At 42.4% G+C, this 144,179-nt stretch overlaps 2 protein-coding genes across 7 annotated transcripts; both read left to right on the forward strand.

Annotated features, from left to right (window-relative positions):
• The first annotated feature begins 3,842 nt into the window (after positions 1–3,842).
• On the forward strand, positions 3,843–82,036 carry CACNB1 (calcium voltage-gated channel auxiliary subunit beta 1). 6 transcript variants are annotated; one of them, XM_063455795.1, is made up of 14 exons: positions 3,843–4,040; positions 7,064–7,150; positions 47,802–47,921; positions 49,140–49,262; positions 49,558–49,694; positions 49,896–49,969; positions 60,352–60,371; positions 60,614–60,694; positions 61,221–61,279; positions 66,317–66,426; positions 73,133–73,284; positions 73,654–73,749; positions 74,541–74,726; positions 78,542–82,036. In XM_063455795.1, exons 1-14 carry the CDS (start codon positions 3,954–3,956, stop codon positions 78,974–78,976), a joined length of 1,767 nt encoding a protein of 588 aa, XP_063311865.1. In that variant the 5' UTR covers positions 3,843–3,953; the 3' UTR covers positions 78,977–82,036. The 6 variants fall into 6 exon arrangements, with proteins under 6 accessions (XP_063311865.1, XP_063311863.1, XP_063311868.1 ...); XM_063455793.1 differs by lacking the exon at positions 60,352–60,371 and adding an exon at positions 50,830–50,984 and having other exon boundaries at positions 3,850–4,040; positions 78,542–82,031; XM_063455798.1 differs by lacking the exon at positions 78,542–82,036 and having other exon boundaries at positions 3,865–4,040; positions 74,541–75,314.
• A 33,581-nt stretch (positions 82,037–115,617) lies between these two features.
• On the forward strand, positions 115,618–121,915 carry LOC134610324 (ADP-ribosylation factor-like protein 5C). The gene is made up of 6 exons (XM_063453274.1): positions 115,618–115,824; positions 118,501–118,561; positions 120,248–120,395; positions 121,099–121,182; positions 121,270–121,421; positions 121,778–121,915. The coding sequence occupies exons 1-6, from the start codon at positions 115,779–115,781 to the stop codon at positions 121,824–121,826; spliced, it is 540 nt and encodes a 179-aa protein (XP_063309344.1). The 5' UTR covers positions 115,618–115,778; the 3' UTR covers positions 121,827–121,915.
• The last annotated feature ends 22,264 nt before the right edge of the window (positions 121,916–144,179 follow it).

Here is a 144,179-nt window from a genome sequence, read left to right on the forward strand (position 1 = left end):
GTATATTTGCATACATCCCATGCAAACACCAACACTAAATGCAAACACTCCCTTGCAATCAAACACTGGGGCAGATGAGAAGCATGGAGAGCCTGGAGCAGGTGAGGATCCAGAACCTAATCTCGGTTGGGGCACTGGTAGTGGCGTGATAGGGGCTGTAATGGGGAAACAGTGGCTGTAATTGAGAAGTTAGGGGCTGTAATAGGGGCTAAGGGCTCTATTTGGGGACAGGGGCTGTAGGGGGGGGGGGGGGGGATTGCGGCTGTAGTGGGGGATAGGGAAGTAGTGAGGGTAAGGACTTTAGTAGAAGGGTTAGGAACTTTAATGGGGGTTAATAAATGTAGTAGGGGTATATGGGCTGTTGGGGAATGGATACAATTGGGGATATGGGCTGCAATTGGGGGAGATGGGCTGTAGTGGGGGTAGCGACCTGTAGTAAGGGAATAGAGACTGTAGTAGGGGGAATGGGGTGTAAAAGGGGGGTTATGGACTGTGAAAGGGGATAAGGGCTGCAAGTGGGGGGATAGGGCTGTATTGGGGTGAAATGGGCTGAAGTTGGGATGAATGGGGCTGTAGTGGGGGATAGGAACTGCAATTGGGGGGCTAAAGTAGGGGAGTTTAGGGGCTGTAGTAAGGTGCAAGGGGCTTTAGTAGGGGAGGTTAGGGGCTGAAGTAAGGGGCTTTAGTAGGGGGAGGTTAGGGCTGCAGTAATGGGCTTTAATAGGGGTGTTAGGGCTGTAGTAAGGGGCTTTAGTAGGAGTGTTAGCGGCTGTAGTGAGGATTAAGGGGCTTAACTGGTCGAGGTTAGCGGCTGTAGTAAGGGGCTTTAGTAGGAGTGTTAGGGGCTGTAGTAAAGAGTAAGGGTCTTTCGTAGCAGCATTAGGGGCTGTAGTAAGGAGTAAGGGGCTTTAGTTGGGGAGGTTAGGAGCTGTAATGGGGGGTTAGGGGATGTAGTAGGAGGTCTTTAGTAGGGGAGGTTAGGGGCTGTAGTACGGAGTGTGATGGACCACTTGGCACCCCGACCGGGTACCTCCGTCAATCGCTGCTTCCTAGTACTGGCGAGTACCATAAGCACCGCAATGGAACACCATAACCACTGTAAACCCAACGAACCGCCGCAGCTTGGTTGGGTCTTGCCATCCTCCGCCCACCCTGGACCCAAGACCAGGATCCAGCTTCAAATGGGTAGGCCTCTCCTAAGTCCAGAGAGTGTAGCAGGAACAGCTCTTAGAAGAGCTAGTGATTATACTCAGGGGTGTATAGTGATTATAGCAACCCCCAAAGTGTATGTAGTTCTCCAATCCCCAAAACATGAGCCAAGACGTCATGAAGGGGTGAAGCAAGTCTGTTTAATGGAAGCCACAGATGGCCTTTTATGCAAGTCCCCAAGCAAGGTATATGCCCACATGGACCTTGTGGGGGACAGGGACACAAAGCTTACAAACCAATCAGAACAGTAATTAAATGTACGACACTCCCACACACAGTACACAATCCCTCCCCTCTGCCTGTGAGATAATTGAAGTACTGTATGTAACTCAATTATCTCCAGGCAGAAAAACCATATATAAGTCCCATACGTACCCCAACAGCATGTGAACAACATAACCAAAAATCACCCAGATCAGATCAGGGGTTCAGAAATGTTATGGAAGTCATAGTTTTGCCCAGGCTCAGGCATGTACCCATGCCCAAAACAGTTCCATAGAATCACGGCTAAGTGCTGCTGGAGGACCGACCAGGAACCGTGAGGTTTTCATGCTGAAAATAGTTCCAGGGCATTCGTGGCTAAGTACCCCATAAGCCTATTCGCGTTTTTTCGTCCATGAGAACAAGATGGCCGCCACCTTGTGGTCGTCTATAGGAATTGCGGCCACCCAGGCGAACATTTAGACCACAGAGGTGGAAATTGCAACCCTGTATCAATTAAGCTTAATAAGCTCCAGGGTGGTCTCCGGTTCCTGCAGCGGTTCGGTAAACGATCCATATAACCCCAATTGCACGAACAGAGGCTGTTCTAAGTCCAAGAGGCACAAATGGTGTTTTAACACAGGGGCGATAGTCACAGGGTAGGAGGCTGGCGAACAAGCCCCTCCAAAAGTCATTGGCGAAGTTCAGTTCGTCACACGGAGTAAGGTGCTTTAGTAGGGAAGGTTAGGGGCTGGAGTACAGGGCTTTAGTAGGGGAGGTTAGGAGCTTTAGTGGAGAGCTAGGGGCTGTAGTAGAAGGTATTTAGTAGGGGAGGGCAGGGACTGTAGTATGGATTAAGAGGCTTTAGTAGGGAAGGTTAGGGGCTGTAGTGGGGAGCTAGGGGCTGTAGTAGGAGGTCTTTAGTAGGGGAGGTCAGGGACTGTAGTATGGATTAAGAGGCTTTAGGAGAGAAGGTTAGGCGCTGTAGTGAGGGATTAGGTGTGAAGTAGGTCAGAGGGGCTGCAATTGAGCGGCTGAAGAAAAATAAATTTGTTTATTCCCCCCTCTCTGAGGCTTACCTTGGGCAAGGGAGGGGGCAATCCTGTTCCCTGCTGGTCCGGCAGAAAATGTGCTGCTTACAGGGGTCTAAACAGGGGTGGAGCCAGTAACGGGGGCAGGGCTGATGCCAAAGCGCTTTTATCTACAAGTGGTGTAGATAGAAGGGCAGCAGCGAAGCAGGGCCATGGGAAGCCCTCTCATCGTGCTGCACTTGTTTCTTTGGGATTGGGGCAATTGTCCCGTTTCTCCCTCCTGTGGCAGAGGAGGAGCAGGGGATCCTGAGGAATAGGAAAAATGTGAGATGGGGCAAAGAAAAACGTATAATTTAAAATAACAGCTATATTACAAACATTTCGCTAATATGACGGGTACAATTTATGGAAATGGGCTGCCAAGGAGTACACAAGTAAAACATTCTGTCATTCACCTTTGTTATACCATAGAAAACGACGATAATCCCCATTTACTCACAATTTTAAACAACACTGCTGTATTGAGGAGTATGCCTGCTAAAGATTTATTTGATATGTTGAATAGCCCTCACTCCAATTCAGATATGGTATTCCTATTATGCTCTATGGGCATTCCATTTTGCTCCAGTATTGTCTATGGGCATTCCACTGCCCTAATACAGTCTATGGGCCTTCCATTTTGTCATTTCTTTTTGTAGTTCCCCCTCCTCTGTATCTCTAGAGAGCAGGCAGTGTTGTCAGGAAGACGCAGCACAGGGATGCCTATTACAGTACATGCAGTATAATTCCCTGTATCATTATGCAGCACACATTTGTCGGTGGGGATATGTTGTGTGTGTGTATATATTTTGTGGCAATGTAACACACCTGTACATATTGAACCTAAGCATACCACAGCTGTATCCTGACACAACTGCACACACCACCCCAGTGCAATGGCCTGAATCATTAGAAGAAATATATGCAGTATGTCAAGATTCAATAGGGAGATGCTGAGCACAGTGTTGCTAGGAAGACATTTGCTCTCTCTCTCTCTCCCTCTCATATCAAACTCCATTCTTACATCCCCTCCTCTTGTCTGCCATTTACATGTTCTGTCTCCTCTTTATAGTCATCCCTCTCCTCTACAATTTCCTGTCTCTGTCTCTCCCAAATCTCAGTCTCCTGTATCCTTTTTTTTATCCTCCCCTTCCCACTTGTGTCTTCCTGTCACCCCCCACCCCCCCTCTCAATTTGTCTTCTGCAAATCTCACCTCCCCACACTCTGGCAAACACCCCCTTCTTAATTTCTCTCTATTTTTTTCTATCTATTTCCCCTGCCTCTATATTCTCTCCTTGCTGAAATATCCCCTCCCTGTCTCTGCCTCAGTCCTCCTCTCTCTCACCCTCCCTATCGCTTTCTCTCCTCCTCTCCCTGCTTCCCATACACACACACTCAGTCCTGGATATGTCTGAGGAATGAGTGCAGGGTGATTGGGGGGGAATCAGTGTATTTGGTGGGGGGTCACACCAATGGTTCAACAGAACAGAATGGCAAGGACTCCTTCCAGCTCCACACAGGAGATCCAAATGGATGTTTTGGAAGGGCACAGTCTGCAGGTGAGAGACACTTCTAGTGACTGTACATATAATGCATGTGTGTTCTTATATAGAATCCTGCTGTTATTACCCTGTATAGGGTGACATGGGAAAACAGGCAGTGTTAATGGATGGATAGATAGATAGATAGAAAGAAAGAAAAATAAATAATTGTGATTATATAGAATGGAAGGCAGCTATAAAGGAAGAGGGATGTAGTAGAGAAGAGAGATGCAGATTGGGGTATAGAGAGAGACAGCTGGTATAAGTGAGCAGGTAAACACAGGGAGGTATGGGGGATGGGAAAGTAGCAGAATCTTAGCCCTCTAGGAGGGATAGGGTTAATTCAGAAGCACTGTATAAAAGTCTGCAGCAAAAAACAGTCCTGGGGACAGTTTAAAGGGACCACCGTGGGTGGGGAAAATCTGTGTGCTAAAAATATCAGATATACCACTATTTCCATTGTGCCTGATATAAATAGAGGAGAAATACAGTAAGTTGCAAGAAGAGATAATACTAATATGAGGCGTTATAAGATAAAGCAATAAGGATCATTTACAGATTTTGAATAGCAACTGGATGAATAATTGTGACGAGAATATAGAGAGAGCAACGGAAACATTTTTTTGGGAGTGCTTCTGGCCAACCCTTCCTTGGCACTCGAGCTGTAAATTTCCCATGATCCTCAGGCAGCTGTTCAACATGGGGAATGTAGTCCACAACCGCTCGAGAGCCAACAATTAGTCGTCACTTTGTTATGGGAACCAATCGGAGTTGTTATACAGAATAGCCATAGAACAATAGGAGGAGTTAAGACAAATTACCTGTGCCATCATTAGATTTGTAAGCAGCACTGCCACGGAAAGCATGGGCCTATCATTTTAAAGACTTAACAACGTTATTCACTAAAGTGCGAATTTAAGGAATTAAGCCAAAATAGCCATTTACGAAACAAATCTCCCATGTCTCCCGTGATTCCAGTTCAACTATTTTAGCCAAAATGTTGATATTCCCTTTAAAATCCCGTGAATTCACACGTTAGTGAGAACCATGTAAAAGGGAAGAAAACAAAAACACGTAAGGGAGTTATAAAAGTAGGCAGTCTAGAAGAACATTTTATTAGTTTCCATGGTAATTATTCCACTTTTAGAACTTGGCCTGTAACTGTCTTTTATGTAAAACCCTCAAATGTGGGTAATAGCCAGTTGGATAAGGAACGCCCCATCCCAGTTTCTACTCAGAGCTGTATTTGGTCAACCTGTGGCCCCAATAGGAGCCTGACAGGATGTGGCATATCTGTAAGTAAATAAAGGTTACAGAAATTGTGACATATTATAAGGAGGACAAAGAACACCCACAGGATGTGTTAAATGGACCCAAGAAGAGGAGTAATTGAGATGGTTTATACAGAGCAGTAGAAAAATTCATTGGAGCCGTGAAAGGACTTTTGAGGGACATATTTAAAATTAGGACCCTAGCTAGTGGAGGCATTGTTCACCATGAACTTGGCTATAGTAAATTGTGGAAGTCACTTCTCACATTGGTACCCCTTACTGTATACTGTGGGTTGCTTACCCTACCAATATTGGGGAGGCCAAAAGGAGTGGTGACAAGGGGCAATGCGCAGCTGTAGAATTTGCTAGCCTGCCTGAAAACTGTATATTTCAGCCTGTGTTCCCAGTTGTACTAAGGGCAAAACAATGCAAGTATAAGTGCAGTATCCAATGTTATCCCACTCAGAGAAGACCATGTTTATACCTGAAGCACACTAATCTGAGAATGGGCTTAATGCCCGGACAGCACTTTGTGAAACTCAAGTGTGTCTAATGATGTACTCACGCTGCTCTGATTGGAAACAGCAGTGGGGTTCTAACCCAATGATGTTAGGAGCGGTCCGGCCCAGGTGGCAGGTAGGGTGCACAGAGAACCCCCTCTCGCCAGAGCAGGCACCTGCCTACTAGCAACAATACCATGTGACAAGTAGCTGCTTTGCTGGTTCAGAGCTTGAGTAGAGTATGGAGCAGGCCGCCGAGCGGGCGCCATGGTAGTTGCTGGGATCAGTCTATGCACTTGCTGTACAGCTCCTGTACTAATGCTGTTAGCCAAGATGGAACATCACCCCAGCCTTGGCATCAGTACAGAACTACAGGAGCTCCAAATGGATGTTTGGAGCTCCTGTACAGTGAGTATGAGTATGAGTATGAGTGTGTATATGAATGTATGTAAATATAGTTCCTTGACAAAAGGATGTGGGGGGGGGATCAACATACATTTCTGGTCTGGGTGCCAGACAACCGACATACGCCCTTGGGAGACATGGTGTCTCTTGATGCTGGAGAGCAGGAAACAAGCTCATTATAGGAGCACAGGAACCTGAATTCATGCTAACACCAAACCTGGGACAAATGGGAGGAATAGGGTTGGCAACTTCTGGTCTTGGCGGCAAGTACAAGCAAATTGCCTTTTTCCCACTATAAACTAACAGATTCCATATCCAGGTGGGCCAGTCTAGGGTTGTATAGCATTGAGTTCAAGGTCCCAAGAAAATTAAAAGCTCACGCAGTAATAGGCTAGTAAAGGCCCTGCACAATTCCTGCCTGCTTTCTTACTATTGTAGGACCCTGCGGCCCACAACCCCTGTATGCTTGTTAGCTTGTTATTTCCATGGCTTGGGGGGGAGGGGGGGGGGGGGAGGATATGTGGCTAAACATGTCAAATATCTTGACCATGGTGACCAAGTGTTACACAGTACTTCATTCTGCTAGACCCTGTCATCTGCAACCAATTTTAAAACCAAAATACTCAGTACAACAGAATATGGTATTGGATGCCAATATTTTGACAATCCGTCAGGATTTCAGAGGAAGGAAATGAGAAATGATAGTTTTTGTCATGTAATATTGAGATATTGAAAGACGTAGCTTATCGAGAGCAATTACCATTCCATTGAGACTATAACAATGCATGTCTGACCAGATATTTATTTGATTTCTTCCTAAATGTGTTAATTCACTGTTATGTGCCACACTCTTTTTAATTTTCAGGCCAAATATGCAAAGAGAAAGAGTCGTTTTAAACGTTCAGATGGCAGCACGAGCTCGGACACTACCTCTAACAGCTTTGTGAGACAGGTAAGTCATACTCTTCACTGTTTTATACTTTGGCCTGGTGTGTGAAGCAGAACAGACAGGCAGGCAGGCATCGCTAGGCCCCTGCCCTGGTTTCTATGACAACCAGCATCAGGGAAGAGATGCTCCTACGTCAAGAGATGGAAATGACAAACACTAATTAACTGGAAGAGACGGAGAGAGTAGAGATGGTGAAGAAGAATAGAATGGCAGAAAATGAAAAAAACAATGCAAACAGAAATAAAAAATAATTTTCCAGCAGAGTGATACAAATTAGAACCTAGAAGAGTAATGGAAGCTTTGTCCTGTTGTATACATACTTGCACTATATGTGTAGCGGTGTATGTTTGCTTGTTGTGTCTACCTGTACTGTACGCAATAGTATAGCATTATTTTATTTTTATTTTTTTAATTTGTCCCACACAAGTGGTTGTAGTGTATTGTAACACTGTTTTATCCTGAGCTGTATTTACTGCCTGTGTGCTCTTTATTTTGGTTTTGGAATTGTGTAACAGTGAGAACTGCACTGCAGTACCCAGTGTTCTGTTTTTTTTTCACTGTATAAATCATTGTGTTGTAACAGATATGTTTTTAGATTGTCATTACTTGTGTACATGCTATGGTGTAATAATGTGTTGGGCTTACTCCTGGGGTCTTGTTCTGTGTATTTATCTGTCCTTGTGTATTTCGAGGATAAATAGTGTAATATATGCCATTTCACATTAACTGCAACTCTCATGATGCTGAGCCTGGATCATGGCTGGCTGGCTGGCTGGCTGGCTGTAAGACCATCTGCATAGCAGCCACAGTCAACAGACACAGGCTTTCAGGAGGCTGGATATCAGTGGTTTGGGGGCAGATGTCCTGGCTTGAGGGCTGGAAAAGAATTGTTAAAAAAAAAATCAATAAAGTAAATTGCAGTGGTGGCTGCCTAATTGGTAAAGAGGTGGAGTCCAGGACAAGTTTTGGGCTCGTAACCATCTGCTCCCTGTGTCGCTTGTACAGTACTTTTTACAGTATATTATGTACCTATTGTTGCAAAGTGTGTTAAAGGAAAACTTCAACCTTCCAACCTGATCTCTAATTATGTTTTAAATAAATGCTGCAGTTATGTTTTTATGTAGTGTGTTTGCAGGGCCAAACCCATGGTCACAGACACCTGGGTGCAGATTTTTACATTTTTTTTGGCTCCCCAGGTAGACGTTGTTATCTTACTAACTCCTCCTCTTTACAAATGTCCAGACATGCATGTTTCTATGGCATTGGCTCAATATCTTCATTAGAGGCTATAGTGGGTGATTGTGGCAATAGTAGGGGACTTCGTCAGTAGTGTGGGATTAGGTGCTGTAGTGTGGGATTAGGTGCTGTAGTGGGAGATAGGGGCTATAGTGGGGGATAGGAGTTGTAGTGAGAAATAAGAGCTTTCGTGGGGTATAAAGGCTGAAGTGGTGAATTAGTAGACGTTTTGTTGGTTTGGGTTAGTAGTAGTGGGGTATAAAGGCAGTAAAGAGGAGTTAGTGGGGCGTGAGAGCTAAAGTGGGGTTAGAAGATGTAATGGAGGATAGGAAAATACAGTAGTGGGGGGTTAGGGGATTCAGTGGAGGTTAGGGGTGTACTGTGGGACAAGAGGCAGTAGTGGAAGGTTAAAGTCAGTAGTGGGGTGGTTATGGTACGTTGTGGGAGGTCAGGGTGTCTTGAGGGGAAGATAAGTGACTTAAATAAAATTAAATTGAAAAAAACTAAATTCAGTTTCTTTCCTCCTCCCTGAATCTTACCTTTGGCCAGGGAGGAGGGATTCCCTCGTGGTCCAGTTGGCGATGTAGTTTGTCAAAGCGCTTTCAATGACTGGCGCTGGCTTGGCAGAGGCTCAGCCCAGCCTCAACTCATGTTCATAGTCTTGATGTGTGTGAAGCAGGAAAATAACATGTGTTATGTCCTGCCCCCTCCATGCTGCTTGGCCACGCTACAGTAAGGAGAAGAGCAGAAACAGTGGCATGCTGGGCTTATTATTTGCCCCGAGTGCCCTGGAAAGGCACAGAGCTCATAATAATAAATTACCTAGATTAGGAGTTATTGGGGACCCATTCGGAGCTTTAACTCGGGTCAGCTCCCATTGTGGACACACCTGGCGCCACCCTTTCTGCCTTGGCGCCTGGGCGCAGTGCCCCTTGTACACAATATCGGCCCTGCTGTGTTTGAAAAGTAGAATAGCAGTGAAGTCTCATTAATTTTGTTTTTGCTTTGTATGTGTCTGCATAGTCTAAATCATTATAATAACATGGAGTGTGTTTATATGGCACCCTTTGTTCTGTACTTTCTTTGCTTCAGCTGGTCATATCAATATAAGAATGGCTTACGTCAGAGATCAATCTTGGCACTCTGTTACGTGTGTTGTAACTGATTGGTCCTCAGGGTTGTAATATGATGCTGCATGCTCTGCATTTCACTCAGGCTTGCCACACACGGTCAATATTACTCTGCTTTTTCATAAGCCCAGAATTGTGTTTATTGAAACGTTAGAATGAAGCACTAGACAGTGTTCTGTTGATGTGTGAATAAATTACAGTGATTTATATGGCCGCAGCACTGTAAAATAGGTAAACAAGACACAAACATAACATTCCATTCTAACAAAAAATGTAGGACATACAGGAACAGTAGGTAAAGAGGGCCCTGCCCTAATGAGCTTACAATCTAAAGACTCAGTTCCATGCTATTAAGGGCGTTATTGCTCTCAATGACTATTTAGGGATTTTGAGGTAAAGGGCTCCACTGCATCACCCATTATCCTTGGCGGGGGGCATCAGTGTTTGCGTCAATATATTCCAGTTTTGGACGACCATACTGCAGTGTCATTAAAGCAAGTAAAGTAGTGAATATTAAAACTGGCAAATTTGAATTGGATTTGTTTAATTTGTTTGACTGTACGTACATATGCTTTGTACTTAGGGTTCTGTGAGAATCAAAGTTTTACCACTAACAAGGACTATTATGTGGTTAAAGCTGATTAATTAATTTATTTTTTTTCCCCTAATTTTTTTTCTTCAAAATTTCTACTTAGGTTCATATCTACCGTCATGCATGTGTTATATGCATTTACATTTTAAGGTACAGTACAGGTTGTTGGAAACAAGTCAGTAGAGAAATATTTAAATGTAGAAAATACACCTCATGATTTTTAAATGGTTTTATTATAAGATTATTGTTAAGAGGGGGAGAAGGATGTGCCCTAATGCCTTTGTATGAGGAAGTAAATAAAAAAACTGTGGACATTAAAAATTAGAAAGTTTCGGGGGCCCTGCTTAGACATGGGCATTGGCAGGTTTATTCACTAAACTCTGAATGAAAAAAAACAAAGGCAGAAATGGCTGATCTGGAAAAAAATCTCAAATTCAGCAATAGTCACAATTGGCTATCCTCATCAGCCTATTGTTACTCTAACATTTTATAATGCTCTCATTTATTGTTAAATTTCCCAAATGTCATAATATTATAAAGTGCTGCAGAATACGTTGGCACTGTATAAATGCCAATATTAATAATAATAATAATTTTGCCTTGGTTTTGCCTTTTGGATTTAATTTAAAAAAATGTGTAATTTAGTGCCTCGTACTCTGTCCACGACCATAGGATATGGTGGCTAGGTGTAATGAGTGTGTAGAGATTGTTGACTATGTGTAATGTGTGCGTGCTGGTTGTATATAATGTGTGTGTGTGTATATATGCTGCTCTATGTAATGTGTGTGGTGTGTGCTGGCTCCCATATAATGTGTGTGTGGTGTGTGCTGGCTGTATGTCAGCCTGTTCAGCATTGGCCCCCGAGTCGGGTTCATGGATTGCAGGATAAAACTTACCAGGAAAGGTTAAAGAAACTTGTATAGCTTAGAGGAAAAACGAGACAGGGGGGGATATGATAGAAACATTTAAATACATAAAGGGAATCAACACAGTAAAGGAGGAGACTATATTTAACCCCTTAAGGACACACGACATGTGTGACATGTCATGATTCCCTTTTATTCCAGAAGTTTGGTCCTTAAGGGGTTAAAAGAAGAAAAACTACCACAGCAAGAAGGCATAGTCTTAAATTAGAGGGGCAAAGGTTTAAAAATAATATCAGGAAGTATTACTTTACCGAGAGGGTAGTGGATGCATGTAATAGCCTTCCAACTGAAGTGGTAGAGGTTAACACAGTGAGGGAGTTTAAGCATGCGTGGGATAGGCATAAGGCTATCCTAGCTATAAGATACGGCCAGGGACTAATGAAAGTATTTAGAAAATTGGGCAGACTAGATGGGTTGAATGGTTTTTATCTGCCGTCACATTCTATGTTTTTTTGTGGAATGGAAGCTTTAATCTTCCTGCTCTTCAAGCTCTGTTCCCTCACGCGCAGGAAGCCGGAATATGATGTTCCTCCCCGGCATCACTAAACAGAACGTGAAGATTACAGGTTCACAGTAGCTCTACTGGACCCCAGGGAAAGGATCCACTCAAGCTCTCCCAAAGATTGGGAGGCTGGGTGGACCTAAATTAGAAAAAAATATCAATAAATAATGATAATGTGAGAGAATGTATGTGTCTGTCAGTTAGTGTGTATGGCATTCTGTCAGTGTGTGTGTCTATCAGTGAGTGTTTCTGTCTGTGAGTGAATGTGTATCTGTCAGTGAATGTGTGTGTCTGTCTGAGTGTGTCTGTCTTTCTGGGAAAGGTTTTTACTCACTGTTTTTCACACACTGTGCCGGTCTCGCCAGGGATGGTGCCGCCTCCATGTCTGAAATAATCAATCTTGATGTTCTCAGCAAATCCAATGCTTTCACATATAAAAGCATTGGGAGGCTATTGTGCATGCGCGACAAAATACTGCACCAATCAGCATCTCCTAATAGAGATGCATTAAATCAATGCATCTCTATGGGAAACATTCAGCTCCTCAATGCAGAGTGTGGAGACTGCACTAAGAATCAACTGCAGTAGCCATATGCCACTGGACTGCCACTAGAGGTGTTACTAGAAAGCAATGTAAACACTACCTTTTCTCTGAAATTGAACATTCTACATCGAAAAGCCTGCAGGGACAGGCTATAGACATCAGAACCACTACATTAAGCAGTAGTGGTTTTGGTGACTATAGTGTCCTTTTAATAATTGTATTTTTGTGTTGAAAATAAAACTTTGTTAGTTTTAAAAAAGTTGGCTTCTAACTTTTTTAGCTGGGTCTTAGATTCTAAGCACGTTTGACATACTGTGTATGTATGTGGTGTGTGTAATATGTATTAGAATGTATGAAAATGTAATGTAGCTGTGGCCTCCACTTTATGGGGTTTAGCGGGGTGCCTGGATCCCTGGTGGTCCAGAGATTGATCCTGGATCCCTGGTTGTCTAGCGGGGGTCTTGCATCCATGATAGTCTTTTGTGGGAGCATGAGGTTATGCACCTCCGGCACTTCAGTAATTGCTCTGTCATGGTTCAGCACTTAATGATTTAGAGTACATGCCGGGAATCTCAGCGGCTGCACTCTGACTCAGTAGTGAGCATTGAAACACAAGGGAGTGATTACTGAGGTGTGCACCTGCCGGAGTTGCACATTTCACATTCCCACACTAGACTATCATGGATCCAAGACCAGGTGGCGCATATCCTCTGCGCTTAAGTAAGCTACATCTGCTGGGAAAGAGGAGGGAGACTTTAGAGATTGTGAGATAAGTCTTTTTGATGCTTTTCTGACTGTTCTATGACCAGGTCCATAGTCTGTAGGTAGGATGCTGGTCTCCAGTAATGTAGGCTCCATCACATTTCTCCCCTCTCAACAGTAGACTATCCAGGTACCAGGCTTTCAATCAGTTTGTGCCTGAGTTAGTGTGAAAACAAGCCCAAGAAAGTCTGTCCACTCTTACAGTCCCTAGAATGCAGCTCCCTAACACAGATCCACTCATTGCCATCACAATTCCCCCTTCCCAGTGACAAAGGTGCCATCAGGCACTTATTGAGTCCTCTCCAGGCAGGGCACCGCAAAATCTGAGCCCCAAAACCTTGTTTTCCAAAACAGAACTTCCACATTCAGCACATCCCCAAATAGCTCATTCCCTCAGCTACCCATTGTCCAAAGAGTGACCTGATTCCACATACCGTGTACAACAGGCTAGGATTTCCATCTGTTCTTTACCAGGGTGCTACCGCAACTGGGTGGCCGGTATCCTGTGCACTCGGGTAGGCTGCATCTGCTGGGGAAGGGGGGGTGAAGACGTCAGGGATGGTGAGAACAATCTTTGTGTTGCTTTTCACAGTGTTCTGTGAGAGTAGGCTGACCTTCAAGCATCTCCACGAGCCCTAGTAACGGGGGCTTTGGTCACATGCCACTATTGTACACATTAAACACTTTTTATACTGTGTATAAAATGGTTGCTCCACCTTCATGCACTGGTGACTTTTTTCTGTCTCTTTTCTTGTATGGTACCAAATGAATCTGTCTACCTGGAACTTGTTCCTGTTTGATTACATTCACAAAATAAGGCAAATGATTAATATATTAATAAGACACAATTGCAATGCAAAGGATTTAAAAAAAAATCCTTATAGGGTTACTCCAATCATGATAACCCCTACAGCCCACCATAGTTTTGATGGTACTGTTCGTAATAGGGCAAACTGTTTTAAAGTGGTGTTCTCTCTTACCTTGCCCTGCCAGGCACCATACCTCCTCTGTAGGCAGGTTTACTACAGGTTGCCAATGTGACCAGTCATTCAATAGCTGAGAGTGTCAGTTGATTGTTCTCAGCCAATAAATGAGCGTCTGTGCATAGAAATGGTCCCAAAATTGATATTAGTCAGCCTGGAACTCTTGTTCTTGGCTGGCTGGGGGCCCTGTGTCGCTGCCAGAGGTGGTGTTGGTGAAACTGAAGCCCCTCCAGACAAAAGTGGTTTAAATTCTAAATGGCAGAGAATTGAGCAGTGAGACTGCAGGTGCACGATCGTTATACTAAAACTGCTTCATTAAGCTAAAGTTATTCTGATGCCTATAGTATGCCTTTAAAGTTGTAATTCACTTTGAATTCTCATTTTAGTAAATAGCCCCGATAATGTGATGGGAAATGATAAACTTTGATGTCATATATGCTCACACTTTCTTGAGCACGCACCCTCTCACATGATCTCTCTAACACGCACACACTCACGTGTAGTCTCGTAGGCTGCCTCACATGTACACAAACTCGCACACTGGTGTATTATTATTATTTATAAAGCGACAACAAGTTCCGTATCGCTGTACAATGGGTGGACTAATAGACAGGTATTTGTAACGAGACGAGTTGGACACACAGGAACAGAGGGCGGTCCTGCTCAATGAACTTACATGCTAGAGGGAGTGGGGTAATGTGACACAAAAGGTAAGGGTAAGGTAGAAAAGTAGGTTGCTAGGATAGTGGTCATTGAGGGCTTATAGTTTTGTTTTGATGGCAGTTTCAGGAGAGACATCAGAGTGCGGAGAGGGAAAGCTGTCCACAGTTTAATTGACATGCTTTCCTAAAAAAGTACGTTTTCAAAGATTTTTTGAAGGAGTGGAGATTGGGTGGAAGTCTAAAAGAGAGGGGAAGGGTGTTCCATAGGAACGGTGCGGCCCTAGAGAAGTCTTTAAGGTAAGTGTCAGAGGTAGGAGTACGAACAGAGGTTAGACGTAGGTCTCCGGCAAAGCGTAGGGGCCTAGATGGGTCATATTCGTGTAATGGTGAGGATAAGTACGTCGGAGCAGCATTGTGTAGAGATTTATAGGCAAGTATCAGGATCTTAAATTACGGGAAGCCATTGTAGGGACTGACAAAGTGGGGAGGCGTGGGAGGTACGGGCGGACAGGAAGATGAGCCTCGCCGCCGCATTCATTATAGACTGTAAGGGGGCAAGTTGTGAACACGTAAGACCACTGAGAAGCTGATTACAGTAGTCAAGGCGAGAGAGGACAGCGGCATGGACAAGCACCTTTGCCGTATCAGGTGTTAAATAGGGTTGGATGTGCGCAATATTTTTAAAATTGGAAGCAGCAGGATTTGGCGATTGATTGGACATGAGAGGTGAAGGAGAGGTCAGAGTCAAAGAGAATACTTAGAGGTAGAGTGGATGGTAGCACCATTGACTTGGAGGGACACAGACAAGGGAGTAGCAACACTTGAGAGAGGAAAGACCAGAAGTTCTGTTTTGGACAGGTTCAGTTTAAGGAAATGAGCAGCCATCCAGTTGGAAATAGCAGAGAGGCAATCAGAGACGCGAGTCAAGAGGGGTGGTGAGCATTTTTATTGCCATGGCTCATCTTTAAAGCAACAGAGTTTGGGTGACGTTGGAGATATCTGTAAAAATGTGACAGTCCATGAAACTGTGGGAGAAAATCTGAAGGTGTGTGTTGTAGTCTGTTGTGACGAGGTATGGGTAAGGACCAGATATATAAGTTTCCTGATTCAATTTCCATTGTGCTATGTAGTATTTGCTCATGGCATAACACGAAAACAGTCCCTCTGAGCCAGCTCCAAGTCAGATCTATCAAAGTGACAGAGGAAATCAAAAAACAATAGATCTTGAGTGAAGAGGGTAAAAGTCCTTGAAGGGTCAAGGTATGGAGCACTAATAATTTTAGGACACGATTAGTAGGTTAATGCTACCACTTAACAGGTACATTACTAAAACAGGCATAGGACAGGATAATGGATGCATTGCCCCATCATTTATAAACCATGTTTGCAAGAGAGCTCTATTTACATTGCATTTCATGACTGGTTGAATAAGTTTAAGAGGCCCGTGTTTTTACTGCTACAGACCACTGGTATTGCTTTCTAGCAGTCTGGCACAGTGTGTGCTGAAAATAGCCGGACACACTGGTATATGATCCGAGAAAGAGAAAAAGGTCCGGGCACTCCAAAGCTCAATAAGGCAACTTTATTGGAACCAAGAAAAAAACATCTCGATCTTACAATGCTGTTTTCTGTTCCAATAAATGTGCGTTATTTGCTTTGGAGTGGCCCAACCTTTTTCTCTTTCTTGGATGAAATATTGTGTGGGGTTTGTGCTAGCTCCTGGTTTGGTTGCACCCAAGTATTTTGCTCTCTCGAATGTGCAGTTCCTTCACTTTTATTGGTCTATCTATACTCTGGTATATGATGACATATGCTGGTGTGTTTTTCTTTATTAAGACTTCGCTTACAGCTTTGAGCCACTAGAGAGCAGTGAAGCACAGATTTCCGATCCTTCTTATATACTATAAGGAAGGGGTTTTGGGGGCATCTATTTCAACACTGGTTGGATATTTATTAAAGAGAGTGAATTGCCATGTGTGTGATTTGATAGGGTTATATTTATTAGAGGTTTGTTTCCTGGTGTCTGTGTTTTAGGACTTTTTTGACAACGTGTTATGATTAGATATCTGTAGTGTGATATATAAAAAATCATGTTAACCATAAACTTTGGGGTCGGTTTTTTGTTAGTCCCAGTGATACCGGAGAAACTGACGGAAGCCAAGCACAGAGAGATGGACACAGGTTTCTTCAGGAAGGAAGAGATTCTTTATTGGATCACCGATCGGGACTCAGAGGGACTAGCGTCACCAAAATACAGCAAATTCTGAGCCCCGGACAATAGTGCAGGCTCCTTATATAGGCATGTAACTCCTCCCATATTAAGCTCCACCCGCACATTCCCTTGACCAATCAACACAAATAAGAATTAACTTCCTGTTTGACCGCATGGCTTGTCCAGCACAATGGAGGAGGGGGAATACTACATCCTGTATTCTTGCACATGCTCCGTACACTACTGATCGTATCTTGCCTCGTGCAACCAACTGATCGATACGTCAGCATATGCACGTACACATGCCACGTGGTAATCTCGGCCTACTAAATTTATTTTTACCGAGATTCCACCACATTCCCCCCTTTGATGCCTCTTGATATTTTACAATTACTTGAGGCATCACTTAACCTTAGTTTTGCTTACACCGCAAGTTACCTTGAACCAGACCAGACTTATCTTATGATGTGAATTTTCAACATTCATCTTCCTGCATTGGTTCTCCCTGATCTAGAGCCTTATATTTATATATCGCCATTATCTGTGCAGCAGCCTTCCTCTCTGCTATACTTCCTATCAGGCTTTGCACAGACCTAACTACTAGGGGTATAAGACACGGTAGGAGTAGACACAACAGTAAAATCAGTAGGACTCCACCTACCACTGCCTTAAGCCCTCCAAACCATTCATACCAGCTACCAAACCAACTACTTGGATTGTACCCTTTCCATACCTGAGTAGGCACATGCGCTAGTTTAACCATATGGCTAGTAAGCTCAGCTATTGCTTGCCCTTCGTCATCTATTTGAAGACAGCAATTGCTTAGGTTAAACTTCCCACATACACCTCCCTCTACTGCCAAAAGGTAATCCAAGGCTAATCTATTTTGGTAGACTGCTGTCCTCATCCTGGTGTTATGCTTCGCTAGAAGATTGAGCGCTTGTGATGTCTCATTAGTGATAATCTCAACCACCGCCTGTAATCTTATAATACGGTTGAGCATATAAATAGGGGTTCTATAACCAAAGGTACCATCCTCAGCCCACGTGGCTGGCCCATAATAGTCTATGATACGCTGGGGAGGCCATTCATTATCTTCCCAGGTGCCTATCTCTATGGGTCCCCTTTTCTTCCTATGATTCACATCATACACTTTAACACCTAAAGTCTCACCTGTTTCAATCGGTAACAAGAAGAAGGATGGTTTGAGCATACCCAACACACATGCCCCTTCCCAGTCCTGTGGCAACTCCGAATAGGCTTTCTTACCACAGATCCAGTACAAATTTGCTGGGGCTCTCCAGGTAGATGTGGTGGATAGATCAAACCACACATCCTTTAAATTGGCATATCTAGCAAACGGGTTAGATGGTTCTGAGACATTTGAAGCCGACCACCAAGTTGTATTTTTAGTATCATCATCATAAGCTTTTTGCCCTAGACAAGTTAATTCTCCTACAGAAGTATTATACATTATTCCTTTCCTTGCTATGCAAACATAACCTATGATGGAGGTCTTTAATCTCCACTCAGATTTACCTCTAACACTCATATGATAATCGGCTTGTGTAGATATTAGTTGGTCAACTGCCTCAGAACCGGACATTACCTCCTTTGCTTCCCAAGGCCATTGGTCTCCCATGTTAGTACCTCCACACACATAGCAGTTGGTAACATTAAGACTACCGGCAATACTTTCAGCTAAATCGATGAACAGGTTTTTAGCATTATGGGGGATCTTATTATCTATACTCATCTCTTCATAAAAAGAATGGTATACTTGATGAGTCTGGGAGGATACCGTATCAGTCTCTATTCCTATAAACAATAATGTCCCAGGATCTAAACCCGTCCCGTATATCTGAAACCCAAATAAATTTCCATACTTATCTAGGAACTTGTCGGGGTTATTAATAAGTATATGGACTGGGTTGCATTCCATAGACTTACAATATGGGCTAGTCGGCAACTTAGTCACTATCATGTCTTTGTCTACTGTCTGTCCCCAAGTCGCCCACCCCACACAAGACCAATATGGGCAAAAGTTATAGTCTTTATTTGGGCATCTAGGACTTACATACTTATTTTTACTACTGGGACAAATATATTTATCATTAGATCCATACGTCCTCTCCCATCTAAGATCCCCACATACATTCCACGGCTTTCTACCACTCGATATCGCTTTACACGCATCAAATAGCAGAACACCCGAAGAATGTACGGATTCTAACACCGTCTTATTAATTAGGGTCCCCTGAGGATCTCCATTCCTGAGAGTCAACCAAATTGTACGAGGCTGATACTCCGGACTGAAGCACTTAGGTTCTCCTACTCCTAAATGGCACACACTATAATCTATATTTAAGTATCTACATCTCGATACATCTCCTTTACACTCGTATTGTGAATGCCAAATTAGGGTTTGGGAAATATGGTTACCTGTTCTCGTAGTCTTAATGCATACCTCACAGCTAGGAGTGTCGGTACCTCTACCTTCCTGAATATAAAAACACATGTAAATAAACACAATCAAAAGCACATCTTTCGCCGTCATCCTCAGTCTTCGTCCGTGCGATGGAACCTCAGCTTCCAGGATGTGAGGGCTGCAGGGAATGGAGTTCTGCTCGTCTTCACAGGTGTCCCTTCGAGACTTTCCTGGCTTATACACTATGTGATGGTAAGCGGACAGGCTTTATTATGGCCTTCTCACTCACACCTGTAACAATAAAATTTGTAATCCACAATAATTCCTCGTTACTCCGACTGAGTAGTGCGTTTCAACCGGATCTTGCAGGGATTCTCTGGATCTGCTGTAACTTGCCAAGAATCGACTGCTGCTGGTTTAACCCTGGAGTGATGTATCCACGGAGTCACTTCTGCTACTTTAATCGCTGTAGGGGTAGACAAAAGAACAACATAAGGACCTCTCCACTTGGGCCCTAACGGTACATTATTCCACTCTTTAATCCACACTTGGTCTCCTGGATGATAACTATGAACAGGGGGATAAATATTCACAGGTAATCTATCTTGCACCCATTTCTGTACCTCCTCCATAGTCTTACCCAACTCTACAACCTGCTGCCGGGTAATTCCTTCTCCCAACTGACTCAAGTCCCCCCTTAAGTTACCAAGTACGGGAGGTGGTCGCCCATACATAATTTCAAAAGGAGAGAGGCCCATCCTTCTGGTAGGGGTACTGCGGATTCGCAATAGAGCTATAGGTAAGAGAACGTTCCACTTAAGTTGGGTTTCCTGACACATTTTAGCCAACTGGTTCTTTATAGTTCTATTCATTCTCTCTACCTTACCAGAACTCTGGGGTCTATATGCAGTATGAAGCCTCCACTTTATACCAAGCATATGAGTCAGTTGTTGTAGGCACTGGTGAACAAAAGCTGGACCATTGTCCGATCCTATAGAACAGGGTAGTCCATATCGGGGTATTATTTCTCGTAGCAGGAATCTCACAACTTCTCCTGCTTTCTCTGTACGAGTAGGACATGCTTCTACCCAGCCTGAATAGGTGCACACAATTACCAGCAGGTAACGATGTCCACCCGATTTAGGCATCACTGTAAAGTCTATTTGTAGATCGGACATGGGGAGTCCCCCCATAAACTGGACTCCTGGTGGCTTTACTGGTCCTTGTCTTGCATTATTCTTAGCACACGTTACACATCTGCGTACAATGGCCTGAGTCAAGTTGGACAATCTCGGTATGTAGAAATGTTTCCTGAGAGATTCTTCAGTACTGTCTCTCCCAGAATGTGTCCCATTGTGATAATTTTGGACAATTTCTACCGCTAGCGATGCTGGTATAACTATTCTTCCATCTTCTAGCTGATACCACTTGTTCTCCAAATACTTTCCCGGTTCAGTCTTTAACCACTCCTCTTCTTGAGCTGTATAAACTGGAGTCCATTGAGACAGTGGGGTTGGTATCAGAGCAGCTATATGCCCCACATACTCCTGTCTTCCTGATTCAGCAGCACGCTTAGCTGCACTATCTGCCATCCGATTTCCCTTGGTTACATCACCATCTCCTCTCAGATGCGCTCGACAATGTATGATACCGACTTCTTTCGGCTCCCACACTGCTTCCAATAGTTGTAGGATTTCAGCTGCGTATTTGATTTCTTTTCCTTCTGAATTCAGTAGTCCTCTTTCTTTATACAAAGCTCCGTGGGCATGAGTGGTTAAGAACGCATACTTAGAGTCCGTATAGATATTCACTCTTAAACCTTCAGCCAATTGTAACGCTCGTGTTAGTGCTATCAATTCTGCCTTTTGTGCTGATGTTCCTTTCGCCAGTGGCCGAGCTTCTATCACCTTGTCTATTGTTGTTACTGCATATCCTGCATAGCGGATCCCTTCTTTCACATAACTACTGCCATCGGTATAATATTGAACATCGGGGTTCTGGATGGGAAAATCACGAAGATCTGGTCTACTTGAGAATACTTCATCCATTACTTCCAAACAATCATGTTGACTTTCAGTAGGTTGTGGCAAAAGGGTAGCTGGATTTAAGGTGTTTACAGTCTCTAAATGCACTCTTGGGTTTTCACACAACATTGCTTGATACTTGGTCATACGGCTGTTACTAAACCAATGATTTCCTTTGTAATCCAACAACGTCTGTACTGCATGTGGGACTCGTACATAAAGTTCTTGACCCAGAGTGAGTTTATCGGCTTCAGCTACTAGCAGGGCGGCTGCAGCTACGGCTCTTAGACAAGGTGGAAGTCCGCTGGCCACTGCATCCAGTTGCTTAGACATGTAGGCAACAGGTCTTTGCCATGATCCCAAGTACTGTGTCAATACTCCCACAGCCATTCTTCTTTGCTCGTGTACATATAAGTAGAATGGTCGTGTGTGATCAGGTAGACCTAATGCTGGGGCACTCATCAAAGCCTTCTTCACATCTTCAAATGCCGTTTGCTGTTCTTGGGTCCATAAGAAGGGGTCGTGCTCTGTACCTTTGATAGCTGCGTACAGAGGTTTTGCTAGTATCGCATAGCTGGGAATCCATATCCTACAGAAGCCTGCTGCCCCCAAGAATTCTCGCACTTGTCTTCTATTCTTGGGTATTGGTATTTGGCAGACAGCTTCTTTTCTCTCTGGCCCCATAATCCTTTGACCTTCAGAGATATGGAATCCCAGATACTTGACAGTTGGCAAACACAACTGAGCCTTCTTTCTAGACACCTTGTATCCTGCCTTCCAGAGAATGTGTAGTAGATCGTGCGTTGCTTGCTGACATTTTTCTTTTGTAACTGCTGCTATCAACAAGTCATCTACATATTGTAACAAGACACACTCTCCTGGGATGGACTCGAAATCCAGTAGATCTTGACTTAGGGCTGAGCCAAATAGGGTAGGTGAATTTTTAAACCCTTGGGGCAGTCTTGTCCAAGTCATTTGGCGTTTTGAGCCCGTTACAGCGTTCTCCCATTGGAAAGCGAAAATACATTGACTTTCTGCGGCAATTCGGAGGCAAAAGAAGGCATCTTTGAGATCTAAGACTGTGAAGTAAGTAGCCCCGCCCGGAATTAAAGCAAGCAGGTTATATGGATTGGGTACGACTGGATGTATACTAACAACCGCATCATTGACTGCTCTTAAGTCCTGCACAGGTCGATACTCATCTGTACCGGGCTTTTGAACAGGCAGCAATGGGGTGTTCCAGGGGGAAGTACAGAATTTTAGGATACCATACCGTATGAACTTATCCAGATAGGATTGGATGTTCTTCTTAGCCTTCTGCGGAATGTGATATTGTCTTAGGCTCACTGGATAAACCCCATGTTTCAGTTCAATTTTTATTGGTGGAATATTGCGGGCCAGTCCTGGTGGGTTGTTCTCTGCCCAAACTCCTGGTATGTTAAACAATGTCTCATCACTCCTAGGGTTTTGGCTAGTCAACACTGTATAAAGTCGCCACTCTTCTTCCTTTGGTACGGATAATTCATAATACCTGAAGATAATTCATAATACCTGAAGGTACGGATAAGTCATAATACCTGAAGGTCCATTAAACTTCAAAGATGTTGTTCCATTTGGTAGGAACGTAATCTGCGCTTGTAATTTTGATAGCATATCACGTCCCAGCAATTGGACTGGACATTCAGGCATATAAAGGAATTGGTGTTTTACTACGTGGCCTCCCAATGTACAGAGTCGACTTTTAAGAACCGGTCTTTCAGCACTTCTTCCAGTTTAAAAGGTCGGTAGTGGTAAATGGGACATATACGAAGACTGGGTCAGCGTGTGCCATTTGACCTGCGGCATCGATATAAGCTGACCCGGGATTCAGACGAAGAGGCATCTGATAGTGCTTTAATTGTTGGGCACCAGTCAACTGTCGGGTTTGGATGGGGCTACGTAGGGAGGCGTCAGTCATGGGTTCCGGTCGGGGAGAGATAGGGTATGGGGATGTGGGAGGTTGGTTTTGGGAAAAGGTCGTAAATAAAACACTTTGAGCCGAGCTAGATGAAGCTTGACCGGAAGTCTGAAGTGGCGCCAAATCAGGATATTCGTTTCTAATGGGGGTGGGTTCTGGTTCCGGAAGGGGAGATTTAGTACGAGGGGGGGTGGATCCTGTACTGGAGGAGGAAGCGGAAGTGGATGGGGGTAATGAGGGGAGGGCTGCAGGTCTTCCTGCGTTTGCGTCACTTCCTCTTAACGGAAAGTAAGGGGGCGGCAAAGGGATCTCGGACTCAGGGGGCGTGTCCAAAATGGGCCTAACACCAGTCCTAGTGGACGAACAAGTCCTAGCTACCATGAGGCGACACTGCTCCTCGTGGCATGTCTGGAGCCATTTTGGCGAGTCATTTACGGCCTGTCTCCAACAGTCAATATAAGGAAACTGGCCGTAAAGTTCAGGCCTACCTGATACAGCCACGTGTAAGCGCTGTACCAGAGTTGGATCCAAACTGCCACGTGGCGGCCATGCCGCAACCAAAGTAGGCCACTCCCTAGTACATAAAGTGACCAAACGTACAGGAGACATCTTTACCCCAAAATCACAAACCTTGAATCCCTTTTTAAAATTCTTAACCATACATCCTAAGGGATCCGGAATCGTTGACTGCGACGCACCCATATTTAACAATGGAACGTCGTCGACAACGATTACTATACACGCGTACTATTCAACAGTCACACCCGTTTCCTCTGGCAACAGCACCACGTGGTACGGTTACCAAGTGAAACGTACACAATAACAATAAACACTCAGGGAATTCCCGTACACACACAACTGTTACACCAGTCACTATATAATCAATATTATGCCCTTTGGCGTAACTATACAGTCACCCACGCTATAATTCTCTATATACGAATTACCCGTCTATAACACACCCCAGTAACATCGTCTTTTACAAATAGCGGTTACAGTACGGTTAGCATAGGTCAAAGCACAAGTTAAGGTCACAATACAATTATTAGTGGTTATGGTGTTAAAACATGCAATTGACGACAATGATTAGTACTTATATACAGTGTCAGTAAATATACAGGGTTATGGTACCGTGCACTATAATACAGCAACACACTATTAACACTCTCGCTAGACCGCTGAGCTCGCGCTATCTAACAAGATATACACTTTACTAAACAATCGCTAACACATTTACAATTCCCAACTAAACTATTGGCCAGTACCTTGAATGGACTACCTAAAAACAATCTACATACGTTTTGGTTAGCCACACTGCCCAATCACCACATATATAGCGAGCTAGAGAACCGAATTTACACAGGCGCCTCTTAGTCGCACTATACAACGAGCTAGAGAACCGAATTTACACAGGCGCCTCTTAGTCGTACTATCAAAAGTCTAGTGGGTTCCAAATTTACACGCCTTCCCACTTAGCCCAGATAGGATGAGAACTAGCGAACCGAATTTACACAGGCGCCGCTTAGTCTCCCGGTCCCTCCGACCTAGCGAACGTAATATACACCCTAGAACGCTAGTCTAGACAAGACACCGGTGTCCGGCTAGGGCTATTTACACCAGGACCCCGCCTGACTAACCAAATCAAACGGTCTGACTAAAGAGCGTTCGATCGAGCGGTGCGCCTTCGCTCCTTCCCTCCGACAGAGGGGGCAGATACAGATTCAAAAACCCCTTTGGGCCTACCGCACAATCGGTATACCCCTAGCGGGTCCTGCCGTCTAAAACAGCAGTTGTCTTACCTCCTCGTTCCTGAACCTGAGTTCACACTCATCGACGGGGACACCCCAGCACTTCTCACGTAGAGGCCGATGATCTCCTGGACAACAGACCAGTGGCGCCGAGACGAAGGGAGGTCCACGCAGAAGTTCAGGGGTGCAGCCGTAGAGAACGTGGGCAAAGATAGACCGTCTCACGCCTCTGCCTCTCAGCTACCGTTGAACGATGAGCTTCCCGGCCAATGCACCAAATGATACCGGAGAAACTGACGGAAGCCAAGCACAGAGAGATGGACACAGGTTTCTTCAGGAAGGAAGAGATTCTTTATTGGATCACCGATCGGGACTCAGAGGGACTAGCGTCACCAAAATACAGCAAATTCTGAGCCCCGGACAATAGTGCAGGCTCCTTATATAGGCATGTAACTCCTCCCATATTAAGCTCCACCCGCACATTCCCTTGACCAATCAACACAAATAAGAATTAACTTCCTGTTTGACCGCATGGCTTGTCCAGCACAATGGAGGAGGGGGAATACTACATCCTGTATTCTTGCACATGCTCCGTACACTACTGATCGTATCTTGCCTCGTGCAACCAACTGATCGATACGTCAGCATATGCACGTACACATGCCACGTGGTAATCTCGGCCTACTAAATTTATTTTTACCGAGATTCCACCACACCAGGTAGCCAACAGTCTGAACAACTATTTTGGGAGCACACGTAGCCCTCCACTTTTTGTGAAGTATGGCTCCCATGATGCTCAGCTAAGCTTAAACATTTGGAGTAGTGTCACTGAATTTCATTTGCTGTGAATTGTGGCTCAAATTACACTCAGCCAGCCAACCGACTGCATAAGGAATAAGGAAGAATATGGCTCTCCATTGGCTTGTTGCTTTAACAGGATGTGATGTCATAATCAGGAACAGGTGCTACAGATATCACGGCTGTGCATGTTAGGAGCAGGTGGCTCTCTAGTTTGTGTGTAGTATGGTCACCATGAGGCTCAGCCATCCACAATTAAGAGCTAGGTGACAGCAGCAATAACACTTTAGTAGCTTTAGAGTGCTCAGCTAACCTTTTTGGTTGCCTTAGTCTCATTGCATCTCTTCTCCACATTATGTAAAGTACCAGAGATTAGTCATCACTGCCCCAAATCGAAAATGAATCCTCCCCCCACTCACTTTCCTTTTTTGCAACCATTCATGTTATGGGCCTGGAATAGCTTTCCTGTTGGAATGCTGGAACTTAGCCTATGTTATGACACATAGATTTTAACATGTCTTCCTCGTACTGTGATTAGTCTTGGCATGCTTTTCATTCTTTTATGATTCATATTATGCAGTAAGTAGACTTGGAGATTCGTTTTGGTCCAAACTGCGATTTGTGAGGATTTGGGCAGATCAGGTGATCAGTAAAATTCCCGAACTACGAGCTAAAATATATCGGACCAACCGAGAAGCGCAATGGCTGAGTATGTTCGTTTTAATTTGTGATGCAGAATTCTGTCCATGGCACCAAAAAAAAAATAGGGATGGTTACTAATTGTTGACTTTATTCACATATTAATTGAAAAGTAAGCAATAGAGGAGCACTATATTTATATATAAATATAGATTTCTTTTTTATTTTATGTTATTTTATTACTGCTCCTTCAGTTTTTCTCTCAATTGGTTACATTTTCTTACGTTATCTCTGAACCAAATGGTGGGAAAATGCTCTTATCAGTGCACTGCAACATATATGTACCATTCTCATTACATTTGTATTTTGCAGTACACTGATTGGCCCATTTATGTGCCATTTTGGTTCGTCTAAATCATTTCTCGGATTTGGTTTTCCGGTACTGAAATTCTGGTGAGACGAACCGACATATGATAAAAATTTGAGTGTCCCCAAAAAAAAAATTCCTCTTTTGGAGGGAAATGGTTTGGCCTAACTGAATCTACTCGCCATGCCTAAAAAGAACCGAGAGGTCCTTGCAGCATAGTTAAATAATGAAAAAGTGTTCCTCTATCACACGGCTCGCCGCTGTGGCACTGAATGGGTTAATTTTACTATGCAACGCATATTTTGGTTCACAGACTTTTTTAGTTGTGTGAGAATTAAAGGATTTACCCTTAAAAATAATACTGTTTCCTGCTTAACGCCAACTATTACATTGAAATTGGCGTACATGGTTGTATGCTTTTAATAGTGTTTTTGGTTATATATGTGGCATGTTTAAAACTGGTGCTGCTGATGAGTTCGTAATTAGCTAGTAAATAGAAAACCTTTTTATTTATTTTTTGCCTGCTTTCAATTACTGAATTTCTTTTTAGCGAGCTACCATTTCCCAGAGAGTCTAGTATGTTTCATTTTTATTAAAAAAAGTTTCATTTTGTGTGGGAAGAAATAGTTATGGTTTAAAAAGGTTCCTTGCTGTGTAGTTCCCTTTGATGTCAAGGGGACGCACAGCTTTTTAGGGTTAGTGCGTTTTTACCTCTTATGTACAGACAAAGTTGACATTGTTTACCAGCTTTTCTCTCTTCCATGTGGAAATTAGCCTACAAGTCAACTGCTGTCATGTGTGATCAAAATCCTGGACTGTACTTGCAGCAAAGTCTCCGTGAGTTACTAACTTAAAGGATCACTTTAGGGTCAGGAACACAAACATGTATTCCTGAACCTATAGTGAAAACCCATCATTTAGGTGGCTTGAAACCCTTCCCCCCCACCATAGCCCCCCTCAGAATGGGTTAAAACTCACCTTATTTTCAGCTCTCCACGGGTCTGCCGGCGCTGGCCCCGACCCCTTGGTGACATCATCAAAATTGTTGCTTTTTAGCCAATCCAATGTTTTCCCATGAAGCAAGCATTGGATTGAGTAAAATTGGCAAGGGGGCAGGCCAAACACCGTTTTGGCCAATCAGCACCGCCTCATAGAGATGCATTGATTCAGTGTCTCCGTGCAGAGCGTGGGGACACTGAACGGCAGGGCTGCTTACTGTGCAACCTTGAGCCAGGAAGCCCCTCCAGTGGCCATATAAGGAGTGGCCACTTGGAGGTGTCCCTAGGGGCAATGTAAACACTGCCTTTTCTCTGAAAAGGCAGTGTTTACATGAAAATGCATGAAGGGAGCTATTATATTCACCAGAACAACTACATTAAGCTGTAATTGTTCTGGTGACTATAGTGTCCCTTTAAGGCCATTGTTAGTACTACTGAGTAGAAATGGAAAATGTGTTAGAATACTGTGACAAGTAAAGACATTTTAGTATTCTTTGATAAACGAAATCTGAAAAATAGGATCAGAATGATACATAAGGTTTAAAGTCAGATTTCTGACTTTAAAACTTATGACTACACGCATATTAGGGAAGCAGGGGTTTAATTTACTGATACATATTAAAGAAGAATTCGCAAAAAAAAAAACGCAGGGACACCGTCTCTGATAGTCCGATGGCCAGGGAGGGGGAGGTAAAAGTGAGATTTGCTTAGCTGAACCTGTCCCCTCGCTGGTGCGGCCATCTTTCTCCGGCCAGTCGCCTTTAGCAGGAGCCGACGTCATTGCTGAACTCTCGCGCATGTGTGAGATTACAGCATTGAGGTCTATGAAAGTTCCCGTGAGAATGCGGAAACCTCCATTCATGGCGACAATTCCGCAGCCGTCAGGATTGACACTGTAGCTCCACCCAGTTTGTAAGAAGGTCAGGCGGAGGAAATATACAGAGACAAAGTAGTCCCTACGTTGTCTCTGTATATCTCTTGACTGTGTTGGAATTTCTTTCTTTATGAAATACAGTTTTTTTGGGGTGGGGGTGTGGTGACAGTGCCGCTTTAAAAATAATAAGTAATACATTTTGCGATAGGTTCAGTAATGGTAGAATGGTATGTGCATATTTTGCGATAGCTACAGGAATGGTAGATTGGTACGTGCTGGGGCATATGCCATAGACAAGTGAGGATTTCAGTGGAATTAAAGATGTGTCTGTGATTTCTATGTGATAGGTAGATAGAGAGCTACGTCTTCTGCTCTCAGTGCATTGGAAAGAGTAGGGGGTTATGTGTCTATGCTTTTTGGAGATAAGGATTATATGTTTCCACAGGCTCTGTCAGTTTTCCCAGCATTGCCATGTCCCCTTCTAGCCGACATGCTCCTGTTTGTGTCTCTTGCTGTCCCCCGAACACTGCTAAATATACCCTCCCAGGTTGCAAAGGCTGCAGGATTCCTGTAACCTGAGCCTGAGGCTCCGGGGAGATCTCTCCGAGAGTGGAGCAGTATGTCTGCTCCAGACCCTACCGGGGCTGTCTCCATCATGGACCCCCAACCCAAAATCCAGCGTCCTGTCTTGGTGAGGCACCTTCTTTCATATTTCTATATCGGTGAATCCTTCTGTTTGCTTCCCTAACATCTGTTTTCTTTCAAGATGCTTGCTGTGCAATATTTCTATGCCTGTCTTCTCTCGTAAGGATTCAACATCTAACCCTTTATTCTAATTCTCTAACTCCCTTCTGCATGGTGTGATTTGGGTAGGGGTCTCTCGGTACTATGGTTCTGTGTGTAGTTGTCTGTGGGGTTATATTTAGGTTTCTTATTTATACTTACTCTATTTGTGTTCTCTGTGACTTGTTATGAATGGGGGTAATGAGTTTCTGGTTCCTAGATTCAGTATGGCTAAGAATAAATGTATTACCGTAATTAACCATTACAAGACAACTATTGTAATATCTATCTATATATATATATATATATATATATATATACATACATATACAGTAGAATTGTGGAACCTGCCTAGTTAAAAAAGTATGATTAGATCTTTTAGAAACAAATCTATTGCCCCTGTTAAAACAATAGAACCTTAGTGCCGAGGGCAACAGAAAACACCTTGCGAGGGACATCTTGGGCCTCCAGTCACAGAGCCTGTGTGGTACAGAGATATCAAATGATAACCGAGATGCGTGTGCTTGTATAAGAGACTATCCAGTTTATTACACCTACTTTTACAGAGCACTGTTACAGCTGGCAGATTATAAATATGCCTTCTCAGCGGTATTCGCTTACTCTCTCCAGAAGCCTGATTCAGTCCGGTGTGTCTAAATGAGAAAAATATTTCTCTAATGCTAAAGATATATGTGAACTAAACTTACTGTCAGTAATACTCACCAGGAATTCTACTCAGCGGTGTTGCTACATCGGGCTGCCCTGGACTGGAGTCCCAAGATGGCTCCTTAGACGCCCCAGTTTAGGTTTTACCAACATTTTATTGTTGCCCCTTAAATCCTTTAACTGTAAGTGTACGATTTGTAATATTGAGATAGAAAAAAGCCCCTTCAATTCCTGCTTTTCCACTTACCCTTCTACTGTTCCTCAGTTATGTATTACAAATTATGTAATTCTGTTATGATTTAACACATGAGACAGCTACAGAGGGGACTTTCCCCTTCATCTTTTTACCACCTAGGTGACTTTTAGAATTCATTTTTAAATGAAATCTATGTAAAAAAAAAAATAGACAAACTCATGCCTACTTAAATAAATAACAGGATCCGACAGCCATATAAATGTATCTTTGGTTGGACAGTGTTTTAAAAAATCGACAGTCTCTATGGTCTTCCCAGCTTCACTCCCTGCACAGAAACAGTAAAGACCATAGAGACTATCTGTCTGTTTTCAAACACTGTCTGACCCAAGGTGTATGAATATGGCTGACGGGTCTTGCCATATACTAAAGGTACGGATAATAGTTCTCATTTTTTTTTTTTTAAAGTATACTTTATTTTATTTTATTTTTTAAACAAAAAAAAACATTCTGTTTTATTTAAAAAACTTGATGAAACGACCATTATATTAAAAAATATTGTTGAGGTGACAGTTGTGCAATAAGCAAATAGACCACATATATAATTAAATCTGTAACCTTGTAACAGGGTTAATATTTCTGCTAATGCTTTCATGAACATAATTGAAGGGAAATATTAATGTTCTGTCTTCTTGTCTGCACATGTTTTGAACTACTGTTGTTTCTCAAAAGCTGGCTAGGGATTATGGGAGTTCTGGGCAGCTATTTTTGGATTTTCCCACTAGGGTCTGACGGGGAAATATAAAGAGATTTAAGTGGCGGAAGACTCGACCCTGGATTGTAATAGAGATAGAGAGAGTTAAAGGGATACAGGTACTATAATGCCAGGAATGCAAAGCTGTGGTCCTGGCACTATAGCTCCCAATGCCTCCCCCCTCTCTGTTTGTGGAAAATAAAGAGTTAAAACATTTAATTTTGTTTTCTTCATGCAGAGTGTGAGGACGTCCAACGTCAGTTACCGTACCAAAAGTCCGTTAACAGCCAGGTAGCGCCTCCAGTGGCAGTCTGGTAGACAGAACGGGGGCAGACTTAGTGCTGAAATTTAAACATTGCAGTTCTCTGGAAGTGCAATGTTTAACATTGCAGCACTTAGTGCAATGGGGACACTGCACCCAGACCACTTCAATAATCTGGTGGTCAGGGTGCCTATTGTGTCCCTTTAAGGCGGATAACTCAGAATAGACTGAAATGAATATACAGCTGTGTGTGAAATTTGAAAATTATAAATAAGATAAAGGACTGATTATATAGCTTCTGGCGTTTGTGTGGTTAACTGGATTTGAAAGATAGAAATGAAATGGGGATGCAGAAATGAAATGGCAATGCTGGAGATTAAAAGTAACACTGGAGATCTATGAATTTTGGCACTGATAATGACATGGCGGAGGTGCCCATGAATTGGGAAACGGAGAGGAAATAGGGAACTGGACATGGCATTTTATTGAAAATCAGATGTGGAAGCTGGAGATGAGATGAAGCACTGGAGTGGACATGTGTACTCCGAGAGGTTTGAGATATGATGGGAGGAAAGATGGGGAGGCTGGAGATTTAATGGGGGTCTGGAGATTAAAATACCTAAACCTGGGGGGCGGAGTTAACTGCCGAGCAGGAAAGTCGCACAGCACATGGGCTCCCGCTACACTAGCCAACAAACTATAAAAAATAGCCGTTTTCCACCTCTAAACCGGCAACCTCTTCGGCTCAGGAGAGAGACAGGCAATTCGCCATCAAGATGGGGCGCAAAACGAAGAAGCCCAGACCGGATAAACCGAGACAGGGCCCCAACATTGCGGAACTCTTGCGGCAAACGCAGGGGGCGTCTAGGCCCAAAATGGCCGCTTACCCTGAAACCTTCTCTGAACTCTCGGATGACTTCTCCTCTGGGGAGGAAACGCCAGACCTACCCCAGATGGCAGCACCTCAGCCGACTGTCCGGGTAGCAGACACCTCTCCGGTAACAACGGAGGTCCTTAAGTCTCTATTAGCCGACCTTCAAAAAACTCTCCAAACGGACATGGCGTCCCTCCGGGCCGACATCCAAGGCCTAACGGGAAGAATCGGAACTCTGGAGGCATCTACAACTACCCACACATCACAGATCGCTGCACTACAGCGAGAGGTGCAAAGCCTCAAAAGCCAGAACGCAAGGCATGAGTGCCAGTTCGCAGCCATAGAGGACGCAAGGCGGGCCCAAAATTTAAAAATCAGAGGCATCCCGGAAGATATTCAGGCCGCGGAGCTCCCGCATATGCTAAGGCGGCTACTAACGGCACTGTTACCGCCGCGACAAGCCAAAGCAGCTCAGCTGGACGGCTTCTTCCGAGCTCCGAAACCGGCAAAGGCACCTACCACGGCACCCCGAGACCTCATCATACGCTTCCAGCACCACAGAGACAAGATGGCGGTCGTCGCAGCAACCAGGGAATGCTCCCCTTACAAGTTTGAATCGATGTCCCTCTCGTTCTACGCTGACCTAACCGGTAGTACACTCGCTTGGCGCCGGTCGTTCAAGCCATTTACAAAGCTGCTGCAACAGCAAGAAATGCCATACAGATGGCTGAAGACACGTGCCATATGGCTCCAGAAGGGTGAGACCAGCTACACTATAAGCTCCCTTGAAGACGCGACAGCTCTGCTACCCACCCTGGGCCTGCCTACAGACTCTCTTCAACCTACGGAGAACCTAACAGAGCCTACTCCGACTCACCAGTGGAACCCTGACCGAGTAAAACCCTTTGTCCCACGCAGAGCGGAACGGAACCGAACTGAGGCTACAGCAACCTGAAGCAACCAAGCCCTGATGTGGACTCTTTGTTGACCCATTGGACTATCTTCACAATAAGGTACGGCCCGCATAGCTCCACACACATACTCTGACCCGAACAGGGACCCACCGCCACGACTGACCTCAGACTAGCTAAAGGCTCTAACGGGCCGAGGAACCCAACCGAGTCGGTGAGTCCCCATCACAGAACCGGGCACACACCCCTAGCCACGAGATAACACGTACTAGACCGAGACAAAAATATAAAAAGTGTGAGTATTAACAGGCCACACAAATGTAAATTGATATTGTTGAATTAATTTCTGGCACAAGCTGTTGTGGCTGTGCAATGCTGTATGTTCCTCTTTGCACAATCAAAATAAAGAATTAAAAAAATAAAAATAAAAAATACCTAAACCTGAGAGGGGTGAAAGCAGAGTTGGTGGGGACAGAATTGAAGATACGCTGCAGGCTTGAGAGGAGATGAGCCAGGAGGAATGAAGGAGTAAGAATTGGGAGGATATGAGATAATGCTGGATAAGTTGGGAGAGATGAAGAGGTTTGAGGGGATGGATGATGTGATGTCGATATATGTTTTATGTGTGTCATAGGTCAGATAGGTGCAATAAAGTTAAAGGGACACTATAGAACAGAACAACTTTAGCTTAATGAAGCAGTTTTTATGTAAACCACTGTGTTTATGCAGCCTTAGTCACACCTCCCTTGTCTATGGAAAATGATTGATGATCTCAGCCATGGGGGCCGGGCCAACCACTACGAGACCGACGTGGAACAAAAAAGGTAAGTAAACTGTTCCCAATGCAATCGGAGGGATACCATTTACCTAAATAGTTAGTTTAACATTATAGTGTTAGGAATATATGTTTGTAAAAAGCATTACACCAGTCCTGCATTCATCATTATTATCATTATCAGCTATCTCAGATTAGTAGACGCATGATTATAAAAGCAGGACGAATCAGAATATTTTGCTACGTATCTACACACATTTCAAAAAAACATATGTTTGATGGTGAAAAACATACTAAATGGACACTCTTGGCCCCATAATAACTTCATCGCAATTAAGTTGTTATGGTGTGAGGAGATCCTGGGTGCTGGAATGCAAACAGAGGCTTTAAGCTTGTGCCTGATCACTCTGTTCCTGTACTTTCACTCTAAGCCTGAAGCATCAATCAGGACACCTTGGACCAGACACTGTTTATAGGCTGAGAGCATCATATGAAGCTCTCATCCTTTCAGAGTCAGCTGACATTGATCAGAAGAGCGATCAAGTGGCTGTTTGAAGTCTTTGGTGTTACACCGTTTGTTAATGGTTAAACCCATTCAGGTAAGCTGGTGCTGGGGACCTCCTTGTACTAAAAGAACTTGATTATGATGAAGTTATTCCGATATTCAGAGGGGTCCTTTAAATACTACCACAGGCAATAATGTCAGCCTTTAGAGTGCTTATAGTATGGATTGTTATTTATTTATTAATTTATTTAAAAAAAATAAAATCTTTATTTTGCAGCAGGTATAACACGTGTATCAAATAAGTCAAACAACATATGCTTAGCATAGTACAGTTTTGATAGCAAACATATCAGCGATTTAACACCTATTTTTAAATTTATGTTGAAGATAGCTTCGGTGAAGAGAGGTCGATATACAGTAGCTTATAATCAAGTGTAGAGCATGACAGACATCCGAGACCACTAACCATAACATACATAGCATAACACGTTGTATCAGGAGCGTATATGTGTGTAGGCTATGTGTCTGCCAGTTTGCCTGCTTGTATGGAGATACTACCTGGAGATGTACTCCGAGAAGTGTATCTGGGCTGCCTGTCTGTTGGCAAGTGTCTGTGCGTGTTCTAGCCCAAGTGGGAATTAAATGAGCTCCATGACCCCGAAGGGGGGTTTGTTGTGTGCTTTAGAAACTGTTCCTTAGAATGGTACATAACTTAGGTTCTGCTGTGTTCTCTAGAGGGCATTTGACCTGTATAGGTCCTTACCACGGTGGTGTGGCACAAGCAGAAAAACATATATAACGAAAACTAACTGCATCTGAAACTTAAAGACTGGGTTAACTGTTAATATAGTATTGGAAAGTCCGCTGTAAAATCCCTGCGTGATAGGGCATTTGCTGAGCAGGGCCTCTTCCGTCTGCACCTCATCCTGGAGCGGAGGGACCAGCTGGTGTGAAGACGGTGACATTTTTCAAACCCCACTGATGAGTGGGTCTGCCAGTCCCGGATGTGGCACAGGTGGTTATCCCCAGTGCTAGTAAAAAGCTGTCTGCATTGGACGGAGATGTCAACTTGTGGCGTGTATCATTTTGCTCGACCATAAGGGATCGTGGGGACCCCCACTTGTATGGGATGTTTGCCGCTCTCAGCTGGCTGGTCACCTCCTTAAATGTAGCACGCCATTGCAGCGTTGCTCTGCTGAGGTCATGATAGAAGTTTAAAACATGTTGCTCAAACATAAATGGTGCGTGACCTTTGACCTGTGAGAGGAAGGTGTCCTTGTCGGATAGTGAGCTGAAGCCCAGAATCACATCCCTTTGTGGCCACTGTGGGTCAGGCTGCTTCTGATAAGTGGCTTTGCCGCTGCGGGCTTGTCACAGAAGGTCTGCCAGGTCCTGATCCTTGTCTTCCGAGGCTGAGTCAGAGCCGCATGGTGAGTCAGGGAGCAGGTCCGCCATCTTAGGCCTACTCGGTTGTGAGAGCATGAGGCCGATATCTCAGGTTTGACCCCCGCTTGGACTTCAAGTTTTACGGGAATGCTTCCACATGATCTCTCCCGGTGCGTGGGTTATTTTGTGTCTCCGTAGAGGGTGTATAGGCAGTCGGTTTCCCCATCTCTCTGCCGGAGCCCAGAGTGCTTGCGACCACTCAGCTTGCTGGCTAGCTCCGCCCCTGGATTGTTATTTAAACAGAATTCCTACTCAAATGTTTTCTAAACTACAATTTTTAGGGCTTTAAAACCTTTCAGTGTTGGCTACTATCTCTACTGAAAGCATGTGATCACTAAGAAATTACAGAGTTGGGGAGACTGTTGGAGAGCTGATTGATTCATTTAGTAGAGGAAATTGATGTTGCTAGGTTTTGGAATTGTGTTCAATGTTTCAGACTATAAAATTCTAGGGTTTGGTCTGTCTGCTTGTTGTTTTTGACTGTGGATGGGAGATGACTTTTTAAGATGTTACTTCATATTACAGAGGGGGGGGGGGGGGTGCAAAAAAAAGTGTTTTTTAATGCACAAAATCAACAATTGCAATGTCCCTGAAAGTGTTTGTAAGCGGAGGTAGGTATAGCGAGGTGTAGTGAAAGCATAGTAAATATGACCAGATTAAATGATTGTGTTGCATAGGACAATTATGAAAAATAGTAAAAAGTCAGCTAGTCACCACTCTCCCAAACTTAAAAAGTTGTATTCTTGATTATATTTCCTGATTATAAACAAGCGATCCTATCCAAAGCTTTTTCTTTTTTTTTTTTTTTTAATCTTTCACTATAATAATTTCTACCACATCTGCTGGAAGCCTTTTCCATGCATCTATAACTCTTTTTGTAAACAATGATTTTTTTTCTGACATAATTCATAAATATCCCTCCCTCTGACTGCAAGTTATATACTGATCAGCTACAACATTCAAACCACTGACAGGTGAAGTGAATGACATAGAATATATTGTTACAATGGCACCTGTCAAGGGGTGGGATGTATTGAGCAGCAAGTGAACAGTCCGTTCTTGAATTTCATGTGTTAAAAGCAGGAAAATTGGACAAGAGAAAAGATCTGAGTGACTTTAACAAGGGCTAAATAGTGATAGCTAGACGACTGGGGCAGAGAATTTTCAAAACGGCAAGCCTTGTGGGGTTTTCCTGGTATGCAGTGTCTAGTACCTAATAGAAGCGATGGACAACCTATGAACTAACATCATGGTGATGGTCATCCGAGGCTCGTTAATGCACATGGGCAGCAAAGTTGGCTTGTGTGGTACAATCACACTGAAGAGCTACTGTAGCTCAAGTTTCTTATAAATGTAATGCTGACAATGATAGAAAGGTGTCAGAACACACAGTCAGGGATGTCGAATGTGTATTGCTTGACACTCTGACTCAGTGAGTGCCAGGACCGCGATGAGCAGATAATGAAGTCCTGTCTGTGGTCTAGTAACATGGAATGTGCTGAATGTATTGGTTAGAGTTATATCTAGATGAGAGACAAATATGCTTTACCCTAACAGTGTTAGGCTTCCTGCACATTGTTCAAATATAGAATTAAGAGAAACTGGCAAGATATTTTACAAATGTATGCATGCTTGCCCTTCTTGTTTACTTTCTTGCAAATTGTGTCTATTCTTATTGAAGGAATCACTGTCCCTGTTACCTCTGTAGAAGGTTCCATCTTTTCTTCTTTTTACTCCCCCTGGCTATCTTTAGGTTGTTGGTTGATGTCATCTCCACAGTTGCACCAAGAAATATAACCCCTTACTGGGCCACCATGAGTCCAGGATAATTCACCAGGAATGTTAAGTGGGGGGCAAAACAGAGCACTACAAGCAGTACGCACAGCTAGCACAAACACTACACACAGCTAGCACACATACACAGTCACTAAATACAGCCAACACACACCACAGACTCACTACGCACACATTATATACATCCAGTACACACCACTCTCACTACATACACACACCAGTACACATCTCACATACACACACAATACACCCAGCTGAAATACACAACACACACTCATTACACCTAGCCACCACACACACCCTATGGGCGAGGCACTAAACTCCAAATTTTCGCAAATTAAATCTGAATGGCAAAATGAATGCAAAAATAGCCAGTTGTGGGGACGGGGCCTGTATGTTACTACCAATATGCACAACAACAAAAAATAGCCAGTTATATTATAGAGTATTTTTCCAGATTACACATTTTGGCCTTAGGTTTTCCATGCAGATGTTATTTGGCAAAATTCTGAGTTTTGTGAATAACCCCTTTCTATGTCTAGGCAGTGTTATGTTCTGGGCAATGCTCTACAGCAGTGGTTCCCAACCCAGTCCTCAAGTACCCCTAACAGTCCAGGATTTAGGGATTACCTAGTTTTGTCTATGATGTTTTTAGAAAGAAAAGAAAAACACGTTAGACACAACAAGGTAATCCCTAAATCCTTGACTGGTAGGGGGTAATTGAGGACTGGGTTGGGAACCCCTGCTCTACAGGAAAGCCTCTGGTCCTTGCATGTAACTTTGTCATGCCACCTTCGTGATTGTTGCAGACCACGTACAGCCCTTCATGGCAATGGTGTTCCCTGATGGCAGTGGTCTCTTTCAGCAGGAAAATGGACAATGCACCCTGCCACACTGCAATAATTGTTCGGGAATGGTTTTAGGAAGGTGACAAAGAGTTCAAGGTGTTGCCATGGCCTACAAATTCACGATTTGAGCATCTGTGGTATGTGCTGGAAAAACAAATCCGATCCATGGAGGCCCCACCACACAACTTGCAGGACTTAAAGGATCTGCTGCTAATGTCTTGGTGCCAGATAGCACAGATCAGACGTCCTTCCCCCACGCATCACAGCTGTTTTGGAATCACGAGTGGAACCTGTAGATGGTTTCGATATTGTGGCTGATCAGTGTATTCTCTTTATTTTGCAGCAACAAAGCAAAAAATCCTGCCCTCATACCTTTGTTACCCCTATCCATTCTCTTCTCCAAGCTTTACATATTTAGGGCTTACAGTCTCTTGATATATATATGAGCCCTTTTTATAATTCTCTTTAATGTATTTATATATTTCTGCAGACAATGTCTCCAGTTCTAAAGACTCCAGAACTGAACACAATAATCTAGGCGCAATTAGAACACTGAATCCAGATCTTAAGAGTTTGTTTGTTTGTTCGTTGTTGGTTTTTTTTTAGAAAAAAATGTCTGTTTTTTTTGTTTGTTTGTTTTTTAGCTGGCATTGCTATGTTACATCAAGTAGATTTTATTTTTGAAGAGCCTTACTAAATAGATATTGTAATTACTTTTTTTTTATCTCTTTGGTTTTATTTCGCCTACCTCTTCCTCCCTCAAACCTTGATCTGTTCTTTTTATGAAGCCACATATTCCGCAAGAAATTACAAAGTCAAGATGAGGTATCATGATAGGCATTCGTCTAGATTTCAGTAATACTATGTGATCCTAGAAAATGTTAATTGAAATTGCCTGGTGTTCATTCAATATGATGCATTAGCATCTCTAAAATCAGTGCTTGCCATAAAAAATGAACAGGTTATGTATTGTAGATCAACTAGGTTACTAAATGCACCATACCTCTCAAGTGTCCCTATTTAGGTGGAATAGTCCCTATTTTAGAACCAAATTTCTCTGTACCTCATTTATAAATGTATGTCTCTCTTTCCTAGAAGTTCCATATTGTGGTGCATTTCTAGGAGTTCAACAGCAATAATACTCACAGTATTGTGTATTTAAACTTCAATAAATGTGTTTAGAAATCAATCTGTGTAAATAAGACACATTTTTCTTATTCTAAGTAGCATCTTAGTTGCATAAATTATAAGTAAATCACCTAAAATTTCTCAGAACCGCTTGCCCCTGGCCACACCCCCACTCACACCCTTATAATTAAGAAAGTGTCCTTTGTCCGTTTGAAATGTTGGGAGGTATGACACACAGATGAAAAGAGTTTAACTAGCTAAATATTGTGATGACTTGCGTATTGAATTTTTTTGGTCATAATTTTATTTCTAGCAGAACCTCCGTTCCTAGGAGCAACTCATTGTGGCTTTGCAACAGCAGTTAGCTCTTTGAGAACTTTGCGTATTTCAGATATATTTAAAGTTGTGAAATTATTAATGTGATAATAATTAAACAAAAAGCCTTATGTGCCATCTAATGCAATGAGACCTATCATACTCGCTCTGTCTTCTGTCTAAACCAAGATGCAGAGAAGAGTGGCTAGGTTCTCTCCATCATGGATGGCAGTGAAAGGCCGAGAGGGTTGTGGTCTGGATAGCGTAGGCATATCAAGGGAGAGGGGGCCAGGCAATGACCCCTCCTGGATTGTGCCTTGCGCCCCCTTCGCTTTCCTCTTGCACCCACTGCAGCCTTTGTCCCTCTTCTACAACTACTACAGCCCCTATCACCCCTGAGACAACTACTAATATGATTTAGTGGTGAAAAGTATTAGTGCCCCCACCATGCCAGTTTTGACTGTGGTATCTTATGTGCCCCCCCTGTGTATTCTACCCAGTCGCTACAGGTGGTTAGCCCAGCACTATCAGCCTTATTTATAAATACAAAGGGATAAATGACAAGCCAGTGTCTGATTGATGGCATTTTCTCAGTTTCAGTCAGTATTTCATGAGTGTTTTCAACGTGACACACAGCCCGCATACATTTTATTTGCTGGTTAAAGGGTTACTCCAACCACTATAACCATTTCTGCTTTATGAAGTGGTCATGGTGGTTGTAGTCTGGATGTGCAGTGTTTCACCTTTTAATGTGTATTTTTGAACTTCTGTTTCCTGGTTTTTTTGGAAGTAGTTATTAATATATTTGCTGCTCTCCAAATGGAGAACTCCAATTTAATGTGTATTGGTAAGTAGTACTAATAATTAACAATGTACACATAATTAAGGTCCTTATGGTTACGTTATCATAAGATAACATAATTTAAAATTGATCAATGTGAGTTAGGGAAACCAATATTTTCAAGGGCAGGGCTAGGCAACCTTCGGCACTCAAGTTATGGGGACTACATCTCCCATAATTCTCTTACAGCCAAAATGCTGGCAAACTATCAGGAAGATGTAGTCCACAACATCTGACGTGCCGAGGGTTGCCTACCCCTGATCTAGAGATATTAAGATGGTACACCCCATATCCCAACATAACCGTATGTGTCCCCAAATGATGGACCAGATTATGTAAGCACCAGCCTCATTCGGACATGATTGTCTCTTTGTGTTTTGTTGGCATTTCCGAAATCTCGATTCCTTGTCAATACCAAGAAACTGACTCTTGAAGGATCTGTCTAAACACCAAAAGCATTTTGCATTACTTTAACCCCTTAAGGACCAAACTTCTGGAATAAAAGGGAATCATGACATGTCACACATGTCATGTGTCCTTAAGGGGTTAAAGAGTGTGGTGCTTAGATCAGCCTGAGCTCAGTCTCATGTCTGATAGTGGGCTGTTGTGGTAGAGCTATGTAAAAAAAAACATTACCGTAGTAAGGGTGCACCAGCAGCCTTTCTCCTTCCTTGAGTGGAGGTAAGCAGGCGGAATGGACGGAAACGTGTTAGTGTGAGAGTCTGTGTATGCGTGTCAGCTTTTGTATTGCTTTCAATGTGTCTGTGTATGCATGTCACTGTGTCTATAATTATATGTTAATGTGTCTAGGATTGCATGTTAGTTTGTATCTATGTATGCATGTTTGCTTGTGTCTATTACTTTATGTTAATGTGTGTCTTTGTGTGTGAACATGTTGATAATTAAGTTGAGGCTCGTGACGAGTTATGTAAGTGTCCGTGTGATACTTGTATATGTTTGTGTGAATGTTGGTGTTGTGGATGATGGTGCCCTGCAAATTTTCCTGCAAATGTCACAAATTGTAAGAATGACCCTACCCACTAATCAGTGCGCAAAGGGACACTTTACAATTGAGTAACCTTTTTTTTATAACATTTTCAGCATTTTATTAATTCATTCATTAATATATAACACATTTAAATATATTGTCACATATAATGTATGTAAGTAGACAACCCCTTTAACATTCTAACATCTGTTTTGTGTCCTGCCACAAAGACACACAAGAAGACTTCTTTCAGAGTAGCAAAAATGTCTAATGTTATATGAAATGTGTAAACAAAAATATATAAATATATATCGGGAAAGAAGACAAATATGAAATTTAGTTTAAGAGAGAATATCAAATAGGGAGAAAAAACGTTTGGGCATAAAGCCCTAGAATTAATATGTAGCATGTGGTCCTCCATTCCAAGGACCTCGAGGTTGTGTCCAAAAATTTTAGTGATCTCCTTGAGAAGTTGCTATAGGAATGCAAGGAAATCTTATCCATAGACGAGAAACGCACTCTGGCAAACATGGGAATAGCTTAATTACTGGCGTGGTAATGGAGGGTCTTTATGGTCTTTTCCCCCCATAAAATCTCTGCAATGCAGCGGACAGTGCTCCCTATCCATCTCAAGGCATACATGTAGAGGCAAGTTCCTGTTTTGAATTTCTGTTCTAGTTAAACCTTTATGGACAAATGATAACTATGCTGTCATAACAATATGTGGTTTATGGGTCCTATTTCAAAATGGGGTGAACCACTAATTTAATGTCTGTTTGGCTATATAGAGTTAATCAGGACTCTAGTGGAGTATGAACTTTTAAAGGGACACTATAGTCACCAGAACAACTACAGCTTATTAAATTTGTTCTGGTGAGTAGAATCATTACCATCAGGCTTTTTGCTGTAAACACTGTCTTTTCAGAGAAAATGCAGTGTTTACATTACAGCCTAGTGATAACTTCACTGGCCACTCCTTAGATGGCTGTTGGAGATTCTTCCTGGGTCATGGCTGCCTAAAATGCATCCAAACATTCAGTGTCTCCTCCCTCTGCATGCAGACACTGAACTTTTCTCATGACATTCATTGATTCAATGCATCTCTATAAGGAGATGCTGATTGGCCAGGGCTGTGTTTGAATCATGCTGGCTTTGCCTGTGATCTGCCTCTTTGTCAGTCTCAGCCAATCCTATGGGGAAGCACTCTGATTGGATCAGGCTACCACTTCTGATGATGTCAGCAGACTGCTTTTTTTTCTGATTCTAAAAGCATGCAGAGTTACAGCTTCTGGCTTGAATACAGTAAGAATTTGCTATATTTATGGAGGCATGAGGGGCCCAGGGGGGCTAGATGGTGGTGTTAACACTATAGGGTCAAGAATACATGTTTGTGTTCCTGACCCTATAGTGATCCTTTAAAGAGGGAACAATTCTCACATTTCTTGTTGTGAAGGGGGAGAGCTACATGTAGCCCAGGATTGTTTATACAGAACATTAGGCATTTTGAAATTGCAAGTGTTCTTTCTTCACTTTTTCCTCTGCGACTCTTAAATCCTGAGTGTTCTCTATATAATGTTGTGCTTCTCCATTCAAAAGAAGCAGACATCATTTTTACAGATCGACACGTGCCAAACAGCCCACAACTTCAATGAATTCGTAGGGAATAAACGTCATCTTTCTTTTCTAGGTTAAATGTGTGTAGAGTTTTTTCTGTGGAAAATTGCTACCTAGTAACACCTCTAGTGACAGCGATGATGATTTAATTGACAAGAATTCATACTTTTATGATTTTACTAGTACGATCTTCACCGTTTCCATAACTCAGCTTACAGTTGTTGCCTTTTCGTTGCAGGTGGATATATTAATTTGGACATGGGTAGCGAGGATGTGGCTGTGTGCCAAGAATTGCAGTGATTGTGTTTTGGAACAGAGAATAGAGTAGTTTTCTGTGTATTGATGATGCTTGTAGCTTTCCTTTATCAGTTGTTTTATAGTGCAGGTTTAAGTACACTACATATAATGACAAAACATCTCAAAACTTCACTTTTTTGAATAGACAATTCCAAAAGTGTATGTGAACCACATACTTTAAAGTAAATTAAAGTAAATTCAGCTCTTCATAAGAGAGTTCAGAAACCACTACAGCTTAAACATGACTATACCTGACATTTCTGGAAAATGTAATAAAAAGGAAAGACAAGATCACACTTGTCCCAATTAGATCATAGACTGAATATCAAGGTCTGATGGGTTACTTGAAGAGAAACGCTTAACTAGCTCTGTGTAGACCAGGGCTGTCCAACCTCCGGTCCCCCCAGATGTTGCTGAACTACAACTCCCATAATTCCCTGGCTATCTTTTTTAATTGAAAGAATCATGGGAGTTGTAGTTCTGGGGGGCTGCAGGTTGGACAGCCCTGGTGTAGGCTGTAAGCGTCTTTTACATTACTAACTTCCAGCTCAAAAATATTACACTTTGGCCCATATACAAGCATTCTTAATTCAAATCATTGGATTATTGAAAGTATAAAAAAAAACACAATGTGACTCTTCTAGTGAGAGGGACTTAAAGACACAGATGCATAAAGAATAGCAAACATTAAAGGGACACTGTAGGCACCCAGACCACTTCAGCTAATTGAAGTGGTCTCGGTGCTGTGTCCACATTGCACTTAGTGCTGCAATGTAAAACATTGCAGCTCTAAGTCTGCCCACTGTGGCTGTCTATCAGACACTAGTGGGCTTCCGGAATCGAAATGGACCTTTGGTCCGTTATCTGATGCTGGACGTCCTTACGCTCTGCATGAGGATCTCCAGCATTCGATTTTCCCTATAGGAAAGCATTGAATAATCCTATTAAGGGTTAATCCTATTGCGAGCGCTGCCATTGCGTCTCCCACGCTGACTGACAGCGGCGGGGGAGGAACGTGAGTGGTTCCTAACACAGCACTGAGGGACATCCGCTCTGGATTCAGGTAAGACATTGAAGAGGTTTTAACCCCTTCAGCGCCGTGGGAGGGTGGGCGCAAGGGAGGGGGCTCTGCAGGAACCTATAGTTCCAGGAAAATGGGTTGGTTTTCCTGGCACTATAGAATCCCTTTTAAGTAAGAGACCAGTCTCCTGGCAAAATGCAAATGCCATCCCAGTGTCCGTCTGAACTAAACGTTCTGGTAACACAATTTGGCCATCATATATGGGCTCTCAGGCCAGCTTTTCCACCATAAGGATCCTGTCCTCCAGTGGATGTATTTATTTTACAATTGCAGTGTTCCCTTTAAAGAGCTGTCTGATATTTGTCAAAACAACTGTTACAGAGTTGTTACTAGAGTCCTATTATGAGTGTCTTTGCCCTCATAATAGGACATCTAATGCAGTTGCAGACCACCCTCTTTTAGGGATATTGTCGATGGCATTGAGGGTAACTAAGCATGTGTCTTGCAAGTAGGAATAGAATACTTAATGGGACACTTTATACCACTTTAGTTTGCTGAAATACCTTGTGCGAAGAGTGTGTCCTCTTTTTGTTTTTATTTTTGCAAAAAGTTCCGATGACAATAGAATTTGACACCCAGAGCACCTGCCTTGTAAAGACTTCTCATTGAGCTGAATTAAAGTCTGATTGGACATCCACAGGCAGTATGTGCAGGCTTAGAAGGGGGGGTTTGCAAATGTTGCAGACAAGAGATCTGCAGGATTTGCAATCTGCTTTTAGATTTACCCCCAATGAAAAAAATGTGTAATTGCATGCAAGTCTTCATTTTGGGTATATCCAGTAAACAGTGATTTTTATTTATTTTGTATCTGGACAGTGGAGTGTCCCTTTATTGTGTACTGAAGGTAGGGGGTTTTGTGAGGAAAATGAGTTGTTTTAGTTGTGGAAATATAGGACTTGGCTGGGGAAGAGGGTTGCCACCTTTGTTGGAAAAAAAATAATTGGAATAATTAATTATATAAGTGACATCACAGGACAAGACATCACCAAGTTATGTAACATCACAGGGAGTGACAACAGAGAAAGAGAAATATATTTAGGACGGGAATATTTCCTATAAAAAAACTACTTACAATGTTTGTAAATGTAAGTGCTGTAAGTGTGGCTTTGTGTATGTGTACAGTGTATGTACTGTTTCTGAGTGTGTGTGTATAGCAGAGTGTGTCTGTGTGTATACGTGTGATAGTGTGTATAGCAGTGTTTGTAATTGTATAAATACTGTCTTAGTGTGTATTGCAGTGTGTGTATACTGTATCTAACTGTGTCTGTTTATAGCAGTGTGTTGTTGTGTGTACACTTTTTCTATTGTGTGCATAGCAGTGTCTGCATATTGTGTCAAGTGTGTCTGTCAGTGTGTATATACTGTGAGGGTGTGTGTGGGATTGTGTATATGCTGTGTCTGAATGTGGGTTGTCATTTTGTGTGTATATAGCAATGTGTGTACATGCTTTGTTTAATCAGAAGAAAATACCTGCGATAACATTGCTGTATTTTTACAATACCACCAACGGACAGACAGCCTCAAATACCGGTTGTGCCAATTGGCAACCCTACTATGTAGAGATAGGCTTGCTGTGTGTTGACAATGGGGAAGATGAAGCTGTGTGTGTTGATGTGTCATATAAAGAAGATGGTGCCTATTGTTATGCTTTAGAAGTGAGTGTAGTGGAGATGACTACTTACTGTAGGTGGGAACGAGGACGTGGCTGTGTGTTGAGGATGGTATTACTGTGTTTTGGAATTACAGGCAGCATGTAAGTTAACGACGGAATCACAGGAGGTTATTACTGCTTTGTTTTGAATTTGGAAAAGGAGGAGGTAGCTGATGGAGGTAGGCGTGACTGGGTCTTACAGGAAATTGGGCACATGTCTTCATTCATCACTGTCAGCATCTCCTGGGTTAACTCTAGATATAGAGAGGCTGGCTACCACCTGTCTGCAGCTCTCCATGGATCAGGGCTGTCACACACTGTGAGCTCAAAGTGTGGGTGTGGACTAGCAGCGGGCAGGGCCAGTGAGACCATTACACTGGGAGGAAATGTATGAATGTACATCAGTGTGTGTGTAACTGTGTATCTATATTTTTAATTTATTTGTCACTGTGTACGTTACACCTCTTGACTGTATTGGCAAGTTTGTGTGTCACTGTCAGAGGCTACATAACTGCGAAAGTGCAGATTGTAGCTAAGTGGCTGGGGTAATGCATTTGAAACTGAAATGATATACGGTACATCAGGAGCCGAATGGTTGCGCTTAGTTAGGGAGCACTCACAGTCAGAGAGAGGAGGTGAAGCCAGGACATTTGAAGTAGTCCCATTGTATGTGCATTTAATTGAATATGTACCTGTTTGGTCTTGAAAATGAGGTAAGTGCTGTCTGTTCAGGAATAAAGACTGTTTGTTTTGCATATTTATTTTTATTGTATTTCCTACTCTTTTTTTAATTATTGTATCTGTCCTCGTATAACCCCGTTGTTGATTTTCAGTCTGTAGCAGCTATCTTTCTCTGCCCCCTACTCACTCTTATATCTCTCACCAGTTATCCCAATCTCACTTTCCGGCTCTATATCTCTCATTCTTGCTAACCATTTACTTTTGAAAATTCGCTTCCACCCCTTTAAAGTTCTTCTGTGTAGTCTTTTCGGTTTTCGTTTGTTCTTTTATGACCCCAGGATTGTTTTCCATTTTTATTCTGATCCCATTCACACTCTCACTCTCTGTTCAGATTATTTCGCCATTCTTTCTGCGTTTTTTATGCCGTTACTTCCGGTGCTTCATTCTTTCACCAAGTATTTTCACCATCCTTATCGCACATTTTCTCCGTTTTCTTCTTCCCTTCTTTGTTTTCATTTATCTCATATCCATTTTCTTTTTTCAGTTTACCTGCCAGCTCTTCTTAAAAGTTCTGGAAATGATAATGCCATGCCTTAGAGAATTACCTTTACATCATTTTTGTTTTCTTTTTTCTTGTCTTTGCTATAGATTATACATTTTTCTCCATTCATTATGCCTTCATTGCTCTTTACTCTCTCTACCAGCTACTTCTCTTCTCCCCCTCTCAAGAGGTTTTACTAATACATTCCTAACTTCAGACCCCCTGTTCCCAGAACAGCTGCTTGCATGGTGGATATATTAATCCTTTTCTGGATGTGTCATCTGGACAGTAATATGCATTGGTTTCTGTGTTGTCTCCCTCCAGGGGTCGGCGGAGTCCTATACTAGTCGTCCGTCTGATTCTGATGTTTCCCTGGAAGAGGATAGGGAGGCTTTGAGGAAGGAAGCAGAACGTCATGCTCTTGCACAGCTTGAAAAAGCAAAGGTAGGAATGTTTTGTGGGGCACTGTTGGAGGAGGAATTGTTGAAATGCGTTGGTAGTAGAAAAATACTGTCAGGGTTATTTACGAAAATGAAAACAGGAATTTAAAGTAATTTTAAATTTAGAAGAATACCCAAACTGGAATAACTGAGAATATTTCTAGTTCAGATGTTTTGACCTTAAATTTGAAATTCACATTGGATTCCCAAGAATTCTCACTTCATAAATAACCCTGTGTAATTTTCAGTACATTGCATTGGTGGTTGAATGCAGGTGTTGCATTCTATTCTATGTTGGTTTAGAATACAGTGCTACGGAACTTGTTGGCACTTTATAAATAATAATAATAATAAAACTGTTAAAGGGACACTATAGTCATCTGAACAACTTTAGCTTAATGAAGCAGTTTTGGTGTATAGAACATGCCCCTGCAGCCTCATTGCTCAATCCTCTGCCATTTAGAAGTTAAAACCCTTTGTTTATGAACCCTAGTCACACCTCCCTGCATGTGACTTGCACAGCCTTCCATTAACACTTCCTGTAAAGAGAGCCCTATTTAGGCTTTCTTTATTGCAAGTTCTGTTTAATTAAGATTTTCTTATCCCCTGTTATGTTAATAGCTTGCTAGACCCTGCAAGAGCCTCCTGTATGTGATTAAAGTTCAATTTAGAGATTGAGATACCATTATTTAAGGTAAATTACATCTGTTTGAAAGTAAAACCAGTTTTTTTTTCATGCATGCTCTGTCAATCATAGCCAGGGGAGGTGTGGCTAGGGCTGCATAAACAGAAACAAAGTAATTTAACTCCTAAATGACAGTGAATTGAGCAGTGAAATTGCAGGGGAACGATCTATACACTGAAACTGCTTTATTTAGCTAAAGTAATTTAGGTGACTATAGTGTTCCTTTAAGTTAAGATTATTCCCTTGGGTGGGATTGGTTCAAAAGGTCATATGTAAGAACACTTAAGAGGAATAGTTCTAATTGTAGAGCATTTAAGACAAACGTTTCATTGGTTGCCACGGTAATTGTTTTACATTTAGCCCTATGCCCGTATTAACTGATTATTTCATATTACCCAATGTCTCCCTTGTATTCCTTGTAGTATAATATCAGGAATTAAATATATGCATGGATACTGAGTACTTACTGCTGTGCATCTATGTGAGTGTCTTATATCTCTAAGATGGCATAACTGAACATTTTCTGCCGTCGAACAGACGAAGCCTGTGGCCTTTGCAGTCCGAACGAATGTGGGTTACAACCCGTCCCCAGCAGATGATGCTCCAGTGCAGGGGATGTCTATTAACTTTGATCCCAAAGACTTCCTTCACATCAAGGAGGTAAACCTCTAGGCATGCTATGTGATAGTGAGGGAACACAGGATATCCCCACCTCACTAAGGAGGTAAGAGGAAAGCTTGATAATACTACTCCTTGAGGAGGGTTTCATTCTGGGGAAAGTTTTTATTTTTTTTATTTTACTGTGTATATGTCTGATTTCAGAAGATGGTTCTTTTAAGCCAAGCCCTTATTGCTATGTGATACCCTCTGTTCTTATTAAAAACACCATACCATTTTGCCTTATTCAACCTTACAATTCCATAATTGACTTTCGCTATCTGTCGTGGTTTCCTAGAAATATAACAATGATTGGTGGATTGGCAGAGCTGTGCGAGAGGGTTGTGAAGTTGGGTTTATTCCCAGTCCTGTCAAGTTAGAACATATGAGAATGCTCCAGGAGCAGAAGATGAGACAGAGCCGACTCACTTCCAGGTGACTGCATCATTCCAGCTTATTTTGTCTACTCTTCTTCTCTTTCCTTCTTTTTATCCGCCTTTCTTTCCGTATCGACACATTTCTCTGTATTTTATTTATTTATTTATTTATTTTTATTTATTTTTTGGTATATCGCTCCCTGTTTACCTATCTTTATCCTTTCTTTCTTGACTAATTTTATGTTTTTCTCTTTTGCAGTAAATCTATTGGGAATTCAAACAGTTTAGGCGATGTGGTCAGTGGGACTCGTAGGCCTACTCCACCAGCCACAGGTAAGATCATTTCTGTATAACCTTTTCATACCACTTTTATGCCACCTGGCAACCAAAAAGCGACACGCCATTGCAGACTTCCACTACGCATAATAATTTATATTTACATAACACAGGTGAAGAGTGAAAGGGCATCAATAGATTCATAGTATGTGTATAGGTGGTTAAGAGTAAAGTCAACAACAGTAGGACAATACGCTTATCTAGAGAAGGGATGAAGGAGACATGGATAATTCTAGCCTAGAACGGACTAGTGACCCATAGCTATGCTGTTAATCTGCACATAATTTTCTCTTGTCCACCACACAGCCTGATCTCCTTCCTATCACATTTTGCCAATTCATCTTTTCTTTTCTTTTTTTCCCCCTCTTTTTTTCTTGGTGTTTTTTTTTCCACCCTGTATATTCTTCCTCCTTACCCATTTCCCAATACATCTATTTACCTGCCTATATGTACCTCGAACTGTTGTTTTTTTCTAAACACCATTGCTTTCCATGTTTTCCTCTGTACCGCTGTTTTACTTCTATGTTAAACCCCCCAATTTCTTTTACCCATCACTTTATTATACATTTCATCGTCTTTTTTTTTATCTCTCATCACATTTTCCCTTTTTTTTCTTTGCTTATCTGTCCTATCTACTTGCATACTTAACCACCTCAATCTCCCTTAACCCCCTTTACTCCTTTTACTTTTGTATCTTCTGTTTACTATTCGTCATTCTCTAAATTCCATTTTTCCAAACTTCTTCTCTCTCTTTTTCTCCTTGCCAAAATGTCATCACTTGTCTCTTCCTGTTTTTCTCTGTTATGTGCATCCAACCTTCCCGTCTTCTTCCTACACCTCCCCTCCCACATCTCCAGGTCGTCCGGATTCCCCTTTAGTTTATGATATAGATCACGTTGATTTAGAATTTGAGGAAAATGAAGCTCAGGGTGTTCAGCGAACACCTCTCAGCAGCACAGGGAGCGTAACTACTCCCCCATCTACTACCAAACGTGGCCCTTTCTTTAAGAAGGTAATCTCTCTCCCCTGGTGTATAACTAACTCTGCTCACCCCGCAATGTGTGCTGCTTGCTCTATACTGATATAAACTGGCTCCAAAATAATTGTTTTTCGGAAAGTGAAACCAGGTTGAACAAAATGCATGTTTTGATTATACATTTGTTTTTTTGCATTCAAATACAATGGGGTGTTTGAAAAATGCTGTGTATGTATTAGTGACTGTATCATGTGTGCATTTATACATTAGTATAGATCCGTACATTTATACAGTTATACATAGATGGATAATTAAGTGTGTGCTATGTGCAATAAAACAGGAATTACATCTTAAAAATAGACTTGGCTTAATTCTCTTGATATATTAATATTTCCTTTAGTACAACTCTGTGGGCTAAAATTTCAGTGGGAGTTTAACTAATCAAGTGGTTTATCAGATGTATCATATAATACTGATCAATTGTGACTAAGTGGAGAAAACATTTTTTATTTTATTTTTCTTTCTTTTTTTTATTTTTTTTAATTCTTTATTTTTGAGGGTTTGCAAGCGAAGAACTCAAGGTACAACATGTGCAAAAAAGAATAGTATATAACAAGTTACATATGTGAGAATTATTATGGTATTCAAAGTTGCACAGGTGCTACGTCTACCCAATTTTAATTTTATGAGTCAGGTTAGGTTAATCCCCCTAGCCTGTGCGGAGAAAGTTCTGTGGTAATGTCAAGGGGGGCTTGGGTGGGATGCTTGATGTACCCTGCCAAAGGATGTGGGGTGACATGCTTAACTTAGGATAAGTGCGTCGGGGGTTGGAGACGTTTAGATAATGTGGCCTGTGGTTACCCATGGACCCATGGCTTTATGATCGGTCCCTGACTGTCAGGTGGTTCGCCTTCCTCGCAGTGAGGGCTATCGTCAAGTAAGCTGGGACCCAACATGGTCTGGGTTACGGGGGGTGGGGGAGATGGATGTTGCCTAGGTCATATCATTGGCTGTCCGCTTACGGAGCCAGGTTGAGATTGTATCTCCTAAACAGAGGCAATATAAGAGTAACGTAAAAGAACATAAACGCTGTAACATGTGACTATCATAATGGAAAAGTCCCGCAGTTGTGCTTAGGAACTGGTATCTGCTATGGGCCTAGTAGGCCTTCAACTGGGTGTTGTAGTGCATACTGCAAAGTACATTATGACATGTTATAGAGGTGGATATCTGCTCGGCTCAGGTCGGTAGGTCTGCAGCTCTCGGCAACGTTCCTCTGGGCACAAAGGGTGTGATGTCTGCGACGTTCCACGGTGGACGGGTGTCAGTGATGCTCACCGGCGCTGGGAGACCCAGTGTTTGGAAGAAGGTTGGTGCTTCTGAAGCCCTCGTCAGGAGGTGCGTCTTACCAGCATGGTCTACCGTCAGCCTGTGGGGACCCCATTTGTATGGGATGGAATTCTCTCGGAGGTGCTGCGTTATTTGGTGGAATGTTCTGCGCCATGTGATAGTGTGTCGTGATAAGTCTCTGTATAGTGTCAAGCTTGCACCTTCAAAGGAGATCGTGGGGGTGCCCCTTGTTGCACCCATAAGGGCCCCCCGGTCTGAGTCCCGAACTAGTTTAAGTAGCACATCCCGTGGGGCATCCTGTGGTGCCTTGGCGGCCTTAGGGAGACGGAAGCAGGAGTCAATTCCGACCTGTTTCAGCAACGTGGCTATGAGCCGTCTGCAGTAATGTGGTAATTCTCCTGCGTTGGTTGTTTCAGGTACCCCAGTATACCCCCGTGCTTTAGCTTTGTCTTCCATGCCTGCTAATTGTGCTGTCAATGTATTGCACTGTTTCTGTAGGGATCCTAAAGTTGCTTCTGTAGCAATTTGTGCCACCTTGGTGCTTCTGACAGCCTCCTCTGCTGAGGCTACCCTGCCTGCAAGCGTGGTATGTCCCCCCTAACAAGCGCCATATCGGCGTCAAACATTGCCCTGATTTCCTGCATCATTGCTTTAATGTCAGCTTTTGTGGATGGTGCCAGGTCGCCCAAGTCTATTACACTGTACCTTAGGATGTGCAGGCAGGGGGTCTGGTATGCTGTCTTTGTCCGATGACTGCGAGTTGTAGGCCTCAGCCGGCGCCATCTTGGCGAGCTCATGTCGCTGGGTCGGGCGCATGTAAGCGCCTATATCTTTGGATCCAGAGCCCGGGTCTGTTCTGTGCTTTTTAGCTTTCTTCCCCATGGTCTGGGGCGTGCAGGGGGCGTTTTCTACGGACTCCGGAGATGATTTAGCCGCAGAAATAGCCGTTTTATCTGTACGGCGCTCGGAGCTGCGGTGAGTTGCGACTTTCCCGTTTAGAAGCTGGCTCCGCCCCCCTATTTTTTATTTCTTAATTCACCTCCAAATTAAAAAAAAAAGTGCAAATCAAGTTAGTAATGCACATAAACAGATACTGGGAGTCTTACATTATTATTATTGCCATTTATATAGCCAACAGATTCCGTAGCGCTTTACAATATTATAAGAAGGGGATTTAACTATAAATAGAACAATTACAAGAAAACTTCCAGGAACAATAGGTTGAAGAGGACCCTGCTCAAACGAGTTTACAGCACTGGCGGATCCAGTGGGGGGGGCAACGGGGCAATTGGACCCCCCCGAGATTCTGCCCTGCCGGCTAATGCAGGGCTGGCATTGTCCAAGTGCCAGCCCTACAATGTGCCTGCAGACCGAGGAGATCAGAGATCTCCCTCCCCGGTCCGCAGGCACTGTGCTGGCAGCCGGCAGGGGAGGGAGAGGGAGGAGAGAGGACCCGGGAGCTCTTACCTGCAGCTCCTCCGGGTCCTCCTCTAACCGCGGCAGCGCTCCAAATCTCGCAAGAGTGAACTCTAGCCCTGGAGCGCGGGCTAGAGTTCAGTCCTACCACTGTGACCTCCAATGAATCCCCACTGGGACCACCAGGGATCGAAAAATGTCCCCCTCCTCCCAGTAAAGGTAAGAAGGGAGGGGGGGACATACGTAAATATATTTAATTTTATACATTCTTTATTTATTTTTATCAAAAAGCCCCCCCTACCCTCCTCACCACACATTGCCCCCCATAAACAGCCCACACACATACACACTGCCCCCCCACACACACACTGCCCCCCATACACACACTGCCCACACACACACACACACACACTGCCCCCCATACACATACACTGCCCCCCCATACACATACACTGCCCCCCCACACACATACACTGCCCCCCACACACATACACTGCCCCCCCATACACACACATACATTGCCCCCCCACACATACACTGCCCCCACACACATACACTTCCCCCCCACACTTACACTGCCCCCCCATACACACACACTGCCCCCACACACACATACACTGCCCCTCCTCCCCCCACACACACACTGCACCCCTCTCATTACACCACTGTTCCTATGCCCTACTACAGCCCCATATCCCAGCAGATCCCAGGTAAGTTGTTAAACTGTTCTTAAACGGTTTGACTACTTACTCTGGGAGGGGGTCCCGGCACCATAACCACTACACAGAGCTGTAGTAGTTATTGTGCATGGATTATTTCTTTAAATAATATAAAAGTGCCCCTCCCGAGATCAGTCTCTGGATCTGCCACTGGCTCACAGTCTATAGCAGGTGGGGTATAAAACACAATAGGACAGGAAATAGCAATCAAATAAGGTGGGAGTGAAGCAGAGCTGGAGGAGAGAGAAGAGTGCTGCCCTTTAGCAGAGAACAAGGAACAGGTATGTGAGGAAGAGGTTACTCTGGGAGGCCATAAGCTTTCCTAAAGAGGAAAGGCACTTTCAAAGGCACTTCTTAAACGATTGAAGACTAGGGGAGAGTCTAATGGCAGTAGGTAGGCCATTCCATAGGAAGGGAGCCGCCCGCGAGAAGTTTTGCAAGCGTGAGTTGGCCATCCAGGTGCGAGTAGCGGACAGGAGAAGGTCATAGGCAGAGCGGAGAGACCGAGAAGGGGCATACCTATGGATCTGTGAAGAGACATAAGAGGGGCTAGAATTTTTCAATGCTTTATAGGTATGGGTTAGTACTTTGAATTGACTCCTATAGGATACAGGAAGCCAATGTAAGGACTGACAGAGGGGTGAGGTGTGAGAGGACCGACTAGAGAGGAAAAGCAGTCTGGTGGCAGCATTCATTTCAGACTGTAGTGGGGCAATACGGCTTTTGGGAAGACCAATTAGAAGAGGGTTACAATAATCCATGTGGGAAATTACTAGAGCACGGACAAGCTCCTTAGTAGCATCTTGCGTAAGAAAGAGGTGGATGCGGGCTATGTTTTTAAGATGGAATCTACAGGATTTGGTAACCTACTGGATGTGAGGCCAGAATCAAGTAATATAGTAATACAGGATGACAAAAAGACTCAAGTGTTTTAATTTCACTCATTAACATAGATGGACTTTTTTTGGTTCTGTATTTTTTACAGTTGTCTCTGGAAGTGAGAATTTATGCTACTTTGGAAGATTAAAGGAACACTATAGGGTCAGGAACACAAACATGTATTCCTGACCCTATAGTGTTAAAAACAGAATCTGCCCTCCCTATATATAGTAAAATATTACTTGTATTTAAGTCTGCTGCTGCCGGCTCTGCCCCTGATCTGCCTGCTTGGCTGACATCAGAAGTGATTCTCTGAGCCATTCACAATTCTTTCACATAAGATTGGCTGAGACTGTCAAGGAGGCGGAGACAGCACAAAAGTACCTAAAAGTACAAAGGGAGACCAATAGTGCAGACAGAAAACTTAAAATACATAAAGGGAACTAAAAAACACTCACAAACATAGAAGTAAAAAGGCAGGGTATAACTGGTCTTCTTTTAGTGCTTCTTCTCTTCTTTTATGTGAAGATATATACTTAAAACAAAGCACAAAAACAAAACATAGTGTATAGCTGTATGGTATTAAAAAATTGCTTTATTGTATGCACTTACAAAATAATAGTAGTAAAAGGGCTCATCATTCAAATCAAACTCAATGTCTCCCACCAGGAACAGATAAAACCATCAGGATAAGGAGACAAAGTAGATAAGAAGGTCCACGGTAAAAAGTTTCAATAATAAAATAAAGCTTGCCACCCTACGCATTTCGTCTAAATGACTTTGTCAGGGGCTTGTGGCAACAATACAAATATAATACACACACACATACATTTAAATACCCTGCCAGAAAAAAAACTTTAAAAGTCTTGTAGCCAATCCTAAACGAGTCTTCCATGTAGATCCACCTGAAAATAATCTTGTCCATCAGATTCTGTTCTTTTTCGCGCTTTGAAAAAGCGCTTGCGTCCCAAGCCTCGTTTTTAGATAATTACTTATTAGGTGGATCTACTTGGAAGACTCGTTTAGGATTGGCTACAAGACTTCTAACGTTTTTTTCTGGCAGGGTATTTAAATGTATGTGTGTGTGTATTATATTTGTATTGTTGCCACAATCCCCTGACAAAGTCATTTAGACGAAACGCGTAGGGTGGCAAGCTTTATTTTATTATTGAAACTTTTTACCGTGGACCTTCTTATCTACTTTGTCTCCTTATCCTGATGGTTTTATCTGTTCCTGGTGGGAGACATTGAGTTTGATTTGAATGATGAGCCCTTTTACTACTATTATTTTGTAAGTGCATACAATAAAGCAATTTTTTAATACCATACAGCTATACACTATGTTTTGTTTTTGTGCTTTGTTTTAAGTATATATCTTCACATAAAAGAAGAGAAGAAGCACTAAAAGAAGACCGGTTATACCCTGCCTTTTTACTTCTATGTTTGTGAGTGTTTTTTAGTTCCCTTTTTTTATGTATTTTAAGTTTTCTGTCTGCACTATTGGTCTCCCTTTGTACTTTGAGTTCGTGCTTTTTATTGTTTTATGTTTATGATATTGAAGGCATTGAGGAGTCTTCGCACTTCCTATTTTGGGGTATTTATATAATTTTATATATTTTTCCCCTTCTGATAGCCACAAGGGTTTTTTTTGCATTTTTGTGCAAATCACTACTTTCCGTTTGTAGGAATACAGATATGTATTCCTAACACTAGAGTGCCCTAGTCACCAATTAGTGACCAGGCCAGTGCTGCCAGGGTTCAAAAGATTATCTACTTACCCAGACAGGAACCAATATATAAAAAAATAAATGTGTGTAGTTATATTACTGTACGAACAGAAGCACTTTAGGTGCCAGTAAAATATATATATATGTGTAAGTATGTTTATGTGGTAGAATTAAAGGGACACTCTAGGCACCAGAACCACTGCAGCTTAAAGTGTTACTCCAAGTATTATGACCACTTCAGTGATTTGAAATGATCATGGTGTTTGAAGTCTCTATGTGCAGCATTTCACTATGAAAAACCGCACATACCCTCTGCTGCCAAAGGTGTAACTCCATCTCTGGCTGTGTCATAAAGGTGTCATTAGTCAGCCTGGACTAGAGTTTCATTGCACAGAATAACAGTCTAAGAACACTCAGCTGACACTCTCCGCTTGTAAATGGCAACTACCCCAGCTTCTGTCTTCTGAAGGTATGCAGAAGCCCGAAGTGCGTCACTGGACCCCTAAGGAGTATTGGAACCCGGGTAGGACACAGGTAAGGGGGCAAACTGTTACTAAATAGTTTTCCCCATTACCGAGGATCTGGACCAGGGTATTCCTGGCATTATACCCACTACAGTAAGCAGCAAGCTGTAGTCGTTATGATACTTGGAGTAATCCCTTAAAGGACCACTGTAGTGCCAGGAAAACATACTCGTTTTCCTGACACTATAGTGCCCTGAGGGTGCCCCCACCCTCAGGGTCCCACTCCCGCTGGGCTGAAGGGGGAGGAAGGGGTTAAACACTCACCTTTCTCCAGCGCCGGGCTCCCTCGGTGCTGGAGACTCTCCTCCTCCTTTCCAGTCATCGGCTGATTGCGCATGTGTGGCAAGAGCCGCGCGCGCATGCAGCCAGTCTCATAGGAAAGCATTCTCAATGCTTTCCTATGGACGCTGGCGTCTTCTCACTGCGAAAATCACAGTGAGAAGCGCAGAATCGCCTCTAGCCGCTGTCAATGAGACTTCCTGGATGTCCAAAGGGGGCTTCCTGGATGTCCAAAGACATAAGCTTCCCTAGGCTCTGTATGGAAGTGCTGAACGCTCCCAATCGAGATGCATTGAGTCAATTGTGGCAATGGCCAAAGCCTTCTAATGTTTTCTTAAGGGGCGAGACCTGCGCACCAACAAATAAGGTAGGTTTAAAGGCTCATTTAAAAATTTTGTGCGTGGAAGCTAGGGGTGTGGATATCTAAATCGTCCCTATATCATTCTAACTTTGGGAATACATGTTAGTATTCCTAACTTTAGAGTGTTCCTTTATGTGTTAAAGGAGTAATCCATGCACCATAACAACTTTGTGCAAATTAAGTTGTTATGGTGCCAGAAGGACCCCGGGTTCACTGTTACCTTAAGGGGTTAAACCGTCCTCGAACGGTTTAACCCCAAAGTTGCTTCCAGCGCCAATCTCAACTCCCCCAGGCTGTATCCGGCTTCTGATATTTTAGTTTCAGGAAGCGCAGTGCGCCGCTAGTCAGCTAAGACCAGACGCTTCCAGCCAATCAGTGACTCCCCATTCACACAACTAGCCTGTTATGATGCCTAATCTGTCCTGCTAATGCAGGCTTCCCCAAACTATTGCCCTCCAGATGTTGGTGAACTACAACTCCCATGATTCTGTGAATTAAATAGATAGGCTGAGAATCATGGGAGTTGTAGTTCAGCAACATCTGGAGGGCCGGAGTTTGGGAAGCCGCCTCTAAGGTGTGTGTGGGTCTTGTGTCTCCCTGTGTTTTGGATTGATGTGTATGCTTAGAATTGTATTATGTTTATGCTAGGAGAGATGACCCGTAATAATCTCTAGCAAATGTATTACAAAATAATTGTCCCTGATTCTCTGATAACCCTAACCTCTATCACAGAGATGTCACAAGAGAAAACATATACTTCCACTTCCTCATCCAAGTGCTTGCACGTCATATGACCACTGAGGCATGTTAGACAAGTCTGCATCTCCTTCCCAGCTTTGGCATCTAGAGCCTTATTGACTAAACAGTGAATGGAGCTGCCAGTTAGCTGATAGCATGTGGAGTGATTTATGGAACTACGTATCCTGTACACTCAGCTCTCATTAATAGGCACGCACACCACTTCAGCTCATTGAAGTGGTCTGAGTGCAGTGTCCCTATTGCACTTTGTGCTGTAATGTAAAACATTGCAGTTCCAGAGAAACTGCAATGTTTACAACTAAATCTGCCTCCAGTGTCTGTCTCCCAGACAGCCATTGGAGGTGCTTCCTGCATCCAAACGGACCTCTGGTCCGGTAACTAACGCTGGACGTCCTCACTCTCTGCATGAGGACATCCAGCGTCAGATTTTTTCCCCATAGGAAAGCATTGCTTTAACCCCTTAAGGACCAAACTTCTGGAATAAAAGGGAATCATGACGTGTCACACACGTCATGTGTCCTTAAGGGGTTAATTGCTTTCCTATGGGGAGGTCCAATGTGCGCAGGACATTTGCTTTCAATGAGCATTAGCGCCCACTTGTCGCGGGACGTCGGAGGAGGAGCCGCTACCCAGCGCCAAGGGATATCAGCACTGGGGGAAGGTAAGTAGATAAATGTTTTTTAACCATTTATTCACATGGGAATGGGGGAGGCAGAGGGAGTTATAGTGCTAGGAATACAGATTTGTATTTCTTTAAAAATGAAATGTTACAAAATACAGATTAAGGAACATTAAAACACGGTTTCACATTTTACAAGCTTAAAATCACCTGTCTCAAAACAAAATCTTGGCCCTGTTAAATCTCAGGCATATTAGTTTACTATAAAGATACGTGTTTTACTACATATGTTTTTGTCTTTTGTAATTACCAAAGCACTACCTGATAGCCAATATACAATCATGGTTTCATAGTCATGATTTACAATAACAAATTATTACTCATTTTCTGTATATAGTTTACAGCACTGAATTTTTTAGTTTGTACGTAAATAGGAGCATGTGTTTGAGTGACTATGTGTCTTTGACAACAAAAATAACAAGCATGGCTTGTTTTTCCTTTTTTATTCTGTTTTCACTGTCATTTCTTTTTCTTATTCCATCCACATATCCATATCTTTTACTGGATTCCCAACGCGTTTTTCCTTTAACCCATCACCACTCTTTCACCACTCCTATTCTGTGCTTCTCTTAATCTGTCCTTCACTTTTCTCGTTTTTCGTCCTCCCTTACTGCATATTTACTATCATGTCCAATGCCTTTTCCATCACAAACTTTCTCCATCCCCAAAATATCACACACTCTCCTTCTCCATTTCTTTCACTGCTATAGCCAAACAGAGGCAGAAGTCAGTAAGTAAATATCCATGGATGTACCGTGCTGTGTTTGGTATTCTTTGTGCCCTCTATATATTGCATGTTGTGGTGTTTTGTGTGTACACGCTGATGTTGTGTTAGTAGCATTAAATATATATTACATTTTACAATATTATTTGAACATGTTAGACTACGGACTCGGTGCTAATGGGGGATACCCAGATTGTTTATGACGCAAAAGTAATGAATAAAACATTAACACATCTTTTATCTTGCAGACAGAGCACATCCCCCCATACGATGTGGTTCCTTCCATGAGGCCAATCATTTTAGTTGGGCCTTCATTAAAGGGATATGAGGTGAAATCTCCGGGGATTAATATATCCCTTCCCAGCCTACTATAGATTATTACTATTTATTTTTTTGTCTGTAACTGTTTTAGTTCCAATTTGTATGTCTCTTTAGCATCACTTCCCATTAAGCTCTATTGTTTTTTTCATTTTCGGCACTTTTTTTGATTGGTGATTTTCCTTTAGTCTCCAGTGTCTATGTTCTTCTACTTCTGTTTTTTCTAGAGTTCCTTTCTAGAATATTTTTTATCTCATCTGTTATCAGTTCTGTTTCCTCTTCCTTTTACGAAAGTGCTGTGGAATAAGTTGGCGCTGTATATAACTACCAATAATAGTAATAATACTGTATCTTACATTTATTTTTATATAATGCCTTCCACGTTGTGTTCCATCAAATCTCTCCATTTCCTTCGGGATTCTATTTGCTTTTTCTACCATGTCAGAACTCTACTCTACCCCCATTGAGAACCATATCCTAATGCATTTGTTTCCAAATACCCAAATTTTTACATTTGTGCCCGTCCTTTGCTTGCAGGTCACAGATATGATGCAAAAAGCTTTGTTTGACTTTCTAAAGCACCGGTTTGATGGAAGGTATGAAATTCTACTAATTGCATATGATCATTTTATAGGCATCCTGTGGGTCCGTTAACAATAATGACTGTGAAGCTGGATATCAAAGCATCGACAAAATAAGTAATCGTTATAGGGGCCTGTCCTTTAAATAGTGTGTTGTAGTGATTTAAAAACATAGTGGAAACATTTAAGTCAAAATAATAAAGTTAGTTAAAAAAATCAGTTTGTGAAGTTGGAAAATTCCTCAAGTGTCTTTGTTGGCCTTTATTTTGCTAGTCGGCTGTCAATTAACTTCTTACTGTTTAATGCATCAGGTAGCAAAGTACACACCATTTAAAGTGGCACTGTCACCGTCTGGGGACTCTGCCAAATTTGCAAAGTCCTCCAAAGGTGACATCACCACTGGAGGTCTGGTGGCCTGGGTAGGGGGGGGCAGGTAAAGGTGAGATTTACTTACCTGAAGTTTCCAGTGGATCCTCTTCAGAGCCAACATCACTGCTGTACAGCATTGAGGTCTATGGAGGATCCCACCATCACTGCTGACGGTTGTCGGGATTGACACTTAGAAAAGGTCCTGAGTCTCAGAAAGTCAGGCGGAGGAGAAATACACTACTTTGTCTCTTTATATCTCTTTACACAGTGACGATGAACATTTCATAAATATTATATATTTATGAAATACTAATATCTCTGGAGGGGAGGGGGTGGCAATGCCGCTTTAAAGCTACTACCACAACCATAATAGTTGTTTAATTGGCATATAGAGTGGTTTCATTTTTAATCCAGTAGATGTAAAGAAAGTTAAAATGGTGTGGTTTAACGGTTTTAAAATGGTTCACCTGTTTACCAAAAAAAAAATCTAAAACGTGTAACAGCCATGGTTTGCTTATGATAGATCTCAGTTGAGGTTGTTTTTTCAGCTGTTCGCTGTCAGACTTGTACAGTCTTCAAGTGTCACTTACAGTGAACCCAGCATCTAAATGAAATGCCTAGGGGACATGTAGTATTGTGTAAAAAAAAAAATCAGGCCTGGGTATTAATAAATGCAAGTTCAATGTCAGGCATATAGCTGATGCCAGTTTTAAGCCATTAATAGGGACAAATGTCCCGATGTAACATTGTTTGAAGTGTGGCAGGAGTGAGGGTCAGTAAGGAAGAGGTATAACCTGTATTTGTAGGAGAGGCTGTAAAATTTGCTCAAACCTAGTTGAATTTTCTTCATGTTAGAATTCTGCAGGTGAAATGAGGGGGGTTATATGCCCTACTTAAACTCACTGAGTCAGCTTTTTTTCGTACTAAATAGCTGATTGTGTAGGAGGGTTAATAGACGTACTATAACACGCAGGGCACAGCTGTGCATGTTTGTGGTAAATTCCAGCCTGTGTAAGAAGGGCTGGAGGTTCTGTTTAATCCCACAAATGTGCAGTTTAATTCAAGTCACATAGTTTGAGAAGTCACTCCATCCAAGTCAGTATTATTAATATTTTTATTGGTATTAATATAGCGCCAACTAATTCTTCAACCCTTTACAACATTATGATGTGGGGGGGGGGGGGGGGATTTTAAATAAATGAGACAATTACACAGTGACACAGGAACAATAGGTAAATGATGGCCCTGCTCAAACGAGCTTACATTCTAGGTCACAATCCCTTAAAGTTAGGTCTCTAATCATTCACTAGTTTGTAGAGCACACCTAGGTTCCTAATTACCGTGGTTAATAATAATAACAAAGTATTTAACCAGGAAAGGTACATTCAGATTACTCTGGTTTCCAAGTACGTCCTGGGGATGTTACCTTAGCCCAACATCCAGGGGTTGTTACTATCACCCAATTTAATGGTACTCATTTTATCTACCTCGGAAGGATGAAGGGCTGAGTCAACCCTGCCGGGATTTGAACCTGCGACCCAAGGGTTAGAACAGATTCTGCTGATGCATTAGCCCACTCAGCTATTTCACCGGCATAGCCCTAGTTCATCCCAGAATACAGTGTCAATAATCTGTAAACCAGAACCACAAACTATATTCTTATTCTCTATAATATTATTCTATATAATCTTTAGCCTAGGGGGTCAAAGCGGGACATTTGTTAATTATGGACGTAAGTCTTTAGATACGTTTTTAAATAATAATAGCCATAATATTCGCTGAGCTGCTATAAATCTGTTGAATCTCTGATAATCAGTTATTCTTTTTTTGATTACCAATAGTATACTTACCTAAATGTTTGGATGTTGATGTATCCTACTTGCTGACTCAGTTGAGTAATGGGGTAGATGTCTGGTGCTTTATGGTCTCAGGATTGTGATTTCATAGAAATATACACTGCTATGTAGGTTTTCTAGAAGACCTCAAAAGAATATAGACATAGGAAAAATCAGATCCTGCAAGGGACAATTTTTAAAGGAATACTCCAGTGAAACATTTTATATATATATTTGTGGTCGGGGCAATATTGCCGTAATGGTTAGATAACACATAATTAGCAATAAACGTCTTACTCAATAGCAGTTGTGGTGTGCCGGAACCGATGATGTAGTAGGCATGTAATAAAGAGGGCAAAAACAAGTGTACCATACAACTATATTCGTTCAACAATTCCTCAAAATTACTTGGAGAAGTCACAATATGCCTGACAAATCCCTAACCGGTTCCAGTATAGATAATGTATAAGAGGATGATTGCCAGTGTCCCATGCCGGCGGTTGCCAAGTCCGGCCGTGATTCGTGGAGTAGTCCTGGCTTTAAGGGATGCCGGACTAACTGTGTATACTCTGCGAGATGAAGCACCTTGCAGAGGTGGTAGGTAGAGACTGTCCCCCAGTGACTTGGGAATTCAAGGCATACGATTTATACAAAGCTACCATTAGTATGATCCTTATAACGTACCGGCAGGCTAGCTATTGCCAAGTGGTGAAGAATTTAACTAATGAGGGTGACAGGTGAGGTCCTGCTAGTTGTCAAGCAGCATGAGAGGCTCTATATATGTGTTGGCCTGCGGGGAGGTAGAGGCCACTGAGACGCGGGTGGCAGGGTGATGGCCTCTCGGAGACTACTAAAGAATAAGATAGAATGGGAGTGATAGGTGAGGCCCTCCCTATGCAACAATGCAAGGCGAATAACTATGCAGTGGGCCGATGGCGTTGTCCTCCGAGTATGAGGGGTACCTCCGAGTATGAAGATGGGACCACTAGACTATGGCATAGAGGCCAGAAACCTATCCTAGTGGGCACCTAGATCCCTAACAACCGGTACTATCTGCTAATAGTGGACCTCAGCGTGGGCCGGATCATGCACCCATGGTAGAATGGTGTCCGAGAATGTATGCCTCTGCATGGCCAGATTGTGGATCCATTTAGAATAGTAACTGAGCATGTATGCCTCTGCGAGGGCCTGATCGTGGACCCATATAGAAAGGTGACTGAGAACGTATGCTGGATCGTGGATCGTAATAAGTGAAAATGACCTACCCCCCCCCCCCGTTGGACACAAGGCAAAAAAGGCAAACACTGCAAAGAAGGATGAGCTTCTCGGCAGGACCACGGTTGGACAAAGTGTGCCCCCAAGAGAAGCAACCCGAGCATGAACCATAGAGGAGGGAAACCGAGGAGGGTATAGGATTATGGCCAAAAAAAACCCACAAAATAGCGACCAACCCGGAATGACCAACAGACAAGAACCAGCAGGCGACAACGGAGAAGGAACAGAGACCCGGCAACCAGAGCACGAAACACGCTAGCGACCATCATGAAGGCGCAACCAAGAGACCCAAAAATGCACAAAACGTAAACAGGGCACAGGGTAAACCAGACGAGCATTAATAGGCAAAGACGACAGCAAAACGCAAAGCAGTCCAAAAAAAAAACAACAAAAAAAACAGCCCCACCCGAAGGCACAGCAACCCAACCAGCCTGGAAACCTAGGTAAGAGTAACTCGCCCGGCCAACCACGACCAACTACATGCCCAGCCTTAAATATATAGTGTAGATTGAATTGGCTGTATTAGTCCAGTAGACAAGATGCCAAAATACCAGAGTATTGCAGTATGCAATGATACCTTTTTTTATTGGACTAACATAATATTTTAACCCCTTAAGGACCAAACTTCTGGAATAAAAGGGAATCATGACATGTCACACATGTCATGTGTCCTTAAGGGGTTAAAGACAAGCTTTCAAGAGTTTTCCTCTCTACCTCAGGTCTAAAGCAATACTGATCAATTTGATAGAGTTTAACACTTAAAACAACTGATGTTAGAAAAGTGGAGGTGGGGGGGAAGGGGGTCTCATAAATAGCAGAAGATGTGCCTGAAAGTGAAAGGTGGAAATTGTCTGACAATAGCCAGAAAAAAGTAAATAAACAGAGGATAAGCTAGTTAAAAAGAGAAAAAAAACAGCATAGCAGAGCATGCAAATATATAGTTGCATATATGTATGTATATAAATTGATTAAATAAAGGTGAAGCGAGAATATTAGCCAGTCATCCTCTGTGCCCTGTAAATCAAGAGGGAAATTTAATATATTAGCATTTTGAGTGCAAAACGTGGACATCCCGCATGATATTTATTGTTACAAAAAAAAGCTCACTTAGTTGTATTCCTACAATTCCTGTTAAAAAGAGGCACAAGGAAATCTGTGCACCTGAAGATTTTCAAAGGGATATTTATGTGTCTGTTTTTACTTAAACCTAATTAGTATATTGTAAAGCGGTACATAATCTGTTGGCGCTATATAAATGGCAATAATAATAATAATACATCCTAAGCATTGTGCATCTTAGGCATCATAGATCAGGCCAAAACAAATGGGTTTCCTGTCTGCAATAAGTGTATGCAGGGAGGAGAAGCAAAAGGGCAAACTATATGGTGAGGCCAAGCATTTTACAACTGGTTAGATTGTATATGTTTCAGCATTGCAAAAACACTACCAATAGCATACATTATCATCAGATTTGTCAACAAAGCATGTCCGGATCATTCTCTTTTGACAATATGTAGTTTGTTCTGAGCCAAGCTATTGACCTATGGTTTTGTTTGGTTCCTGTCATCTACAGAATCTCCATCACTCGTGTTACTGCTGACATCTCTCTAGCCAAACGCTCCGTTTTGAACAATCCGAGTAAACACAATATCATGGAACGATCCAACACCCGCTCCAGTCTTGGTGAGATTGCAACAGACAAGTTGGGTTTATTGATAATGGTGACCGCACAGATTATTTGGGGTGTGCAATAATTTAACCTCGATTTGTCTTGATTTACTATATTATGGATGCACTTTTAAAATAATTTTTACAAAATATTAAAACACCAAAAAATACACTGATTAGCCACAACATTAAAAGCACTGACAGGTAAGGTGAATAACATTGATTATATCGGTACAATGGTGTCTATCCAGGGGTGGGCTATATTACTCAGCAAGTGAACAGTCAGTTCTTGAATTTCATGTGTTGGAAGCAGGAAAACTTGACAAGCGAAAAGATCTGAGTGACTTTGATAAGGGCCAAATAGTGAAGGCTAAATGACTTGGTCAGAGCATCTCCAAAGCGGCAAGGAAGGACAAACGGTAAACTAGCATCAGAGTCATGGACACCCAAGGCTCATTGATGCACGTGGGGAGCAAAGGCTATCGTGTCTGGTCCAATCACCCAGAAGAGCTAATGTAGCTCAAAGTGTTGAAAAACGTAATGCTGGCCATGATAGAAAGGTGTTTAGAACACACAGTGCAATACAATAGCCGCAGACCAGTCAGAGTGCCGAAAGCGCCTTCAATGGGGACGTGAGTGTCAGAACTGGACCATGGATCAGTGGAAGAAGGTTGCCTGGTCTGATGAGTCACATTTTCATTTAGATCAGGTGGATGGCTTGGTGCGTGTGCATTGCTTACCTGGGAAGATATAGCAGCAGGATGCACTATGGGAAGAAAGCAGGTCAGCAGAGCCAGTTTTATGCTCTGGTCAATGTTTGGCTGGAGAACCTTGGGTTCAGGCATTCATGTGAATGCTACTTTCAAATGTACCTCGTAACTTAAAGGATCTGCTGCTACTGTCTTGGTGCCAACCACAAGGCACATTCAGAGGTTTTGTTGAGTTGATGCCTTGATGCATCAGGGCAGTTTTGAAAGCACAAGAAGGACTTACATGATATTAGGCAGATGATTTTAATGTTGTAATGTGGCTGATCAGTGTACGTCATATATAACAAAAAATATATCTATATATTAAAAAATATCAAAGCATTCAAATATTTTTTCATATCATTTGCAAAGCGTATTCAAAAATATTAAATTGAGGGGGGCGGGGCCGGGCCGCCGAGCGGAGCGGTCGCAGGACAGCTCAGCTCCTGCAAACGAGAAAACTAAAAAGCCTATAACAAAGAACCCAAAGCGCTATACTGACCCAGGTCTGCGACTCTCGATGGAGGAGGGCTGCCGGAACCGGGGAGAGGCTTGCTCCCTGAGTTCTAGTCCCCCGGAGGGGAGTGCTCTGCAGCAGCAAGCAGGAACTTCCCTGGCGGTGAGTGGAGTGGACGGCCGCCGCTCCACTATCCTGCCTACCGGAGCCCAACAGCCAAGCTGCGCACAGGCGGACCCGGCCCTGGTCCCCCCCTCTGGGCCGGTGGGGTGATCCCGGTCCACACTCGACGACCCGGATCGTGAGGCTGCGACTGAAGTCGAGATACCCGACCACAGCCTCCAAAATGGCTGACGCCACGCGCGCAGCTACTACGAAGAGAACTCTGTGCTTCCAAATGCAACAGCCTCTACCTATGAATCACCTGTACCTCACCTGTACCTCCGCAGTGGAGAAATCCCCTCAGGTGCGCAAACTCACCTTTCTGCAGCACTCGATTTCTGCATGCTCTGCAACCACGAGGCAAATTTAAAATGGCCGCCACACAGGAAAACTTTGGGACTCGTTTGGATAACTAGTGCCGGGAAACGGGGCACCGTGAGTCCAGCTGACCTAAACTACCTACCACGCGTAATGCCCTGCTGGCCTGGACTGGAGGAGGAGAGCGGGACTATCCCGGTTTGGAAGACCTGAGGTCTACTTACTGGAGCAGAAAATGTTGAAGGAGAAGGGGAAGAAACTGTCTCTGGCACTGAGCTGACCTGACGATCCGGCCTACGAGTGGCATAAGCTTTTTGTTATGATTTATTCCTCCTGAGTCATGTTATTTTTCTATAAGGCTAACCAGAGTTTTATGTTTATAAGTTATTACTACTCAATGGCTTTATACTCTTACACCTTACTCTACAGCACTAGACATATATTACTCTGCTATGTTTAATCTTGTAATCTACCTTCTATATGCAGCAACTTAGAACAACTCCTAGATAAACAATGTTGGTATATATAAAACTGTGTAGTATCCACTAATGCCTAACTATTGTCCAGCTATGTCAAAACTGTTTACCCTAGCTATGGTGACAGAACCTACTATCACCGATTGAATATATGTGCAACTAATTTTCTATAAAAATGTGCCTGATAACCAATTGTCCCGCATGTTAAGCGGAGTAAATGCTTGGGGACTGCTTTCGGGGCACCTCATGCCTACCTGTAACCCTTTATGTGCACTACAAAAATAAAGAATTTAAAAAAAAAAAAATATATATTAAATTGAGCCCAAAACTAAATGATTTACTTGGTAACTTTGCAACCGTTAGAAAAGACGAGCGTCCACAAGGCACTTCTACAACTTTTATTCAACCCTGTAGGGCAGGGGTAGGCAACCTACGGCACTAGTGCCATGCACGGCACTCGAGGTGTCTTTCCACGGCACTCAAGGCTGCTAGAGCCAAACAGGGTCTGGCCTATCAGGAGTCTCAGTGAAACTTCAGATATCTGCTAATACAAAGAGGTAGTGAAGGACAATCCTCAATTTATGCATTGCAGCACTTAGAGGAAGTGATCTCAGGTCACTTCCTCCCAGCACTTGTGAATGGGAATCCACACTGTAGTAGAGCAGCCCACAGCTGATGTTGCAGCTCCTGTCCTTGACCTGTACCTGCCCAGGCTGGTCCCCACTGGAACCCAGGGAAGCCACCCACACTGCTAGATATACACAGACCTGCAGAATAAGCCTCCCCTCATACAAATAATACGAACAGCCCACACACAAACATACACACAATCCCCACAAACGCAACACCACTAACAATCTACATACATGCACACAATCCCACATGCAGCCTCTCACGTGCAAAACCCCAAACAGCCCCCATACACTACCTAACACACAATGTGACATATCCATCTACACACAATTCCACAAGCAGCCCTCATACACAATACCATAAACTACTAATGAACATATACAATATAATAGCTCATATACGCACAAATACAATGATACAAAGCAATTACAGTATAAATAACTCAAGCAGAATACGTCAGCACACACACCTCAATTTAAAAAAATAGGATCGGCAGGGCCGTTTGAAGGAATTTGGGGGCCCCAAGCAAAATGGACATGGTGCTCCCCCCCCCCCCCCGCACGCAAAGCCTACAAGAACCACAGCATAGCCATACAGTTTAAGTTCACCCACACTTTATATAAATAAAAAAGGTTTACAGTGCAAATACTGCTGTTGCATATAATGTGCATAAAACTTGAACATTTTCAACAATTGAAAATTCCCTGTGTTCTCCTCATCTTCCCTTCTTCTCACCCCCCTCCCTGTGTTCTCCTCACCCCCTCCCTGTGTTCTCCTCATCTCCCCTTCTCCTCACTCCCTCCCTGTGTTCTCCTCATCTCCCCTTCTCCTCACCCCCTCCCTGTGTTCTCCTCATCTCCCCTTCTCCTCACCCCCCTCCCTGTGTTCTCCTCATCTCCCCTTCTCCTCACCCCCTCCCTGTGTTCTCCTCATCTCCCCTTCTCCTCACTCCCCTCCCTGTGTTCTCTTCATCTCCCCTTCTCCTCACCCCCCCTCCCTGTGTTCTCCTCATCTCCCCTTCTCCTCACCCCCTCCCTGTGTTCTCATCTCCCCTTCTCCTCACCCCCCTCTCCCTGTGTTCTCCTCATCTCCCCTTCTCCACCCCCTCTCTGTGTTCTCCTCATTTCCCCTTCTCCTCACCTCCCTCCCTGTGTTCTCCTCATCTCCCCTTCTCCTCACCCCCTCCCTGTATTCAACTCATCTCCCCTTCTCCTCACCCCCCTCCTTGTGTTCTCCTCATCTCCCCTTCTCCTCACCCCCTCCCTGTATTCTCCTCATCTCCCCTTCTTCTCACCCCCTCCCTGTGTTCTCCTCATCACCCCTTCTCCTCACCCCCTCCCTGTGTTCTCCTAATCTCCCCTTCTCCTCACCCCCCTCCCTGTGTTCTCTTAATCTCCCCTTCTCCTCACCATCCCCCTCCCTGTGTTCTCCTAATCTCCCCTTCTCCTCACCTCCCCCTCCCTGTGTTCTCCTAATCTCCCCTTCTTCTCACCTCCCCCCTCCCTGTGTTCTCCTCATCTTCTCACCCCCCCGTGTTCTTCTTACTCTCCCCCCCTCCGTGTTCTTCTTACTCCTCCCCCCTCCATATGTTCTTCTTACTACTCTCCCCCCTCCCCATGTTCTTCTTACTCCCCTCCCAGGTGTCCTTCTTACTCCCCCGCCTATGTTCTTTTTACTCCCCTTCCCTGTAGCGTGGCCGAGCTCAGGGTGCACTTCCTGTCAGTCTGGCCGGGAACAGGAAACTAAATCTCCTGTACTGCGTGGTACCCAGCCGGACTGACAGGAGGAAGAGGAGCTCGGCCACGCTACAGGGAAGGGGAGATGACGAGAGAGGCAGTGCTGCAGCCGCCTGAGGCTCTCTATAGAGCGCTCAGGCGGCTGCAGCCTTATAGAAATGGCCGGCCCTGCTTGGGGGCCCAGGCCAGCTCGGGGCCCCAAGCAATTGCTTGGTTAGCTTGCCTGGTAGCAACGGGCCTGAGGATCGGCCCCCTACGGGACATCACAATCCTATATCGGCACAGTGCTGCTAAAAGGTTGCCTACCCCTGCTGTAGGGTTATAAGAAACTTTACGGTAAACTCACAACACCATGTACGCCAGTGAACAGAACTGTTATGTAGGAAAAAAAAGTTACAACACTACCACACACCTCTATGTTTCGTTGAAAAACTTTATCAAGGGAGGGGCGGGGCCTGACTGGGATGGCGGCTGGACGCCTTTTCAGAGAGCTCCGGGCAAAATATTGATTTCATACCACTTGCCCGTGTTCCCGGCGCTCTTTCTGGGCCAGCTGTGCAGCTTGCATGTCCAGCGAAAGTTGACCGGCTTTGTGCGGTCCTTGGCAGCCGTCCAGACTAAGCCCTCGGCGGGCTGGGGTGAGGCCTAGCGAGCAGTGTGGAGGGGAGAGGCGGCAAAATCCTCCCACCACGCACAGCCAGGAGACACCCTTCCTTCTTAACATACTTGTGTACTATTAACATACTTGTGTACTATTGTATTAAAGCGAGAGATAACAGTATTAAAGCGAGAGATAACAATATTAAAGCGAGAAATAACAGTGTTAATGCGAGAGATTACAGTATTAAAGCGGGAGATAACAGTATTAAAGCGAGAGATAACAATATTAAAGCGAGAAATAACAGTGTTAATGCGAGAGATTACAGTATTAAAGCGGGAGATAACAGTATTAAAGCGAGAGATAACAATATTAAAGCGAGAAATAACAGTGTTAATGCGAGAGATTACAGTATTAAAGCGGGAGATAACAGTATTAAAGCGAGAGATAACAATATTAAAGCGAGAGATAACAGTGTTAATGCGAGAGATAACAGTATTAAAGCGAGAGATAACAATATTAAAGCGAGAGATAACAGTGTTAATGCGAGAGATTACAGTATTAAAGCGAGAGATAACAGTATTAAAGCGAGAGATAACAGCATTAAAGCGAGAGATAACAATATTAAAGCGAGAGATAACAGTGTTAATGCGAGAGATTACAGTATTAAAGCGAGAGATTACAGTATTAAAGCGAGAGTTAACAGTATTTAGCCATAGCATGTTACTATATATAAAATAAGGTTGATAAGCATAGGAGACGTTGACAATATGTTATGACGACCCTATCCTGTACAACTCTTGAAAGTCTCCCTCTTTTTTCTGTACCCCTATAATCACATGCCTCAACAAAAATAAAGAATTAAAAAAAAAAAAACGTTATCAAGGCCGAAATATGTAGACGTGTGGTAGTGTTGCTGATCCTTCTTGCTCTACATCACAGTGGTGTTTACTTGCCTACATGGTGCTGTGAGTTTACCTTACATATTGTTCTAACCCTACGGGGTCAAGTGCCTTGTGGATGCCCTTCATTTCTATTATTTGCATATTGGCATGTCCTTCCTTCTGGACGTCGGAGCTGTTAATACCCAGATTGTTATTTTACATGCTGCCTGTGTTCTATTCTTTGTCACTCATGTTTAATTTTTCTGAGAATTCCATTATTTAGATTTAACTTTGCAACTGAAAGCACTTTACCCTTCCTAGAAAAAAAAAAAAATCACCGTCCTACTTACAAGATTTAAAATGTCAGGATGGCTTAATCTCATAAATAACTAAATGTACCATTGTGAGACTATATAAAATGGAATACTGTAGCGTGCTCACCGAGTGACCAATGCATTTAGTTATATGATGGAACAATGAATTGGTATCTTTTGGGAATGACGAGCATATGTACGCCGCTACTGGTCACAGGGCTATGTAAAAGCTAACATGGCTATTTCCCATTTTGGAAATTAAGGTGAAGGTAGTATAACCAGATATTCCAAATATCAAAACATATTGGAATTAGAACATCCAGCCTGAGTGAAAGAGTCTTTCTAATTTATTACTCTCTGTGTTTGTTTTTTTTTTTTTTTTTTTATGATACAGCGGAAGTGCAGAGTGAGATTGAACGTATATTTGAGTTGGCCCGGACACTCCAACTAGTTGCCCTTGATGCTGACACAATCAACCATCCCACTCAACTTGCCAAAACTTCACTTGCGCCAATTATTGTTTATATTAAGATTACTTCCCCCAAGGTAAGTATTGCAAGAGCAGTGATAAAAGTATAGAAGGTATAAAAGACACACAATGGAGTAGAGAGAAAAGAAACAGACTTTCCTAATTCGACATGGTAATGGACAAATTACAAAGTGTGTAATGACAATATTGTACATATGATATTGAGTATATGTTTTGTAGTTTCCAGTTGTTTTTTTACTTTGTTTTACTTGATTCTTTTCTCCTACTCACCAGTCATGCAACTTTATACCTTCAACACTTTAACTTTGTGGTCTTTACTCTCTCTCTCTCTCTCCCATGTATCATTCTGACCTACCCATTTCCTCCTTCCTTACTTTCCTTCTATACACATTATCTGCCAAGTCACACCTTTGTTTCCTCTCTAGGTATTACATAGATTAATAAAATCCAGAGGAAAGTCCCAAGCAAAGCATCTCAATGTACAGATGGTGGCAGCTGACAAACTGGCTCAGTGTCCCCCGGTGAGTGCTTTTGATGATATGATAGAACTCGGTGGAATATATATTTATAGAAAAGCTTCATATTATCAAGTGTGCTTTTCATAAAACTTAAAAAGAATAAGCTCTATATTAATCTGATATTTCTTTTTTCTTATTTGTGCTCTTCTGGAATGCCTACCTAGAAATATAATCAGATGGAATGAAAAAGATAAATGATGAAATTCTGAATAAAGGGCAATTTGCTTGTTAATACTAGTCATGTTATTGGGGTGTAGCCACAAAGGTCAATTGAAGGCAGTTTTTGAGGTTGGTTAAAGATAGATGCTTAATGCCAGTGTATATTCTATTTATTCAGTTTATACTCCTTAAAATTGTCAGTTGTCAAGTAATGAATTCTAAGATTGCTGTATAATAAAAAAAAATGAATCCGTGGTAACAGTATGATGCCAGCACGCAAAAACCTGAACAAAATGGTTGGAGGAACCATGGAGCCCTGACTAAAGCTTCGTCATCCCCAACACTTTTTCCATCATAGTGCAGAGCAAAAATTGAGAGAGAGGGTCCACAGATCATTTACTAACCCGGAAGTTGATACATGCTCCTGCCTAGCAGAGTGCCCTGTTTCCAGAAGGATATGAGTTACTAAAACTGAAAGAGAACGTCTTCTCTTTTCCCCATGTAATTTTGTGAGAAAAAAATAATACAAAAAAAACAGGAGTGGGTTTATTTTTATTTACAATGTTAAATGATGCCTTATGATGCCATGTACTCTGAGAAGTTGAATATTTAAGCTAATCTTCTCTCTTCTGCAGGAAATGTTTGACATCATCCTAGATGAGAACCAGTTGGAGGATGCCTGTGAACACCTGGCAGAATATCTAGAAGCTTACTGGAAGGCCACCCATCCTCCTAGCATCAACCCACCCAATCCACTGCTCAACCGTACCCTGGCCACAGCTGCCCTGGCCTCCAGCCCTGCACCCGTCTCCAACCTCCAGGTGCAAGTGCTCACCTCACTCAAACAGAATCTAGGCTTATGGGGGGGTCGTGGGGAGACTGGAACACCCACCAGAGTGGATGAGGATACAGTGTAACTTGGCTTTAGGAAGCTGCAGGGTACCACACTGCAACATTTTCCTATCTTTTACACGTTCTGCTTACCTGCCCTAATTAATGAAGCCATTAATACTCTGGCAACAGTAATACTAATAAAATGATGTTCTGTGCATTACGTTAGTAATGAAGGGATTGCTGGAGTGGTACTCTGCAGATCCCTAGCATTCATTGAACCATCAAAGTGGCATACACATCTTTCCATTATCACTGTCACAGTGTTTGGTGGTGAGCTTCCTTGTCATATTTCCACCCCATCTTCTTTTCACCTCCCCCACCCAATCAGATTAAATTGGACATCTTTCAAAGTCTTCTTTCCATCTGTCTGTCACTTCTGTGTTCCCCCTTTATCCATGGCATTGCCAGCTGCAACTAGGGTAATGGGTTGGCAGGTAATAAATTGGGGGAAGACACACTTCATAAACTTAGTAACCTCTCTCTGAATGAGAGTGTGCTGTGCCCCAAAAATATAACTTATATTTTCATTCTTTTGTGATAATAATTTTTTTTTTTTTACATTTCTGTTTTACTTTTGTGTTTGTATCTAGTAAAATTATAATAATTTACTCTTGCTTTTAACTAAAGAGATATGGTCGAATTTATCCAAAATCTGCAGAAATATTTAGATTGCAAAAATACATCTGCTAGGGATAAGGACACCCTGACCCAACCACATGGTTGATTTGCAACATGTGTGTTCTAAAGTCTTATTTCCACTTAAAGGGGCAGTTAATTACAGTGGTTATGGTTCTATAAGTGATACCGTTTTTAGTTTTTTTTTGTAATATTATTTGTAAGTGGTTTACAAAAATAGGCTTCCCTAGTGCAGCCCCTCTCCAGTTGCACTGATAATGAAGAAACTACACTTCCACTTTTTCAGTGTCATTCTGTTCTGCACGGCAGTATTAGGCTGAGTGTGCTGGAAGAGGATTAGCCCAGTGCTCTTACCCTATCATAGCCTTAAAGAAACATAACTACCGTAATTCATGGGGTGTAGTGCATAGAGTGCCCCTTTAATTTGGGACAATTACAAATTGTTTTTTTTTTTCTAAACGGAATCTAATATTTATAGGGTTTATATAAATTTCCTACCTAAAGCCCTTATCCGGGGACATATATTTATATTTTAATTAAACTGACAAATTACGTGTAAAGTTTTAGTTTATATACTGTGACTATTCATAAAGATTTCAGCAATTAAATATTTGACTTTTCTTTTTCTGCCAGATTTCTATGGTTTCATTAGGATAGAAAGGTCAGCCTTATAATAGGAGCTTTATATTTAAGGCTGTGCTGCTGCATAAATGCATTTTACCTCTCACAGGGCCAGTCACTAAAGCTTAAAAAAACACTGTGGAGATCTGACAGGAGAATTGTAAATTAGGACAAATTGGTCAAGCTTGAAAATTAGCTGAGCTCATATTAGAGATTGTTAATTTTCGTGGTAGATCTTCACATATTTTTTTGTGAACTGTCTTTCCACAATTTGTACCCCCATGTACCATTCCCTGGTACCCCCATCTTACCCGGATCCCTGCCTCCATTACCAAGTGTGGAGTGTTGGAAGTTCCTAAGCAGGAATCTCTGGTAGCTCTCATAAGCGAAGCCCTGCAGTCAGCCCTACACAGGAGGGCAAACAGATGTTCCATCTTAGGCAGGAAGCACTAGGTAATAAGACAAACAGTTCAAAAACAGTTTGACTACTTTCAGTGAGGTAGTGCCAGGGTACTTGGAGTTTTCCTTTGAAATAAGCCTAAATATTGAAACCTGGCATTTAGCTCATGTCTTTTAAACACCTGGACTAACAACCGGTTAAGATGAACACCAAAACTTCAGTTCAGTTTTTAGTTTCACACTTGTATAAAACGAGACAAGAAAAAAGCACAAAGAAAATGTGAATGGTAAGTGCGTGTGTACCCATACAATAGTACTTATCTGCACAATCTGAAGTGGTGATTGCTTGCTGTTAATGATTACCTAACACCAATTGGCAGATTTTCCTATTCAGAATTCTGTTTCTATACGCAGACATTGCCATTTGTTTGTGGAAACTCTCAATGGTGTAGACGGTTTTATAATTCCTAAAAACTATCACTGGGAGAAAAGAGAAAATAATATTGTAGGCTCTCCGCAGCCCCGGACCTTTATTTCCGCGGTATATTCATAACAAATATATTAATTGGATAGATTTATAAAACCAGCCTCCAACACATCATGTTGCTCTTCTAACATCTCACAACATGCCACCATTTTAATGCAATCCGCATTCATCTATCACATCCATGAAACTCATAAACATGCTTACCATCAGTTGACTATCTGGATCTGCTTTTAGGTATTTGGAAGACGGCCGGCTAGGACAATACTAACCCATGTATATAATTGGAGTTACTGTGATAATGACCGGACAGCGTTATGTACTAAATTAAGCATTGTCAAGAATTCAAAGTGTTTTTTTTTTTTTTAATGTATTTAACATTTAATGCCAAAATAGCCAAACTGGATACATTCTCCAAGTCATCTATGCTACCAGTTCGGCTACATTGGCCTTTAATTTGAAATTCACTTTGAATTTCCGACAGTGTTTAGTATAGTAACTAGCCCAGAGAGAGTGGTTTTCAGTGGTGGGAACAGAGAGAGCTTTGAGGAAATATTCAGTGCATGAATCATGATGGATAGTAAAGAACTAGGCCAATGCAATAAATAAAATGTATGTTCGCCCTGCTCATAGTGTTGCAATTTAAAATGTATATGGATAAAATGGTGAATTCTGGTGTTTATTCACTGTGCTATCAGGATCAACAGAACTTGTTTTCTTAGATTAAACACTATACTTAACCCAGCCCGGGTCTCTGATGTTCAGACAGTCCCGCAGCCACCATATTTGTAGTTTAGAATTCGGTGTTAAAGCTGTTGAGATATAAGCTGCCGTTTTAACCCCTTCAGAACAGATGATGATCTATCCAACAAAAATGTGGTCTTAAAGTAACCTCGTAGGAATACATTGGGAAAATCTCAGGGTCATTCTTTAAAGAGTGATTTGTTGTGAATTCAAAGGGAGTTTAAAATGTTATATTACAATAACCTGATAATTTACACTTTATGGAATAACCATTTTAGGTATGTTTATTTACCAAACCTGCATGCAGATTCCCAAGTAACAGAAGGCTTTATTAGCTAATCAATGAGTTTGACAAAATATTAGCCAAGTTGTACTTTTTTCCAATTTGTTGATTTCCTCAAATTGTTTAACCTGTTTGTCAGTATGTGTGTCAATTCGCTCAAACAGTAAATTGTGGTTTACTAACAAGTGAATTGAAAAGTTTAGGGCAAAATAGTACATGTATGGGAAATTTCCAAATGTGGCAGATTGGACAATGTGGCTATTTTGGCCTCAATACTGCCCGTCTCTTGATAGGTCACCATTAGTCATTGTTTTGGAAATCAAAAAATGTTTTTGAATATGTAAAAGAGAAAAGAATTACCCGAGACGTTACATATCTGGGAAACATTACTGAATGATCAGAAATCAAATTGAAAATATGAATACATTACCATGGATTATTCCTTATGTTTGTTTTTTGTGGTTGTATAATTGAATGTCTCTGCTTGTCTTTGCTTACTAACTTGATTTGAGTATGTGCATGAATCTAACTGGTGTGCTTTTGTCTCTGCGTGCTTTGTCTATGTTACTAACTAGGGTCCATATTTGGTTCATGGGGAGCTGAGGACAGACAGAGCTGATCGGACAGGTGTATACGAGGGGCAGCTACGGAGGGGTCAGATGGGCTCCCGTGTCCTCTCCCGACATGACACACTGGAGTCTGAGACACAAGGCAGCAGGGACTCTGCCTACACGGAGCCAGGAGATTCCTGCATGGACATAGAGACTGACCCTTATGAGGATCCAGAGCCCAAAAGCCACGGGGGCAACTTCCAGGGTGGAGATCATGGTCGGCTCCAACGTCAAGGTTCTTGGGAGGAGCTAGGTCCAGATCAGGAGAATCTGCAACAGAGGAGAAGAAGAGAATCTCCCAGGCCCCAGGGAAAGGGCAGAGAGCAGTACTGGCACGAGGGGGAAGGCAGAAATAGGGGTCAGATGGACAGTTGGGGACGAGATGTATGCATTCGTTAATCGGCACTTCATTATTAGATCTGGAATTAAAGGGAAGGGGTATCAGATACATCTGTGGTTTTCACACTTCAGCTCCAATGATAAGACACTTTTATCAACCTACAGCTTCATGGCAAAATTAATCTCCGTTAACACACTCTTTTTGCACAGATCTCTCACATGTCTCTCTTATCACTTCATACACACATCTCTTTCTAAAGCTTGACTGCCACCTAGCTCTGTCTTATCAATCTCTCAGCACCTCAGGGCTCTTACACATAAGTGTCTGACCTTTCCTGCCTAATCAACACTGCCACCTGGACTGACACGGCCCTGTGACCATATTGGTCATCAATACTGAACCTTGACCTCAGTGTGTCATTTATTTCCCTTTTCACACAGCTATAACAACACTTTAGGTACACCACTACTGAACTGAGATCTGTTCTTTCACAGTGCCGTGACACTTCTCTCTGATTCGGCGCTAGAACATATGGACAGTACCCAAAATACCCTGCTCTAGAACCTCCCCAATGCATAAAGGCTGTCCCGACTTACCTCTTACACTATCCCAGCATTCTACCCACTGCAATAGCACTGCCTTCTTGTTCACACACTGCCCACTGACCACACTGCCCTAAGACCAACTGTCCGCAACTTCCCTCTCCCTACTTGTCTGTATTACTGCCTCACTGCACTGACCTCCTTCTCCAAACTTGAGTGGGAGGGATATAAGTCTAAACACAAGCAGATATTTGACCCTGAGATTCCTAATCCCACTGCAACCCCTATAAGAATGTGCAACCAGGCCTACCTTGACCTGAGAACTATAGGGGTGAGTATAGGGCCTTAAGAATTTTTGGACTCCATGTGCCATAGACACAGGTTTGGGCATGAAGACATAGCATACCCCGAATGTATTAGCCCCTCTATGTAAGAGAGGCCTGAAATACTGGACACTGAAGAACTGGCCGCAGATCTGGAGCCAAGATGGTAAAATTTTTACCAATGTAATGCTGTAAAGCCAGGGTGTACAGTAAAAGGAATGCCTGATGTATACGTTGTGCCTGCATATACCGATATTTCTGCCTGCATTTTTTATTCTCCATATTCATTTTTACTCGTGTATTCCTTATTGTTAGTACTCAAGGGGTACAAAGTTAATGAATCCACTTCCTCGTGGGAAAAGGCATTCCTTGCTTAATATATAACTGTTCCCTTTTATTCATTTAGAGCTAATTTGGAAATGATTGTCAGTTTAACCTAATATCCAACGCCAATGTGGGATGTTTGTTACTTGCACCCGGATGTCCTGGGTGTCTCATAGTTTTGTATGTGTTTTTGACATATTCTGGTGTATCAGATCACATTTACTATACAAACAAATGTAAAGAAACGATTGCACAATACCTCACAGCCTGCTTACACACAAATAAATGTATTTGGAGGAATGCCTGTTTAAATGCCTCCAGCCAGCCATAATTTAGAATCAGGGCACTTCACTCCCCAGCTTTTGGCTTTCTGGGTGAACGAAAACAAGAGGGCTGCACTCACCTGAAGACAAATACATTATAAGGGTGCTGCTTGGGACAATTTTTACAACATACAAGATCCAGCGCACTCACTCATTCACTAAACCCCAATTTCACAGCTCACATAATGTAATAGTTTTTTTGTAAGTTTTTTTTTTAAACACCTAAATAGACAAAAATAATTACAGTATATGATCATACATTATTACATAAGCCTGGCAAAACGCAATATATAAAGGATATATAGTTTTTGTGTTTACATTACATTGATGGTTATATGGATTGGAGAACATGGACCTTTAGAGATATGTTATCCACTGAAAGATCAGATCATACATGACCAGTGGCTGACATTGAAAACAGATTATAAAGCATTGCATAAATGATGATATTATGTTACTAAACATACACTTAAAAACAATATAAACACAACTGAAAGTAACGGTATGAGTTTAGATGTGTTAAAGTGAACTTGTAAATCTCAAACTGTGTGAATGACAAGGTCACCCTAAGGTGGTTATATCTTTAATCTATACATTGTGCTGGCTTGTGTTTAGATTAAAGGATCACTATAGTGTCAGGAAAACAAAGCCGGTTTCCTGACACTATGTAATCCTTGGGGGACCCTCACCCTTTTCAATGCTTTCCTATGAACGTTTTGCACGCCTGATGCGAAGTTTGCATCCACCGTCGCAGAAGTGCCTCTAGCGGCTGTCAGGAAGACAGCTACTAGAGGTTGGATTAACCCTGCTATGTAAACATAGCAGTTTCTCTGAAACTGCTATGTTTACATGTGACGGGTTAAAACCTGAGGGACCTGGCACCCAGACCACTTCATTGAGCTGAAGTGGTCTGGGTGACTATAATGTCCCTTTAAACAATTTACTAATCAGAAGACCACTTTCTCATAATCCAAGATGGCGGCTGCAAATGGATTATAGCTTTATTGGTCCATGAACAGCCATCCCTTTCCCAAAGGAGACACAAAAAAGAAGGGGGGGGGGGTGGATCCAACAGGAAGCACATTAGTTCCAAGATTTACATCTTTGGCATGTTCACACGCTGAATTCTCCCGGAGGTTAGTTTGTGATCACTGCTTTTAAATGGTTCCTTCACAAACTGAATTCCAGGCCCAGTACCCATTTTTACTGGGACAGGAGCCCAACACTCAGTACTGTCTGGCAAGAATTGAACAGCCCACTTTGCCTTCTTTGAAATAAAATGAATACATGGATTTGCCAGCAATTTGGATAACACAGTGTATTTTCTATTTGCAGTAGTCGGTGGGTTGTTTTTCATGACAAGTGCACGTTAAGTTTAATTTGATCGATACAATGTGATCTGCTGCTCATTGTTAATTAAGTATAATGGCAATTGCCATAGCTCATTGCATTTCCAACATTGCCAGTGAGATTATTTATATTTATACACACACAATGATAAAATCCTTATTTAGAAATACATCAGGATTAGTTCATACCACAGGCTTCCTCATTTTGATTGTTATAATTAAAATACTTTCGTCTCTTTTGAAAGAGAGATTGATTAGCATGTGTATTAATCATTCAGTTGATTATATATGAATTCTATGTTATATAATCCACACATGTTCTATAAAAGATGCTGCACAATGCCGTAATGTATTTGAGAATGCCACTGGAGTGTGATTTTTTTATTTAGGTGCTATATATTATGAGAAGCATTCAGTAATTCAAGGTAAATATCAGTGAAAACATGTTATTTTTCATTTTAGAAGCCAGGCGTTAGTTATCCAGCTATATAAGTACCATCGCCGGTAGCTAATACTCGGCTCTTATTGGTGATGCTGCCAATCATTTTAACAACAACTGGAGAGCCAAAGGCCATCCATTATTTTCATATACCAAGTCTGAAAGGGACACTATAGATACCAAAACGACTTTAGCTTAATTAAGCAGTTTTGGTGTATAGATCATGCCCCTAGAGTCTTTTGGTAAATTATCTGCCATTTAGGAGTAGAATCACTTTGTTTATGCAGCCCAAGCCACACCTCTCTGCATGTTACTTATACACCCTTCCTAAGCACTTCTAAATGTTTAAACTTCTTTTATTGCATATTTTGTTTAATTTGGAATGTCTTTTCTACTCTAATAGCCTTTTACACCCTGCAGGAGTCTCCGGTATATGATTAAAGTTAAAATTGCAGAGCAGGAGAGGAAACAATTATAAAGCAAGTTAACATCTGATTGAAAATGAACCCATTTTCATTCATGTGGGCTGTGTGAGTCTCAGCCAGGGAGGTGTGGCTAGTGCTACATACACAGAAACCAAAGTGAATCAACTCCCAAATCATAGAAAACTGAACAGTGACACTGCAGGGGCATAATCTATACACTAAAACTGCTTTATTAAGCCAAAGTTGATTTGATGTCTATAGTATCAATTTAAATCTGCCCTGAACTGACAGTCTATTATTTTAGTCACAGTTATATTGATCATTTTCTGATTAATTCATAAATCAAATCCCACTAAGAACTTTAAAAAAATAAATAAATAATATATATGAAACATTAACATTGAATTTTAATTCCATCTAGGCTTCTTTGACCAAAATATTGCACAACGTTATAATGAATAAATAATGAATCCGTTAATCCAGAAATGAAATAAATAAAAATAAGAGTAACAGAACTGTGTGATTTAGATAGAGCTCAAAATTTCCACTTGCCCACTAGCCATTGGCGAGTGTGCAGTGGTGTGTAACTTTTAAGGTCTGGCTAGTAGAGTAGGACTTTAAATGTTAAACCCTGCATAAAACAGTATTATTTCCACCTCTAGTTCGAAAACTACAAAGAAATACATAACAGTAAATTTTATTTTAAGATGCTCTGCAGTATTTCAATTAAAAACGTGTAGACCTGGATTCTTTGAATTTGATTGAAATCTTTGTAATACTTTCTGAACTTCGTGATGTTATATTTTATTTATATACTTTTCAGCTAAGAATAATTATAAATATCTGCCTGCAGGCAAAAGTTCAGCTCTGGGACTTTAATGTTATATATTTCCTGCATCATCATTACTTATGAGAATACCTGATTAACAGGAATCTACATGAAAGCATGATGTCACCTTGAATACCTGGTTCCCTTACAAAGTATTTGTGTGTGGTCTTTAGATGCCTCTAAAGTCATTTTCACCAGCTGCAGAAATGTTGTTGTTTTTTCTAATCAAAGGTACCAGGTACCCACGACAGACATATGTTAATAAAGTACCTGAACTTGCCAGGGGAGAGGCTATTCAGGGTTATTAACTAAAGTGAGAATTTAAAATGGATTTCAAACTTAAGGTCAAAGTATCCAAACTGGAGAAATTCTCTAACACAGCTTTCAGTTCGGCTACTCTGGTCTTAAAGGACCACTATAGTGCCAGGAAAACATACTCGTTTTCCTGGCACTATAGTGCCCTGAGGGTGCCCCCACCCTCAGGGTGCCCCTCCCGCTGGGCTGGATGGAGAGGAAGGGGTTAAACTTACCTCTTTCTCCAGCGCTGGGCGGGGAGCTCTCCTCCTCTTCTCCTCCTCTTCGGCTGAATGTGCATGTGCGGCAAGAGCCGGCACGCATTCAGCCAGTCTAATAGGAGAGCATTTACAATGCTTTCCTATGGACGCTGGCGTCTTCTCACTGTGATTTTCAGACAGCCACTAGAGGCTGGATTAACCCCAAATATAAACATAGCAGTTTCTCTGAAACTGCTATGTTTATAGAAAAAAGGGTTAACCCTAGATGGACCAGGCACCCAGACCACTTCATGAAGCTGAAGTGGTCTGGGTGCCTGTCCTAAGGGAACAAGCATGTATTCCTGACCCTATAGTATTAAAACCACCATCTAGCCCTCCTGATCCCCATCTCCCCCCAAATATAGTAAAATCTTACATGTATTCAAGTTTGCAGCTACTGCATCTACCCCTTATCTGCCTGCTTGGCTGGCATCATCAGAAGTGGAGGAGGAGGAGTGGCCATCTGAGGAATGGCCAGTGGAATTATCACTAGGCTGTAATGTAAACACTGCATTTTCTCTGTAAAGACAACAGTGTTTGTCTTCAGGCCTTTTGCAGTAATGATTCTACTCATCAGAACAAAAACACTAAGCAACTCCGGCCCCCCAGATGTTGCTGAACTACAACTCCCATGATTCTCTGGCTATCTATGTAATTCAAATAATCATGGGAGTTGTAGTTCAGCAACATCTAGGGGGGGGGGGGGGGGGCGGAGTTTGAGGACCGCTGCAATAAGCTGTAGTTATTCTGGTGACTATATTGTCCCTTTAAATTTGAAATTCACTTTGAACTTCAGTCAAAAACATTTTTGGGAGTTATCAACAAACAACAGCTAGAAGGAGATGTTGCTGCTGCTTGGGGATAATGGGAGTCATAGTGAGTCAACAATTATAAAACCACATAGGGTTATAGTTTAAAAGAAAAAAAAATTCTGTTTTATGTTAAACTTACTTCTGTAGCATTTTTTAATTCTGAGGATAAGTGATAGGAAAGATCTGCATGTGTTGCTTTACTCCTTCATGACGTATGAAGCGCCAGGATTGTCCTAACATACGCTTTGCCTGTCGCCGTGTGTCCTGAAGGGGTTAACAGTATTTTCCCCAAAAACTGCCACGTAAGTATTTTAGAAAAATAAGTTAGCTGATTGTGCAGTCTTGGTTTGATTTTGCCGATATTGTGAACATTTTAACCACACAGCAAAATGAACCGTGGCAGGAAAGGTTAACCATCTTTTAACAATGATTTTAAATAACTTTTTTTTTCCATTCAATTAACTGAAAATTACCTCATAGCCTAATGTCACTTCCTGTTTACTGCAGCTTTAAGCAGTAATAGTTCAGGTAGCTCACAATGAAATACAATTAGCATTGCTTCCTGAAGTGCTTTTGTATGCCTGGAGTATATTATTTTTTTTTTACAGTTTATAAAAGTTCTATTGTTATATTCTATTACTATTGAAATTGGCGATTTTATAAATCACCACCACAACACCTCCCAGCTACCAGACAGAGCCCTCTTCCCTTAGATCCACAGACACCATCTCCCACTTACAAACTTCTGGTACCTCTCCTGAGCTAAGCGCTATAGTGCAGAGCTAGCTTATTGACTGATCTCTCTCTGCTAATGAGCAAGGCCCTGGCACCATAACCACTACTATGCACTGTAGCGGTTAAGCGCTTAAAAGAGTGTCCCTTTAACTTTTTTTATTTTAACAATAGGGTCCCTGTGTTTAAAATAAGTAAAAAAAGGAACAACTTAATGTTAAAAATAGATAGATTTTGTTGTTAGAGTGTCTACATGGCTGTTGTACTTTATAAGTTCTGCAATGCTGGACGGTAATGGGTAAAATCTTGCAATAAGGGGTTTTTCATTAAACTGGAAATTGCATAATTTAGGCCAAAAATAGCCTGACTAGAACAACTCAGTTACTTTCCCCATCCACTATGCATATATCTTAAAGATAGAATTTGTATGAAAAACTCTTATTGACTGTGTTGAAATACCTACCCAGTCAAAAGATATACCGAGACAAAGTAGGGGCAACTGTATCTCAGTATTTTTCCTCCTCTTGACATTAAGACGGAGTCACCTTTTGTCAAGCTTGTTATGTCCCCCAGCTGTCACCAGTGAGGGCTGTAGGGAAAAGGTTCTGTTTATTGAGGATCCACCATAGTACTCAGTGCTGTACTGTTATGCATGTATCCACGAGAGTCCAGTGCTGACTTCGGCTCATGGTAACTGAGGAGCCAGGTGCTGAAGAGGATGTGACTAATCAAGATGGCGGTGCCTGTAAGGGACAGGTTCAGGAAGTAAAACTCACCTGCCCCTGGATATTCAGCGACAATGTCCCCACCAGGGGTATTTGTTTATTATGCAAATACCCCAGACGGTGACAACGCCACTTTAAAGGAACGCTATAGCCGAGGGAAAAAAACATGTCTTCCTACTTCTATATTGTTCTTCTGTTTAGATTACCGCCCCCCCCCCCTTTAAAAATTTTTTTTCCTTTTACCCTCCATGTAGCCCTCTCTGCAGTTGTCTTTATAATGCCTCTTGTTGAGCCAGCTTGTCTGAGATTATCAAAACTGATGATCTAAGCCAATCCAGAGCGAGGCAAAATGCCAAAGTTGCGCCAATCAAATGTTCTCTAGTAGAGTATGACTCGGTTATTTAGAATATGCTCCTCTAGTGACTGGTGGGAACAGAGCCACTGGTGGTGTACTAAACCCTGCAATCATAACATTGCCATATCTACTAAATAGTAATGTTTTACAGTGCAGGTTAAAAATGACCGGAACACTGCACCCAGACCACGTCATTGAGATGAAGTGGTCTGGGTGTTTTAGTGTATTTCCCTTGTCAATTCTCAGTTTAGCGAGTAAGCCCCAAACAGGATATTTTCAATAAATAGAGAGTTTGCTGCTGTTGCAAATGTCTGGTAACTGATAGAATATAAATTGTTGCAGGCTGTTTTGTAGAACGTTCATTCCACTGTTATGAGATCATCGCTATACTAGTATTGCATCTGACAGTGTCCTGTAAAACAGGTTCTGCTTACACTTATCATAGATCTGGTAGAATAAATGTAATCATTTTTTTGCAGAGAAAAAAAACACCGGGTGAAACATTCACAATATACTATATATACTAAATATTAAAAGGAGAATTCAATGTGAATTTAAACAGAAAATGATTATTAGGTCATTTGCTGTCTCCCGGTCTCCCGCGCCGAGGAGAGTAGGCGGAGCCTGACCAGCGCAGAGGGACATCGGCGCTGGACTCCGGTAAGTCACTGAAGGGGTATTAACGTCTTCATCAACTTGGGATGGGGGGTGGGACGGAGAGGGGCACTACAGGGTCCTGCAGGGCCAGGAAAACTAATATATTTTCCTGGCACTGGAGAGTTCCTTTTAAGTACGTGAAAATGCAGCAAGATAAGTATTGATTACATTGACAGGGCTGTTCGGTCAAATGTAAATTATTAGTGAAGTCAAAGTGAATTTCAAATTGTATTTTCAAATAGTCAAACTTGAATTCCTGACAGTTTTAATATTACTGAATAACCTTTTCACTCATTCTATCTAGACACATAATATTATAAAGAGACACTACACATTTAACAAATATAAAGCCTTTGAATATAAAGCCTATAAGTACAATATGATACAAATGTTATGATATAACGTACAGAATGCAGGTGAGATCATGAATGGGCAGCTGTGTAAATGTGAATTCATGCAGTGTGTCATATAATGGCAACATTATAACATAATAATGGCTACATTTAGACAGATGGCTGAGAAGCAGCACTCTCACCTGAATGCGATGTCATGAAAAGCTGACCGTTACACAGCCAGATCCCATCTGTCCATCAATCCCTAAAATTTAACTCAAAGAAACATTTGCTCGGTACAGCAGAGCTACATAAATCTCTTTTTCAATGGACAGTAAAGTCGTAAAAGAATAGTTGCTAATTTCACTGTCATATCAAAATATGTGCTGTTACTCGAACAAGTCTGCTATATTCTCCTACTGATGTATAAAGTCATTTCACTATGCAACGATGCCTCTGCGTGTCACACGTCTGACTGTATTTACAAAAACATTTGTTTTTGTGGCTTCGTATTACTAATGAAATGTTATGATAAATGTTAAATGTCTTATATTGCTAATGTAGCAGACATGTCAAAGTAACAACACATAGCTATATGACCATTAATAAAGGCATTGCTTTTTTTGCCCATGCTAAGTTATACTGTATGTCGTATTATTATAGCCATTTATATAGCGCCAACATATTCCGTAGCGCTTTACAATATTACGAGAGTGGGGATTTAACTATAAATAGGACAATTACAAGAAAACTTACAGGAACGATAGGTTGAAGAGGACCCTGCTCAAACGAGCTTACAGTCTATAGGATCACTGCTATATTGGTATGAGTTATATACATGCAATGTTAAATGCTTTAGGATTTAATAACATCTATGAACAGTTTACATTTAAATATTTTATGAAATATCAGGGTCAGTCTGCTATTAGTAGCTAAGTGTTCAAATGTCTCTCAGAACGGTTTTTTAAATATTTCAGTTTAAAAAGCCTTTTTTGCCAATAGTATTACAGATATATTCTCGGAACATCGACTTAATCTTGTGTGTGTACAAATGTAAGCCTGACTGAGCTATGCTCGCCACCTCTTGAACCCTGTCTAATTTGTTTCAGTCTCATGATTAAATTTAAAGAGCTGCGGACTATGTTGGCACTATATAAATTGATAGTAATAATAATAATATATTCACAATGCTGCTCAAATATTAACCATACTCTGCAGAACTTTATACATTTTATACATTTACACAGATATTATCACAACAGAAACATCTTTTTCAATATTGAACTGGTCTTCCAAATTTTTGGTCAAAAGAAGAATTGGAGAATTTTTAGATACAGTTTGATTTTTTTTTCCACTAAGTGTCAACTCACTTTTAGTATATAGTATTATTTATAGATAGCCAACATATTCTGCAGTGCTCTACAGTAGATCATAAGTTATATGTGCAAATATATAATAGGAATTTGATTTACTAACGGCAAAAAAAAAATGTACTAGTCCACCGTTGGCCTTATTCAAATGAAAATGGATATTAATGATCATATTTCTAATTTATAATCTGCTATATTTTCCTGCTCATCCGTGGTGAGTGGGACAGTAGAATTATATATATAACATAACACAGACAGAAAATAGCAAAACACTTTTAAAGGAACACTATAGACACTATAACCACTTCATGTCATTGAATTGGCTATGGTCGCTGGAGTCCCCTGGTACCTTCCCATAGTTCAGTGTTGAACTGTTCTTGATTAGTTTGACACCGACTGACGGCACCCAGCTTCCTGGCCCGCCTCAACCCCCTATTGAACTATTGCTAATGCAAAGTATAACTCGCCACTGGATATACCACAGTTAGGTCGAGTTTAAACAGCAGATACACACTGTTATTCACTGCTGCCGAACTCTGATCTGATTATTGCCAAAGTGACAGAGAAGGGCCAGGCTGCAGGTGATAGCATTCAATGTTAACCTGATTGAAAATGGTTTAACAATGAATAGTGGGACTTTACCAGCGGACTCCGTGAACCATAACCACTTCAATGAGATTAAATTGTTATGGTGCCTGGAGTGTCCCTTTAACAGTTAAAATTATAACAAACATAGTGCACTTATATGTATAACAACATTGCTTTTAAAATATGCAGGATGTTAGCGGTAAGACCTGTTTTGATATATACTCATGCAATGTACTATGTCTGTACCATAAGGTCTATATTCTGATTTCCCTTGCACCTTTTAATAGTGACACTCATGTTACTAGGTAGCAGTGTGTAGGCAGTAATTGAGTGCGTCCATTGTGATATTGGTTCATTTATCAATGAGTGTTCTAGCTGTTGTACACTGGTTGCCAATGGAAACTGCCTTGAAACCCAATAACTAACCATGGCAGGCGATGAGATTGGTATTAAAATGGGCGATAGTACTTTTAACAAGTTGTGAAGAAGTAAGGACATGAAATTTACATTACATAACACTAAACAATGTATTATTATATTTTTCCTTCAATAACTCATTGATGTATGTTACAGCTGCAGAACAAGATTATATTTGGCCTTACTTACTGTCTCATTCTTACACAAACTAATTAATGCCCTCTGCCGAGAACTGATCTGGCTCCGGAGAAGGGATATTTCTGGGTAGGGGCAGACTCATCATCATCTCAATAGGTTAAACATCCAGTGCCAAAATCCTAGAAGGACGGTTATTGTAGATACCGCAGATGCCATCACACAAACAAACTGTCTACTGCATGAATTGGGAACACTGCGTCCGTCATCAAGAGGTTCCACATCAAGGACAATTCTCATGATCCCTTTATCGCTGCAAGGGATTTTAATGTGTTACTAACCCTGACTGTTGTAGGGGTTAATAGACTCTGCGGGCAAGGGCTGCTTGACGCACTTATGTGTCTTGAGTGGCTCCACCTTGTAAAGCTGTTTCTGTTTTAAATGTGGTTAAAAAAATAAATACATTTTCAAATATCTAAAATCTGAACTCTTTATTGTTTATTGTTGTGAAGAAGAAACACGCGGCATGACTTCACTAACGTTTTCTAAAGTGTGGTTGTGAAAAGTACTGTGTGTGGCTGGTGGCATTTGTTTAGATCAGGCTTCCCTTAACTCCGGCCCTCCAGATGTTGCTGAACTACAACTCCCATGATTCTATGAATGAAATAGATAGGCTGAGAATCATGGGAGTTATAGTTCAGCAACATCTGTTGTTTGGGGAAGCCTGGTTTAGATTAACACCAAAATACAATTACTGGATAACAGAATTCAGAAATTTGGGCTAAAGTTGTTACTATTACAGAGTAGAATCCTTTTTTTTTTTTTGCCTAAATGCTCGGATTTGTTTTTTGTTTTTTTTTATATTACAATTCCCGCTTAATAAATCTCATGTGGTTATTTAGTAACCCATAAATTTAGGCCACAATAGCAACATTGAATACTTTGTCCAATTCAGCTGTCCTAACTTTGTCAATTCACCAAATTCATTGTTTAGTGAATAAACCCCCTAGTGTTACTGAATAGGGTATCATATAGGGGAACATAATGAAAAAATCTGCAGATCTCTATATAGGCCATAATGCTTGCCAATGGATGTATTTCCCTTAAAATAGGATGGCAAGTCTTAAATCGACACTCCAAACACCAAAACATCTTCAGCTTAAAAGAACACTATAGTGTCAGGAATACTTATTTAGGCCTCTGGCCCCCCTCTCTGTGGAGATAAAAAGTTTTTTGTTATTTACCTTTTCATCGCAGATGCACTGGACTCTGTGCCTGATGATCTCAGACAATCCAATGCTTTCCCCTATGGAAAGCATTGGGAGGCTATTGTGCATGCGCAGCAAAACACGCTGTGCCAATCAGCATCTCCTCGTGCATGACGAAGCTGAACGTAGACTAGGAAGCACCTTTAGTGGCCGTCTGAGTGACTGCCACTAGAGGTGTTACTAGGCAGTAATGTAAACACTACCTTTTCTCTGAAAAGGCGTTTACAGTGCTAAGACTGCAGGGACATGCTTTAGACACCATAACCACTACTTTAAGCTGTAGTGGTTCTGGTGACTATAGTGTCCCTTTAATGAAGTGGTTTTGAAGTACAGATCATGCCCCTGCAGTAATCCTTTTTTTTTTTGCCACACTTCCCCTGGCTGTGACTCACACAGTCTCCTTATACACTCCCTGAAACATCATTTTAGCTTTTACTATTCTGCAATGTTTTTAATTTAGAATGTCTTATCTACTGCTCTGTTAAAATGGCTCTGTCACAAAATGCATCCCTCCCCTCCCCCCCCCCCCCATCTGTCTCCCTCTAGCTACCCCATCCCTTCCCCCAACAACCAGGGACGTATCTTACACGAGGCAAACAAGGCATCTGCCTTGGGCGGCACTTTGCATAGGGCGGCAAAAAAAGCTGCCCCCAAATGCCCAGGCAGATCCCTTGCTTGCCTCGTGTCCTGTGGGGCTCAAGAGCTGGCCAGCTGGCCACTTTTGAGCCCCCCCCCCGAGTCTGGCAGCGGGCAGCGAGGGAGCATACTCACCTGAGCTCTTCCTGCTCAGCTCCCTCCGCACCGCTTAATGAAGCCGGGATCTGGAATATGACGTCAGACCGGCTCCCAGCAACACTAAGCGGCGAGCGAGGGAGCTGAGCAGGAAAATCAGAGCTCCCTCACCGCCTACTCTGAATGTCCGCCCCCTGCCTGCCCGCCCAGCAGCCCTACTGGACAGGTAAGTAATCCACTCCAGCTCTCCCAGGGAGGCTGGGTGGATTTAAAATAAAAAAAATAATAATTTGTGAGTGTTGGTGGTAATGTCTGTGTCTGTGTGTGTTTGTGAGTAAATGTGTGTGTGGGTCTATGAGTGTGTCTAAGTGAATGTGTGTGTGTCTGTAAGTGTGTGTGTGTGTCTAAGTGAATGTGTATGTCTGTGAGTGAATGTGTGTGTGTGTCTGTGAGTGAATGTGTGTGTGTGTCTGTGAGTAAATGTGTGTGTGTGTGTGTGTGTGTCGGTCAGTGAATGTGTATATGTCGGTCAGTGAGTCTATATGTGTCAGTCAGTGAGTTTGTGCTTCTGTCAGTGCGTGCGTCTGTCAGTGAGAGTGTGTTTCCGAGTAATAGTGTGTGTCTGTCTATCAGTGTGTCAAATCAGTGAGTGTGTGCGTTTTTCATTGTTTGTCAGTGCATATGAGAGTGTGTGTCTGTCAATGAGTGTATGCATCTATCAGTGAGTGTGTGCGTCTGTCAGTCAAAGTGTGGCCTTGACTGGAAGGGGTAGGAAAAATTTTAATTAAGGGGGGGGCAGCACAAATCCTAAATACACCACTGCCAACAACATTTGGTGAACCTGGGACTGGTGCTATTACCTTTTTGCAGGATGTGCCGGCCGCCAGAAATACCTGCCTCTGCCCTTCCTGGGGAGGATCTCTGGCGGTTGTTTGAAACTGTAGAGAAGTGATGACACAACACTGCCAGAAGTGACACAAAGCTGGAAGGAGTGGAGTATTAAGTTGACAGCCAATGACAAAGTTGACAAGAGATGTGGAGCTTCACCAAAACCCTACCCTTTGTCCACCTGCAGGTTATACATAAGGAAAAGTACCCCCTACATCCCTTGTGTATAACTTTTAAATGTATTCATCATTAAAAAAAAAGTCTCCACAGGGGAACTGGGGAAAAAAAGCGACAGAACCGCTCAATTCAATGCTGGAACCTGCAATAACTGCATGTGTGTGAGTAAAGATCAATTAATAGAGCAAGAGATAAGAGCTTCTAAAGTAAACACACTGTGCTGTAAGATTTGATTGAAAATGCTGGCTGTGTCAGTCACAGTCAGGCGTGGTGTGGCTAAGACAGCATAAACAGAAACAAAAAGTGGTTTAATGCCTAAAAAGCAGATAATTCAGCAGTGAGAATTCATAGTTATGATCTGCACACCAAAACTGCTTCATTACGTTAAAGTTGTTTTAGTCCTTTGAGTATTTCTTTAAATTAACCCTATAGTGTTAGCAAAGCTGTATTCCTAACAATATAGGAACCCTCTGCCCATCCTCCCTCGACAATATGCCTTCCCCATAGGAAAGCATTGAATCAATGCTTTCCCTATGGGAGATTCGAAAACGTTGGATGTCTTCATGCACAGCACGAGGACGCCCAACATCATTTCACGGAGTGAAACTGCCGGAAGTACTTCTAATCACTCGAGGCAGTCTTAACACTGTAATGAAAAAATTGAAGTTTCTCTAAAACGGCAATGTTTTACATTACAGGGCTAAGGGGAGAGCGACACTGTACCACTACCTATAGTGTCCACAAGGCTGGCACTACAGACAGGCGAACTAGGCAGCTTAGGTAGAGCACACCAACCTGTGGGGTGCAATCTCTGAGTGACTAGCAGTCACTGCACAGCACTCCACCCCCTGCCGGTCACTACCTTTATGTAGCGAGGTCGAGCGGTGGAGGTTTTTCTTTATCTTTTACCCAGTCTAACAGAACATGCTCACTCACAGAAACAAGCAGCTTTCTGTCAGACAGGGTAGAGGAACCACACTCAAGCTTACATTTGTAGTAATCCACAATGTAAAAGTATACATTTAAGCCCACCTTTATACACCAAACAGTATAATGGTAGGTCATATAAAAAATAAATAAAAGAGGAAAGAGAAAGCAAAAGCCAGATGTTTGTTTTTGCAGAACTCAGCATTTTCTCTACAGTCCCCCTTCAGCCTCAAGGAAGGCTGCTGTAAAAGCACTGTGTTCAGCTCAAAAGGCTTAGCTTTTTCCTCCCTTTCTCTGTCTGTTTATGACATGAGCTGCTGTGCAGTAATGTTTTTGGGTTTTACCTGCCCAAGGCCAAGCCATGTTTATGCACCCTCCCACACACATTTTATGTACACTAATTGATACACACACACACTCTCTCTCACACATATTATGTACACTAATTTACACACACACACTAATTTACACACAAACACACACACTCTATCACACACATTTAATGTACACTAATTTACACACACCCACACACACACACTTTCTCACACACATATTATGTACACTAATTTACACACACACACACACACACATGTACACACACACTTACACACATTCTCTCACACATTATGTACACTAATTACACACACATTCTCCCACACACGTGTTATGTACACTTACACACATATTATGTACACTAATTTACACACACACACACACACACACACATTCTCTCACACACATATGCACACACACACATTCTCTTACACACATATTATGTACACTAATTTACACACACACACTCTCTCACACACATATGTACACACACACTTACACACATTCTCTCACACATATTATGTACACTAATTTACACACACACACACACACATGTACACACACACTTACACACATTCTCTCACACATTATGTACACTAATTTACACACACATTCTCCCACACACATGTTATGTACACTTACACACATATTATGTACACTAATTTACACACACACACACACACACATTCTCTCACACACATATGTACACACACACACACTTACATTTTCTCACACATATTATGCACACTAATTTACACACACACACACACACACACACATTATGTACACTAATTTACGCACACATTCTCACACACATATGTACACACACACACACACTTACACACATTCTCTCACACATATTATGTACACTAATTTGCACACACACACACACACATTATGTACACTAATTTACACACACATTCTCCCACACACATCTTATGTACACTAATTTACACACACACATTCTCCCACACACATATTATGTACACTAATTTACACACACACACACACACACATTTACACACATTCTCCCACACACGTATTATTTATACTAATTTACACACACACACACACACACACATTCTCCCACACACGTATTACCGGTATTTACACTAATTTACACACACAAATAACTCTGAATGTTCAGTGCTTTCAAGCAGAAACACTGCACATCCAGACTCCTGCCACCATGACCACTTCAAATCACTGAAGTGGTCATGGTGGTTGGAGTAGTTCTTTGAGCACTTTTCATACTGGTTAATCCCCTTCATGACACAGATTTGTTTAGTAACAATCCTTATATTTTATCTATCCCAATGGGCATAAAGGTCACACGTGGCCATTCTGATCCACACTGAACTCAAAAACAACTCAATGTGGGGATAATGTCAGCTCCTCTATGCGTATGCTGTGTACATTGACCCTGGGTTATCAATACTTTTTACAAACAGAACCTTTTAACACACAAACAAACCTACAATGTTAACTAGATGAAAGGTGCTCTTAAGGGTCTAGAGTCATAAAAGGACTGGAGTTAAAACAAAGGGTTATCATAGATTATATTATACATTGCTAAAAAATAGTAAAAACAGACATTTTAGACAGCTGAGGTAACTGAACTCTTATAACCTCTCACAATCGTCTGAAACAGCTGAAATGTAAATAGAACCACATGTATGAAACTGCATGCACATAATGTACTTCCCCAGCATTGAGTTAGGGAGATTTCCTAGAATCAGCTGTTTCAGCCAAGTACCGATACCACGTGATTTCCTCTCGCGAAAGTTCCATAAACTCTTTTTCCTCCACACACAGACTTCAGGGAAAAATATCTCCCTAGAAACAACACACAAGTACTGCCAATGTCACTGTACTGACATTAGAACAAGCTTTATTTAACAAATTCCCGGAATCCATTACCATAGTCGACAAAATAATTATAGGCCCACATCCTTACAGCAGCCACATCTTGCTTACCTCGATATTGGAAATCTTCTACTAATCATATTAAAGAAGTGTTATACTTAGCGATAGGAAAAACAAAACTAAGATATACCTGAAATATAAAATTGAGAAACATATCATAGGATAATACAGTAAAAACACTTAAAATCTCCAAATTTCAAGGTTGCTCTCACAAAAATTGTTAAAATTGAAAAATTCAAATAGTCTGATTTTTGTGAGTGCAACCTTGAAATTTGGAGATTTAAAAAGATTTTACTGTATTATCCTATGATTTGTTTCTCAATTTTATATTTCAGGTATATCTTAGTTTAGTTTTTTACTGTTTGAGGATTAAGAGGGATCCTTTGTTTGTTTGTTTTTGTAAATCACCTTTTATTGTTTCAAAACTTGGTGGTAAGCAAACATAGATACTTTTTTGGGGGCTCGCGGGCCACCACATTAATGCATTTGTTATAGGGTGTAACAAAAGTCCTTTATGTGGTTAATTCTTAACTCTTAACTTTAAACTGTAGCTTATTTTATAGTCTAGGTTGCGGAGTAGCACGAGGCCTTAGTATGTTGATGCGTGGCTCGTGGCGTTATGTGGTTCCTTTACCAATTGGTACTCTCTATTAATTTTTGCTTTGTTTATCTTTCATTTTATTTTATTATTATTAAACCTGGCTGTTTTTTGTGAACTTTCCTTAAGCTATAGGTTGTATTTCTTTGTTCAGGTGTTGTTGAAAGCTGAGGAGTGATGGTAGGTGTCTCTCCTTCTCTCTTTCGTGTGTGGTGGTCTAGGCCTTAATGAGTTCTTCGTCTGTGCGTTTAGTGTCATGAGAGGCATATGCCAAATGTACTACGTGTATTAGTTTGTTCTGTGTATACATGTTCTTTTTATTGCTGTCAAGCTCCATGTCATTTTCATTCTCCCTGCTAGTGTGGTAAGCTCTCTCTCGTCTGTTGAGTGTGTTCTGCCTTCTGTGTTATGGCTTTGCTTTAGTCTGCGTTGTAGATCTGTTCAGTGGTCTAGGGAGGTGATTTCGGTTGCTTGTGTTAAGGTTTTTGACAGTGTTAGGGGTGTCCCAATAAGCATTGTCCCTATGTCCTGGATTTGCTTCCGGGGTTTTCCTCGTGTCGTCTGTATCTCTTTGTTCTTGTTGTGTTTCCAGTCATGTTGTGTTATGTTCTGTTAGCTGTGGTGCTGCTGGGGGCCAATAAGTACAGTAAAAATAGAAATCCAGCGCACTCACTTATCAACTAAACAGCTACTTTGATGCTGACAGATTTGACTAGTTTTATTAAAAACACCTAATCTAGGCAAAAAATAATGGGGGTTTAGTTACACTATATGATCATACATTGCATAAGCCTGCCACAAACGTCAATGTACCCCATCTTTGGCAGGTCCTACTCTCACTGCCAACTGTCTACTAAATGAGCTACTCACTTGGGGAAATCCTTCCATCTCGAGTTCTCTGCAGTACAAGGCTTAAATAGGGTCCTGAGATGAGACACCTGTGACAGGGGGCGGTGCAAAACCAAGGAGCTGGCTAGACTCCTAAATGTATATATATGGGAAAACAAGGGGCTGGCTGCACTCACCTAAACATGCTTAAATGGGGTGCTGCTGGGGGCCAATAAGTACAGTAAAAATAGAAATCCAGCGCACTCACTTATCAACTAAACAGCTACTTTGATGCTGACAGATTTGACTAGTTTTATTAAAAACACCTAATCTAGGCAAAAAATAATGGGGGTTTAGTTACACTATATGATCTGCAGAGAACTCGAGATTAAAGGATTTCCCCAAGTGAGTAGCTCATTTAGTAGACAGTTGGCAGTCTATTTAGGAGTCTAGCCAGCTCCTTGGTTTTGCACCGCCCCCTGTTACAGGTGTCTTATCTCAGGACCCTATTTAAGCCTTGTACTGCAGAGAACTCGAGATGGAAGGATTTCCCCAAGTGAGTAGCTCATTTAGTAGACAGTTGGCAGTGAGAGTAGGACCTGCCAAAGATAGGGTACATTGACGTTTGTGGCAGGCTTATGCAATGTATGATCATATAGTGTAACTAAACCCCCATTATTTTTTGCCTAGATTAGGTGTTTTTTAATAAAACTAGTTGAAGTCTTAAATAATTGGGGTTGTGGACCGGCGCGCGTGGGTCCCCCCGTCAGCCCCGGCCCCATCTTCCCCCGCATCCTGTCTGGTTTCTGCCAGGTATGTATACCATGGGCGCCATCACTCTGCGTGTTTGTCTCTGTGGTTTAGTAGCTCCGCTTGTTTCGCCTCTGCGGCATGTATTTCCTCCACCCTCAGTAGCCATTGAGCAATCGTAGGTGGGGTAGGCTGTTTCCACAGGGCCGGCACCAAGGATTTGGCCGCATTGATCAAGTGTCATAGTATTGATTTTTTGTACCGTGAGATGGGCAGCCTCGTTGAGTACAGTAGCACATTCTCTATGTCGAAGTCCAGCGTCTCCCCCAGTATCTCCTCCGTTGTGTTTTTTATTTCATTCCAATATAGTGTTATTTTCTCGCAGTCTCACCAGATGTGTTACGTGGTCCCTATTCCTGTCCCGCATCTCCAGCATGTGTCAGGTAATGTTGGGAATATCCTGTGTAGTAATGCTGGGGTGTGGTACCACTGCGATAGTAGTTTAGAATTCACCTCTTGATATTTGGAGCTGATCGAGCTTTTATTTCCCATTGGGCCTCCGTAAAAGAGTGGGATGCTATCTCTTCCCATTGCCTCTTGAAGGAGTCCTTGTGTTCCATGTTACCTACCAAGAGCCGTTTATAGAGGGTGGAGACGCTGGAGTCTGATCCTGGTGCACCTCTGCAAAGCTCTTCGAACCAGGTCAACTCCCTGTGTATTTTTGGTCTTTTTGGTCTGTTCGGTAAGTTGGGGATCCTTTGTTATGCCTAAACTTGAAAGGGTAAATACCATTTAATTTTTCTAAATGTGATTATACTGCACCTTGGGTGTTTTTTTCTTTAATTTAATGTGTATATATACTTAGCGATAGAAAATAAAACGTACGAACTAGCACTTAGACAACCATCGCTATTACTTGCTCAACTTTAATATCATTGGACTACGTGGGAAGAGGATGTCCAAAAACGTTATCGTTGGGAACCTGCAACATTGTAATGTAGTCATTATTATTTTAAATTATATATTTTTGATGGATGTTACATATATTTATTGCATAGTTTACATTCAACAACATAAATGTACTATTATCTTATATTTCTCAGGATGGATACCCTCTTCCCTGTTTTTCCCTTGTTTTTTTGTCGTTTATTGTTTTTATTTTATATTTTAAAAAACCCTTTAATAAGAGTCACCCATAACTGAGCATGTCGGTCACCTTCACCATATTGGGCAAGATGTTTCTTTGGTATCCTATGGTAACTGTTACAGTCACACGTCTTGCATGTTATCAATGACCTGTTATGATTTGTAAAAAAAAAAAATTGTTCTGTTTTGTTTATGTTGAGAAAAACATAAGATTGTAAATGTAACTGATCGAACATCCCTTTTGCCATGTCACACGTTTTGTATATTGCATTCACAATAAATTTTTTTATTAAAAATAGGGAAAAAATATATAATCATTTTATAAAAACAATTTGACTAGGAATAAACCCAATGCAAACTGCAGTACACTAAAGTCGAGCAGCTGTGAGAAGCCCTGTGCAGCATTCTTCTGTCTCCCAATGGTTTGGGAGGTCTGAGAGCTTAGCATGTTTAGATCTGCCTCTTTCTGATTACTTGTGCTGTGTGTGGCTTAAGGATGGGAGTCATATCCTGGAATCTACCATCTTAAATTCCGTGCATTGTCAAACTGGACGACCAGATGCTACCGTAAAGGAGGAATGTATATAAAAATATGCATACTTCAAGGCTGCATTTCAATCTTTACAACAGCTTGTGTCTCAAACACATACATGCCTCCTAACTGACCTGGATTCTTTGACACAGTCATGATGTGGGTGTCCTTTGGAGCGTTGGCTTTGTTCCTCTTTCACCAATGTCTCTTAAACAAGGATCAAGGCAAATAACTCTTAGCATGTTCTAAAAGAAGACACTAGCCTTTGAAAAACCTCGGGTAAATATTTTGGTACTAACATTAATTTGAGGAATGCATGAAGCTCAACTTAAAGCTAATGAATTTTGTAATTTGCTCTTTTATAACTGTAGATTTATGACCCCTACCCTAAAAACAAAACGTAAAAAAAATCCATTAAAGATACCTGCCTGTAATCCTGCTGAAGGACAGATTAATCACTAAAGCCGGATACTCCTCCTGTGAACACAACAATCCTTATGACTTTTGTCCAATAAGATGTGTGTTCAGTAGTAGCAATCTGCCAATCAAATCACCATGATAAAATAGTAGGTGTGGTTTGCAACTGTCCCTTACTGATTAGTGTAGTAAAGTATCTATCGTGCTGAAAAGACATAAAGCCAGAGGCTACAAAAGATTAATTCTCTTTACTCTATACGCTGTCTCCCTTTGCACTTCCTGTGAAGAGAGCTAATGTTTAAACTTACTTACTATGGCTCCTGAGGAACCCAGCTACTATTGGGGGAAACCCACTTTATTCAGCTGGGAACACCCTGGAATTTCGTGGTACATGGCCCTGGAGTGTCCCGGTGCAGCTAGGGCACCTATCGGGTGGCTCTGGGTTCTGGTGTGATGCTCTGCGGCTGGGGGACTGAGGCCTACCCGGGAGGGGAGTGGGGCGGACGGCCACTGCCTCGCTTTCCGCCCCGGCTAAAGAGATCCGCAATGCGACTGGGGCCCTCCCGGTCCCGTTCACCCCCCCTTTGGACCGGTGTGGGTTTTCCCGGTCCCCACCAGGCAAGCAACATTTTGGCAGCACGCCAGGGCTACCCAACGCCGAAAGTGAATGGCAACCACGCGATCCCGACAAAATGGCCGACAGCGACACAACTTACTCGCAGGCTGCAACAGAGCTGAAACAGAGCTTTTAAAACACGCAGCCAGAGCCTTGATCGACCCGGAATACAAAGGTGGTCAAGAAGGGAAGAAGGCAGCAGGCATTTCTAGCGCCCACTAACAATGTAGCAGCAGTCACCAGAAGCAACGGAGCACTCAGCATTTCCTATCACCAACTCCACAGACAAACATGGAGGGAGCACCTGGAGAAATCACCCCCCTCACACCAACTCCAGCATACCGCTACACACACCTGTACACTACAGCCTGCAGAACAGCGCACCCATACTTACTTACCTACTGGGCACTGTGGGCACGGCGAACCAAGGACACTCTGACAGACAGCGGGTCTGCGGGATTCAGCGGGACTCTTGGGTGCCCAGCGGGAGTTATTCCCAAGCCTGGGAACAGGATGCCTCATGACACCTCTCCTGTAGCCAGAACCAACGGTGACAGCAGCTCCTCACAGCGAAAGACGGCCGCAAAAGACGACACTCTGGCGATGCCTGCAGCAACAGGGACGTCTCAGTTACTGTGACATTGGTTGTGTCATTTATAGCAATCAGCTTTATTAGTGTGATCTTCGCAGATGATAACCCAATAAGCCACACTCTGCCTGGTGGCACCTTGTTTAAATAATCATTAGCATACTCATTTTAGCATAAACAAGCAGTTCATAAAAGCGTCTGTACGTGCATTTGTCTCCTATACAAAATACTAACCTCAGGTTTTAAGCAACCTTCTAGTAAAATGCTCAGATAGGTGCAGGGACTTTACTTTGTATTTGCAACAAGGTCCAACCTGGTAATTAACATAATGTTTAGCATGTGTTGGAGGCTAACGTGACAATCTGTTTAAAACTGTCTACCATACTATAAAGTACTAACTTGTTACCTATATAGACAATACTAAATTAGCACTGTTAAGCGATGACTAGCTTACTTTACTCTAGCAATTTCACTATTTAGCCAAGCTTGTTAAAATTATATATTATTAATATGGTCTAAACGCAACTACCACAAGGCATGACTCTTTCCTGCTGACCAAACGTTTATAACCTGTTTAAACAAAAAATGTGCAACGTAATTCTATCATGACAATATGAGCTTTGAACCGCCTGATGTTGCTATCGTGGCACCGCAGGCTTGTCTGTTAACCCTATTGCACGAAAAAATAAAGAATAAAAAAAAAAAAAAAACTTTATTGCACAGTGTATTTAATTTAGATCTTTCTAGACCCTGCAGGTGCTCTCTGTGTGTGATTAACGTTCAATTTACAGACACTGTACAGACGGAAAATGAAAGCATTTTTTTTTCATGCAGGCTGTGTGAGTCACAGCCAGGGGAGGTGTGGCTAGGGCTGCATTGACAAAAATAAAAGTGATTTAACTCCTAAATGGCAGAGGGTTCAGGAGCATGATCTTCACCACGGATACCATTTTCACAATTTTTGGCACTCCAGGTGGTGTGGACCACATCTCCCCCAATGATTTGCCAGAATTATAGCTGTAGGAGCATTATGGGAGATGTAGTCCACAACATCTGGAGTGCTGTACACCTGATCTATACACTAACGCTTCTTCATGAAGCTAAAGTTATTTTGGTGCTTACAGAATCCCTTTAATATAAAAAATATCCGTGTTAAATACATATTAAGATATGCTAAGTATATAGAAGGTAGATGGGCAGTACCTACCACGTAATTCTAGCACACATCAAATAGCTATACAAACCTTATCAAAACAACTTCTTATACACGGTAATTAAACGGTTACTCTAACCACCATGGCCACTTTAGTGATTTGACATGGTCATGGTGGTATGAATCTGATGTGCAAGCCCGGATGCTGCCTAATATAAATTTTGTAACAGATGTAATCAGCGTCTCCAAAGCACATGCCTTCCCTGTGTAATTATTATTTTTTTTTAAATGTTCCTTCAATCCCCTTACCCAGGGATGTCTAACACATGGGCACAATGGGCAGTTGCCCGAGGGGCCCCCATGAGCATAGGTGCCCCATAGACTTGCCAACTTTTCAGAATATTATTCCGGGAGATTTCTTCAGAACTTTCAAAACATCTTTATGAAAACATTTAGGTGGACGAATTACCTCCGTATCAGCTGTTATCTGTACATGCCATCTTGCTGTAGCAAATACATATCTTGACCTTGACAAAAACAACATAAACGTACTAATTGTGCAAGACAAAATCAACACACTGCTGAAGCAGTAAAGCTACAACAAAATTATTCTAATAGTTTTAGCAGTCCATGTCAGTTGCCTCCCCCTGCTACCTGCTAAACATTTGTGTGGATTACTCACTGCTGTACAGCATGTTTTTTAATGTTTAATGGCTGATTTTGTTGGAGGTAGCAATAAATATTAGCTTAAAGGATCACTATAGGATCAGGAACACAAACATGTATTCCTGACCCTATAGTGTTAAAACCACCATCTAGCCCCCTGGGCCCCTCATGTCTCCATAAATATAGCAACATCTTACTGTATTCAAGCCAGAAGCTGTAACTCTGCATGCTGTTTGCCTCAAAAAAAAAACAAGCAGTCTGCTGACATCATCAGAAGTGGTAGTCTGATCCAATCACAGTGCTTCCCCATAGGATTGGCTGAGACTGACAAGGAGGCAGATCAGGGGCAGAGCCAGCATGATTCAAACACAGCCCTGGCCAATCAGCATCTCCTCATAGAGATTAATTGAAGCAATGCATCTCTATGAGGAAAGTTCAGTGTCTGCATGCAGAGGGATACTGAATGTTTAGATGCATTTTAGGCAGCCATGACCCAGGAAGGATCTCTAACAGCCATCTGAGGAGTTTTCACTAGTGTGTAATGTAAACACTGCATTTTGACTCTGAAAAGACAGTGTTTACAGCAAAAAGCCTTAAGGTAATGATTCTTTTGACCAGAACAAATTCAATAAGCTGTAGTTGTTCTGGTGACTATAGTGTACCTTTAATGTTATTGATAATTTATATTTTAATTCCTGTAAGTGGTTGTGTAGGCAGGATCCCAGTGCACTGCTTTGTCCAGGGGCCTATGATGCTAAGACCACCCTGCCCTTACCGACTCTCTGAGCTGCTTAAACAGTCCAATCAAATAAGGGGGGAGAGGGGTGCTAAAGAATAATGCCCATTATACATAGAAAATCGACATATTAAAAAAACAAACGGGTTGGAGTAACTTTAAGGGGAATATCCACCTATTCTCTAATAACAGAGAGATGGAGAGGTAAATAATACGTTTACCTAATTCTAACTCACACAGATATTGATTCCCTGCCTTTCACCCAACTCACAGACACTATGGGGGGATATAAACCCACTTTGTTTAAACTTCACTGAGTTCAATGGTATTTATTTTACAGTAGAAAGTGTTTATCAAGCAAACTTTTTAATCAGTGGGTGGAGCGCTAGAACAAATTTAAATATTGCTTACCCCTTACTAAGAAGTTTTAAATATTCTTGATGTGGGGGTAATATGAAAAAAAGAAAGAAGAACAGTTCTTCCATCACAGGTTCTTCCCTCGCCCTCACGGGTGTTTTAGAGCAGCTATCCATCATAATACCTCAAAGCTCTATTTTGCCCCAACAAGTGAGTTATTTTGGGGTATTTATTTTACAGTTCATGCTAATCCACAGAGACCATAATGAGTACCTTCTTAAAACTCACGTTTATATAAATGGGTTTGTGTTTCACTGTACTGTCTGTTCTCTGCTTTCGAACATACTATACCTCTATGTCTCATCTTTCCCCACACGTGTCCTTCCCACAAGGTTTTTGCAGTAGAGTTACACTGTAGCCACAAAACCGGTTAATCCGCCACATGAGCCATTGATTGGGAAACTACTTTTACTTAGAGATTAAGATTTGAAACTCCTACTGGGTTTAAAGATATAAAGGGTATTATTTTCTTAAACACATTGTGGAGAATGAGCACAGAATTGTAAATGGGAAGGAACAATAGGTAAACTAGGAAAATTGCTGAACTGTACGATTTTTATAATTTACTATTTTGCCCTAAAATCTGCCATTTCCTCACTTACCCACAATTCTCACTTTAGTAATAACTCCCGACATTTCAAACGAACAAGGAGAGACACTTTACTTGGGGTGTGAGGGGTGGGGGACCAGAGGGGGGTGCTATCCTAAGAATTTTTGGGTTGCTTACTAAAAGCATTTTTGGCAACTAAAATGTAATTTAGAAGAATGTGTCTTATTTACACAGATAGATTTCTAAACACATTTATTGTAGTTTAAAAACACATTACTGTGAGTAGTATTGCTGTGGAGCTCTGTGATACACTCAGACACACCAGCAATACTGTGCTCCTAGAAAAGATGGACATTAGGATAGAAAAGAGCGACAGAGGGGTTTCTTCCCAAATTAGGGACTGTCCCTCCTAAATAGGAAGAGATGGGAGGTATGCTTTTAGTGAATAATCCAAATAGTGTTTGCCAACACCAAGAGTTTACCAAACTGCACTTAGAGACTGAGCAGAGGAGAATACAAAGACTCTCCTAGTGTCCTGCTCTTTCAATCCCCTTAGGTGGGGGTATGAGAAGACACTTAGTGGATAAGGGTGAAAAGACCTACAAGTGAATAGGAAGGAGGTGAAAAGACACGCAAGTGGGTAGGAGGGGGTGCAGCGATTACAATGGAGTGGGTGGATTAAACGGAGGAGAAATCCAAAAGAATGGATTTATTAGGGGAATAACGCCAGAGAAGAACACCTAAATGGAGGAGATAGGGACAAAGAGGCACAAGTGGGGAGAGACACCGAGAGAGGAACAAGTAGTTGAGGAAACAGAACCGAGAAGTCATGGTGTAACAGGCACAGGGGGACAGGAAAACGAGGGAGAGAGATTGGGTGGGCCACAACTGGAAAGAGATACATTGGGAGATATGAGCAAGTAAATGGGCAGACTAAAGTAAGGAGAGACTGGGTGGCAGACACAAGAGAGGGTCAGGACTCAGGAGGGAAAGAAAAACAACAGTGGAAAGGTGTGAAGAAGATACTGGACTGGGGGAATGTAGAGACCAGAAGGAAAAATGTAAACACACGTGTATTCACACACACTACACACAATCCATCTACATTCACATACTGACACTCACAAGATCCAAATAAATGATCCTATACTGTACCACTGACACTAATACATTATTTTTTCTGTAGCATTAAATCTTAAATGTTTGGGGGGAGGAGGGGGTGGGTGCTAGCATTTTAAATAGCAACTGATAAAAATATTAATTGAAAAATCAAATGGTGGGTTCACGCTATGGCATTACAGCAAAAGAGGGTTCCAATTTATTTATTTTTTGATTTATATTTTTTATTGTAGCATAAGTATAGTTATACAGAGATATACAGCATATTGAGCTACATTTTTGAAGTGCATGCAGGAATAATGGCAGTCACATTTAGAACGTTTGTGCTTATATTATACATGGAAGATCTCATCTGGCTAAGCTTGGTGAAGGCTACTTTGCACTTTTTAATATATATCAGCGTTAACTGGTAATCTACAATCATTGCTTGCTGGGGGGTCTTGGATTCTCGAGAGAGTGCCAATATTTGCAGTGATAAACAGCCTAGTATTTAACATTTCCCGTCAATGCTCAGCTGCAGGAACGTAAGTTAAGAAACACGTTTAGAAGACGAAACTTTAACAATAATGCTATGGCTTAATGGGTAGCTGTGCGGGTGTATGTCACAGCTTCCAATAGGGGTAAGGCCACGTCAACTATCTCAATTCAGCCAGGAACATAAAAAATATAAAATAGTATTAATAAAGTAGAAATCAAACCTGACATAAAGTGTAGTAGCTAAATTTTAAACTGCTGTTATAGACTAAGCAACAGGAAAAAGTCCCAGGTGTACAGCGACCATTCTTTGTCGCGCCTTGCAATGTTCAGGTGCCTGAAGACATCTGCGTCCGCGCCACCCGATTCGGCTTTGGGTAGAAGGGCTGAATATTATTAACGTCCCATGCTGGAGCGGAGAACGCCCTTGAGGCTGTTGCCACCGATCTCTGGGTGAGGTCTGGTGCTGGTAGGTCCAGTTCTCTGAAGATGCGGCCAGCTTCCGATATGTGTGTTAACTGCATTCTCTTCTCCGCGTGCAATATGGTCAGTTTGCGACCCGGTCCCCAGCGGTACCTGACATCCTTCTCCCTTAACAGCTTAGTCACTGGTTGTAGCGAGTGCCTCCAGGTCATTGTGGACCTTGAAAGGTCAGCGAAAAAGGCTAGGTCCGAGCCTTCAAAATGGTACGTGGATGCAGTTCTTGTCGCGGCTGAGATAAGTTGCTTGCAGTGAAGCGATTGAAAACACAGCAGTAAATCCCTTGGAACCCCAGCTGGAGCTTTAGGTGATTTCGGGACTCTGTACTGGTAGTCCAGATGTATGGACTTGGCTTTAGCCGGTGGAAGCATAGAGCTCCACATTCTGCGGAGGTAATGAGGTACTTCGTCCTCCCCTATGTTCTCGGGGATGCCACGGACCCGCATGTTACGTTGCCTCCTAGCATCCTCCAGCACAGCAAGCCGTCCTTCCATTGCATGGTTGGTTTGCTTCAGGTTTTCCATCTCAGCTTGCAGAGCCCCTTGTTTGCTTGTCGTGGCAGCGTCAGCCTCCTCTAGCGCCCGCAAGCGCGCTGTTATGCCTCCCATATCTTCTCGCACCAGAGCTATATCGGCTGAGAAGTAGGCCTTCAACTCCGCCATCATGTTTTGAATATCTGCTTTACTGGCGGGAGCGTGGTCTGGTTGGGCAGCTTTGCTCACCCTCACAGGCTTCGGATCGTATACACGGAGGGGTGGACTTTTACTGGGCTCCCCTCGATCGGCATAGTAGCTGGAGTCGTCGTGATCACTGTCTTCCGAGGCGAGGTCCGAGTCTGCCCGCACGGGCGCCATCTTAGCAGGCCTCTGCGAAGTTGTAACGCGGAGCAGGGTCCCGATATCTTGGGAGGTGGGAGTCGCTTCAATCCTGCGAATTTTGGATTTCTTCCCCATTGTGATCTTATAGTTTGCAAGGGGGTCAAAGGCGTTTTAGTAGCAATTAGGCTGCAAAAAATCAAATCTCTCTCAGGAGCTCCTGACATGTGCGACTGCTTCGTTCAGTGGCTTGCTCCGCCCCCCGGGGGTTCCAATTTTTAATTAGGTCACTGGCAGACATAAATTATATAATAAATAATAAAAGTTCAAGGGTCAAATAAAAGCTATGGTTTTACAAAAGACTGAAAAAATAAACTCTTTTGGTATTAGTGCGTTATACAGGACAATGGTATTAGTGCGTTATACAGGACAATGCAATGCCATTAGTCAGACAGAGGCTTCCAGTAGTATCAAGAGACATAAACTTGTAGAATTCCCCTACAGAGCAGGGAATTTCTAGTAAGCAGACAGATGAGGAAGAGAGTTACTATATTTATAGATATGGAGAATCCAGAGGACACCGCCCATTTTATTGTTACGAAACCTTTAAAATTAGCATGCCAAATTCAGGTGAGCTGCTATTATTCGGAGTGATTTGTAGGCATGTGTATATATGTTTATTAAATGGAAAGTTTAGTAAAGGGCTTTTTGTGAAACCTTGCCAAAGATTAACCCTTCAACATCATGTCAGAGATTCTTTATAGGAACTCACCAAGAGTGGTAAAAATGATTGCGTTACCAATCTTCATGGGAACACTTAATTCAGATATTCATCAAAGATATTAACCAAGTCACCTACATTCAATCAAGTCACCCATGTTCAACAGGGATTTTCACTGTGACACAATGGTAGGAAAAATAACCAAGTTTGGACTTTTTCGTATATTTTAGTCTATATAGTACTAACTTTTGGACAGGAATTTATGGGATTAGGAAATAGCCCTCCACAGACCAGAATGAGAAGCTCTTTTTAGGTGGACAAATTCTTTGTCTGCGAAAGTTCTGCCTGTTGCTTCAGCTTGTTGTGTATTAGCAGCTGAATCTCAACCGTTCAAAGTATCTTTTGATTTATTTTTATTTTCTGTTCTATTTTTTTTTCTTTTTTAACTTTGTCATCCCTCTAATGCAAGCATGTCAAACTCGCGGCCCACAATGGGCATCCTTGCGGCCCCGCGAGCCGCGAGTACATGCTTAGTGTTAAAGCAGAGTAGGCACCTGCTTTCCCCACATTGCAGGTGCCTACTCTGCTAAAACTTACCTGGCCGGGGAGGAGGGCCAGCAAGGGGGCTCAGTGGTCCTGCTCCTCCCTGCTCCCTCGCGTGCGCCGTCTCTAGTGAAGCCGGTTGCCAGAATATGACGTCATCATCCGACATCACTAAACTGTGAGAGGGAGCAGATAGAAGATCCCCACTGGACCCCAGGGAGAGGCCCCACATCGGCTCCAAAAGGTAGGGAGCAATAAAGAAAATTATGTATGTGCAAGAATGTGTAAATGTGTGTATGTGTGTGTGTGTGTGTCGGTCAGTGTGTGTAAATGTGTGTGTGTGTGTCGGTCAGTGTGTGTAAATGTGTGTGTGTGTCTGTCAGTGAGTGTGTTTGTGTGTGTGTCTGTCAGTGAGTGTCTGTGTGTCTGTCAGTGAGTGTGTCTGTGTGTCAGTCTGTGTGTCTGTCAGTGAGTGTGTGTGTCTGTCAGTGTCTGTGAGTGTCTGTTTGTGAGTGTGTGTGTGTCTGTCAGTGTCTGTGTGTGTCTGTCTGTCAGTGAGTGTGTCTGTCAGTGAGTGTGTGTGTGTCAGTGAGTGTGTGTTGGTCAGTGTTGCATTGGCTGCGATTGGACAGTAAAGTACCAAGAGGTGCATGGAGACACGAAACGCCACGTCACATTCCGACATGACATCGACATGCTCCACCTTCACAGGGTTTCAAGAAGTAGTGGGAGGATCAGATTTGGCACAGGGTATGGACAGTGCCATTTGGGGTATACCAGAGGCCGGACTCCGGAGTCACATACTGGCAGCAGCAATGTGAGTGGAGTCTGCTTGTTGGCTAGAGGGAGGTGCTGGGATTTAGTAGAGGGGGGGACTGGGATTTAGTATATGGAGGGGGACTGAGATTTAGTAGAGGGGGGACGGGGATTAAGTAGAGGGGGTTGTTGTGGTTTAGTGGGGGGGTCTGGGATTTAGTAGAGGGGGATGCTGTTTGTTTGTTTTTTTTTTATACTGTACTTTTCAAAATAAACCTACGTTTCGATGAAAACTTAAGGTTTCGTTTTTTTGCGGCCCACATAAACTTAAACCTTTTTTATGTGGCCCGAGCTAGACTTTGAGTTTGATATGCTTGCTCTAATGCATTAGATAATGGTGTTGCTTCCAGCCTATAACAGACCTTTAAATACCGTATTTATCGGCGTATAACACGCACTTTTTCCCCCTGAAAATAGGGGAAAAATCGTGGGTGCGTGTTATACGCCGATATCCCATAATTACTTACCTGTCCTGAAGCGTGGGCCGGCTTCACAGCTTGCACCGCGGTACAGGAACTTTAATTTCATGTTCCGGTTTCCGGCGGGACTGAAAGGAAGTGTGCACAATAGTGTGCACACTTCCTTTCAGTCCCGCCGGAAACCGGAACATGAAATTAAAGTTCCTGTACCGCGGTGCAAGCTGTGAAGCCGGCCCACGCTTCAGGACAGGTAAGTAATTATGGGAGGGGAAGTACACTATGGGAGGGGGAAGTACACTATGGGAGGGGAGGGGGGGGGGAAGTACACTATGGGAGGGGAGGGGGGGGGGGAGTACACTATGGGAGGGGAGGGGGGGGAAGTACACTATGGGAGGGGAGGGGGGGGAAGTACACTATGGGAGGAGGGGGGGGGAAGTACACTATGGGAGGAGGGGGGGGGGAAGTACACTATGGGAGGGGAGGGGGGGAAGTACACTATGGGAGGGGAGGGGAGGGGGAAGTACACTATGGGAGGGGAGGGGGGAAGTACACTATGGGGGGAGGAGAGGGGGGGAAGTACACTATGGGAGGGGAGGGGGGGAGAATACTATGGGAGGGGAGGGGGGGAGAATACTAGGGGGGGGAGAATACTATGGGAGGGGAGGGGGAGAATACTATGGGAGGGGAGGGGGGGAGAATACTATGGGAGGGGAGGGGGGGAGAATACTATGGGAGGGGAGGGGGAGAATACTATGGGAGGGGAGGGGGGAGAATACTATGGGAAGGGAGGGGGGAGAATACTATGGGATGGGAGGGGGGGGAACACTATGGGATGAGGGGGGAACACTATGGGATGAGGGGGGAATACTATGGGATGAGGGGGGGGAATACTATGGGAGGGGGGAAATTTCCTGGAATTTCTTTCTAAAAATGAGGTGCGTGTTATACGCCGGTGCGTGTTATACGCCGATAAATACGGTAGCCATGTATTAAAATGAATACATGAACATTGAGGTACAGATTTAGAAAGCATTTAGTGAAATATAATAAATAGATTTTTTAAAAAAAATATTTATATATGTAAAATCAACTTCATTATACAATGGCATTAAAGTAAAAAAATTAAAAATAAATTAAAAACGTACAGTCCTTACGGAGCAATTCTGCACTTTTGTACATCTAACCGTTCAATGTCATTTCTCACAACCTTTCCATGCATCTTCTGAAACTATCGTGGTCTGTTCAAGTTCAAGTGTTGAACAGCAGCTGCATGACTGTTTGTTGTCTAAATTGAGTGCTACGAGAAATCCATTTTGTTATTAATGAAAAGTTGTTTTTTTCAGACAAATTTGCAATTCCACCCAGCTGCCATTTGGTTAACTGTTACAATCACAAGAACCAAATTGCAGTGATAAAAAAAACAGATCCACTTAAACCACAACTGTCATCACATTTTCACTTTACATTTTTGTGAAAAAGTATATTACATGAAATTATATATATATATATATATATATATATATATATATATATAAAATTAGTTTTTTCTTTTAACCCTTTAAGGACCAAACTTCTGGAATAAAAGGGAATCCTTAAGGGGTTAAAGGGACCCTATAGTCACCCAGACCACTTCAGCTCAATGAAGTGGTCTGGGTGCCAGGTCCCCCAGATTTTAACCCTTCAGATGTAAACATAGCAGTTTCAGAGAAACTTCCTGACAGTCGCTAGAGGCGCTTCTGCGACGCTGAATGCGAATGCGACGCTGAATTGAGAAATTGTTTGAATGCGCGTGGCTCTTGCCGCTCATGCGCATTCCGGTCCACTTGGGAGCTGACGTCGGCGAGGGAGCCCGGCGCTTGATAAAAGTAAGTAACTTTAACCCCTTCAGCGCCAAGGAAGCGGGGCCCTGAGGGTGGGGGCGGCCTAAAGGTTATATAGTGTCAGAAACATGAGTTTGTTTTCCTGACGTTATAGTGATCCTTTACATTTTTTTAAAATTAGATATGTTGGGTTTTTTTTTAAAGAAAATCACTTTTTATCTGGCTGAGCAGCCATATTGGGTCAGATTATTTTGTTATCTGAACAATTGCTGCTCAACTTGACTTTGCTGCTGTGATTGCTCTGTGTGAAAGTTAGGTTGCGCAGCAGTTGGTACGATAACAGTACAGTCTGACCTAACATGGCAATAAAAAGTGAAAATTCCTCCCAAAAATCTGTATACATCGTTTAAAAAAAAAAAAAAATCAAATGCAAAGTGAAAATGTGATGACGGTAGTCATTTAAGTCAAAGCCTGACATTCTCCCTAACCTCTCTCACGCTGTCACAATACCAAACTCTAAATCCACCCTCCTGGCATGTTTTATTGTAGGAATTTCTTTATTTTTTTATAGCAGGGACATTTTGATGCAGTTCTGTTAGTGTCTGGCTGTAGCTATTTTCAAACTAATCTTACCGCTCACTAAGATCCATTTGAAAATAATAGGGACTCAGTACAGTTTCACAATAGAGAATACAGACGTAGAGGAATTTTAGTTCCCAAATTGACATAAATTGATGCAGAATGTAATTGGAATAAAATTCTAAAGTAAACTCTGTACTTAGTGAATAGATGGCTATGGTGTTTCTCACTCAATAGGAAATTGACTCTGAAAAGGCCGTGCTAACACTGCAGGGACATGATATAGACACCAGAACTACTACAATAAGCTGTAGTGGGTCTGAGGACTATAGTGTTCCTTCAATTAAAAAAAATATATTTTTTTGCTCCGGTGGTTGGATACCTAAGGCTACTAAGGAGAGGGACTCCATAGTAATAGGAATACAGATTTGTACTCCTAACGATATACTGCTCCTTTAAGCTTTTTAGGCCTGCGTCTAGGGAGGATGGATATAGTTTGATTTATCATTGGTGATACTCATATATTAAAACCTTCCTGCGGGTTATTCTATCTCAAATATGGTATCGGACGGTTTCATCCTGTATAATGGAAGGCAGTGGAGTGGGTTTAATAGCCTACTATAACAATTTGTAACAATTTATTTTTATATACGTATATTGTGCAGTTTCTTCTACACGTATAATTAAGTGCACATTGTTAAACCCCCACCCTGGAGAACCACTTTCTGTGAAGCATTTTAGGTGTAAGTGTGATAAAGCGTATTTTGGTTGGGGGTTTGCATAAGCTTTTTCTTGGCCAAGGGCAGCAAAAATCCAGAGTGATTGATCACAGGGAGCAGGGAATTAGTTCTTTAAAAGGGACAATACCAGGAGACAGGTCATAAGAGGTCTATTGTTTTCTTAGAGTCCAAGTGTGGAACTTGTTTTCCCTATTAAACTGTGTTTCCTGTCTCTCTCATCAAAGGAAGCATCTTTTTTACATTCAATCGACATCAAAGTTTTAGCTTCACCTGGGAATCTTCGTTTGCATTTTATCTGCTAAAAAAAATCAGTGTTTCCATATATGTATACGTGGGGAAAACACTTAGGAAAGTCTGATTGCCTAAAGAAGTCTAAAGTTGGGATTGGAAATTCGTTATCACTGTCCCATCACGTCAAGCATGTGAACCCCAACATGTGTAAACTATCACGTCAATCTACCAAGTGCCCTGTAGGGCTGCTCTTCTACTAAAAAAAAGTTGGGACGTTTAAAGATCCTTGATATTTACTATGGTAGCTCCCAGGTTGGCTTTTTAGCATAACTTCCTTCAGACAGTGTCTATATTCCTTTGAATATTCTGTCAGAGTACTGTGATTGGCTGGTTTGGAAGCCAATCAATCATAGCGCCTTGTTAAACAAGTTTCTCTTCATACGAAACTAATGGTTAAGTGTATATGCAGCAAAATGGCTTCTCCATCTTTACAGTAAACACTGGCAATGTGAATATACACTAAAATGGTTTCTCTCTCTTTACAATACACACTGGCAATGTGAATATACAATAAAATGGGTTTTTTTTCTCTTTACAGTACACAGTGGCAATGTGAATATAAAATAAATGGCTTTTTTTCCCCCAACCAGTGAAACTGCAACGCATTTTAGTAAAATAAGGTGGCAGGGCTCACAATTACTACTCGCCATTGAAAAGCGAAAGTTTTGCCTAACGAGTAGACATTTACCCCTAGAGGGTATACCATGACTTGTAGTGGTTAGTAACATTATGGTCTAATAGGTAGCATAGAACGCCGTGAGAGAGGGATGTTTCGACCCTTTTCTGTATGATAGAATGTTGGAATACTATTGGAATTCCAACACACCATAAAGATTCTAAATTTATAACAACAGGGCAGCTACTGCGAAAACTCAAAGTATCTTTGTTTCAGTGTGCTGTATCATTCCTATTAGATAATTTAAGGCTCTGTACATTCAGTATCTACTCTGTGACCTTGTTGGTTTGTTCCAGCTTTGTTGTCACACTTGGTATCACAGTACACATGTCCTTCCTCCCCAGGATACATACCATACTAGGTAGGTAGGTAGGTACCCAGGAAAACACAATATCCACCTCCACAAGCAGGAGGCATGCATAATTCATGTAATATTTCACATCCAGCAGCCTTTACTACTGAGTCAACCAATTAAGAGCTATGATGTAAGAAGGCCATTATTATTCACTACTAGACGGAAACAAGCACTGAACGTGAGGGCAGCCTCCACCCATGCCAGTGACGCTCACACTGTGATTGCACCATCCCTCCTCTATCTGACGTCACGCCCCATAGAAGGGCGTTTCGGTCGGACGCCCCAGGACATACGTCACGGCTGGGAGTCCCCCCCGAATCACTCGGCAGCCGGGGAGGGGGGCGTAGCCGACCTGACGTCACTGATTTTTAAAGGCTACTGGCAGCCACTGGCACCTAGTGAGCGAAACGTACCGCACCGTGTCCGCACTGTGTCACCACCGAGGGCAACCTACCTACCTACCTACCCACCTACCCTCACAGCACGGCTCATTGATCCATCCCCCCCGGGATCCCACATTAAGGCAGTCGGCGATGGGACAGTTGTTTGCTAAACTTATGAGCATTTTCGGCAATCGGGGTGAGTACCAGCACTTGATTTAGTTGGTTTTTAGGGGTATTTTTTACTAAAATTCTAATTGTAGCGAGTTAGAATTCGAAGGTGAAAATGTACTGTAAAATAGGAAAAATAATAATAATAAAAAATATATATCCAACTCCCCTAGCAGCTTAGCTATTGTTAGATCACTTTTGTTTTGTTTTTAATTTCAGTTCTATATCATTCGGATTTTAATAAATAAGTCCCCATAGAATGCCCCAGTGATGCTGAGCTTCATCCCTCCAGGTGTTTAGAATTCTAGCCAAACATCTGGAATGGTAATAGGTTAGCTATAGCCATCATGGTGTAAGCTACAAAAGGGGGGGCGCGGATTTGTGACCAGACTGGATATTGTCTACCATAATTCCTAATCAGAGGGCTGGCTGTTTCCCCTAACTTGGGATAATTCTATAGTTGGTTAATAGAAGAAAATAATTTTTATTTATTTTAAAGTTAATCTTTGATCACAATAAGTATATCTAGATGTCCCTATACTGCTCTATGTGTGTTCATAATGAAATTTTGTTTTTGTAGTATCACCTCCCCCCACCCTCCCAAATAGTTTTTGTTCGTTTTGTTTTCTCCTCTGAATAGACCCCACTCCACCTCTAGACTGTGGTGTGGTGTTGTTTTGTTTTTGTTGTTTTTTTTTTGTTTGTTTTTTTTCATACACAGCTGGGCGTGAATTGTATTGAAACCCTGATGGTTTTTGAACGAATGAGGCTTAAGGAGAGATTAGACCTTCTCTTGCAAAAAAAAAATGTTTTGGCTTTTAAGTTTTTTTTTTTTTTATGACCTCCTAAGCAACAAAACGACTTTATGGTGATCCATGCATTCTACAAGCTAAAGGTTTACTTAATCACTTAGGGATTTACTCACTAAACCATTAATTGAGCGAACTGTGGAGCTTACTAAATAAGAGAAAGTATAATGAAGGGAAATAGTGGAGTGTTTGTATTTACTGTATAAGGTTCTAGATTCATTGTGTCAGTTTCTATGGTAGATATTTATTTACAAATGTGTAAACCTGTGATATACAATCGTTTTTGTTAATATTAATACCAGGGTGTTGTTGTTTAGTCTACAGTTATTTATAGTGGATCTGTAATTCCATGGCTTTTATTATTGTTTTCCAAAGTTTTAAGTTAATCACAAGCATATTTATATAAAAAAAAAACTGGTTATAGGGCGTTTTTTAAAATTTGTAAAATTTATTTAAACTATTATGGCCTTCAATTTGCAAATGCATTTTTATTTTTTTTTAGTTCCCCACAAATTTTATTTTAGTGGATAATCCTCTTACATTTTTGCTTGTTTAGTTTCAACCACTAGACAAGTATTTAGTGATTTAAAAAACAAAACAAAACTAGTGTACAGGGAAAACTGTGATCCCTTCTCAATGGAGCTGACCCTATTTAAATGTAACAATGCATACAGTAATTCAGTGCTGGGCATCTGTAGATTTCTCCCCTTTATTCTCAGATGGGCCCCCTAAGCAGTTGTTTGTATTGTAGCGCCACCCATGCCTTTAGCAGTTTTTTTTTTTGTACTGTGGTCAGGTCTATGCCTAGTTCTAGATACAGACATTTTTCTCATTCCTTCTTCTCCACATCTGTCTGACTGTACAAACAAGAGAGAGACTAGAAACGCTGAAGGGAAGTTAGCTATGTTTGCTAGTAACCCTTTGTGGCAGGTCTCTGTGCTTTGTGCGGCTAAACTCTTGACATGAGTTATGACTCACATTTGCATTTAAATCTGTAGAAGTATATAGTATTTTTTTTTGGGGGGGGGGAGGGGGTCTTACAGTATTTGTCTTTGGAACAACGTAGAACTAAACTAAACCAGAAAAGCCAATTTCCAATGTTTTTTTTGTTTGTGTTTTTTTTAAGATTAAGGTCTTCAACTCTTCCCAAAGAAAGCATGCTTAGTTGAGCATGCACCAGTTGTGTGTTGGTGGAAGAATACTGAATGTTGTGTTTATTTTAATGTCCTCGGTTGACAATCTCTTTTGAGCAGATAACAATATGAACCGTACACATTTTATTGTATTATCCTAATAAATAACGTATCATAAACTAGAAATCATCATATTTTTTTTTTTTTTTTTTTACTATGAATATACAGGACCTTAGTAAATATTAGTGTGAATTTTCTGTGATTTAGACATTTAGCTGTGTTTGCTCCCATGCTTAAATAGGTATCTACGGTTGGATTGTGATCCTCATGTGCATTACCCAGTCACAACAAGTGCCTAAGGCACTATTGTGGCAAACTTGGTCTAGTGTCATCAGCGACTATGCATTATACTTCAAATGGTTTAGATTTTCATTGTCAACGTGGCACTTGTTGTCTTAGGGGTGCACGATGAGGTCTAGTTGGAATTTTGAATTTTGTTGTAATATTTAATTAGCTTCCTAATTTTTCTGGAACTTAAACTCAAGATGGATCTGTCAGTAGCTACCTGTAGCAGTTTGTGTCTAAAGAATTGTATTGTTTTTTTTTTTTCTTTCAATTTGTAAAATTTTGTTTTTATAGCAATTGCTTGCTTGTGCCTACTTCTTACAACCAATTCACACCCTTGCCCTTTCCTGTTCTTTTCGTACTACTCTGCAGCCTGTGCTTGAGATTATGCTGATTAACGGCCTTTCTTTATTACAGAGCATAAGGTGATCATTGTAGGATTGGACAATGCCGGGAAGACCACCATCCTGTACCAATTGTAAGTATTTTAATTTCACACCCAACCCCCAGCAGATGGCCAGGGTTACAATGAGGGGTGGGGGGGAGCAAACACTTGATGTTAAAAGGACAAAGAAGCTGTTTAACATATGGCCATTACAGGATGGATGTATAGACGATATTGATTGAAAACATGTATGAAACAAATAAATAAGGGAAACTTGCTGTGATTAGAACTGGTCATATACAAGGTAGTGTTATTGTGTAGCTAAACTTTTATATGGTATTTATGTGCTGTAAACGGATTTTCAATGGTTTATGGTGAGCGGTATGTCATTCAGAAACTTATGTCGCTGTTACTACCTGTATTTTGTAGTTCATGGCATGACTGAATATTGAGAATTCCTAAAATGTCATTAGTGGCTTATAATTTTGTTTATTTTGAACCATGCTAGTACAAACTAAAAATATAGGTAAAAAATCATGGGATTTCCTGCAATCATTTTAGATTTCTTGTTAAAAGTATTGCGCGGCAGGGCTATACACTAAGGAAAAATGCTCAGCTGACCAATTTTGTTGCAAAACCGTATTAAGATTGGCTGAAATAATCCCCAATCAGAATAAAGCTATAATTTAAATCCTGGTCACTGGCCAGAAAGGGGTACGTATAGGAATAAATAATTTGGCATTATTTCCTGCAAATGTCTCTAAGTCTACTCTTACATTTTTGTACATTGAATTTTTGATGGATCGATGATGTATCTTTAACTAATTAGGGCTCAGTTTGACAATGTATATAGCCTTATAGATAAAGGAAACACACAAAGAGAAACTAATATATACAGTTGTTTTTATACTATAGGTTTAAGCTATGAAACCATTATAGTTCCTTCTGACTATTCAAGGTTATTTGGCAATTGCCCATCTTGATTCTATTTAGAATTCCAGACTGTGTAAACTGTTAATAAGCTTGCCAAACCCTACCAAGTTATCAATTTAAAAGAAGTATGACTTAACGTGAATATTATGTTTGTAAGGAGGAGTGTATGAACTATTAATTCAAAATATGTCACAAAATGAAAATATAATCGTTGCACACAGAGGACACTGACACACTTTTCCACACAGACAGTGACACATACTCACTGACAGACACTCACTTATTTGACACACACACATTCACTGACAGTCACACACTGATATGACAGACATTGACTGCCACCTACACATTCTTACACACTCACAAATTATTTTATTTAAGCTCACCAGGCGTCTCTACCTTTTGGGAGATATAGATTGGTTTTGAAATGAAGTATATGTAAAACAATGAGAAATGCATTTCTAACTTTTTAGTATATGACTGGACCATGTAGCCATAAACATGGGTCAGACCATGAAAACAGAAAGTCCCCCATGAACTTCCTGCACAAATACCGGGAAAACTATAGAAACAAACTGACGGTTTTCAAGCACTGTATGAACTAAGTTAGATGTATATTGTTGAAGGATCCTTACTATGGGGTAGGGCTGAGTTTCTCCCTCCTTTTTTTTTTTTAAAGTTCTGTACATGTTTTTTCAATGCTTCATGCAAGGTTTATATTAAAGATAGTTTCGAGACGACTGTTGTCCTTTCAAGTCTCACATACTCTCTTTTTAAATGCAAAGATATATGTTTTGTAAACCAGCAGTTGCCGTTTCACTGACTGTGTCTTCCTCCATCCTTCAGTTTAATGAATGAGGTGGTCCATACTGCCCCAACCATTGGCAGCAATGTGGAGGAGATTGTAATAAGGAACACACAGTTCCTGATGTGGGACATTGGTGGACAAGAAACTCTCAGGGCAACATGGAACAGTTACTACTCAAACACCGAGGTGGGTACCACCAGTCTTCTTGTTTTCTTTGCACTACGAAGACATCTCTTAACTTAAAGTGAACCTGTTAAGAAATATTCAACTTGCCTTAACCCCTTAAGGACCAAACTTCTGGAATAAAAGGGAATCATGACATGTCACACATGTCATGTGTCCTTAAGGGGTTAAATAACCCCCAAAACATCATATATTACAAAGATACATGATGTATTCAGTGTAAAATATTGACATATACTTCCCCCTCCTTTCCAATCCCACCATCCTCCTAAACTTCGTGGGTGTTAACTCTTCCCCTCCTATTTTTCTTCTTTGCCCAAGTGTTTTCATAAAGGAAGTCTGACCCTTCTTTTTAGTTCAATATGGAACTTTAGGTAATCTTTTTTTAATTCTATACCCCGCAAACTTAAGCGCTGCAAACTTCTGTTCAAAATATTTCTGCCCATTCTGTTTTATAGTCCGACTCATGTTTCTACACACGCATAGCATTTGTTTACTCAAAATGAGTAAGGCTGAAGCTTGCGACTGCTGATCCCACTACAAAAACCTAGATTGTTATCTCGATACAATGCCAAACTGCCTGTTGGTGGGATAAATATGCTTAAGACCGAAAAATGTTTTTTTTTTGTTTTTTAAAATGTAACTTACTAAGAAATATTTTGTTCTAAGCACAAACCGCACTGACTGCCTTGATGGTCTTTTTCAGTTTGTTATTCTGGTGATTGACAGCACAGATAGAGAGAGACTACCAGAAACTCGGGAAGAGTTGTACAAAATGTTGGCACATGAGGTGAGTTGCTTTTTCTTTATTCTAGGCTTCACAGCTAACTATACACTAATGTTATATATTAATAACTCATTTTCTTCCTGGGCACAGGAGCTACGAGATGCAGCAGTACTTGTCTTTGCCAATAAACAGGATGTGAAAAACTCGATGACTGCTTCAGAGATTTCATCGATGTTGGCACTTGGCGCCATTAAAGACAGAGCCTGGCATATTCAGGGCTGTTGCGCACTTACAGGAGAAGGGTGAGTTGTGTTTTTTTTGTTTGTTTGTTTTTCAGAATTGCCACATTACAAACACATTTCTGTACTTTTGAATATTTAGACATTTTGTATTGCCGTTTGCGACTTTATTATATGCAAAATTTGTTTTATTGTACCTGTAAATCAATAGTTGGCTTGATAGTTGAATATTTGAGTTATACATGATATATAAGTTAATGACAGATCTAACTCTGAAATCGAATGATTGTAAACAAATATACAACACCATATTTACGCTACTACCTCAAAGTGTGTGTATGCAAGTCTCTAAGCAATGTCTGATACTTTAAAATAAATCAGTATCACAATTCTAATGGTTTTTTTATTTTTTTATTCAGATTACCAGCTGGATTGGACTGGTTGAAATCTCGTGTCACTGCTAACTGACAATAGTGCGAGTTTTGTATTTATTTTGTGCGCGAAGCACTTTTTTTGTACATTTTATATTTTAATTTTGTATTTATAAATATATATATATTTGGTTTTTTTTATAAAAAATGCAAAACAAAAAACAAACAACTTTTTTGATATGGACAATTTTATTACATTTTTAAAAAAAAACTTTTTATTTGAGTGGAATTTTCAGACCTGGGTGAAGCTCTTTGGTTACTACACTGTAAACATACCTGGACACGCTCAGTTTAATGCTTCCCAAGTTCTTATCCCCAACTTTGATGGAGAGACGTTACATTTCTGATTTATGCATCTGTGAATGCAACATTGAAATCATCCAAATCATATTTTGTGGAATTACAAGGTTCCAGCTGTAGAAAGCAATTGAAGACCTTTTTATGTAGATCCTGCAACTCCAGCCAGCCAAAACCGTTCGAGATTCACTTTTTGGTCACTTGTGACACCGATCTCAGTCCCTGGATACTAAGAAGTAATTTTTTTGCACCTGTATTAAGTTTTAGCTCATGTAGGTGTAACTACATGAAATGGGTATACTCTCTCATATTTGCTCACATCTGTTTTTTTTTTTTTTTTTTTTTTCCCCCTAACCATCCCTACCTCAATCTCACACACCCTTCCTTCTTGTCAACTTATGATTGCGAACTTTATCTATCCTACAAAAAGATTGCAAACATTTTTTATTTTTTTTACTAATACAATAAATAGAAGGGTTTTTTATATATTTGTTTTAAAATGTATAGTGAGTGATAATGTAAATATTTTACACTTTTTTTAAAATCCATTTATTGACGACCTGTGACAAATTGTGAAGCAGAGCAATGTTTGCATGTCAGGAATGTGATTCAGAAATACTGAATTTTGTACTGTGAGTATGTATGTATGTATGTATATATATTTCATCCCTGAAAAATGTTGTATTTATGAATTTAAAAAAAAAAATTATGCTTCGATCAAACCTGTCCAGTCTTCAATAATGTAATCCTTACAGACATGACTGTGCAATCCAATTGGGTATTTAGGTACAACAACTTGCTACATGTCTTTGTCTTCAAGAATAAAGATACTCTAATGCAGGGGTGCGCAAAAGGTAGCATCCTAGATGTTTTAAAACTGCTACATCTAGGATTCTAAAGACATGCAAAGCATCATGGTAGTTGTAGTTCTACAACATCTGGAGGATTTACCTTTTTGGGCACCCGTGCTCTAATTCACTGCAAATATACGGAATCTAAGGGGGAGACTGGGTTCATAATCATGGTGCTAACAAAATCCCAAAACAGCATAGCTGGAGACTGAATTTACTGTTTGATAAATAAACCCATGTAGTATGAAGTTGTGACTCTTTACAAATCTTGAAGTTAAAGGCTTAAACTATATATACACACATATATGTGTGTGTGTGTGTGTGTATATATATATATTTTATTAAACAATCAGCATATTACTGTTCTTTTTCACATGTGATGGTTTCAACCCCCCTTTTCTTTCAAATGAGCAAACTTAATCATGAGCAGAATCTCGCTGTCTTTAAATGGAGATTTGGTAAACTTTGCAAGAGACCTTTTATTGGTGCTACAGTGTGAGGAGGGGCAAGGGAATGACTTTGTGTTTTATAGTATTAAGCCTTTCTGTGTCTGCCTGTGTTGGGAATGTCTGCACTATAGGTATGAGTAAGGCGTCATTAAATATTTTTTTTTTATATTTCTGTGCTGTTATATACATTTCATTTTTTTTAATATAAGACTGGAGGTAGATTTTTGATTCTACATGAACAAAGTGATGATAAACACCACGTGACGGATATGTTTCTCATTTACACATCTGGATGAACATTTCTTCTGTGTTATGCTTAGTACAGACATAGATGTTTGAAAAAGGAAAGTGCTATAAACTGGTTCAGTTTTTAATTTTAATATCAATTTTTTTTTTGTTCCGCCAATCAAATTCATTTGGATGTATTTAAAGAGTAACTTTCCCTTCCAGAGAGGGGATGGATCCTTGTTCCTTTACCTCACTGGGGTAAACAGAGCAGCGCAGGTTAGTAAAAACTTTACTTGCCTCTGCTGGCATTCTGTTTTAGAGGCTTCACCCCACAATGTCTTAGAATTCTTGCACATCACCACATGCACTCATGTGTACTGTGTGTAAGGTGCTAATAGTTTGCCTTGACTGTGAATATAGAAACCAAATTAATTTTTTTTTTTTTTTAAATGCTATCGCAACTTGTAGCTAGTTGTTTGTGTTAAAAGGGAGAGGTGACACTTTCTCATATCTCATTCTTGTAATTCAGTACAAAGGTGAAAGTGTTAAACTATCCCTTTAAGTGCCATAACAAGTTTGAGTCTATGCAATGTTTATGGTGCAAAGCTTATCTGAGGAGTAGGACTGCTCCTGGGGGATAAATTAGAGGACTGAGAGGAGTTGTGCATTTACAGAAGCATGGAAGGTATTTTACTTATTTTTGAATACATTTTATAATGCATTAAAATAACTAAGGGGTCATTTTAATTTTTTTTTTTTTTTTTAACTGATATTTGTTTGTATTTAAAGGCACGCTATATGATCAGGAACACAAACGTGTATTCCTGACCCTATGGTGTTAAAACCACCATCTAGGTGGTTTACCTTAGTTCCATCTCCGGGCAGGTCTGTTTGTGCTGCCCCTGCTCCTGCCCCTGATCCACCTCCTTGGCTGATGCTGACATCAGCCAGGAAAAGAAATGGGATGGCTGAGATCATCAAGGAGGAGGGGCTAAACACCGGCTTGGCCAATCAGCATCTTCTCATAGAGATGCATTGAATCAATGCATCTCTATGGGGAAAGTTCTGCATCTCCATGCAGAGCGTGGAGAGGCTGAATGTCAGTACTGCACACTCACCTAAGTCTCTGCAAATCTTTATATTTAAATAGAAGTCAGAATTGCATGCAAATAGTCTATGTCTTATTGGCCAGAATTTGACTACATTTGGAGTAAGTTGTGGGAGTTTAGTTTACTCTTTTTGCTGTGAGTCACAGTGCTCAGAATACACCTAATACTTTGTGGCACCTCCTCCTCTTAGAAGCTACTCCTATAGGCTTTCTCATTCAATATTTAACTAGGTAAAGGACAGCAGGAACAAAAAGCCCAAAGAATCTTGGTAGGAGTAAATCCACGGGTCATTATCCAAAAGGGAGAAAATAACAGGAGACTCATGGCCAACACAGATGAAATTATCAGTAAGCAAAACCTTATCAGCTGTTACTACTGGGCTAAGACATACATGAGTTATTATACTAACCCCTTAAACTACATGCCCCTATTGGGATGGTCAATTTATGTAGTGTGGCGGAGCTCCGCCTGTCTGACCAATTGGCCCTGTAAAGTGCTGTTCCCAAAAAAGTACCACCTGGGATGGACAACTCGCTCCGGTCTCCCCTATGTATGCCACTGCTTACTTTATTTGCCATACAGGTTACTACATTTCATCTATAGCCTTAAAGGGACATTATATGTACCCAGACCACTTTATCTCAGTAAAGTGGTCTGGGCACTATGTTCCTGCCATTTTAACCCTGCAAATGAAAACACTGCCATTCTGCAGGAATGGCAATGTTTATTTTGCAGGGTTTAAACCACTAGAGTTGCTTCTGCCAAAACAGCCAAGTAAAACATCGCTATTTCAATCAGATTGCCTTATAAATACCATTTTATTGTAACAGTGCAGCATTGTGCTACACATGCACACTTAGCCATCCAATGCTTTTACATAGAAAAGCATTAGATAGGCCGAGATCATCAATCTTGATAATCTCAACCAAGGAGGCATGCCAGCACGACGCTGTGAGGACTGAAAGGTAAGTAAATCTCGCCCTCCAAGCCCCCATATGGTGAGGGGGGCACTACTATGGATTGAAACTATAACGTTAGGAATGTATGTATGATACACGCATAAATGGTCCTAGTATTCATACAAAAGAAAAATCAAAACACAGCAAATTTAACAAACAACACATTTTATATAGAAAAATCAATACTTAAATGACCAAATCTATAATACACTATTTTTACAAAACTGGACAAAGTGAGAGGTAACTCAAACAAACAAACAAACAAACAAAAACATTTTGCTTTGTGTCCTACCTACACACAGACAGATTGGTGAAAGGCATTTTCTTCAGAGGTTAAGCACTTAGTGATAATGCTTGTCTCCATAACAGGAGTATGTCCATGGGACTGAATGTGCACAATTATCTGTGAATTAGTACATGAATGAGTTTGATAAGACATTTTTATATGGGCATTTTTGGGAATCTTGGGAATTTCGTGTGGCTCCCTTGAGTCTCTTTTTGCCTTTATTGCTATGAAACCCCCGAACAGAAGTTTAAAGGACACTATAGTGTTAAGAATACAAAGCTGTATTCTTAACACTATAGTGTCACTCTCCCAGGCAATTAAAGAGTTTACATCAATTTAAACACTCAACTTATTCCAGAGCCAAGGTCCTTGTGGCTCCATGTATGCCTCCTTCAACATCATTCCGAGGGGCACTTTGAAGGTGTTGGATGTTCTTATGCACAGTGTGAGAAAGTCCAGTGTTTTCACAAGAGGCAGTTTCTCTAAAACTGTAATGTTTTTCAGCTGCAGAGTTAAGGGGACAGAGACACTGCACTCATACCACTGTAATTAGATTAAGTGGTCTGGGTGTCTAAAGTGTCCCTTTAATATACATTCGTGGTATAGGGTTACTCAATTTTGTACCAGAAATACACCACAGCTGTCATACGTTTGTAACAGACTTATTTTCAAAACCAATGCAGATCTATTTACTAAAAAATGAATTTTATCCAGATGTAATTTTGACTCATATTTCTCATATTCACTAATGCATGATCAGGTCAGAATGCCGCAGTATCAAATAGAATCCAGTACTCTACAAAGAACCAATTGTAAAGAAAATAAGGACAAGTGCATTTGGTCCCAATTAAATTATAATTTGCTTGCATTTTGCCAGAGAGCAATAATAATTAGGACTATTTGCGCACAGGCAGTGTAGTGCTGAGTTTAGTGATTAACCATTTATTGTATAAATATTGTGATTGTCCATATTTGCACCATACATGATTAAAGGGATCTAAATGCAGTTGTTATGGTGCCAGGACGCACTCTTACCTCAAGAGGTTAAATAGTTTTCTTCAGTAGCTATGTCCACTCCCCACAGGCAGAAAGAAACGTACCTTTGCAAAGCCAGTTTAATGAATGCAATGTCACTTATCAGTTGATGCTCTGCGCTTCCTGAATTTGAAAATACCAATGCCGTTTGGGGGGCAGTGGACATCGCCGCTGGAGGCAGCGTAGGGTTAAACTGTTCGAAAACTGTTTAACTTCTTGAGTGCCTCCAGGGCCCTACTGGCACCATAACAACTTCATTTAGATGAAGTTGGTAAGTGCCTGGAGTGTCCATTTAAGGCTATTGGTGAAATTCTGTTATGTCTTGTGACTTTCTGAACTTATACGGCTCCAGTCAAAAATAAAATACAGCGTTCTACTTTTATGGTTGTTGGAGAGTAGCAGTTCTGCCTAAGAAAAGTAGCACCAAGACCAGCACTCATGAACTGTTATCGTGAAAAGAAATAGCAAGAGAACCTTGCAGGGCAAATACTTCATATCCAACGTAAGTTCAACAGGAAGTGCAGGTATGTAAAGGACCACTATAGGCACCCAGACCACTTCAGCTCAATGAAGTGGTCTGGGTGCCAGATTCATCTAGTGTTAACCCTGCTTACACTATTACACTATGTTTACACTAGGGTTAATCCAGCCTCTAGTGGCTGTCTCATTGATCACAGTGAGTAGATGCTGGCGTCCATAAGAAAGCATTGAGAAATGCTTTCCTATGGACTGTTTGAATGCACGCGCGGCTCTTGCCGCGCATGCACATTCGGCACTGACATCGGCAGAGGGAGGAGAGATCCCCAGCGCCGAGGGAGCCCAGCGCCGGAGAAAGGTAAGCGTTTAACCCCTTCAGCCCCTTTCAGCCCAGCGGGAGTGGGACCCTGAGGGTGGGGGGACCTATTAACACTATAGAGCCAGGAAAACGTGTTTGTTTTCCTGGCAATTTAGTGGTCCTTTAAAGGGACACTATAGTCACCCAGACCACTTCAGCCCAATGAAGTGGTCTGGGTGCCAGGTCCCTCAGGTTTTAACCCTTCAGATGCAAACATAGCCGTTTCAGAGAAACGGCTATGTTTACATTAGGGGTTAATCCAACTTCTAGTGGCTGTATTCCTGACAGCCGCTAGAGGCGCATCTGCAACGCTGGATGCAAATTTCGCATCCATTGCACAGAGCGTCCATAGGAATGCATTAAGAAATGCTTTCCTATGGACTGTTTGAAATTGCCGCGCATGCGCATTCCGCTCCACTCGGGAGCTGACGTCGGCGGGGAGGAGAGGTCACCAGCGCCAAAGGAGCCCGGTGCTGGATTAAGGTGGCTGAAGGGGTTTTAACCGCTTTGTTTTCCTGACACTATAGTGATCATTTAAGGGCTGAGGTGATTGCAAATTTACAGCAGCTAGCAGGTAGATGGAGCTAGAGAGTCTTAAAAGCAAAAGTACTCTATAGAAACTACTGCAGGAAATAGTGAGTTCTTGTGGCTGAATGATAGAAGCTAAGCAACCAACAGACCCAGGTTCAAATCCCACATAGCCACTAAACAAGTGTGATGCAGATAGGTATATGACAGTTACTCTCTCGATGTTCTTAAAAACATTAGCATATATAAGTTAAACAAAAACATTATCATGCAGACAAATGCTCAACAGGGAAAAAAGACCCACTTTATTAACTCACTAAATCTTTAAGCATATCAAATAGGGGGTCATGCAGGATCAAATATTTGGTATTGTGCCCTAGGAAAGTCCCCTCCACATCATCAGGGAACAACCTGATAATACTCATCAGGGCAAAAGCTTTATGGACACCATTCTACAGTATGAATCTGAAGAATGGTTCTCCTCTCCCGGCCAATCCATATGAGATGAACCCACAGAGTGTTTGCACACTTAGAAACAAGAACTCCAGAGGCATTGGCCCAATAAATGACCATTTAACCTGGCACAGCACATCTAGAACCTCTGAAAATCCCTAGTTGCAAGCTAAGGTCTCTAATTTTCCTGCTTTTGACATAAATATACAAAGCTGAGGCAGGATCTTGATTGCAGAAGAAAAAAGAAAATAAAAAAATGTTGAAGAGCATTAAACAATTCAACCATTACCAAAGGAAGCAGAACACCGCTGAGGAATCCTGTGGGAGGATGTGCCACAAAAAATTTCAAGTGTCTGCCCCTTCAGTCGATGGATGTTTTATCACAGTAGTAATTGTTTCCTCTTAAACCTTGACAACAGTATAATGGTAAAATGTGCTCTCGTCACCATTGCCTCATTAAATTCCTTGTAAAAAAAAAAGAAAAAGAAAATAGCAGTTAACAAAAGTACAACATTAACTATGAATCAGTGCAAACATTTAAATTCTTCCCCTAGGTGTAGGTAATACTTGAAAAATGTCAGAACCAGCCTTAGCAATAATGTCAGTATCTTGCAGCTTATCCATGAATCTGTCATGGTGCCTGATCGGCACCTCAGTGTGACCGCACCTGATCGGTACGGTCACACTATCGCAGTGACCGATCGTTTTCGACATGCACAAATGTTCTGGGTTCAGGGGACCCAAATCAGCCAATAGCAGGATTTACTGGGTTCAGTGCCCTGTCGTGGTTTCCATCCTGTTGGTTATCCGAGAGTGCGTTCCTGATTCTGATTATTGGTTTTTGATCTTGTCTTGACTTCACTTCCCGTATTTCTGGTATCCCTGACCCTTTGGCTTTGTTCTTTCCATATTTGTTCCTTTCTGTATTCCTGACCTCGGCTCGTGACTGCTTATTCTATTATGTTAATTCCGGTTATTCTAAGGCCTGGTAATACGTTCTTACTAGTGATGTCGCGAACATAAAATTTTCGGTTCGCGAACAGCGAACGCGAATTTCCGCAAATGTTCGCGAACCGGGCAAACCGCTATAGACTTCAATAGGCAAGCGAATTTTAAAAACCACAGGGACTCTTTCTGGCCACAATAGTGATTGGGGGGGGGAGACCTACTCTCCTCTCCCCCCCGGCCCCCACCCCTGGGCGGCGGGTGGGGGCCATAAAGATAAAGATAACCTACTATCCTCCCCCCCAGGCCCCCACCCCTGTGCGGCGGGTGGGGGCCATAAAGATAATGAGGGGGGGGACCTACTGTCCTCCCCCTCTCCGGCCCTCACCCCTGTGCGGCGGGTGGGGGCCCTAAAAAAACAATAAGAGGGGGACCTACTGTCCCCCCCTGCCCCCACCCCTGCGCGGTGGGTGGGGGCCATAAATCACAATGGGGGGACCTACTGTCCCCCCCTGGCCCCCACCCCTGAGCAGTGGGTGGGGGCCCTAAATACTAATAAGGGGGGGACCTAATGTCCTCCCCCCCTGGCCCCCACTCCTGAGCGGCGGGTGGGGGCCCTAAATACAAATGGGGGGACGGACCCTAGTCACCCCCTCCCCCCCAAAAAAAAAAACTATCCCCCTACCTACCCCCCTCACCCTAAAAATAATGAGGGGGGACCTTTAACTAAGAACCTGTCAAAAAAAATAACTTACCATTCGATGTTTTCTTTCTTCTAAAATCTTCTTTTTTCAGCCCCAAAAAAGGCCAAATAAAAAACCATAATAACCGACGCAATAAAAAAAAAAAAAAAAAACGAGTGCAAAAAAAAATAATCCATCTTCACCCATGGAGGGCTCCACGCAGACTGAGCTCTGCCAGCGCGGGAAGGCTTATAAAGCCTTGCCACGCCCTGCAATTAGGCTAAGAACACTCTGATTGGCCGGTTTACACGCTGTGTAAAATGACACAGAGCACTGTGTTTGGATGGCTTGAAATCCATCCAATCACAGTGCTCTGTGTCATTTTACACAGTGTGGGAAAGTTCTTTGGAATTTTCCCACGCTGTGTAAAATGACACAGAGCACTGTGATTGGATGGATTTCAAGCCCACCAATCAGAGTGCTCTTTGTTATTTTACACAGCGTGGGAAAATTCCAAAGAACTTTCCCACGCTGTGTAAAATGACACAAAACACTGTGATTGGATGGATTTCAAGCCCACCAATCAGAGTGCTCTTTGTCATTTTACACAGCGTGGGAAAATTCCAAAGAACTTTCCTACGCTGTGTAAAATGACACAGAGCACTGTGATTGGATGGATTTCAAGCCATCCAATCACAGTGCTCTGTGTCATTTTACACCGCGTATAAGCGCCCTAATTGCAGGGCGTGGCAAGGCTTTATAAGATGCGAAATTTATAAGCCTTGCCCGCCCGGCAGAGCTCAGTCTGTGGGAAGCCCTCTATTTTTTTTTTTAAATTGCGTCGGTTATTATGGTTTTTTATTTGGCCTTTTTTGGGGGCTGAAAAAAGAAGATTTTAGAAGAAAGAAAACATCGAACACAGTAGGTCCCCCCTTATTGTTTTTTTTTAGGGCCCCCACCCACCGCTCAGGGGTGGGGGCCGGGGGGGGACAGTAGGTCCCCCCATTGTGATTTATGGCCCCCACCCACCGCACAGGGGTGGGGGCTGGAGGGGGACAGTAGGTCCCCCCCTTTGTGATTTATGGCCCCCTCCCACCGTGCAGGGGTGGGGGTCCGGGGGGGGGGGGACAGTAGGCCCCCCCATTGTGATTTATGGCCCCCAACCACCGCGCAGGGGTGGGGGCCGGGGGGGAGGACAGTAGGTCCCCGGGGCGGATCGAACATCGCATGTGTTCGCCCGCGGCATCGAACGCGAACATACTATGTTAGCCAGGAACTATTCGCCAGCGAATAGTTCGGGACATAACTAGTTGTTACTGTTTTTATTTGTTACGTGTTTTACTTAATTCTGCGTGTTGGGCCACTGATTCGTCCTGACAGAATCCTTACAAGGAAGCAATAAGAGACCATTAGCAGATCCATGATATCTGCAGGAGTAGAAGATGATCTTGCTAATGTTTCTGGGATTCAATATAGTTCACCAACTAGGAGCTTTAAGATGCTTAAAGGGGAACAGTCACTTCCCAGGATTTTTAATACTTACATTTACATAAATATCGATGTTTTTGTGTTCGGGAATGAAAAATAAAACATAGAAATCTATACCATTGTATTTACCTCATTGAGAAACTTTTGTGCCGGAACCACTCACTGAGAAGGGGCGAAGGCAGGTGTGCTCTAGCCCAGAGTGCCTTCCACGTCCTTAAGCTCTGGGAGCTAAAAGAAGCAGAAGAAAACCTCCCAAGTTGTGTGAATGACAGCCAGGTAAATGTTTCTGCTCCCAGATTTAAAAAGCCAGTATCTGAAATGACAAAGCACTCCAGCAAACAGTCTTTGGAGTGTACCTTTAATGCCTCCAGTGGTTACATTAGATAAGTGCAGCTTTGGTATAACAAAGAAGGGTCTGACCACACATCAAGGTATTTTATTGCACCAAAGAGTCATTTGGTTTGTGGTGAATTAAAAAAAAAAAAAAAGCAAAATATTGGTCAAAATAACTGCATTATTAAAGGAACACTATAGTCACCTAAATTACTTTAGCTAAATAAAGCAGTTTTAGTGTATAGATCATTCCCCTGCAATTTCACTGCTCAATTCACTGTCATTTAGGAGTTAAATCACTTTGTTTCTGTTTATGCAGCCCTAGCCACACCTCCCCTGGCTATGATTGACAGAGCCTGCATGAAAAAAAAATGGTTTCACTTTCAAACAGATATAAATTACCTTAAATAATTGTATCTCAATCTCTAAATTGAACTTTAATCACATACAGGAGGCTCTTGCAGGGTCTAGCAAGCTATCAACATAGTAGGGGATAAGAAAATCTTAATTAAACAGATCTTGCAATAAAGAAAGCCTAAATAGGGCTCTCATTACAGGAAGTGTTTATGGAAGGCTGTGCAAGTCACATGCAGGGAGGTGTGACTAGGGTTCATAAACCGGGATTTAACTCCTAAATGGCAGAGGATTGGGCAGTGAGGTTGCAGGGGCATGTTCTATACACCAAAACTGCTTCATTAAGCTAAAGTTGTTCAGGTGACTATAGTGTCCCTTTAATCAAAGACAAAAATACAATGATTTATTATTATTATTTAGCGCGAACATTTTCCACAGCATTATAACACCAAAACAAATAAAGAATTCTAATAAAACACATTTCACATATAAGAACACTAGGCGAAGAGGCACCTGCCCAAAAGAGTACAATCTAAATGGAATCAATATAGATTTTTTGTACGATCTGGAGTTGTGACCATAACAACCAGACTTGCATGTCCAATTTCAATAAGTTTAGGGTACAACATATTGACTGGCATAAACTCTTTAGTGAAGAGAAAAAAAACACACAGAGGATATATGGAATATCTTTAAACAAATATTAGAAAGGTACATTAATCAGTATGTACCATTGGGTATAACGTATAAAAATGCAAATTGAAAACACTGTGGCACCACAGCCTCCTCAGTGTCAGGAGAGTATAGCAGTATAGCAATCTAGCCGTGAAGGGAGAGCTTTGAAGCTCAATTTAACAAGCTCTGCCAGGAGTTTTGGGGGCGCATTCATTGCTGACTATACACCAATATGCTTCCTCAAGTATCCAAAACACATAGCCTGGTGTTATGCCAAAATGACACACCTTGTCCCAGCAGAAGGTTATGCCTAACCAACCCTGGGATGTTGTAGAAGAGAGCACAAAGCCAGTAACCCCAAACGTCTCCCTGCTGGATGGTGAGTGGAGATATTGCAGAGTGAAACCAGCAGGACCCCTCACAGGCAAATCGACAGCAAAAGCCATTTTTACTAACACTGCATGCCCATCTGGGCCTAGAGCCAGCTGGGGATCCATCCCAGCCACATAAGCGGGCCGCCGCAAAATCCCAGCAATGACAATCCCGCTAGACTCACCAGACCATCTGCGTTTTCCTGGAAGGAAAGAACTTGGCCTTGAGGATCTTCCAGGTTTGTGGCATCATGGTTTCGGCACAAGAACCGGCCGGGGCTGAAAGGGCACCTCACCTTGGCTCCGTAGTGCTGCTTGCCTAGGCGAACTGGGCAAAAAAAACGGACATATGCCCAATCGAGGAATTGGCTGGCCTTTATTTCTTGTTCGACAGATGCCTTATTATTTTTTTCCATGGCTTTTTTTTTTTTTATTGAAAATTTTCATTACAATACATGACAAGGTTAAAGTACAAAACAAGATTAAAGTACAATACAGGGCAACACCATATTCACATTGTCGACATAGCCAGTGCAACCGCTTGTGCTTATATTAATGCAGATCTTCTGCTTGGCTCAAACATATTATAGGTACATATGTAAAGGCATGTCACGTTCTCATAGTCAAACATAGCTTAACAGGATTTAACCCAACTTCATACCTGAGTCAGCTAACATATACATCCGTTTACTTATCCCTGTGATCAACCGAGGGCATCAGGCCTTGCATGCACCTCAAGAGGGCAACCTCATCTCTCATCCACCATTTGACCTGCTAGAGCTACCTGTTGCTCTGGCATCCCTCGGTATATTGCTGGGGTTGCTCCGAGTATGTGATTGCTAGTGTGGGCTCTCCTCAGCTCAATACGGTCTGTGCCAGTCATTCCTGTGCCTGCCTCTGATTCCTACTCCTATTCCTGTCTAGCTTCCCTCTGTGCCTTAGGTTGGGCTTGCCCTTGATGTTTTTTTAGGTGCTGTTTATTGGCCTTGTGACGTATGAGAGCGCTGTAAGGGGGTACGTTAACTTGGAAACTAGGGTTGGGTGTGGGGCTAAGTTGAAGAGTGACATGCGCCCTTTATTCATGTTCCCGTTTATATCTATATACAAATCACGGGTAGTAGTTCCGTCTACTAGTAGACCAATTGTTCTGCCCTGTGATCCCATCTAACACTGTTGTTAGTGAATCATCTGAGAGCTCTTGCTCCTCGTCCCTCCCAGCTGTTCCACTGAGTATAGTGTGCTGTTTCTTTCCCCTTCAACCTGTATGCCATGCGTTCGTAGTGATAACTGGAGTCTACTGTAGTCCAAATTTCTTGTGTGGTTGGGATTTGCTATACTGGTCTTCGCTGCTAGAAGGATGTGGGTCACCACCGTTTTGTTTAGAGAGATCCAGATCTCTAGGGCAATGTGTAGAAGAAAACATTCTGGCTTTAATGAGAGTTTGGCCTGGGCAATTGTGTAAATGGCTTGTCGTATTTTGGACCAGAAGGTTGTTAGTTTTGGGCAATCCCAGAAGATGTGTTTCAGTGTGCCCGACAAGTGTCCGCATCTCCAGCAAGCCAGGGACGTATCTGCATACATTTTGGCCAACCTGGCTGGAACCCAGTACCATCTCATCAGAATCTTACAGTATGCCTCCCAGTGTGATAAGTTTTGGGATGAGGTTTTGGTGGTTTGGATGGCTTGTAGCCACGTAGGAAGGGGAATTGTAGTATCTAAATCTGTCTCCTATTGGGTCATATAGGGGAGTTTATGTACGGCTTTCGCATTGATGATAGCATTATAACACATTGATAACAGTTTACATGGCGATGTTTTGCATGTGCAGCAGAGGCCGAATTTCATCAATTGGGAATCGTCTCCCACTGTTATCTGGAGACGCGACATGGTATGTTTGACCCGTAGGTACGTGAAAAGTTCCCTAGAAGGGAGGGAGAATTCTTCCTGCAGTGTCTGGAAGGATTTGATTCCCGTCTCATCATAGAGCAACCCCAGCCACCCTCCCCCCCATGGCCCAATTGGTGAGCGAAATATCTCGGGTAGGGACTGTATGGGAGCTCTGGACGCTAAGCTGGGTTGGCCCATCAAGCCTGGGGACCACCGTTTTCACATGTCCAGTCAAAATTTTGTAGTTTGTAGCATGGGTTTAATTGGGCTCCGAGGCGTGGAGATTGTCCATAGCAAGTGTTGCAGTTTAAGCGGTCGGATACATGCCTCTTCCAGGATACAAGCCTCTTCCATACTGGTGCACAGGGCTGAGTCAGTACCAACACACAGCAGAACAGAATTGAGGCATTATAGTACATGAGCACGTTTCGAGAGATGCCTTATCATGAGCCCATCATGCCAATGTTGCTCTTGGCTTTTATGAACTACTCCAACAGCCCTTCACCCAGCGGCACACAAGCGTTTTTTTGTTATTTTTATTCTTTATTTTAGTTGTGCAGGGAAAGTTACAAACAGCATGCACTGCCATAACAGCTAGGGCATGCAGAGCTTCAGACATAGGTTTATATTGGTTAGGCAGTAGAAATCATTGCACATTTTTACGAATTAGTATCGCATAACAGATAGTTGCATCCATTCTTGTTATTTATTAGAGCAATGAATACGGTTAGTTAAACACACAGTATTATAGACTTATCTCTATGTTGAGATGGTTTAACCCCTTAAGGACACATGACATGTGTGACATGTCATGATTCCCTTTTATTCCAGAAGTTTGGTCCTTAAGGGGTTAAACCGCAGGTTATGCATGAGAGAAAGGCAACTTGTAGATTGATGAACATTATCTGTATTGGTAAGGCAAAGCTAGGGCTGATATCTACTGTGGCACAGGTTACACCCGCGAATACCAGTGAAGCAAGGTTCGATATATGGGTCAGTATTGTTCGGCTTAACGTTTCAACTATATATTAACTATTCTCACTTGAGGGGAATCATATCGCTGAGAACCTCGTAATATCTACTAGCTGGCACTAAGTAGATGCAAACAATACAGGTTAAGTACGGTAATGGTTATACCGTCATTCTTGGTAATAAAATAGTACGATAAAAACAAACTGAACAAACTTAGCAGGCTGAAAACCATGTTAAACCGGCTGAACATTGGTTCTACAGCTTTATGGATTATGACTAGTGAGTGAGGTGTATAACAGTCATGATGTGCTTGTATGCGAGGGTTGGCGTTACTACTGTATGTCAGATAGTACATTCTGCTATGTGCTGGCTTCTAGGTCAGTAGTGTGGCTACTGGCGAGAGGAACAGAAAGGTGAAGAGACAACGTGTCAAAATCATAATAAAACAGTGTTTTGGGTCTTTGTGGTATCCGGGTTGGCCCTATGAAATATTTGTGTGCAAAGGTGGTGGGACAGCAAGTCCTAAGTTGACGTGTATAAACCTATGATTAGGTAGGCCAGGCCGCAGCCTTGGTCAGGTGTGGGCGCCTTCCTGCTCGGCTGCTATAGCAGGGCTGCGATCTGTGCAGGGGCGGACTAATGGGTCCTGGAGGGGGGTCTCTCCAACACTCTGGTTCCTATTCACAATATAGCAACACAACATAGCTCGCTGATACTTTATATTTTATACGGACATCTGCTGCACCCCTCACACCAGTAAATACTACATTAGCATGGACTTGGGTGAGTGAGTTGGCTCCTCTTACCTTAATTACTGTTGCTGGGTGGCAGTCTGTGGGCTTGCTGGAAGGCCGTGGGCTTACTGGCTGTGGCTGGCAGGCTGTGGGCTTGCTGGCAGGCTGTGGGCTTGCTGGCTACTGCCGGCAGGCTGTGGGCTTGCTGGCTGCGGCTGGCAGGCTGTGGGCTTGCTGGCTGGCAGGCTGTGGCTTGCTGGCTGCGGTTGACAGGCTGTGGGCTTGCTGGCTGTAAGCCTAACTGGTGGCCTGTGGGCTGGCTGGCTACTGGCCAGCCTGTGGGCTGACTGGCTGGCTGGCCTGTGGGCTGGCTGGCTTGCTGGCTACTGGGGCACTTGTAGATTATTTAAAGAAATAATCCATGCACTATAACCACTACTGCTCTGTGTAGTCGTTATGGTGCCAGGAGGGCCGGGCCCCCCTTTCAGAGTAAGTAGTCAAACCGTTTAAGAACAGTTTGACAACTTACCTGGGGTCTGCTGGGATATGAGGCTGTAGTAGGGTATAGGAGCAGTGGTACAATGTGTAAGGGGTGCAGTGTGTGTGAAAGGTTCAGTGTGTGTGAGGGGGTGTAGTGTGTGAATGTGTAGGGTGTGTGGGGCAATGTGTGTATGAGGGGGCTGTGTATGTGTCTGGCAATGTTAGTATGGGGGGCTCACTGTGTGTGTATGGGTGGGCAGTGTATGTGTGTGTGTGTGTGTGAGGCAATGTGTGTAAATATGTATGGTGTGTGTGGGTGTATGGGGGGCAGTGTGTGAATGTGTATGGTGTGTGTGGGTGTATGGGGGGCAGTGTGTGAATGTGTATGGTGTGTGGGGGCAGTGTGTTTATGGGGCTAGAGTTCACTCTCACCACTGCGACCACCAGGAATCCCTGGTGGTCACAGTGTTGAGAGTGAACTCTAGCCCGTAGCTCCAGGGCTAGAGTTTACTCTCGCAAGAGCCGTAACGTTGCCGTGGTAACCGCGGCAACAATCTGTGCTCGCGCAAGAAGGACCCAGAGGAGCTGAAGGCTGAGCTCCCGGTGCACGGTGCCTGCGGACAGGGGAGGGGGCAATTGCCCTCCCCTTACTCCCCCTCCCCCTCTTCTTACTCCCCCCTCCCCTCTTCTTACTCCCCCTTCTTACTCTCCACCTCTTCTTACTCCCCCCTCTTCCCCCTCTTTTTACCCCCCTCCCCCCTCTTCTTGCCCCCTCCCCCTCTTCTTACCCCCCTCCCCCCTCTTCTTACCCCCCTCTCCCCTCTTCTTACCACCCCCTCCCTTCTTACTCCGCCCTCCCCCTCTTCTTACTCCCCCTTCCTCTTTCTACTCCCCCCTCCCTTCTTACTCCCGCCTCCCTTCTTACTCCCCCTCCTCTCTTCTTACCCCCTCTCTCTCTTCTTACCCCCCCTCCCTCTCTTCTTACTCCCCCCCTTCCTCTCTTCTTGCTCCCCCCTCCCTCTCTTCTTACCCCCCTCCCTCTCTCTTCTTACCCCCCTCCCTCTCTCTTCTTAACCCCCCTCTCTCTTCTTACCCCCTCTCCCTCTCTCTCTTCTTACCCCCCCCCTCTCTCTCTTCTTACCCCCTCTCCCTCTCTCTCTTCTTACCCCCCCTCCCTCTCTCTCTTCTTACCCCCTCTCCCTCTCTCTCTTCTTACCCCCTCTCCCTCTCTCTCTTCTTACCCCCTCCCTTTCTCTTCTTACCCCCCTCCCTTTCTCTTCTTACCCCCCCTTTCTCTTCTTACCCCCCCTCCCTTTCTCTTCTTACCCCCCTCCCTTTCTCTTCTTAACCCCCCTCCCTTTCTCTTCTTAACCCCCCTCCGTCTTCTTACCCCTCCCTCCTTCTTCTTACCCCCTCCCTCCTTCTTCTTACCCCCCTCCCTCTTTGTTCTTAACCCCCCTCCCTCTTTGTTCTTAACCCCCCTCCCTCTTTGTTCTTACCCTCCTCCCCTCCCTCCCTCTTTGTTCTTACCCCCTTCCCTTGTAGCATGGCCGAGCTGCTCTCCGGTCCGCGGTGCCCGGCCGGAGTGATAGGAAGGTGCACACTGAGTACAGGAAACCAACTCCGCGCGGAACAGGAGTTTCTGTTTCCTGTACCCGGCCGGACTGACAGGAAGGTGCACACTCAGTGTGCACCTTCCTATCACTCCGGCCGGGCACTGCAGACCGGAGAGCAGCTCGGCCACGCTACAAGGGAAGGGGGTAAGAACAAAGAGGGAGGGAGGGAGGGGAGGGTGAGGGTAAGAACAAAGAGTGAGGGGGGGTTAAGAACAAAGAGGGAGGGGGGTAAGAAGAAGGAGGGAGGGGGGTAAGAAGGAGGGAGGGGGGTAAGAAGGAGGGAGGGGGGTAAGAAGAAGGAGGGAGGGGGGTAAGAAGACGGAGGGGGGTTAAGAAGAGAAAGGGAGGGGGGGTTAAGAAGAGAAAGGGAGGGGGGTAAGAAGAGAAAGAGAGGGGGGGTAAGAAGAGAAACTCCTGTTCCGCGCGGAGTTGGTTTCCCGTACCCGGCCGGACTGACAGGAAGGTGCACACTTAGTGTGCACCTTCCTATCACTCCGGCCAGGCACCGCGGACCGGAGAGCAGCTCGGCCAAGCTACAGGCGAGGGGAGAAGCTTCAGCCGCCTGAGGCTCTTAAGAGAGCGCTCATGCGGCTGCAGCATTTAAAGGGGCGGCCGGCCCCCTCAAAGTGTGCCGCTGGGCCCCCTGATGGCGGCCCCCCTCCTTGCCGGGCACTCGGACCCTGTCCGAAGTGCCCGACCGGTCAGTCCGCCCCTGGATCTGTGCCACCAGCAACCGTTAAGGATGTTAATGTCGTGGTCTGTAGAGTATTTGGCAAGTGTGGGGTCCACACTGGTGTCAACAATGCGGTACCTGGGGATTTGGTTGCTAAAGGGGGCTACATCGGGTCCGCTACTCTGTCAGACTTCGGTGTCACAGGAGGGGTCCATCAATGGGGAGGCTCTGGACTGTATCTAGCGTAGTGTCGTGTGGAGATAAATGTGTACACATATTAAGGCTTGCTCGGGATGCTGTGACTAATGCTCGGGGTCTGGGGGAGAGCGGTGCTCCAGAGGTGGTATATTGCCCATTAGCATAGTTCTCTTGTGTATGCCTGAAGGTGGGAGGTGAAGTGCAAATCGAGTGTTCCGTACCGGGCTAGATAGGGTGTTATGGGGGTTGAAAATGGAGTTGGGTCACCGCAACAATGAAAAAACAATAGTTAGTAAAACACTAATTAGTAAACATTAAATAGTAGGTATCACCCCATGGGCCGTTTGAGTCTCCCTTCAGGTAGTGACAGCCGCGTAGGAGTCAGGTGTGCTGGATCCCAGGTGTGGGTTGAAGGGGTGGTATTGTGTGACCCCTGTTGTGTCAGCGAGTCCAGGGATAGGCCCATATCCCGCAGTAGTGCCGCTGAGCTCTGGAGGTCCTGAGTATAATGCGTTTCGTTCCCTTGCTTGACCATAAGCATGCAGGGTTGGCGCCAGCAGTAGCGAACCCCTTGTTGTTGGAGCAAGGAGGTGAGCCGTCGAAGCGATCATCGCCAGGCTAAAGTGCCACTTGATAAGTCGGCATAGAACAATATCACCATATTTTCAAATTGGAGGGGTGATTTGCCCCGTAACCCTGCGAGGACCGCTGCTTTGTCGTTCCCGCTGTGAAAGGTAATCATTAGGTCCCTGGGGGCTGTAGTTGGTGCTTTGCTTGATACAGGGATTCGAAAGAGTCTGTCCAGGGTGGTAGCTTTCACCTGCCTCGATGGTATTAAGGCCGACAGCATGCATCTCAAGAAATGTGGCAGTCCCGTTTCAGGGATGTCTTCCGAGAGGTTGTTTCTTCTCCACGTGTCTTCTAGAACCACAAAGCGGCGTTCGTGTAGTAGGTTCTGCTGCTGCAGGTCACTTTCTGATTGGTGGAGCGTGGCAATATGCTGGGTGCTTGTTTGGGAAGTTCCATCTAGAGACCCAATACAGCCTGTCAGCCCCTGCAGGTCACTACGTATCGCCGTGATGTCTGCCAAAATATTCCTTTGCAGGTCTGCTAACAGTGCTTTTAGGACCGATGTGGTCACTGGTGAGGTGTCTGCACCTGGTTTGTTGTATTTTGCTGCTTGCAGAGGAGCCGGGGCGGGCATGGGTAAGTAGTCTTCTTCAGCGTCGCCAGATAACTCGTCTGAGAAGTCTGAGCAGCCGAGGGAGAGAGCGGCCATCTTGGGCCCGCTGGTGCCATGCACTTGCCTCCACATTTCCTCGATAGTAAGTCCCAGTGCGGGTTTGTCTGGTTTTGGTCGTTTGGACTTCCGCACCATATTGTTCGGGTCGACCTGGTGGGCTCTTTCGGACACATTTAAGAGCTAAGGGTTCCAGATTTTAGTCGTTTTTGCCGTTGTGAGCTCGGAGCTACAGGCTTGTGCAGCCGTTGGCCTCCATAGTCAGGCTCCAGCTCCCACAAACGTTTTTTTAAGCAAATTCACACATTCTGTTTTTTTTTTAATTTTATTTTTCATTGCCTGTTATATTGCTTTTGATTACACTGTCAGTTAGTTTAGTATGACTTCTCAATAGCTCTATATTGCATCTCCACTAACATGTAGTAAATACTGTATGCTCTAGTCTTTTTTCTCTGTCTAGATTTTCTTCTCTTCTGATTACAAGCTTCAACTTATCTCAGTCTTTAGACATGTGTGCCTAATCTGATGTGACTATGTTTAAAATTGTTCTTCTACTTTCTAAAGTTTATTCCAAAAAGTGCAGTATTCCTGACATTTCATGATTTGCCTACACCTTTTCATTGTCTTTATATATGTACTCTTTTTTTTTTAAATTCTTTGTTTTTGCACACGATAGGTAAGGCAAGCATAATACAACTTGAAGGCTTACGCAGAAGCCACAATATAAAATATCAAACTTATAAACAGAAGAATTGGCATCAGCCCATATGACAAACCATTTTATACATTCTGAACAACTTGCCCCCCATCGAGGATTTTATGTTTTTGTATAGCTATGTTATCGAAATTCTGTATGCTCGTATAAGATAGGCATAGCAAGAGTAATATGACCGTATGGCTTGCGCAGAAGCCAAGGTGCAAAAGATCAGAGTTGAGTACACAATATACGATATCAGCCCAAACAGGGGAGGGCTGGCAGCCTTAGGCCTGGGGGGCAAAACCAGTCAAGTGGCCCATTGCACCACCAAATCAGTTCACCATCCATGCCCACCTTTTCCTGGTTTTATAACGGATATTGATGTTATGCTAATCAGTAGCTCTTTGCCATACCCACTCCTTCAGGGCTCTGACTTTCAATGTTGTCAGAGCACAGGCTGAGAATCTCTGAGCCTGTGCTCTGACTCACTAACTGAGCGCTGGAACCACAAGGGAGAGGATATGATCTGACTGCACCTACTGCTGGTGCGCACCAGTGGACCACCAGCGAATCGTTTAAAATAAATATGCTGGTGTACCCAACTTGTGAGCTGTGTGTCAGGATCGGGACAGGGATCCAACACGCAGAGTACAAACAGTAGCCAGATACGTATACCGGACCTTAGAATGGCCGGACTAACGTAAGTAGTACAGTATAGAATGGTCAAAGACAAGCCGAGGTCGAGGGTAACAGAAGACAGGTAAGCGAGAGACAAGCCGAATCAAGGGTAACAGAGATAAGCAGAGTAAGGTAAACAAGCCGGGTCAAAACCAAAAGGGATAATAGAATACACAAGCACTGAGTGACTAGAACAAGCTAGAACCACGACAGGGCAATGAGCTAATGAAAGAAGCTCTGTTAAATACCCTGTTCAGAGCAGTAACCACGCCTCCGAGGCGTCCTGATTGGTCCTGCAGCAATTGACTGACAGGTCGTTCCGGGGGAGTGTCCTGATGACTACTTCCTGCCTAGATGCTGTAAAAGGCAGTCACTCCCTCGCGGCCGGCCTAGCATGACCCCGGATAGACCGCGGGGAAGGGAGCCATCAGACCGTCTGCATGGAGGAACAGCTAAGTCTCTACCTTTTTCGGAGGTAGAGACCACAGGTACCCTGACAGTACCCCCCCTCTCAGATACGCCCACCGGGCGGAATGAACCGGGACGAGATGGGAAGCGAGAGTGATACGCCCTGCGGAGACGGGGAGCATGAACATCCTCCTGAGGTACCCAACTCCTCTCCTCAGGACCATATCCCTTCCAATCAACCAGATATTGTACTCTCCCCCGGGAGATTCGAGAATCAATAATAGAGTTAACCTCATACTCCTCCTGACCCTCCACCTGAACGGAGCGAGGAGGGGCTATTGTGGAGGAAAATCTGTTACATATGAGTGGTTTCAGCAATGAAACGTGAAACGAGTTCGGGATGCGTAAGGTATTAGGAAGAGCTAAACGATACGCAACTGGATTGATACGGGTCAGCACCCTGTAGGGTCCAATATAACGAGGAGCGAACTTCATGGAGGGCACTTTTAAATGGATGTTCCTCGTGCTCAGCCATACCCTATCACCAGGAACAAAGACCGGAGCCGCCCTTCTACGTTTATCAGCGTGTTTCTTGACCAACATAGAGTTGTGCACAAGGATTTGTCGAGTTTGATCCCACAACTTCCTCAAATTGGCAACATGAACATCAACCGACGGTACCCCCTGGGAAGGAGAATCCGAAGGAAGAATAGACGGATGAAAACCATAATTCATGAAGAAGGGGCTTGAATGAGTAGAATCGCAAACGAGATTGTTGTGTGCAAACTCCGCCCAAGGAATCAAACCGACCCAATCATCCTGGTGTTCAGAAACAAAGCATCGTAAATATTGTTCAATTTTCTGGTTGGTACGTTCAGCAGCTCCGTTAGACTGAGGATGATAGGCAGAAGAAAAGTTTAATTTAATA

The sequence above is a fragment of the Pelobates fuscus genome, chromosome 5 (genome assembly GCF_036172605.1).
Source record: "Pelobates fuscus isolate aPelFus1 chromosome 5, aPelFus1.pri, whole genome shotgun sequence".
Classification (NCBI taxonomy): domain Eukaryota; kingdom Metazoa; phylum Chordata; class Amphibia; order Anura; family Pelobatidae; genus Pelobates; species Pelobates fuscus.

What these genes read in the sequence shown, in the direction of transcription:
- CACNB1 (XM_063455793.1), top strand. Translation starts at nt 3,954, where the DNA reads ATGGTTCAACAGAACAGAATGGCAAGGACTCCTTCCAGCTCCACACAG. An exon ending in CAACACCCGCTCCAGTCTTG is followed by an intron (nt 66,427 to 73,132) that starts GTGAGATTGCAA and finishes TTTATGATACAG; the next exon opens with CGGAAGTGCAGAGTGAGATT. An exon ending in CACCCGTCTCCAACCTCCAG is followed by an intron (nt 74,727 to 78,541) that starts GTGCAAGTGCTC and finishes GTTACTAACTAG; the next exon opens with GGTCCATATTTGGTTCATGG.
- LOC134610324 (XM_063453274.1), top strand. Translation starts at nt 115,779, where the DNA reads ATGGGACAGTTGTTTGCTAAACTTATGAGCATTTTCGGCAATCGGG. An exon ending in ACCACCATCCTGTACCAATT is followed by an intron (nt 118,562 to 120,247) that starts GTAAGTATTTTA and finishes TCCATCCTTCAG; the next exon opens with TTTAATGAATGAGGTGGTCC. An exon ending in ACAAAATGTTGGCACATGAG is followed by an intron (nt 121,183 to 121,269) that starts GTGAGTTGCTTT and finishes TCCTGGGCACAG; the next exon opens with GAGCTACGAGATGCAGCAGT.